This window comes from Leucoraja erinacea, chromosome 9, assembly GCF_028641065.1.
Source record: "Leucoraja erinacea ecotype New England chromosome 9, Leri_hhj_1, whole genome shotgun sequence".
Taxonomy (NCBI): Eukaryota; Metazoa; Chordata; class Chondrichthyes; order Rajiformes; family Rajidae; genus Leucoraja; species Leucoraja erinaceus.
In genome coordinates this window covers 51,774,826-51,919,004 of record NC_073385.1, presented here as the reverse complement: position 1 = coordinate 51,919,004, position 144,179 = coordinate 51,774,826, and the positions used below count along the sequence as shown (strand labels likewise).

Below are 144,179 nucleotides of genomic sequence, written 5' to 3'. Positions count from 1 at the left end.
ACCTCTTGGCATTGTAGTAGGCCTATGACACAACAATTGGCAAATTGAGTAGTTTGGTTGACACTACGTTTCTGCTCTATGCTCATGTAGGTGTGTTATATCCATGACAGGTTTTGCCATTGTCTTCTGTGAAAAAAGGACGCACCGTAATGCACATCGAGTCATATTGGTTGGACCTACTAGATATCTCTGGTAGGTCCATTGGCAATATCTGGACAGAGCCTGGTCACTTTCAGCCAAACTAGCTGACGTTGGTCTGATGACCGAGGCCACTTCTGGTTTCACTCATCAGGCCAGTTCACTTTAAGCTACACTACTCAGTTCACACTTTCAGGCACACACCAAACCACGCAGCACTGCAGCGACTAATGACTTTTTCCCTTCAAGAAGAATCATTCTAATTACAAAAGTTAAATATTTGCCGTCTTCTTCCATACAATGTACCCACCCAGAGGACGATGTCTGGATAATCTTTCAATCAATTCATTACTGAACAATGTTTATTTCAGAAGCTACTTAAGGATAAAATTCTTCAAATAATGCTCCTGAAAACACTCGAGTCACCTTCAAGAGGATTTAGGCCAGGCAAAAATTGATCGCAAAATCCGACTACCATCTATCTCCCTTATTTCCCCTGGAGCAAATTAAGCTGATCCCTTCAACAAAACAACTATGCAAAGGGTGGGTTGCAAGGCATGGGAGTCAGCTGGATTCACACCTTCTGCATGGCGGAAGCTAGCAGCTCCACGTAAACTCTTTCTGAAACCAGCACAATTTCTTAAAATACTCCAGCGTTCCCCTAGCCCTGTGACTCCAGCAGCGTTCACGACAGCGACACTGATCTGAGAGACACTGCAGTATGTGCTTGGCAAGCATCAGCTGGACAGCAACACTGCCAAGTAGAGGCATTCATATCACTGCCCTCGGAGCCTGTCTAACTGCTGATTCTACAAACACCATCTACCAAGTAAATCAATATCATTTACCTTTCCATGGAAGGATCCACAATGTTAGTTGCAAAGATGACGCTTGTAACTTTAATATTTAATTCCTTATTTTTCTCCCCAAGACAAACAGAACAGTGTTGCATTCAATATCTATGATTTTGTGATCAAAATGTCACATCAAGATCATGAAACAGATGACTTGCTGAAGATGCAGAAACTAGGAAGTGCAGCTGCTGGTTTACAATAAAGAGCACAAAGTATCTCAGCGGGTCGGGCAGCATCTCTTTCTAGAGAAATAAGTGAACTGACGTTTTGGGTCACAACCCAAAACGTCACCTGTCCAGGTTCTCTAGAGAAGCTGCCTAACCTGCTGAGTTACTCCAGCATTTAGTGTCCCGAGTTGTTGAAGATGCTGGATCTGTACAATTTCATCTGGATACACAGTCACAAAATGTACTGAACATTCGAGTTTTGCCAGGAGAAAGTGCCAATGTTCTGAGTTCTATGCAACCTCATCAACATGAAGCAGAAAGTGAGATCTCCCATGAACCCAATCAGAGGAATCATTGGGAATCAACTTGGGACTGAGCATCCTAAAGAGGAAAAAAAACATGGGGCTGGATTAACACAGCGAAAACATGCGTGGGTGACCATTAGGTCAGGACCCTTCTTCATGAATCATCGCCCATCTATATTCACCAGAGGTGCTACCTGACCTTGGCAGTTACTCCAGAACTTTGCCTTTTTTGTAAAACAGCATCTGCAGGTCCTTGTGTCTACGTCACAAAGAGGAGTTGGATCTCTGGCAAATCAATTTCACACTTTTGTTTCTACTTTTTAAATTGCCTTTCTTTTTACTGTTTCCATCCGCCTATTGAAGCCATTTATATGCGAATGGTTGTAACCAAGTGACATTTTGGACAAATTAACCTGATGTTACCGTATTGTATAGTATACCGTATAGTAATTGCAGCAGTAACAACTAGAACAGAATTGGGTCAACCTTCAGTGAAGTCTTGATTACTGCAGGTAAAGACGTCTTAAACTAACTCTGTAACCTGTACAGTCAAATATCTGGGCACAATGTCATAAATATCCTCCAAAAGGGAGGAATTAATGGAAACTTGCCCCACTGACCTGTGAGGGAGGCAACCATATTTGCAGATAATGCCCACTTTGAGAAAGTGGACTTTATCGTGGATTTTAGAAGGTGTTTTAATCAGGCATATGTTATTACAGTTACTAATAACTTACACGTCAAATAGCAATCATAAGAATCATTTAGTTTGATTCCAACTATCTATCGATACACAAGCAAAGACTTCTTACAGATAACTGATCCAAATAGCAAGGAATGTTCAACTGTTTTACTGCACAGTGAATACTACCTCATTAACTTTATAAGCAACTTTCAAATTATTCATAAGGCACTGAAAAAAAGAGCCTTAAAGAAGCTCATTAAAAACACGCAAGGTACAGCGAAAACCTGATTCATCACAGAAAATTGGCCCCATGCCTTAAAAGGACAGTCTGACAGTTGTGGATCTTAGTGTTTGAGATAAGATCTGATTACTGCAAGAAATGTAATGAGGGGAGGCTGCACGCTGGTATGTAGTCCGATTGGAATCTAACCCTCTTCCCACAATGAACCCTGCCAGATTAACAAAGTACTCATACTTCAGTAATCTATGAATTTTATCAGTATGTTGTTCATGACAAACATTATAGACTAAAATTCATCAAGTAATGGCGAGTCTTAATACTCCATTGTGATTGATGTTTATGAATGGTTTGTCTATTTAGTAAGTAATCCACAATGGGTCACCAAAGCAATAATGAATAGAGGAAATAGCAACCATCTTGGAATGGTACCCACTCCAAGTTTGTGGCTAATTCCTCTACTCATTGTAGCTTTGGTAACATATTGTAAACTTTCTACAAATGGGCAAAACATATATAAGCATGAATTAAATCTGGTATTAACAAACACGGGCATTACTTGATGACTTTACCGGCCTAAATGTAAGTTGCAGGATATTTTTCAACCTTTGTGAGAGTATTAAATCACAAAATAAACATTTTGTTAGTATTTTCCCCAAAATTAAATTGCCTTGAATCTGCTCAACTTCCTTTAATGTGACCAAGTGCTGCTGTAATGTCAAACAAAACAAGTCTTGAATAGTTAGTTTTCCGACTGTACAGAAACCCAAAACACTTAAAAGGGATGCAATGAGCGCGCTACTTACAGAGTCTCGTCGTTTTTAAACTCCAGTTCCCCGTAGGTGTCCTCAAAGTCCTCGCCGGCCCCTTTCGCCGTTGCTTCTATCGTCCGAAAGGGGACAATGACAGTCCCGCGGGCCCCTGATGTTCTCAGCACTTTCACCTCCATCACTCCGACACTCTCACTCACATGGACGACGTCGGTCTCAAACGTAAAGATACCCGCGTGGTCATCATCTAAAATAGTCACGGTGGCGACGAGCGGGGAGACGGTTAAAGCCTTCGGGTAGGGCGGCGCACTGTTGGGCTCCTGGGCTTCCTCCTGCCGCGTCACCCGCACCTTGCCCAGCCGCACAAAGAAATGCTCATCTTCCTCAAAGATGTCATCGTCTATGATGCCCACGGTGATGTCCCTTTGCGTCTCACCCGCCTTGAAGACCAGCGTCCCTTCGCTGAACTCGTAATCTGCCCCGGCGTTGGCCGAGCCGTCCTCCGTCTTGTAGTCCACGGCCACGGTGTGCGAGATGTCTCCTCCTCTGCGCACCACGGTGAGGGTCACGGCGCCGCAGTTCTCCAAGCACTGGTAGGCACAAGGGTCGAAGTAGATGCGGGAGCACAGGTCCTCGGGGCTGTCCGGCCTCACCTCCAGCAAGCTCGCACTTCGTTTGGCCTGCTCGGACACATGTTTCTTCAAGATGTTGCCCGCTCCTGTCATCATCCTGGTGGCCTGAATGCGGTAGAAGGCCCTGCTTTTCTGCTGGTGGGAGAGGGCGTAGTAGTTAGCCATCTCCACCAGCTGATCCATGTCCTTCTCGGGATGCTTTTGCTTCAGGTCTTTAAGGATGCGGATCATCTCCTTGCGGGACTCGTCCACTTCCTTCCCTTCCACAGTCACCAGCGTCCCGTCCGCAAAGTGCGAGTTCACCAACTTGCCGTCCATCTCGATGCCTTTGGGGTGCTCGCCCTCCGTCTCGACGATGAGCCCACGGTTCTTGTTGGTGCGATACTTCTTGTGCACGTACTTGTAGAAGAGGAGTCGGCGGTCGGCAATCCAGGCGAGCAGCACGCAGATTGGGAAAAACGCGAGGGTGATCAGCCCTTCCCACACCTGCACGATGCCGGGTGAAAAGACTGCAAGGATCATGTACAGCCAGATATAGGCGAAGATGCTCCAAGCGGCAGTGACAAAAAACACACGCAAGTGTTTTATCTTCCTGGACTCGCCATCGGGAATGGAGTACACGCATATGGCGATAATAACAAACATGTTAAAAGCAGCACTGCCCACAATGGTGCTTGGGCCCAATACACCCGCTCTAAACCCATGGCCACAAACCTCAATCAAGGAGAGCATGATTTCTGGAGCAGATGACCCTAATGCCATAAGGGTCAGGTTGGACACAGTATCATTCCAGACTCGAACCATCATGGTGTTTGTCTCTCCGTTGGGCTTATGGATGGTGATTTCTTTCTCTTGTGAGGTGATCACTTCTATCGAAGCCATAAAACGGTCTGCCACAATGGAAACTCCCAAGAACATGTAAATCATTGCCACAAAGTAAACAATAACCCTGGCAATTTTATCGCCAAGAGATGGATCTTCTGGGTACCATATTGGCAAGATAACTCCTTGCTTACATTCATAGTTCCCCGTGCAGGAGTTATTTCGCTTTGGAGAACTTGTAGGTCCAGGGGTCTCAGCGTCTACAGAAGCCGGATGCATTAGTAGCATTACTGTGGCTAGGCCCAGGAGGCAAGATGACATGAACATCTGCAACCCAAACCACGCCATGCAAACGGGTTCAATCTCAACGTCCTCTGTGAATCAAATCAGTCTTCAGAACTGAAGGGCCTTCACGGCAGGATCTGAAACACATTTCAAAAAGAAAACACCCATTTTAACGAAACAGTGGTTAGAAACATAGAAACATAGAAAATAGGTGCAGGAGTAGGCCATTCGGCCCTTCGAGCCTGCACCGCCATTCAATATGATCATGGCTGATCATCCAACTCAGTATCCTGTATTCAGATTCAGATTCAGATTCAATTTTAATTGTCATTGTCAGTGTACAGTACAGAGACAACGAAATGCATTACCTGCTTTCTCTCCATACCCCCTGATCCCTGCCACAAGGGCCACAATTAACTCCCTCTTAAATATAGCCAATGAACTGGCCTCAACTACATTCTGTGGCAGAGAATTCCAGAGATTCGCCACACTCTGTGTAAAAAATGTTTTTCCGATCTCAGTCCTAAAAGATTTCCCCATTATCCTTAAACTGTGACCCCTTGTTCTGGACTTCCCCAACATCGGGAACAATCTTCCTGTATCTAGCCTGTCCAACCCCTTAAGAATTTTGTAAGTTTCTATAAGATCCCCCCTCAATCTTCTAAATTCTAACGAGTACAAGCCGAGTCTATCCAATCTTTCTTCATATGAAAGTCCTGACATCCCAGGAATCAGTCTGGTGAACCTTCTCTGTACTCCCTCTACGACAAGAATGTCCTTCCTCAGATTAGACCAAAACTGTACGCAATACTCCAGGTGTGGTCTCACCAAGATCCTGTACAACTGCAGTAGAACCTCCCTGCTCCTATACTCAACAGGAACAGAGACGCTCTCCACAAGCGGTTTTCCATTTAGACTTCACTTTAGACTTTAGGGATATAGCATGGAAACAGGACCTTCGGCCCACCGAGTCCGTGCCATCCGAGACCACCCCCCTTACACTAACACTATCCTACACACTGGGGACAATTCAGGCCTTTGAAAACACCCTCCATGATAACGTTAGCAGGAGCTGGGGGAAATGGAATGATTTAAGAATTTGGAGCTAGAAGGCACTGACGTTTCAAACTTGTTCCATTATTCGGTGTGAAGGCTGATCTGTTACTTCAGCATATGAGCAGGTTTGCCACCATGATGGCTTTTCATGAAGGAAGTAAAAGTGCAACCGGCAATGAGATGAATTGAGACATTCATTCTTAATCAAGGCAATGAAGTTAAACATTTTTATCAACGTGTATGCTAAATGTCTGAACAGATCAGTAGCCAGTAGCTGACTGTGAACGAGCATTTGACCCAGTGAGTCTGTAATGAAGTAAAGTCTGACTTCCTCAGCACCTCCAAGGGGTGCATATGAACAACAGCAGAAGCCTATGCGTTGCTTCACACTCATACATTCATTAGTTATTGGAGGAGAACTAGGCCACTTGGCCTATCAAGTCTACTCTGCCATTCAATGGTGGCTGATCTATCTTTCCGTCTCAACCCCATTCTTCTGCTTTCTCCCCATAACCCCTGACACCCGTACTAATCAAGAATATGTCAATCTCCGTCTTAAATTGGCTTGGCCCCCACAGCCGTCTGTATCAATTAATTCCACAGTTTCACCACTGGTCCTAGACTCTCACCAAACACTCATCAGGTTTGAACTGGCAAAAACTTTGTAGCATATGCTTGCCAAATCTTTCTGTTCAAGAAGGCAGAATAGTCAAAATATCCTTTCTTTAACAAAATTCAATGCAACATACAACTAGATACCAAGTGCTTGCAGGCTACACTTATCCAATTTGTTGTCAACCTGATAGTGTTACTTTGATAGGCTAATAAATCATTGCCTACTTCATTTATATTACAATGTTACCGCCACTGTCAATTCAGCACTGGACTCATTGCCATAACACTATTAGACATAGGAGCATAATTAGGCCATTCAGGCATCCAGTTCACTCTGACATTCAATCATGGCCAATCTATCTTTTTCCCTCTCACCCCCATTCTCCCCATATCCTTTGTTGTACCTTTGCCAGCCATGATTTTATTTGCCTTCTGCTGGCCAACAAGTCAGTCTGAAGAAAGGTTTCAAACATAAACATCACCTATTCTTTGTCACCAGTGATGCTGCCTGACCCGCTGAATTACTCCAGCATTTTGTGTCTATATCAGTGATATGGATCCTTGCACCGCTTTCAGTGGAAACCTACCCGTTCATCGATGAGGGAGCTCCAGCCTACACGTTCTGTCTGGTTCCACTCAAGACAGACACAAAATGCTGGAGTAACTCAGCGGGTAAGGCCGCATCTCAGGAGAAAAGGAATGTGAGGTTTCGGGTCGAGACCTTTCTTCAGACTGGGAGTCAGGGGAGAGGGACACTATAGATATGAAACAGTACAGAACGAATCACAGCCGGCACCATTAACCAAGGAAAGATTGAACCCACAATGGTCTATTGTTGGCTGAAGAGGTTTATAATGAAGTGATACCAACAGTGAAACTAGTACGATGACTACAGTGGGGGAGGGACGGAGAGAGAGAGGGAATGCAAGGGTTATTTGAAATTAGACAAATTAATATTCATACCAATAGGTTGTAAGGTGCCCCCGCGAAATATACAAAGTGCTGTTCCTCCAATTTCTCCCCTGACTCTAAGGAAGGGCTTCAACTCTAAATGCCATCCATTCCATTTCTCCAGAGATGCTATCTTTGGTGTAACCCAGCATCTGCAGTTCCTTCCTGCACATTTTGTCTGCTTAAGCAAGGACAACAGGTGCATGGCGATATCACCATTGCAAGTTGTTACCTAGCTCTCGCCACCCAGCTCAACCACACACTGAACAACACTTCCCCTGCATATCATTAGTTTTAAATGTTGCAAGAGTACCTGCCTAAACTACCTCCTCCGGTAGCTCATTCCATATACCCAACATCCTTTGTGTAAAAAAAGTTACCTGTTAGGTTCCTATTCAAACTCCACCCTCCCCCTCCCGTTCTCAATTCCCCTACTTTGGCCAAGAGACTGTGTTCTCACACAATCTATTCCTCCCATGATTTGTACACCTCTATAAGATCGCCCCTCATCCTCCTGTGCTCCTTGGAATACAATCCTAGCCTACATAACTTCTCCCTATAGCTCTGTCTTGACTCAGTCTTGAGTCCTGCCAACATCCTCGTAAATCTTCTCTGCACCTTTTCCAGCTTGACAACATCTTTCCTATAACATGGTGCCCAAAACTGAACACAATACTCTAAAGATAAGACTCCTTATTCATGAGTGAGAACTATGGTGTCCTGTTATCTGTCGCTGTTGCATCAAATGTTACAACTATGATCACAAGCAGTCCCAGGCTCCAACCGCCCAACAACTGTATGGGGAGGGGTGGGTGTAGAAACAAGGAACTGTAGATTTTGGTTTACACAAACAGACACACAGTCCTGGGGTAACTGCAGGTCAGGCAGCATCTCCGGAGAACATGGATAATAGGTGTAGAAAGGAACTGCAGGTGCTGGTTTATACCGAAGATGGACATAAAGTGCTGGAGTAACTCAGCGTCTCTAGAGTAAAAGAATGGTTGGAACCTTTCTTCAGACTTATATGGAGGAACCCGTGCGCACAGCAACAAAGGCCATTGAAGACAGAGGGTGGTTTAAATGGGATAAAGGCATGGAGGCTGGGCTAAACCACGTCAACGTGCAGCCGGGGTGCAGACTGAGCACTCAGATGCCTCCTTGAGGGGCAAGAAAATGCAACATTCAAACGACCACAGAACCAACCAATCCCTGGCTACTGATACTCTCCTCCGCTTAGCGGAGCTGGTATTTACCCTTAATAACTTTTCGTTAGACTCTTCCCATTTCCTCCAAATACAAGGTGTAGCTATGGGCATGCGCATGGGCCCGAGCTATGCCTGCCTCTTTGTAGGTTACATCAAACAATCCTTGTTTGAGGCATACCGTGGCCCTATCCCCGACCTCTACCTCCGCTACATCAACGATTGCACTGGTGCTACCTCCTGCACCCAAACACAGCTCACTGACTTCATCCATTTCACCACTAACTTCCATCTGTGGGATCCCACTCAAATACACCTGGACCATTTCCGACATTTCCCTACCATTTCTTGACCTCACTATCTCCATCGCTGGTGATAGACTACCGACCGACATCCACTGTAAACCCACTGAATCACATGGCTATCTGGACTACACTTCATCCCATCCTGCTTCCTGTAAGGACTCCACCCCCTACTCCCAATTCCTCCTTCTACGTCGCATCTGCACCCAGGATGAGGTGTTCCACACCAGGGCATCGGAGATGTCCTCATTCTTCAGGGAATGGGGGTTCCCCTCTTCTACTATAGATGAGGCTCTCACCAGGGTCTCTTTTATACCCCGTGAGTTCCGCTCTCCCTCCCCCCCCCCCCCCCCCCCCACTCGTAGCAATGGCCGAGTCCCCCTTGTCCTCACCTTCCACCCTACCAGCCGTCACATACAACAAATAATCCTCCAATATTTTCGCCACCTCCAATGTGATCCCACCACTGGCCACATCTTCCCATCTCCTCCCCTGTCTGCTTTCCGCAGAGTCCGCTCCCCCCGTAACTCCCTGGTCAATTCGTCCCTTCCCACCCACTTTCCCTTGCAACTGCAGGAAATGCTACACTTGTCGCTTTACCTCCCCCCTCGACTCCATTCAAGGACCCAAGCAGTCTTTCCAGGTGCGGCAGAGGTTCACCTGCACACCTCCTCCATGTGTGAGGACCACCATAAATTGGAGGAGCAGCACCTCATATTTCTCTTGGGCAGTTTGCACCCCATTGGTATGAACATTGACTTCTTTAATTTCAGGTAGTCCCTACTTTCTCCTCCCTTTCTCAGCCCACTGTCTCCACCTCTTCCTTTCCTCTCCCCCTCCCCTCCTCACATCAGTCTAAAAAAGGGTCTCGACCCTAAACGTTGCCTATTTCCTTCGCTCCATAGATGCTATCTCACCCGCTGAGTTTCTCCAGCATTTTTGTCTACCTTCGATTTTCCAGCATCTGCAGTTCCTTCTTAAACATTCAAACGACTCAATCACTGCTACCAATTCTTTGCAGGTTTGTGGACTGAATAGCTGAAAACTGAAAGCCCCGACAGATCCCACCTTTCAATAACCACTGAGAAAATAACACCGGGAAGAGCAGCGGTGCCGCAGGTGATGGGTTGCTCCGTGATGTGGAGAATGGTGCACTCTACACACAGTGCAGTGAAGCCGCCCCGGACTCCAGCTCCACGAACAGCAGGCACACACGGCCCGTGGGCAACTTCTGATTCCGACACGGTGTGCCACTTGGCCGGGCGGAGGGGAAGGGGCTTCCCGGAGGATCCCTGTTTACTTTAGGTCCCAGTCAGACAGGGAGGGAGGGTGGCAGCTGGGCTTCGGAGCTGCAGTCCCTTGGCGTGTGGGCTGGAGGAGAGCGTGAAGTTCCCTCCCCACCCCCTTGGCTGGCCCTGTTCAAACCTCTGACTGCCTTCCCGGAGGCAAGCGCTTGCCCTATTTAGGGAAGACCGCGGCGCAGTCGCTAAATTTGACCGAGGTAAACACGGGCTCAGCAGAAATGAATGAACGCGACAGCTGCCGGGTTGTCAAGGTGCACCCGGAATGCTATATGTGCATATATACCCGCATACACATACACACGCAGCAACTGTCTGGTCAATACTGCAGTAACACATACACTGTACATGTTATGCAGAATGCAACTGATTTACAAAGTACAACACTGTGTGTGTACGTGCGTGTGTGTGTGTGTGTTGCTCCAAGCGAGAGAGAGAGAGGCTTCCCCCAATTTGCACGATTTGCAATAAGAGGGGTGGGTGAAGGGGGGGGAGATGGAATCAGGTTCCTATTTTTGACGCTGCCACCAATCGCAAATGCGAAAGATTTTGCAAACAGCCAAAAGAAAAACACATTGATTGAGGGGGAAATAACACGAGTGTGTGCGTGTGTTTGTGTGCATGCGTGCAATGGGGAGACAGATGAGAAGCGTGCTATATTTTCACCAGAAAACTGGTTGTTTACTCCACATTATAAAAAATCACAGGATTAGAATGAAGTCTGCGCTTTTAAAGCGACCCTGGCGTCAAATACAAGGATTGGAGAAGGAGGGGGAGCGCTTGTGTTATATAATCAATGCTGTGCCTTTAAATATTACCCCCCAAAAAACTCATTATAATGTATAAAATGATATGTTACCTGTTCTTTGCTTCTCTCTGCCGGCATATACAAGGAACTTAACACGTAGACGTTGAATGGTGAAGGCTGCACATTGTGAACGGCGGGTCCGGTGGGTTAGGCAGCGAGATGGATAGGGATCCTGTGCATGGCTCGCCAAGTTGCTATGAAGCGGCCGCTGGCAATGCGCGGCGGCTCGACTACTCACTCCATGCAGGAGGCAGCCGCCTGCTGGTCGGCGGCGGTGGGGCTGGTGGTTGGGGGAGCCCGGGAATCTGGCTGCGGTGCAAGGTGAGTGTGAGTGGGGGTGCAGCAGACGTGAGGCTGCAGACTGTCCCCCACGACACACACACACACACACACACACACAGGGAGGGAGAGGGGTGTGTCAGTGGAAGCGGAGCCTCTCTCAGCCTGTGTCAGGCTGCATTCCCGCCTTGACGTCAAGCTGGGCTCCACTCTGGCGAGGCGCACACAGGCTCAGGGACAGCGGGGTACAGGCGCTGACAACCCCCAGTCCCCCACCCCCGCCAGCCCACTCAGCGGGACAGATGCAAGGGAGAATCCCTGCTCTTCCCTGCTCCCCACTCCAAATCTCCCCCCGCCGCTCCCCACCCTCTCTCCCCCGCCCTCTCTCACCAGGCGTCCCCACCCCCGCTCTCTCCCTCTTGCACCCCAACTACTCCCTCTCCGCTCCCATTTCCCCTCTCACCCTCTCACCCACCTTGCATTCCCTCTCTCTCCGTCCCACCCACACCCTAATCGTCTTGCTAGTTTCACTGTTTGTATCCCTCCGTGATCTCCTCTCCCACAGTCAACAATGGACCATTATGGGGCCCTATATTTCCTTGGTCTTTGATTACTTCTGTACTTTTTTTTACCTCTAGTTTCCCTCTCCCCTGACTCTCAGGCTGAAGAAGGATCGCAAAACGAAACGTCACCGATTCCTTTTATTCAGGGATGCGGCCTGACCCGCTGTGTTATTCCAGCATTTTGTATCTGTCTTCAGTGTAATCCAGCATCTGCAGTTCCTTCCCACCATTTGGTTTGTCAGCCACCTGTTCTACTTCAACTGAATCCAATCCAATCCAATTTTTCGAGCCACTATGCAGCACAATTAGTAAACAAATTCAATCAGGTACCTAGCAGGTTGTTTTGTTTAGAGAGAGAGAGAGAGAAAGAGAGTGTGTGTTTTATTGTCATATGTCCCGGACGGGACAATGAAATTCTTACTTGCTGCAGCACAACAGAATATGTGAATATGTAAACATTGTACATAACGGGAAAAAATAGAAAAAAGATCAATAAACATAGTGCAAATAACAAATAAGAGACACAAGGAACTGCAGATGCTGGTTTACAAAGGAAGTCACAAAGTGTTGGAGTAATTCAGCTGGTCAGGCAACATCTCTGGAGAACATGGAAAGGTGATGCTTCAGGTCAGGACCCTTCTTCAGGCTGCAGACTTTATTTAGACAGTGCAGCATTCACACTGCCACGGTGCTAGAAAATAAATAAGTACAGTGCGTACATGTTAGGCGCTTCCCCCTCCTGGTGAATGCTATGTACTTACCTTTCTCTGTTTCTCTCCCGAGTACAGGCCTTGTGACTGAAGAAGAGTTTCGGCCCGAAACATTGCCTATTTCCTTCGCACCATAGATGCTGCTGCACCCGCTGAGTTTCTCCAGCTTTTTTGTGTAACCTTCGATTCTCCAGCATCTGCAGTTCCTTCTTAAACCTCGTGGCTGTGAGTCTGGAATCAAGGGGTTAAAGGCTCCTGTACCCGATTGGCCAAGCTGCGTCAGGTGACGGGTGACTCATCTGAAGCTTAAATACCAGAGTTTCCCAGGAACTCTTCGTCTTCCCGTCGACCCTCTGATGAGCAGACGGCTGGTGTGAGCTGAGGGAGACCTGGCCACATGGCATAGAACTTTGTGTTCTTTCACCATTCCTTGGTAACAAATATTGAATTGGGACGGATAAGGACTGACCTTAGTGTTTTTCTGTATTTTGTTTCAGGGTTATATCTCTTTAGGCAGGTTTTAGAGTCTCCGGTTCATCACGTGGCTGCCTGGAGCATTGTTAAATTGTTTGTCAGTTCATCCATTTTCCTGACTGGGTTGTTTAAATCAGGTTTGGGTTTTGTGTTCCATTGAATAATTAAAACTATTTTTGAACTTGAACCTGGTTTTTGACTTGTGTTACGCGGCTCTGAAGTACTTGCATTCGGGAGTCGTAACAGTACACAACAGTGAGGGGAGCACCACGGCCTCTATCGTTCCTCACCTTTTGTAAATCCTGGATTTGGACATTACTGACTTCAGTGGTTGTAGCTGAGGACATTAATTGCTCGTGTTGGTATATCTGTCTGAGGTTGAAACATAAAGAATACGAGTTGGTATTAGAGGGGTTAAATGTAAAGGAGATGCGCTGGGCAAGTCTTTTACATAGAGAGTGATGGGTGCCTGGAACGCGGTGTCAGGGGTGGGGGTGGAGGCAGGTAGATAGTGGTATTTGGGCAGGCACATGGATATGCCGGGAATGAAGGGAATGGATCACGTGCAGGCAGAGGAGACTAGTTTAACTTGGCATCATGTTCTGCACAGCCATTGTGGGCTGAAGGGCCTGTGCTGCACTGTTCTATGGTTGAGTGGATCCTCCCCTGCCGTTCAACATGATAATGACTGGTCATCTTTCTCATTACATTATTCCAGATCTCGCTCCTAATCTTTGATTAGTACAGGTGTCAGAGGTTATGGGGAGAATGGGGTTAGGAGGGAGAGATAGATCAACCACGATTGAATGGCGGAATAGACTTGATAGGCCGAATGGCCTAATTCTACTCCTATCACTTATGATCTTATGATCCCTTGATTCCAAGGTTGAGAAGGTTATCCTATCCTTATTTAAACATATAAGCTCCTAAGGGGCTATCATGAGATTGAAATGTTTTCACCAGTGGGAAAGTCACAAACAAGGGAACATATCTATGAAAGAAAGGGGCCAGTTATTTAATACTGAGATGCCTACGAAATGTTTTTTTTTTTTTTTAGAGATACAACATGGAAACAGGCCCAACGGCCCGCCAAGTCCCAGCCAGCGCCAACCAGCGATCACCCCGTACACAAGCACTATCCTACACACAAGGGACAATTTACAATTTTGTTTACCAAAGCCAATTAACCAACAAACCTGTACATCTTTGGAGTGTGCGAAGAAACCATAGCACCCGGACAAAGCCCACATGGTCACAGGGAGAACATAAAAACTCCGTACAGACAGCACCAGTAGTCAGAATGAAACCCGATTCTCTGGCACTGTAAGGCAGCAACTCTACCGCTGTGCCACTGCGCCGCCCCATCTTGCATCCATGTAGAATTTGAATTCACAAATTATTCAGCATGGTCTTGATAAGAATTATCTGATTTGTTTGTCTGGTTTAGGATGTAAAGAACATAATTTTTGGGTGCAAAATTGTTAGATTCTGTATTGGTGGTTTGGTATGCAAGTTGCCAAGGGAGGCGAATAATTAGGGTTAATTACAATTTTACCAAAGCCAATTAACCTACAAACCTGTACGTCTTTGGAATGTGGGAAGAAATTGGAACACCCGGAGAAAATCCAAACGGTCACGCGGAGAACGTACAAACTCCATACAGACAGCACCTGCAGTCAGGATCGAAGTGGTGTCTCTGTGGCCATAAGGCAGCAACTCTGCCACTGTGCCATTGTGCTTCCCCAAATCTTATTTTCTATAAATAATTTTCAGATCATTACTGCTCCATCATTCAATAAGATCATGGCTGATCCTTCATCTCGCTGCCACTTTCACATACTAGCCCCATATTCCTTGAATTGATTATTGTCCAACAACTTGTACATCCTTTTTGAATATCTTCTGTGAGTAGGGCAGCACAGTGGCAGAGCTGCTGCCTCACAGCGCCAGAGATCCAGGCTTGATCCAGACCTCGGGGGCGGTGTATGGTGCCAAAATATGGAGACCATGCTGCCCCAGAGTATTTGCCATACTTGTTTGTTTTCATCGGTCAGGGCATCGGCACTGTTGCATCACGTCATAGTTCCATAAGATGTCAGTGAGGCTGGCCATGGAGTATTGTGTACTGTCAGTGGTTGTCAGTGCCAATACACCCCACTGTGGGCAGTCAATGCTGGTCCAACAGGTGGCAGCTATGGGTGGGGACATTACGAGCTCTCCCCAGAGACCAGCTCCAACTTGGATCGCCGAGCCAGTGGAGTGTAACTTGACGCTCCAAGGCTGAAGAGTCAGCCACCAATGAAGCAGCAGAGGGCAGGAGAACTCTGGGATCCATCCAGCAACTTGAGCTTCTTGCATTTCAGGTCTCTGAATGTGCTAAAATGCTCAGCACTAATAAGCAGGGTCTCATGGCAATGCTAATCCTGCAAGAAGCAATGCACTGACCAGCGGCAGCACTGGGGTATGAAGCAGCTCCTAAGCTGCCTACGTCTGAACTTCCACCTAGTATAAATAAATCATGGCTTTCTGATGAAGCCAGCACTTACTGTTCATCCATCATCATCCTTGAGATGAGACAGAGAAACACCCTAATCCATAGAATAAAAATAAAATGAAAATATCCAATAAGTCTGTCTGATATTTAATTCCATTATGCCATCCCTATTTTAATGAGAGGCCAAATGTATGTTCCCACCAAGTTACTTGATTTGGAGAGAAATTTGCAGATGAACCAAAAGCACAAAATATTGAGAATAAACTCAGTAAGTCAGGCAGTTGATCCAGAAACAGTGAACACTTCAGGAACACTTGAGTTAACTCAAGATAACATTTGAGAATGAATAGATGGGGTAAACGCACATAATCTCTTTCAGAGAGTAGGGGAATCGAGAATCAGAGGACATAGATTTAAAGTGGGGGGGGGGGGTTCCATATGAACCTGAGGGGTAACCGTTTATACACAAAGGGTGGTGGGTGTATGAAACGAGCTGCCAGAGGAGGTAGTTGAGGCAGATACAATTGCAATGTTTAAGTAACGTTTAAACTGGTACATGGATAGGATAGGTTTGGAGGGATATAGGCCAAGAGAGGATAGTTGGGAGCAGTGTAGATGGGGTATGATGTACAAGTACATGATAAAGGGAATACCATGAATAATGTTTAGTGCAAGTTAAAGTCCAGTAAAGTCTGGTCAAAGATAGCCTGAGGGTCTCCAATGAAGTAGATACTAGCTCAGGAATGCTCTATAAATGTTGGTGGGATGGTTAGACTAGAAGTTTTTGTAGTCCTGCTTTGCTTTATATTATATCGTTTAAAAGGACGTACCTTCAGAAACGAGATGGAGCCTGGACAGAGTGGATGTGGAGAGGATGTTTCCAGTTTGCTTTAGTGGGAGAGTCTAGGATCAGATACCATAGCCTCAAAATAAAATGATGTGCCTTTAGAAAGGAGATGAGGAGGAATTTCTTTATTCAGATGGTGGTGAATCTGTGGAATTATTTGCGACAGAAGGCTGTGAAGGCCAATTCAATGGATATGTTTAAGCGATTGACGATAGGCCAAATGGCCTAATTCTGCTCCTACAACTTATGAACCTATGAAGTTATGAACTTTACATAATGGCCTGTGTGGTTAAAAACTGTTCTGAACTGGCTAACTACCCCAAAATCAATTCACCCTTTGCATGACCATCGGAATCCAAATAAAGCATTCAAGTAGTTGGTGCTCGTACTTGTACATTTTCACAGAAACATTTGACACAATGGTCTAAACATTTGACAAAAAAAATCCCAACAGAGAAGTATTGGAGCAGAAAAATACAAGGAACTGCACATGCTGGTTTAAAAAAAAAGATGCAATGTGCAGGAGTAACTGGGTGGGTCAAGCAGTATCTCTGGAGAACATGGACCGGCAATGTTTCAGGTGATGATCCTGTGGCGGTCCCTGGGGGGTAATTCCAACAGTTCAAGAACACACACCGACACTCTTATATCTACCCCTCGGGAGTCGACCGGTAAACCCCGTGGCAGACCTACGCCCCTGTCCCTCAATCGTCGAGGGGGATGATCCAAGGAGTGGCCTACCCCCCAGGGACCGCCACAGGCCCCCCCCCAACTGAAACAGTCTCCCACCGACCCCCCATGTCCAGGACGAACGTCGACGAGCCCTGTTCCAAGACCCGGAAGGGGCCTTCGTACGGCCGCTGTAGAGGTGTCCGATGTGCATCCCTGCGCAGAAAAACAAACTGGCAGTCCTCCAGAGCAGAGGGAACGTGCGGACGGAAGGACTGCCAGTTTGTTTTTCTGCGCAGGGATGCACATCGGACACCTCTACAGCGGTCCTGGGGGGTAGGCCACTCCTTGGATCATCCCCCTCGACGATTGAGGGACAGGGGCGTAGGTCTGCCACGGGGTTTACCGGTCGACTCCTGAGGGGTAGATATAAGAGTGTCGGTGTGTGTTCTTGAACTGTTGGAATTAAAAAGCTTATTTTGAATCCGCCTGGCGTCCGGTCTTTTCCTGACCTTGACCAGGCCACTACAATCCTCCTTTTGTTTAGTTATCTGTGGGACCAATAATCAGATGGATATTGCAATTTGATTTTTATTCAATCCTACAGATCGATATAATAAAAATTAAATTTGACTTATTCTATAATCATAAACCAGTAATCGGAGAACCAATAGCATGCGAGGCTTACACTGGTAACAAGCTTCCATCTCCCTTTGAATGCAATTGGATTCTTATTTAAACAAATGAGAGGGACGCTCTGGATCATCAATAATTCCCTGCCTATCTGACAATCTTAACAACATGAGATAGCAGATAGATCATGACTCAGATTTTTCAACTGTAATGGTGTAAATTGCAAAGTTTTCCATCATTTAACCTCGAAACTGCCACCAGCAACTTGTACAGCATGCATAAGCAGTTAGATATGGTGGTGCCAGTAAATTCTTACTCCTTCAAAGAGTGCACCGACTGCAAGCTTCTCCAATGATTGAATGGGATTCTAAGCTGTACTTTGCAGCCTAACCTTATGCATAGACTGTAATTCTAATTTTTTCTTTAAACCTAATATCTATATATTTTTTAATGTTTATACTTTAGATTCTACTGTGATCACGTTCAACTGTTTATTTTGTGTGATTTAAATAATTTCAAAAGTTACCAATAAAATGGGACAAGCTCAGGATGGCAACTTGGTGTGAATGGATGAGTTAAGCTGAAGGAGCTGTTTATGTGCTATATACGTCTACACTTCCATTGGTGTCATCTGTGAGAATTCTCCATTTCAATTAGTGCCTTCACCAAAGTACAAGGATAGGTACATGGATAGGAAAGATTTCGAGGGACATAGGCCAAACATGGGCAAATGAGACTAGCTTAGACAGGCATCTTGGTCGGCATAGACAAATTGGGCCAATGACCTGTTTCCGTGTGACTATGACTGACCCGACATCATCAGTGTTATCAGCTGCCATGGATCCCCCCAAAACTGATGATCAACAATGGCTCACATTGTAAAAAGAGAAATCCACTGCAGACACTGCTTTGCTGACATTTTGTCATTAAATTCAGGGTAATAGTGACTCATCTGTTCTAATCCTTGCACTATTTTGTTTCACTGATGCTTCTAGTTCTGTATATATCCCTCACCTCACACCTCACTAAGTCATTAATTTATTGAGAGACAAAGCATGGAAACAGATCCCTCGGACCAGCGAGTTCACATCGACCATTAATCATCCATCTCTATAACTTTCAAACTCTCACCTTGTATGTGTATCTGTGTGTGTTTGTGTGTGTCTGTGTGTGTTTGTGTGTGTGTGTATATATTTTCACAAAAGCACTATGTGGTAACAATACGAGTTTTACATATTCTGACACATTTTTCCCCTCTAAGCAGTGATCAGCTTCACATAAGATTTTATGCTTTATTTCACTACTTATTGCTGATTAAAGTTTTTTTTTTTTTTTTTAAAACAACCAGTTTCCACTGATGATGTCGCAATGAGGTGGGCGGGCACGATGGCTCGGGTGACTCGGCGCCCATTTCACACACAGAATATTCCACGAGCTTCGAGTGACATCAGGGGGAGGGCCGCATTTCCAGAGCATCTCTCAAACACTTCACCATCTCCCCAACGGTCGACCTGCTTCATTCTCACTGCTTGATGCTTCATTCCGACTTTGCCATCTTTAAAGATATGATGTCACAATGAGATGGGCGGGCACCATGGCTCAGGTCAGCGCCTGTTTCACACACGCCCGCCCACGGCCTCGCTCGGGTCATTGGTTCCAAGCCCACCCGCGGCCTCGTTCAGGGTCCACGCCCGCCCACGGCCTCGCCCGGGTCATCGGTTCCATGCCCACCCGGTGCCTGTTGGGGAGGCTGTTGCCGTGCGCGGGCTGAGCCCGGGGACTGGGACTGGACCGGAGCCCATGCGGCGGCCGAGCTGACGGCTGCAGTCTACAGCCAGGGCCAGGCTGAGTACGACAACCAGGCCCTGGCGCTGCTCTAGGACCTGGGTAGGTGCTGCGGCAGGGAATGGGGGTGAGGGGAGGAGGATGAGGGAAATGAGGAGGGAGATGGGGTGGAGCCTCTACCCCCTCCATCTCTGCCGCTCTCCCTCTCTACCCCCTCCCCCTCCCTCTACCATCCCTCTCTACTCCCCTCCTCCCCCTCTCCATACCCTCCCTCTCTACCCCCTCCCCCTACCTCTCTACCCCCTCCCTCTCTAGCCCCCTCCCCCTCTACCCCCACCCTCTCCATCTCTACCCCCCTCCGTCGCTCTAGTGAGTATTTGGGCCTTTGGGTGAGTGGTGGACTATAGCGTTCGGGGACCATCTTCCCCTGTAATGCCCCCCCCCCCCCCCCCCGGACTAATTTACACTAATGCTATGTTAAACCTAGTTTTTTTATTCCCCCTCCACATTTGTATCAATTCCCTCCAGATCCTATTAATCAGTAGTTTAGTGGTGCAGCAGTAGAGGTGCTGCCTTACAGTGGCAAAGACCTGGGTTCGATTCTGACAGGACCTTCTATTTCGCTTGGGCAGATTCCAACCCAGCGGCATGAATATTGATTTCTCTAATTTCAAGAGATCCCCGCACCCCCAGTCCGCTTGTTAATTTCACCGTTTGTATCCCTTTAGTACCACCTCATCCCTAGCCAACAAGGGACCATTGTGGGCTCCACCTTTCCTGAGTCATCAATGCTCCGTTCTGCATCTTCTCATACCTCGTTTCCTTCTTCCTGACTCTCAGTCTGATGAAAGGTTTCGGCGCAAAACGTCACCTATTCCTTTTCTCCAGAGATGCTGCCTGACCCACTGAGTTACTCAAGCATTGTACGTTTATCCAAGCAAAACTCATTGATGTTGACAGTAAGAGTTGCAGGAATAAGAAATGACAGAATCAAGATTGTCACTGTTCCTGACTTTGAAAATAATAGTCTTAAATAACTTAGTACCATTGAGGAACAAAATGGAGTACTGCAAGGCTGTTGGGAGATAGCTTAATTCAATCATTACTTAAGAATGATACACCCTGATGTTAAATCTTGCTGACAAGATGAGAGTAGGATTGGGCTAAGCTGCCCCATACAGACAAAATAAAAATATCAGCTGCACACAGCTCATCTACTATGAGGACTTGGGTCCTGTCATTGGATGCAGACAGCATCAGTTCTGCAGATGCTAGTTTAAGCCATAGAAACAAAAATCTGGAGCAAATCAGCAGGTCAGGGAGTATCTCTGGAGAAAAGGAATAGGTGACGTTTCGAGTCAAGACCCTTCTTCAGACTGACCTATCGACCCAATCTGTCACCTTTTCTTTTTCTCCAAAGATGCTGTCTGACCCGCTGAGGTACTCCAGCTTTTTGTATCTATCAAAGGGTACAGATACAGAATAGAGGAAAGGTATAATGATTAGTGCAGTAAAGTCTGAGTGAGGTAGTTAGAAGCTTAAGTTAAATGAGGCCATCAAATCCACAGACAACATGTCTGACAATGCAACATTTCCTCCCAACTATACGAAAACAGCAGTATAGACGTTGCACATAGATCTGCGTTTAAGAAGGAACTGCAGATGCTGGAAAATCGAAGGTAGACAAAAGTGCTGGAGAAACTCAGCGGATGCGGCAGCATCTATGGAGGGAAGGTCTGCATTGGGTTTTGATATGGATCTTATATTTAGGGGCCCCAAAGCAGAAGCGTCTACGTCGTGGGGCTGGAAACTGGAAGTATCCTGAGCTAATTCTGCTGCCACCATCATCTATTGCAACAAGTGATGGCTCCCACTGATTGTCGCCAGAAGCTTGCGTCCTTTTCAGGACAGCACGATGACAGCGATGTCAACATTTGAAACAAGGAAGATGGACACAAAAGATATTTGGGTATATCGTAGACAGTCCAAACAACATGACATAAATTGTGAGGAGCCAATAATCTGGCAGTGAGGAGGGTGAGGAACATACTGTAGAGCAATGTATATTAACAAAGAAACAGTACAGGAAGAAAAAGCTAACAAATCCTTTTGGAAGTCATGATCAGCACCCTTGGGTTATAAAGAACAGAAATACAAAGATAATAGATGCATTTGTTTTCATCTTCTACAATTCATGGATTGGAAGTTAGTAAATTAGTAGATGTGCAGCACAGTGGCACTGCAATAGAGTTGCTGCCTTACAGGACCAGAGACTCAGGTTTGATCCTGACTACGGGTGCTGTCTGTACAGAGTTGTTACGTTCTCCCCATGACAGCGTGGGTTTTCTCCAGATGCTCCAGTTTCCTCCCACACTACAACAACGTACAGGTTTGTAGGTTCATTGGCTTCAGTAAAAATTGTAAATTGTCCCTTGTGTGTAGGATAGTACGAGGGAACAGGGATCGTTGGTTGGTGCGGACTCGGTGGACCGAAGGGCTTTTTTCATGCCGTATCTCTAAATTAAACCAAACTAAACTAAATTAAATGTCATTGTTCTGTTCAGGTCAGTAAGATTTTAAAAAAAGTGGGTAATTATAAACCATTTAACCTAACATATAGAGCAGGGAAAGAGCTGAAATTTACTAAGAATAAAAACAAAAGGATGATGGAAAACCACAACATGGTAGAAGCCCATTTCCCAGACCAGTGTGCTCCAGAGACATGCACTTCAGAGAACGCATTTGTGCTAATGCCAGGCCAGTGCAGGTCCCTCCTTTCCCTCTCCTCTCCTCTCCCATCAGTCAAGAGGCACAGAAACGTGAAAACGCACAGCTCCACATTCAGGGACAGTTTCTTTCCAGCTGTTATCGGGCAACTGATCCATCCTATCACTAACCACAGAATTGTCCTGAGCTACCATCTACCTCATTGACAACCCCATTGTTATTGAGATAAATTAAATGTCTGATAGAATGGCAACTGCCATTAAAACATGAGCTAGATAATAAAGGTTTCACGGCATGATTAAGTGAAATCATGAAAATTTAAATGTTTGACAAATCTTCAAATTAATGTACTGGGTTGATGGAACGTTGGGGCGGGAGGGTGGTGGCTAAATCAGTGAATTAGGAAATCAACAAAATGCCTTTAGGATAGCATTACACAATATTAAGTCTGGTGATCCTGCGAACAATATGTTAGTATGATTGGTTAATTGGCGTAAAGGCAGAGGGGAGGAATAATTGTATCACTTTCAGTAATTCACGATGACTTCTGCTTGGTTGGCAGCTAGTTACAATCCATGATCAATGACAGGAGAAACCAAGCGTAATATATTCAGAAGATAGATACAAAAGGCTGGTGAAACTCAGCGGGATAGGCAGCATTTGGAGAGAAGGAATGGGTGACGTTTTGTGTCGAGACCCTTCTTCAGACTGGTTAGGGATAAGGGAAACGAGAGATATAGACGGTGATGTGGAGAGATAAAGAACAATGAATGAAAAATATGCAAAAATGTAACGATGATAAAGGAAACACGCCATTCTAAGCTCTTTTTATTTTATTAATCAAAAAATATATTCAATTATTAAAAAATAATATTTACACTACAATAAAACAAGCCAGAACCCACCACCATAATACAATTCAAACATGTAATTCTAAGCTCTTTGCAGGGTGAACATGAGAAGCTAGTGCAAATTGGGTGGGGGAGGGATAGAGAGAGAAGGAATGCCCGGGGTACCTGAAGTGAGAGAAATCAATATCCACAGCACTGGGCTGTAAGCTGCCCAAGCAAAATATGAGATGCTGTTTCTCCAATTTGTGTTTACCTCACTCTGACAATGGAGGAGATTGAGGGCAGAATATATTTGTTTGCTGACAATACAAAGGTAGGTAGGAATGTAATGGCAAGGAGGATAAAAGGAAAATAGATTAGATCAACAGTCAGGCAAGATAGGGGGGGGGGAGATCTGAAAGACTCGGGAGAAGTGGTAACTTATCCCCTCCAGTAGACAAGAATAGAACAACTATTTACCATCGCGGAGCGGTGTTGGAGCTCCGGAGTGTTGGGCGTGCTGACTTTAACACCGTGGAGCTGCGGTTTGCGGAGCTTCTAGCTGCGGGCGAGACGCTGACTTTAACATCGCGGAGGCCTGGGATCTTTGGCTGGGGGTCGCCAGTGTTGGAGCTACGCCCAGCTCGGCCTGTGGACTTCGGAAGCCGTGGTTTCCGGTGAGAAGCAGCTGATTCGGAAACTCCAAGCTGCTGAGTGTGTTCTCCCGTTCCGACATCGGAGCTCCGATCATCCCGGCAAGAGGGCTGGTACACAGGGCCGTCCGTAGCGGCGACTGCAGAGGGCTCAAAGACCCCGACCATGGGTGAACAAAGAGGAAGTTGACTGAACTTTATTGCCTTCTCTCACAATGGGAAACGTTGATTCCGCTGTGAGGGGGATGTTCATATTAAATTCTATCGTCTATTGTGTTCTTTTTATTCGTATGGCTGTGTGGTAACTGAAATCTCACTGTACCAATTGGTGCATGTGACAATATGGAACTTGAACTTTAAGCTCTAAATTCCATGGCTTTGCTAAATACTTATTAGTGCAAATGACCCAAAAATCAATCAGATTTTCACAACTCTCACCGACTTCTACAGGTGGCACAGTGGCGCAATGGTAGAGATGAGTTTGCACGTTCTCCTTCTGACCGCGTGGGTTTTCTCCGTATGCTCTGGTTTACTTCCACATTCCAAAGACGTGCAGGTTTGTAGGTTAATTGGCTTCTGTAAATTGGCCCTAGTGTGAGGGATAGAACGAGTGTACAGGTGAGTGATGGTCGGCATGGACTTGGTGGGCCAAAGGGCCTGGTTCCACATTGTGTCTTTTAAAACTAAAACTAAAAACTAAGATCCACCATGGAAAGTATTTTATCGGGAGACATCACAGCATGGTTTGGGAACAGCTCCATCAAAGACCGCAACAAATTGCGGAGAGTTGTGGACATACTGTAAATCAGACCATCACACAAACCAACCTCCCTTTCTACTGACTCAAATTACACCACGCTGCTTCAGTAAAGCCACCAGAATAATCAAGGACAAGTCTCACCCCCACTTCTCCACCTCTCCCATCAAGCAAGAGGTATAGATGAGTGAAAATGCACACCTCTCGATTCAGGGAAAATGACTTCCCAGCTGTTAGCAGGCAACTGAACTATCTTATTACCAAGTAGAGAGCGGTTCTGACCCACCATATACCTCATTGGAGACCCTCGGACTATCTTTAACCAGGCTTTATCTTGCACTAACCATTAGTCCCTTTACCCTGTATCTGTACACTGTGGTGGCTTAATTGTAATCATGTATAGTCTATTATCTGACTGGATTACACGCAACAAAAAAGCTTTTTACTGTACCTCGGTACATGGATAATAATAAACTAAACTAATAAATGAAATTATAATTTCTGATCGTAAATATAAATATGGAAATATTCCCAAATGCATCTAGGTTAAAATCTCAAGTGAGCCATCAAACTCTTCTCTTCAGCAGGGGACCTCTAATAACCATGAAATGTTGGCAATTCAATGTTTGAAGATAAAATTAAGAATTAGGTATTTTCTAAACCTTTGTTGGATGAGTAACAAGGGAAGTGATTTTGTCTGTTGTATATTAAATAATCCAAAGTTTTATTAAAAATGTAATTTTGCTTACCGGACATATAATGACACATCCAAATTTTACTGAAGAATAGCTTTTCAATGGCTTCTTGTTCCATCTAAATTTTACATGTACATTTCTGCCACCTTTGTGAACAGATGTAAAAAAGCAATAAAAGTCCCCAATTCTCATTAATATTTTGCCTCATTATTTGTTGATGAACCATTATGTGTCTCATTGCCCAACCACAACTGAAACAGTAGGTTGGAGAAATAGAGAGACAAAAAGAAACAATGGTGAACAATCTCAGGAAAAAAACAAAGTAAAATTCTGCTCCAACTCCCTAAGGCAATCGAGGTGGATGTGAAAGAGATTACTAGATATATTTGACCCGAGCCATCACATTCCCACATTTGGTACAATTTCCCGAGAAACACAAGACTTGCTGCTTATTCTGCACTTTCCTAGAGCAAACACTGTAAATGGAGATCAGAAATGGTGCTGTTAAATTGCATAATTTCCATTTTCACTCATTGGGAGAAGAAGGTGGCCAGGGTAACACCAAGCTATCTTTCCCAGCTGAACATCCATTATTAAATTTCCATCATTTCCTTCATCATCATGCCAAGAGCCCAGGCCTTTTACTAAAGTTACCCCATTGGTCTGCTGGTTCTACTGCTAATGGCCTCCCTGCTCATAGAATATTTGAGTAAACTCTGAAAGCCACCAACCCACACCCAGTCTCAAATTTGGTTCCTTCTGTTTTCTATCCCCTCATCCCATACCCATGGTCATTGTCCATGATGGCCATATAACCCCCTCATACCACATTCATGATCATTGCCCATGATAGCTATCTCCCCCCTCATCCCCCATCCATGGTCGTTGTCAATGATACCTATCTCCCCCCTCCTCCCACATTTATGGTCATTGCCCATGATGGCCATATCCCCCCTCATGTCACATCTATGATCATTGCCCATGATAGTTATCTCCCCCCTCATTCCCAGTCCATGGCCATGTTCAAAAAAGCCATCTTCCCCCTCATCCTCCATCCATGGATATTGTCCATGATAACTATCTCCCCTCCTCATCCCACGTCCATGGTCATTGTCCATGATGGCCATTTCCTGCTCACGTGACCCTATTCCCATTAAACTATTGATCACCCACATTTCCCTCCTGGCTCACATTAGATTATTTGGTTAATACTTCTATACTTGCGTACCGACACATATCTGACTGCCCGACCCTTCATCTTCAATTCCCTTTCATTTCCAGAGTGTGTGTGAACATGTTGCCAGATTTCAGAAATACATTGTTCGATGCCCTTCTCACCCTATAGTGCTGAACTGTTCGGTTTCATTGTAAGTATTCATTTCATTGTGACCAAGCACACTAGCTATCCCTGCTTAACCTGACTAAATCCGTAGACACACAATCCCGTTCCAATGCTTCTCCCATGTTGTCCGGCTGAGTGGGAGCACACAATCCTGGCTCCACTTACATCAACATGACCATTGAACAGGAGTGACCCGATAAAATACCATTAGTGGCATTTAAGAGAATCTTGGATAGGCACATGGATATGCAGGGAATGGAGGCATGCAGTATCAATTATGCAGTATGAACCAGAAGTGGCGGCGCTGCCCAAGCAGCTGCGGCTCACCTGTAGTTTGTCTGTCTTTTCTTTTTTTTTGTTTTCTTTTGTCCTGTTGTTTGGTTTATTTCGTTTATTTTGGTTGTGTATGTGTGGGGGAGGGGGAGGGGGTAGAAGAAACTGTTTTTAGTCTCCTCCTTCGGGGGGGCTGCGACCTTTTCTTGTTGTATCCCCGTCTGCGTTGAGGCCTAATCGCGGAGCTGGCAGCCTCCAACTGGGATCGATCTCGAGGCTCCGAGATAAATCAGAGCCAGGACTTATCAACATGGGGCTGGCCAACTTCGGGGCTGTAGTGGCGTTGCGGCGGCGGCGACCCGACTTCGGAGCCTCGGCCGTGGGCCCTGTGGACGACATCATCGGGAGCTCGCAGGTCCCAGGTTGGTGACCGGTTTTCCGGAGCTCCCGCAACGACAGCTTCGTCAGCTGGACTGGAGAGTGGAGGGTTATTTTTCCCAACAGTTCCTCAAGGTCAATATGTATTTGGCAATGCTCCCATGAGGTGCCCTGGGTTACTTTTGTGGATACACAAAACTACAGATGTTGGTTTACAAAAGAAGACACAAAATGCTGAAGTAACTCAGTAGAGTCATACAGCGTGGAAAAGGGCCCTTTGGCCCAACTTTCCCTCACCAACCAACATATCCCGACCACACTAGCTTGCATTTCGCTCATACCCCTCTAAACCTATCCTATCCATGTTCCTGTCTAAATGTTTCTTAAACATTGCGATAGTTCCTTCCTCAACTACCTCTTCCAGCAGCTCATTCCATACACCCACCACCCTTTGTGTAAAAAAGTTATGCCTCAGGTTCCTACTAAATCTTTCCCTCCTCACCTTAAACTTATGTGCTCTGGTCTCAATTCCCTAACTCTGCGCAAGAGCCTCTGTGCGTTTACCCAATCTATTCCTCTCATGATTTTGTTTAAGATCACCCCTCATTCTACTGCTCTCCAAGGAACTTAAGTATAAATGTAAATACAGTATAAAGTATAAATGCTTAGTAATCAATTTTATATATAATTTGCATGTATAGTCAATGGCAACAGTTAAAAACTGGCCCAATGAATGTGCTGTGCACTGCAGTGGAGTACATACAGTGCAGTACACAGGGAGTACATACAGATTCCCTACAGATATGGCCAGAGATCAGGAATGAACCTGTTTATTGGAGCTCTGCGGCAGCAGATCTACTATATGCACCACTGTTACACACACCCTACAATGTTTGTTTGCAATAGTCCCTGGCTGGACAGCAGACAACTGATTTCCTTGTGTTGATCTTGGAGGCGAGAGGATAAAATGGATTTATAATGTTTTCTTGTGGCCTTACAGCAAATGAAGAAATGCTATGCCTTTTCTTAGTTTTATTCAATGCTGGGACTTCTTCACAAAGAGAACCCACAAGATTTTGGTCACATTCATTTTCTTCATGCCAGAGCTACTGACAAAATAAAATCCTTCCTTGTGAGTATGCTGAGTTTCCTAATGAAAAGCTTAAGAATACTCTAACTAAGAATACTCAGGAGTAACTCAGCGGGTCAGGCAGCGGTTCTGGATAACACGGAAGGTGGCGTTTTGGGTCGGGTCTCTTCTTGTGATTGTGAATCATTTCCGAATCAATCTGAAGGCACCTATCCACGCTCTCCAGAGATGCTGCCAGACCTGCTGAGTTACTCCAGCACTTTGTGTCTTCTTTTGTAAACCAGCATCTGCACTTCCATGTTTCTAACTGTGGTTGTTAGTTAAACCACTCAAGACTCTCAACCTTAAATGTCTAAAGCTATGCTGCTGATCCAAACAGTGGATTTTAAGGTTACTTCATAAATTTTAAATCTTCACACTTTGCTTCATAGTCAGGTTCCTGACTCAATTAGATCCTGGTGCTTTGATTAATGATTTCACAAGCACAGTGGCATTTATCTTAAAGGGAACCTTTCCCAACCAAAAAAAAACAAATAAAAAGTATGGATGCTAGTAAGACCAAGATGTTTGGACAATGAGCACCAACTGGCCAAGATTGGGATGCTCCAAACCAAAAGCGATGAACCCAGGATTTCACTGCTTGCTCATGGAAAAAATCTGGAGGAAGTATTTCTGCAGTGCTATAGAAACATAGAAAATAGGTGCAGGAGTAGGCCATTCGGCCCTTCGAGCCTGCACCGGCATTCGATATGATCATGGCTGATCATCCAACTCAGTATCCCATCCCTGCCTTCTCTCCATACCCCCTGATCCCTTTAGCCACAAGGGCCACATCTAACTCCCTCTTAAATATAGCCAATGAACTGGCCTCAACTACCTTCTGTGGCAGAGAATTCCACTCAATATCATGCCCTACTGGTTAAATGTTGACCACCGGGTAGCGCCAGCAATGTTTGTCTGTCCCTTTCTTCTTTGTTGTTTTTTTAGTATGTGTTAAATGTATGTTTTGCAATGTGAGGTGTTGTTTTGCAATTTGGAAAGTCAAAGCAGGGCAACTCCTTTACAATGGACATTTGGGCCATGGGGTTGCAGAGCAGAGGGATCCAAGCGTACAAGTACATAGCTTCCTGAACCCTTTAATCAGTAGGGGCTGTATGAAAGCACAGCAGAAAGGGTGGTTAAAGCAGCTTCTGGCTTGCTGGCCTTCATCAGTCAGTTTATTGGTATTGAAGTTGGAACGTCACAGCTATACAATATTGTCGAGGCCGAATTTGAAGTATTGTGTTCAGCTTTGGTCACCCAGCTATAGAATCAATGCAATTAAGTTGGAAAGAGCGCAGAGAAGATTTACAAGGATGTTGCAGGACTCGAGGGCCTAAGTTGCAGGGAGAGGTTGGGCAAGCTAGGGCTTTATTTATTGGCATGCCTAAGGATGACCTTATAAAGGTGCATAAAATCATGAGTGGAATTGTTAGTGTGAATGCACGTGGTCTTTTTTTCCAAGGTAGTGAAATCAGTGAATGAAGGTGAGAGGGGAAAGATATAATACAAACCTGAGAGGCAACTTTTCACAGAGGGTGGTGGGTGTATGGAACAAGCTGCCAGATATCGTCATTCAGTCAGGTACACTAACAACATTTAAAAGACATTTTGACAGGTACGTGGATAGGAAACGGTTAGAGGCACATTGGCCAAACACAGGCAAATAGGACTAGCTTAAATTGGGGGTATTTTGGTTGGTATACCATGATGTATGACTCTATGACTATGATTCTAAGTAAACTAAAAATATACCTTACATACTGGTAATAACAAATACCAAAAAGTGAGCTGGTTCCCTGCTAAAACATTTTGAAAACAGTGTGTGGTCATCTTTGCAAAGTCAATGCTTTTATTCTGAAGGTGATGTGCAAATATAAAAGGAATGTCTTTTAGTTTCCATTTGAGAGAAGGCAACAAGTGAATCAAAAGCAAAATATTGCAGATACAGGAAATATTAAATTGGAACCAAAATGCTAGCTATACACAGCAGAACCAGCAACATCTGTGGAAAAGAAATATAGTAGAATGAGAGTAAACAGAGTTAATCTCTCCAGTTAATGGCCCAATTACCAGAACTGGAAATACTAAAGGGCCTGTCCCACGTCGATATTTTCGGTGACTGCCGACATCATTGACTGACATAACAGGTCACTGAAAAATTTGCGGCGTGATGATGCGTGACGCATCGCGATGACGTATTGACATGCGGGGTTTATTCAAGTGTCGCAACATGTTTTTTGTCACTGCTGGATTTTGAAAATGTTCATAATCTTTTGGCGACACTGATATGACGCCGGCAGTCGCAGAAAAAGTCGCCAAGTCGGACAGGCCCATGAGGCTACAGAAATCTGATTTAACACGTAAAGAGAATGGATTACAAAACTCATGACGTAGAAAAAGGATCCCGGTATTCTGGTGCATAATTCCTAAAAGGCAAGTAAGTGCTGTAGGTGGTTTAGGTTAAGGGTTATTGTTGTCACGTGCACCGAGTCACAGAGAAAAGCTTTGTGTTGCGTACTATCTACAGTGCCCTCCATAATGCGGAAGTGCCGATGAGTTTGAGATCGGCCACCTCACCTGGCGTACAGTGTCCTCCATAATGTTTGGGACAAAGAACCATAATTTATTTATTTTCCTCTGTACTCCGCAATTTAAGATTTGAAATAGAAAAAAATCACATGTGGTTAAATGCCATTTTTATACATTTTGGTTTCACCATGTAGAAATTACAGCAGTGTTTATAATTAGTCCCCCCCTTTCAGGGCACCATAATGTTTGGGACACAGCAATGTCATGTAAATGAAAGTAGTCATGTTTAGTATTCTGTTGCATGCAATGACTGCTTGAAGTCTGCGAATCATGGACATCACCAGTTGCTGGGTGGCTTCTCTGGTGATGCTCTGCCAGGCCTGTATTACAGCCATCTTTAGCTTATGCTTGTTTTGGGGCTAGTAAACATTATGGTGCCGTGGAATGGGGGGGAGGGGACTATGTATAAACACTGCTGTAATTTCTACATGGTGAAACCAAAATATGTAAAAATACCCTTTAATAAAATCTGACAATGTGCACTTTAACTTCCACATGTGACGTTTTCTGTTACAAATCTCAAATTGTGGAGTACAGAGGCAAATAAATAAACAATGGGACGGTTTATTTATTTGGCTCTGTACTTCACAATTTGATTAAAGACCATTTTTATACATTTTGGTTTCACCATGTAGAAATGATCTTATCTTATCATTGATGATACAATTGCTGATGGTAGTAGCACAATAATTCTGAAGTGTATAGACACATCCTATCTGCTCAAGTTCAAACAAATGCCTCAAATCTCATTGGCCGGCGGTTCATTCTACAGCAAGATATACATGCTGTTCATTCTACAGCAAGACAATCCCAAACACACTGCTAAAGCAACAAAGGGGTTTATCAAAGCTAAAAAATGGTCAATTCTTGAGTGGCCAAGTCAATCACCCGATCTGAACTCAATTAAGCATGCCCATTTTATATGCTGAAGAGAAAACTGAAGGGAACTAACCCCCAAACCACAACGTTTTCTGCATAAGCTAAAGATGGCTGCAATTGACAGGCCTGGCAGAGCATCACACAGAAGTGTATAGACACATCCTATCTGCTCAAGAAGCCTCAAATTACAAGATATACCCCAGCTAAAGCAACAAAGGGGTTTATCAAAGCTAAAAAATGATGATGAACTCAACCATTTATATCGCAGACTTCAAAACAGTCATTGCATGCAGAAGAGATATGCCAACAAAATACTATGCAACATGACATACTACTTGGCTTTACATGGCTTTGCGGTATCCGAAACATTATGGTGCCCTGACATGGAGGTGACTATGCATAAACACTGCTGTAATTTCTACATGGTGAAACCAAAGTGTATAAAATTGGCCTTTATTAAAATCTGACAATGTGCACTTTAACCACATGTGATTTTTCTTCTACTACAAATCTCAAATCTCAAACAGTACAGAGGCAAATAAATAAATGATGGGTCTTTGTTCCAAACATTATGGAGAGCACTGTATACAACGGCATGAAAGGTTACATGGGGCAGGTGGGAATGCAGAGATAAGTCTCGATTTAGATCAGTCACAATTTAATTAAATAACAGAGCTAACTTAATTCATTTATCAAGGGGTGGGAGGCAGCAAAAGGAAAAGAAGAGCTTAAATGTCAAAGCAATGATTAAAGTGGAAAATAGGTATTGTTAGGCAATAAATAATAGTGCCATGAGATATAAATGTGAAATAATGATTCAAATTACAGAGAAAGCAAAAGCCACTGCTGTAAATCTGCAATAAAGTTGCTAGCAATATCGATTAACTGCAATTATTGAATTCAGAAGGCAATAATGGGTTTGATTGGAAAATTAATAGTTTAACATAAAATAGTAAGATTAAACGAGAACTTACCAGTTTGAAGTTTGATCTGTATTTTATGAGGAGTTACGATGAGGGATTACGTGAAGAAGCCCGCCATGACACATGCGTGTCATTTTTCAAAGCAGCGGTGTGAAATCACAGATAACTGTAATGACTAAACATAGTAAGATTAGAGAAGAGATACCAGTTAAGTATATGATCAAGGGTGGGAGCGGAGGGCAGGTAATCCCTCATCGTAACTCCTCATAAAATACAGATCAAACTTCAAACTGGTAAGTTCTCGTTTAATCTTACTATTTTACTTCGGAGTCACGTGAGTGACTACGTGAAGATTTTAAAGCTCTGTGATTTCATGCCGTGGAAACGAGTCCATGCATCACGTCTGCCTTGATGACTGTAGGAGGAATTGTGTTAACATAATTTGGACATGAATTCGACATAATAAATCATAAAATTTATTAACACAAAATTATAACCCCTTTTTATGGGTTTAAATTAATTTACAGAACTTAAAATTGTTTCTGCAAACTTTCCAGGTTTCATTACTAGTTTGTTCTAAAATAATTGGAATGTTTTTTTTTTCCCCCAGACCATCCTGCTGCCTTGAGGATTTGGTCCATTGGTACATCCAACTGTATCGCTGCTGATGTAGCTGCAGCCCTGGTGGAATGAGATTTAAAATATTAGTATCCACCCCAGCCTGTGTTAGCACCTGTTTCAGCCATCTTGAGATGGTCTGAGACCGCCACTCTTTTGTGTGGTTGCTTGTGGCTGACCAAAAAATGCCTTCTCATTGCCTCGTAGGATTTTCGTTTTCTCCATGTATAATGACAGGTGTCTTACTATACACAGACGATCATCTGTTGGGTATGACCTAAATTGTATATTGAGGCCTGCTGATCCCTGTCTGTTCTGCTTTACTAACTCATAGATATGAAACGTAATATTTTCTGTTGAGGAAATCATGTTGTCCAGTCTTAGTTTATGCAGTGACTGCACCCTCTGTGCCGTGACCAATGCCATTAGCATGACTGTTTTTAATGTCAGTCTGTGTAGGGACAGAGCTGTTGCTGGAGACCAATTCCTGAGCATCTTCAGGACAATACTTACATCCCATATTTGGGAGTACCTGTTTCTTGGGGGATTAGTATTAAAAATTCCCCTCATAAGTTTTGTTACCAGTGGGTGAGTCCCAACAGTGTAACGCTCTGTCCCCTGCCATAGGTAAGTCGATAGGGCACTTCTGGCGCAGTTGATGGCACTGTAACTGAGCCCCTCATCATAGTGGAGGCCTGCCAGATATTCCAGAACAGACGGGATGTTCATGTCTCTGTAGGTGATGTTGTTTTTATGGCAGTACATATCCCACTTTCTGATATAGACCAGATACTGTTTTTTGGTTGACTGTCTTTGGGCCGCCGAGATCATGTTCACTGTTCGGTCCGTCAGTCCCAGTTGTAGTAGAGGTGTTTTTAAAACTCTACAAATTAATAAGTTCAAATGTTTATGGCATGGGTGGCTATCCCTTGTTACGGGATGTAGCAATAAATCTGGTCTATGTGGGATGGTGATACATGGTTCTAATACCATGTTTAATACCACTGGGAACCATGGTTGAGTAGGCCAATCGGGTACTACCAAAATACCAGACGCAGAGTCTTGTTGTATTTTCCTTAATACCCGACTGATGAGGCAGAAAGGAGGGAATGCGTAAATAAACAATTTCCCCCAATGCAGCGAAAATGCATCTGTCAGCTGCCCCAGGGTCTGGTTCCCATGAAACATAATTTGATAACTGGTGGTTAAGTCTGGATGCGAATAGATCGATATCTGGTGTTCCATATTTTGCTGTAATATCAGCAAATACTTTTTTATTCAACATCCATTCGGTGTTTTCATTAAATTTGCGTGACCTGGTGTCTGCCACTAAATTTAGTCTTCCTGGTAGGTAAGTGGCTGATATCCAAATATCTCTCTGGATACACCATTGCCAAATTGTATTAGCCAGATTGTCACATGATGTCGATTTGTTTCCACCCATGTGGTTAATGTATGCTACCACAGTGGTATTGTCTATCTGTAGTCTAACATGCTGGTGATATGACCCAGTACAATATGACTTTAGGCCATGGAATGCACCCAACATTTCCAGGTAGTTTATGCCCAGTGTGAGTAATAATGATGCCTCCTGAGCAGTCCATCTACCTTCACAGCTGGTGGTGGTATTGGTGGCTCCCCACCCAATTGCACTGGCATCAGTTTGTAGTACCATGGAAGGGTTACTGACAATGATTGGATTGGAACAAAGCCAGATGTTATCTATCCACCATTTTAGTTCCATTTTAGCTTTGATTGGTAGTTTCATAGGCCTGTCAAAGTGACCTGCATTAATTTAGAGTGCTTGTATTTTTGCTCTCTGTAAGTTTTGGTAATGTAGAGGTCCAAATTGTGTGGCTGGAAAGGCAGCCACCATTTTGCCAATTACTTTTGCTACCAATCTGATGGATGGTTTGCTGATGTCAATGAGGTTATTGCAAGCCTCTATTAAATCTCTAGCCTTTCCCTTGGGCAGAGTCACCGACATGTGAACTGAGTCAATGGTGAACCCCAAATAGTCCATAGTAGTGGAAGGCGTTAGTTTAGATTTAACTGGATGGATAATGAATCCCAGTTTTTCAAATAACTGTTTTGTGGCTGTTACAGTTTGTTTGGCCAATTCCAAAGTTTTGCCCACAAAGAGTATGTCATCTAAATATGCCATGACCATCTGTGGTCACCTCGTATAGGCACTGAATAGTAAGCATCTTTTAAATCGATGCTGGCCATGAAGTAACCTTTGGAAATTAATTGTTTAGCAGTAACAAAGGTTTCCATTTTCAAGTGAATATATTGTACAAATATATTCAATTTTGTCAGATCTATGATGATGCGACAACCACCATCTTTTTTGGCTTTGGTAAATATATTGGACACGAATTCTAATGGTTCGTGTTGAGTTTTCTCAATTACACCTTTTACGTAAAGCCGCTCCAGTTCAGCTTGCGTTTTTGATTTTTCTTTATCAGAAAGCACGAACATTCGGTTCGGTATATGTTGAACTGGAGGGCTGTACTTGTGTATAAACTCTATTGTATATCCCTGGATACTGCTTAAGATGTAAGTATCGGTTGTTAACATGCTCCATGCATTCAGAAAAGAGTGTAATCTCCCCCCAACCTCCATGCTCCCTGTATTTTGTAGGGAACCAGACCCACCTACCTCCATGGTTACCCAGGTTTTACTACTTTTTGTAGGTTCTTCGCTGGTTGTTGCACAAATTTTCGGTTTGCTTGGAGAAAGAAGGCTTTCACCAGCGGGTGGGTGCAGCAGCATCTGTATGGGTTTTTGTTGGAGTCGAAGTCCAAGGTTCTCTCATTCCTGCACCCCTTGCACACTTGTCTTTCCTTTTGCGGACCCCTCTTCCAGGTCAGCCCAGAACTGACCCGCAGTGCTCTCCCTCAGATGAGGTACCTAGCCCTCCAAGAGGTTACCTAGGGTTTATCATAGGGCAGGTTGTCACTTCTTGCTTGTAGGTCTCGGTCGCTGGCCGTTGTTCAAAGCGCTCCTCTGGTGTCTGTTTGTTTTTCGTGTCTAGCCTGGCGTTGGCCGGTGCCGACATCTGATCCAAGAAGGCCGCTGGCCTGGGCCATGGGTCCTCCCTCACCAGCTTTGTCGCAGACCTTGTCTTCTCCACCTGTAATCAGCATGGGAAAACACAAAAAGACCGCAGAGTACTCTTACCTGCAGGTCCTGGTTTAAATTGTCGCTACGGGGGAACGTCGTTCCACCCCGCCTCCTGCCGTTATTGACTTGTCAAAAGTGGACGACCCCATTCTGAATAGTCTCCCGCCCGGCTGTGGTGTTCTGGCCGGCGCGGGATCAAAAGTTGGCACAGCTGATCCCTAACGGGGCTTGTGCCTTCAGCTGCTGCTGGCTCCCGCAACTTCGCGGTCCTCCCCAGCCAGCTTCACTCGCAGCACTTGTGGACACTATTTTGTTCAGCTTCCCCCCCCCTGTGTAAAACAGCGCGGGGACAAAACCTTACCGCAGAGTAAATCACTTACCTGCAGGTCGCGGTTTCAAACTTACCGGTGCGGGGGAACGCTCCACCCCGCCTGTCGTTTCGCAAGCGTGAAAGCGATATGTGACACACGTGCGTCGTGGCGGGCTTCTTCACGTAGTTACTCACGTGACTCCGAAGTAAAACATACATATAACTGCAATCTCTGACATTATCAAGTGAAGGAACATTAGTGTTGGGTAATGTATTTTTTTAATTCCCAGAGCCAATGTTAAATATATTTAGTTATGTAAACAGCTCAATTTTGCTGTGCACTTACACTGATAATGTAGCCCTATAATTTAAGCAGAATTAATTTTAGTTTTGGCATGAATTACTTTAATTATATTAGCAATGCCTCTTGCACATGCAGTTAGTTGTTTTTGCATGTAACACTAGGGCAATACAGGGACACACGTAGATTTCAGAGGCAATTACAGTGTGGTATTATATAATGGCTACACCCAGTTGGTAAAGAAAATTATTATTTCTTCACAAGATAGAGCTCAATAGTATTCAATAATGTATACTTTTAATTTGTAACAAGATCCATGAAGATGCTATGTATGGACGGATGAATTTATTCCTTTTACTCAATATACCGGCGCTTGCCTTCAATCTCCAATTCATTGTTTATAGTTTAGTTTAGTTTGGAGATGCAGTATGGAAACAGATCCTTTGGCCATCTGAGTCCACACCGACCCATCACCTTTAGAGATATAGTGCGGAAACAGGCCCTTTGGCCCACTGAGTCCGCACCGACAAGCGATCACCCTGCACACTAAGGACAATTTACAATTTTACCAAAGCCAATTAACCTACAAATCTGCACGTCTTTGGAGTGTGGGAGGAAACCGGAGCACCTGGATAAAACCCACGCGGTCACAGCGAGAATGTACAAATTCCGTACAGACAGCACCCGTAGTCAGGATCAAACTAGGGGCCTTGGCGCTGGAAGGCAATACTCAACTGCTGTGCCACTATGCCACCTGTTCACACTAGTTCCACTCCCTACACATTAGGGGCAATTGACAGAGGCCAAACAAACCCACATATCCTTGGAGTGTGGGAGAAAACTAGAACACCCAGAGGATACCCCATATGATCACAGGGAGAATGTGCAACGTTCACAGACAACACCTGAGGTCAGGATTGAAAGAGGGTCTGGCGCAGTGAGGCAGCAGCTCTACCAGCTGTATCGGCCTTCTTTAGTCTGCCTTCTCTATCAAAGGGGAAACCCTAATACTTGTAGGAGTACAATAGCAGCCCAGGCACTTGCCATGTCGGTGCTACAAAGAGTATGTTGAGATAAAAGTACCCTGCGCTGCCATCTCATTCCCTCCCATGCATTATGGAGACAAGTTCACAAGTTATAGTAATATAATTAGGCCATTTGGCCCATCAAGTCTATTCCCCCCACCAAATAGATGTTTTGTTTTCATGACAGTTTTGTTGTTGTGAATTCTTTGGAAGTCTGATGAAGACAGGACATTGCATCGAGCTCCGGTATCTATCTTTGCAGCGACTTTGGTATTGTTGATACTGAGCGTTGTCATGGGATCATTTTTTTAGATCCCATGACAACGCCTCCACATCCTTACCCAGACCAGCCTGCCGGTCTTCCCTCACGCTCTGTGAATGTCACTCCAGGGATTCCTCAACCGGTGCCAGCACCATCCCTGCCTTCTCCGGTGCCCCCATCTCCACTGGTGTCTTCTCCTCCATGTTCACCCGATAAGGGACTTACTTCCTCAGAGAAGGATGAGGTGCACAAGGGGTAATGCCATACCAGTGCAGGTCGTGTCTGCAAACCAAACCCACTGATTGGAAAGTTCACCGGCTATACTTGAACTGAGCATGAATCGTTTTGTTTTATGTGCTCACATATACACAAGCATGTACACGTAAAATAATAAATGCCCACACCCTATACTGGTGTTTTACAATATTCTCCACTAACCACTCTATATATGCTTTGCTTCTTTAAGAGGAAGGAAGTAGATTAACCCTTATTAATCCTTGCCATTTATAATCTCCACTACACAAATGTGCATGCCACCCTTTACAAGGTATTACGGTACTACACAGCTTTACACTAGCAAGGTCAGCCGGCTCTCACAAGCCACGCCGAGCTGGATGTGAATGGCTGGCAGTTTAAATGTTCCTGATAGTTTATGGAATAAAGACTGATCTTTCACTATGTGTGTTGTTGTGGGTCGTTCACAAACGGTCTAAACCATCTTTCAAGATGGCGGTGATGGATTGAGGAACAGAATGAAGCCGGTAAGCAGGCAGGGGGCTCAGCTCTGGGCCGGCTGCAGAAGTCCCCCCCGGGCACGGAGGATGAGCAGTGGCAGTGTGCAGCGAGGGGTGGCGCGTTCACCAAGCGATATCGAGGAGGCGTCGGAGTGGCCAAGTCGGCGGATGGGCCACAGGTCCAAATGAGGTTGAGATCGGTTGCCTCACCCGGCCTAGGCGACACATTTTTGGGGGGACTTCCGGGTTAAAGGGGTAGCCGGTCCATGTATAGTAGGATTGTCACTGAACTGTATGCAGGAAAGAATGTTACCGTACTTAGATATACGTGGCAATAAAGTACCATTGAGAAATTGCCTCATGCAAGTGCACATTTCTATTGTGAATAACTGGGGAAATCAGATTTATTGGATCTATTATTTGAAGCAGATATCAGAAGCTTCCATTTCAATCAGAATAAAGTCAAGAGTGTTTAATAGTCCTACATACTGGCAAGGAACATTGATATTTCTAGCTGCTGTAACTTTAGAAGGTCAACACAAAGCACAATAAATAAATATACAGCAATCAATAATACAATGAATTAATAATGACTAAAATTAGGCAATCAGACCATAATAGTGCAAAACTGAAGCATTCAGTGCAACCAAAACAAAGTCCATCGTGAATCGTTGATGGGATAGTGTTGTGGTTAGAGCTGTACAGTGCTCAATAGCCAGATGATTGATGGGAAGGAGCTGTTCTTGAACTTGAAGGTCATGTTCTCAGGCTCTTGTACCTCATTCCCAATGCTGGTAGCAAGGTAAGAGTGTGGCCAGGGAAGTCTTGGTATTTGATGATATCAGCTGGCCATTTCAGGTAGCTCTTCCTGTAGATCCCTCTCATGGTGGGGAGGTCACTTTGATGGTGGGGATCACCGGGCAACATCTGCGACGTTCTGCAGCTTTTCATTCCTAGACATTTGTTACCAAACCAGGCAATATGTTCTCGACCGTAGATCCTGCAGAAGTTCAATAGAGCACTTGACGACATACCGAATCTCTTCAATCTTCCAACAACAACTGCCCTTTCTCGAAAGCAATTAATTTTAGTGTCACGTCATTTCCAGGAACACTCAATCATGCCAGTCCAATAAGGATGCCACATCATGAAAATCAATAATTGTACAACTAATTGCCACAACAATCATTTCACATTCCACATCCAAGCCGAGCGTACCAGAGAAGTAGATAAAATATATACTGTAATGATACACTCAGCAAAGAGAGTTGTACAAAGGTAGATGATTGCTGCCTCATTATAAAATGTTGTTACCATATTTAGACCCATGACGCAAACAATAAAAGAATAGTTCTCATGCGCAGGTGATGTTGTGTTAAAATATACCTGACATCACCCTCTATTTAACAGATTGAACCAGAAATAAATGCTCCTGACTCAAAATGCAGCTTGACTGGAACCAAGAAATAAGAAATGCCTATAACAAAGGAAATGTAATAATCATTGGACATTTTAATCTTTATGTACTTCGGACATATAGTTTGGCGGGCAGGTTTGCAGAATGTATTGAGGCTATTTGCCTCCAACAATGCATCATGGAACCAATCAAAAGCAGACGACTTTATTTTGATATTGTACACACGAATAACGAGCACTCTCCTATAGGATTCTCCAGCAAAGCAGAATAAAGCAAAGATTCCACACGGTTCAAGAATGCTATCTCTTTGGCGACCTTTGAACGATCTTTAATCGAACTTCAATGTGATGTCTGTCAATAAATGTTGCACCATTTATCCTTTATCTGTGCAGTGTGGACGGCTTGATTATATTCATGTATAGTCTTGTCTTTGACTGGATAGCATGCAAACAAAAGATTTTCACTGCACCTTAATACGCCTGACAATAATAAAGTCAAAAACCAAAGGTTTAAATAAAGCCAATCACATGAGTAGTGAATGAGTTTAGTGAACTTAGGTTAGGAAATTAAGTTAAAATGCATGGATGAGATAGGCAATAGGAAAGGACAGACACTCGCAGAAGAAAGGCATAGCATTCTGGTGAAGCCCAATGAACACGTTACCAGAATGGTGCCAGAACTAGAGGGTTTTTGCTACAGGTAGAGGTTGGACAGACTTGGACTGCTTTCTCTGGAACGATGGGGATTGGGGGGAAACCTGAAAGAAGTATATACAATTATAAGAGGCACAGATAGGGTTGACAGTCGGAAGCTTTTTCTCAGGATGGAAAAATCAAATACTTGGGAGGCATAGCTTTAAGGTGAGATGGGCAAAGTTTAAAGGAGATATATGGAGCAAGTTTTTGTTTTACGCATAGAGGATGGTGAGTGCCTGGAACGTGCTATATAGGGTGGTGGTTGAAACAGATACGTTTAGTGCAATTTATACTACCTGGATAGGCTATAGATATGCAGGGTTATGTGCAGATAGATATGGCACAGACATGATTGGCACAGACATTGTTGGCCAAAGGGCCTGTCCTTGTGCTGTGCTGTTCTATGTTCTAAAGGGGCTGTCCCACTTGGCGAGTATTGAAGAGTTTAAAAAAATGACATGTTGAAGATCTCCTTCGACTATGTTGAAGACTAGCTTCGACTAGCTATGACTAACTTCGGGAAAATTGGACACCGAACACTGGAGAGTGAAGACGATCTCCTTCGATCTCCTTCAACCTCCCTTCGACTATGATGAAGACTATCTACGACTACCTTTGAATACCCTCGATTACCTACGACTAACATGCTGACCTATTATGACCAACTACGACCTACTACGACTAAACGTACGAGTGAAAAAAGTATTGATTTTTTTCATGGCGACCTTTTCTTACTCTCGGGCATTTTTTAACATACAGGTGCACAACCTTTTATCCGAAGATCCAAATAACGAAAACCTCCGAATAGCGATATTTTTTCAGTCCTTGAAGAAAGGTCCTTGAAAACGTTCACCGAGGGCGGCCCGCAGAGGTGACAGCGGAACCTCCGGTCGGTCCTCGAAGAAAGGGGAACTAAATCCCCATTCATAAAAGAGAAGGTGAGGGTATATTGCACGGGAGGGTTAATAATTGACAATCTGCTGCTGCCTGCCCGCTGAGTTAAAAAAGTTCCCACGGTAGACTCACGATACACAGTGTATCGTGAGTCTTGCGTGGGAACTTTTTAACTCAGCGGGCAGGCAGCAGCAAATTGTCGCTCCCTTCAGTTTCACCCCATCTACACCCCTCTGCTTCCCGGCCATGTGTGTGACCCTTTCCCTCCCCTCTCCAGCTCCCCGCCCATTGCACCGGCGCGGGGGCTTTGCACTGTCTCCACGTTGGAGCCAGTGCCAGTCACCGGAGACGTCAGGACCAACGGGACACCGACCCCACAGGCCCACTGCAAGCACGGAGAACCCAGAGACCCACAGCCAGCAGCAGCCCAGCCCCGTTCCAATTCCAGAGGAACACGCTCTCCGCTGTCCCCGTAGGGACAGAAGCTGATGGCTCGGGCTGTGACGTCTCCGGCCACCCCCCTGTACAGGAGCTGAGACTGGGAACTGTGGAGTTGTTTGCAGTTGCAGAGGGAGGGGGCAAGGGCGGTACAGTTCCCAGTCTCAGCTCCATTCCAGGGGGGTGACCGGAGACGTCAGGACCAACGGAACACCGAGTGCAAGCACGGAGATCCCATAGACTCACAGCCAGCAGCAACTCTAGCCCAGCCCCGCTCCAACTCCAGAGGAACCCGGGTTGCGGATGAGGGGGCGCAGCTCGGGCTGTGGGCGAACTGCCACTTGTCGCTGTAGCGGCGCATCGGGGAGCGGGTTCCTGTTGGTCCTGACGTCTCCGGCCGTCCCCCTGGACAGGAGCTGAGAGACGTCAGGACCACCAGAAGCCGCTCCCCGATGGGCCGCTACAGCGACAAGTGGCAGTTCGCCCACAGCCCGAGCTGCGCCCCCTCATCGGGACACTGACCCCCAGGCCCACTGCAAGCACGGAGATCCCAGAGACTCACAGCCAGCAGCAACTCTAGCCCAGCCCCGCTCCAACTCCAGAGGAACCCAGGTTGCGGATGAGGGGGCGCAGCTCGGGCTGTGGGCGAACTGCCACTTGTCGCCGTAGCGGCCCATCGGGGAGCGGATTCCTCTGGAGTTGGAGGGACAGGGAGACACAGCGGCTTTTGAGAATGGTGGGCAATCACTTCCAAAGTTCTGCCCACACAGTCAGTACACCTCTCCTACACTTGTCTCCCGCACTAAGATCATCTCGCAGAGAATGATCCCAGCCTAACCCTCCCTATTCTCTCCTATTCTGCAAGAAAAATCTACATTGAAGACTCAAACTCGCGATCGAGTAACTTCCGGGATCGAGGCGCAAACTCGCGACCTTGCGGATACGAGCCGAGCACTCTACCACTGAGCCAGCCGTTAAAATCTACATTAAAAATCTTCCATTCCAAAAGCCAAAAAATTCTGAATTACGAAAAGTGTCTGGTCCCAAGGCTTTCGGATAAAAGGTTGTGCACCTGTATTGAAAAAAGCGCCGCAACCTAGCTGAGGCCTCGAGTACGCGGAGACCACTCTCGAGCATGAAGGAGAGTGACAAAGACCTCCTACACCCTCGTGTTGACCATGCTGCGAGTATAAGTCGAGAGCATACTCGCCAGAACTGTCCCGATTATGTCGCCTAAGTGGGACAGGCCCTTAAAGCAAATAAGATAGGCATCACAGGTTGCTGGAATGAGAACTAATATCCACAAGAAATTTGATCCATGGACAGCAAACTAAAGACATGGAAGATAGATTTTGGTCAGAATATGTTACTGAATGTTGACAGATTAAGCTTGAAATCTATGAGAATTTTAGAAAATAAAGGAAGACATTGATAAAGGAGAAACTATAGTAAGAAAGTAAACTAGCAAATATAAAATAATACAAAAAAGGCTGATGAAAGTTAATTCTCATTGTAAACTAATGAAAGTCCACTTTGAAGCCAATATAAATGAAATTACATTGGCGACCGCAAAATGGAGAGTTATTAAACATATATATTTTGTAACAAAGACAAAGTGCAGTAGTAACTTAGCGGGTTGCATCTCTGGTGAATATGGATAGGTGATGTTTCCGATCAGGACACTTCTTCAGACGTCCCAACCCAAAACGTCACTTATCCACGTTCTCCAGAAATGCTGCCTGACTCGCTGAGTTACTCTTGCACTTTGCTTTTTTTTTAAATTAAACCAGCATCTACAATTCCTTGTTTCTAAATATATTTTGTATTTATCTTTGCAATGGGAATTAAGGATGCAATGAAGGGGATGAACATAATGCAATATGCATTAATAGTAAAGGAAATATACTTAGGAAGTTAATGGAATGGTTAACAAAGGTGATGGAGATTTTTGCTTAATGATTTAAAAAGCTGCAATAAGAGAAAAAAAATACAGATGCTGGAAAACTAAAACAAAAGTAGAAAAGATAAACATAGTCAATGTTTCAACTTTTTCCACAGATGCGGCCTGACCTGCAGAGTACTTTCTGTTTTTGTCGCAGACAGTAGACGTGTCGGCAGACACGAGGAAGTGGGTTCCTTGTGAATGAAATATGAGGACCAATGCGGCATGAAATATAGGAAAATGTTTTTTCAAAATTAGTGAGAAACTATTAAATATGGGTTTTTGGAGGGATGTATACGGTGGGAAATTTGGATGTCGAATGGTATGTTGCATATAATTCAGCAAGCACAGCAGTCATACAGGACTTCAAAATGACTGTTTCCTTTTATAAAGATTCAGAAAGATTGTATTTTTGACAAACAGGTAGAGGTATAGGGGCTACAATAAAATACACAAGGTGCTGGAGTCAGGCAGCATCCTTGGAGAACATGGATTGGTGATGTTTCAGGTTGGGACCCTTCTGACTGAGAAATGTGAAAAGAAAGTAAGGATCATCTTTCTTATTTTATGTTCCCAGGTTCAGAGTGAAGTATGTAATTTGCTATTTATTAATGCACGGTAACTCTTGTTTTCATCAATTAATTGCATGTTCACCTTGCTTTTTGAAGATAGATGCACGAGACAGCAGGTGATAAATCAAGCTCCTGGCAGTCTAACCAAACTCCCGTACTGGACTGTATCAATATCACTCAGGATAATTAGGTAGGTTTAGATAAACTTTACTAAAGGCACTAAATGTTTACATTGACGGTGAATCCAAACCCGCATCAGGTCTAGAAATCTTATCTTCTGCAAAATATTTAGTTACAGGCTTACCTGGCAGTTGTTGGTCTTGTCACAAATGGCATAGACATGGTGATCGGCTCATCACGAGTATTCACCATTCCGGGCGGCACAGCGGCAGTGTTGCTGCCTTACAGCACCAGAGTCCCGGGTTTTCTCTGGTTGCTCCCGTTTCCTCCCTCATCCCAAAGACGTGCGGGTGTGTAGGTTAATTGGCTTCTGTAAATTGTCCCTAGAGTGTGGGATAGACCTAGTGTACGGGTGGTCGTTGATTGGCTTGAGTCGGTGGGACGATGGGCCTGTTTCCACACTGAGTCTCTAAAACTAAATCTCATGCACAGCAAGATGATAAAACTTGCCTCCACAAAAACATGAGTTAATCGCATTGGGCTGCTTCTTAAAAAATAATCACATTTTATTGCTTTTCATTGAAAGAAATTCCCATACATTTGACAAGAGAGAAATGTAACACTTTAGGCACCTAAAATTGTTTGGGCCAGTAAAATGCAAGGCAATACATTTTCTGAAGGTTAACTTTCCTCATAACAATGTCAGATTATTTACAAGCTACTAGCTTGCCCAGGGCCATTTTGGATATTATAGTTCTTCAATTTCCTGATGAAGAAATGGTTGTGGGGATGCCTAACAGAAAAAGTTGCAACTAGCTTTCACTGGAGGGATCAACTATTTGAAAAAAAAGCTGCAGTAAGTGTTCTGTCTATTCAATGAAATTCCTCAAGGGGTAGACAGAGAACCTCTGGGGATGTGCAATTATAGAAGCATTTACACTAAAGCAGGAAATGGACTTAGCCTGCTACCTGGAGCTCGACAATTGACAGTCAACATGAACAGGCTCACAAGATGCAGCATCTTTCACAGGCCTCGTGCAAGTACCAATTCAGAGCTACCAGAAGTGGTTGCTAAGGAACGGAAACTGCTGCTTGAGAGCAGTGTTCTAACACTAAAAAAATAAGGGTAGCATTTGGCTGTAATTTCTTGCCGCAGAAGTTCAAAATCCACTTCACGTTGTTGAAACCTTCAAAGATAATTTCAAAGGAAATGTCCTTTCTCATACATTGTAAGAGATTGGCAATACAATCAGTGGATCCTTTCACTTTCTCTCTGAGCTGCCATTTTACAGTTCTCATGTTAGTAAATCAATGTAAAAACACAAACGTGTAATGCAATAATATTATATTGTATAAAGTTCAATTCTCAGATGTAAATTAATAAAAATCAGTGATTGATGACATTATTTAATGCTGCTTCCATTCTCAATCTTCCTTTGCTGATCTTGGACAGCTTTCGAATCTTCCCAGGGGCGAGGTCCTCTGACGTTTATCCAGTCAGAGTTAGGCTCTTGAAGTTTCTGTATTTTGTTTAGAAAACAAAGTTGGACATCATCACTATCTCACATCCAAAAGTAGAAGCAATACATATCTATCCAAAATGAAAAAGAAGTCCTATGTACTTTGAAACATATATAAAATATAAACAGCAATAATTCAGCGGTTTGAAGAGCTTATATTAGTACGTGCAAATTTTTTGTTTAGTTTAGTTTAATGAAGCAGCATGGAAACAAGCCCTTCAGCCCAACGAGACCACTTTGACCACTGTGTTTCAAAGATGAGGTGGTATGCTTTGGATCTTGGGCAGTTCTTTCTCTCCTCCATACTTTGCCCTTGCCATCACTCTGATATAAGTAAATCTTTGTCTCACCTGTCCACAAGACCTTTTTCTAGAACTGTGGTTGCTCGTTGTATAAACACACCTGTAATTTCTACATGGTGAAACCAAAATGTATAAAAATATCCTTTAATAAAATCTGACAATGTGCAATTTAACTACATGTGATGTATTCTTTTACAAATCTCAAAGTGTGGAGTACAGAGGCAAATGAATAAATGATAGGTCTTTGGCCCAAACATTTTGAAGGGCATTGTATGTGCCACATTTTCAGCGGAACCTCTAGGGGAGGGGGTGTACTTCAAATGCGCTCTCTTAATGTCGCCCAGATTAAAGAAGGCGGCAGACCACTAGTTGCCAGAAAATCGGTGGTGGATCTGTCCTTCCAAACAGAAATACATGTGCACCTCTTTGAACAGCATTACAGAGTTTCTCCTCAATTCTCTTATTTTATACATTCCCTCCAAAAATATCTAATAACCAAAATATTATCCAAGATGGAGTGGCTGCTTTCCACTCCATTAACGCAGGTAAGTAGCACCAGCACGATGGCTTCTGTCCTGCCTTAGTAGGAGTAGACCTCTGTAGCTGATAATTTCCCACAACTACACAGCTGCAGCCAGGAGCGGTCTCAGTCCGGGAATCCCAGCGGCTCCCCCACTCTAATGGAACACTGCGTGGAGTTTTGTGAAAGTGCCACTGAGCAAGAGATGTGCTTGGAAATGCAGCCCTCAGCAAACAGCAAGAGCCTAGCCCTGCTTCAGAAACCACGTATAAAATGTCTCATGCACAGCAGAGGCATGCCATCTGTGCAACATGGGTCTAATTAATCAGGTTGCATGTTAATTCGAGATAGAAACCAAAATCTATAGCGCGGCAAATTGCAAAGTAAAATCCAAATTAATCAACCATTCAAAGATGTCTAATCGCAAACACCTTAGATAAGTGAAAATCATTGTGTGCAGTCACAGGTTTGAATGAGGGAGAAACAGGGCATAATTCTAGCATGGCATCATGAGCTATAAAATAGAACAGATCAGTTCTATCTCCTTTCTTTCCCCTAACTAAGAAATATCACAAGATCAAAATGCGCTGAACCAACACCAAGGTAAGTTGGCTCCCACTGTCCCAAAGCTTCACAGCACAGAACAAAAAGCACTGCATTAAATTTATAATTAGCAAGAGCTGAGGGAGTCATTCATCTGTAAACTTAAGACTGTTTTATACTAACTAGACTAAGTGGGACCCGCTGGGTCCCAGTCACACGGAAGTTCTGGTCCCCCAACGCAAGCCGTTCCCCAACGCAATGTTCCACCACTCTCCCGTTCTCACCCATTCCCCCAACGCAATATTCCACCATTCACCCACAGACGCGGCTCGTTTCTCCTCACCCCCCAGCACTCCCTCCCTCTCCCCCTCCTCTTCATGTGTGGGAGGGGGGGGGAGGTGGACGGGAGGAGGGGGGATGTGTGTGGGTGGTATGGGGGGAGGGGGATGTGAGGTCGGGTGGGTGTGGGGGGGAGGGGAGGGCGATGCGAGCAGGAAGGGTATGGGAGGAGGGATGTCGGAGGGGGTGCGGGGGGGGGAGGTGTGAGGTGGGCGGGGGGTGTGTGTAGGGGGGGGAGTGTGGGGTGGAGGGGTGTGGGGGGCGTGTGTGTGGCAGGAATGGATGTATGGGAGAGGGGGGTGTGTGGGGGGGGGGGGTGTGGGGGGGAGGGGGTGTGTGTGGGACGGGTGTGTGTGGGAGGGGGTGTGGGGGGTGGAATGGATGTATGGGAGAGGGGGGTGTGTGTAGGGGAGGGGGATGTGTGGGGGGGAGGGGGTGGCTGTGGGAGGGGTGTGTGTGTGGGTGGGGTGTGTGGGGTGGAATGGATGTATGGGAGAGGGGGTGTGTGGGGGGAGAGGGATGTGAGGGGGGAGGGGGTGTCTGTGGGAGGGGTGTGTGTGGGGGGGGGTGTGTGGGTGGGGGGGAGCTCCGGCCTCACTCAGCGCCTCCCAGCCCCGGTTCCGGTCTCACTCAGCAGTTCCCGGCCCCGACTCTGGGCTCACTCAGCGGTTCCCAGCCCCGGCCTAACTCAACGGCTTCCGGCCTCACTCAGTGGCTCCCAGCCTTACTCAGCAGCCTCCGGCCACACTCAGCAGCTCCCGGCTCGTCGTGGTGGTCACCGCCGCTCCGCAGAGGCAGCTCCACCCGCTCTCCACACTCTGTTCACACTGCTCCTTCAGCTTTATTCTCCTCGCCACCGGTGATTGACAGTGGGTGCTGGAAGGGGTGCCGCCGTCCCGGCGAATGACAGGAGAAAAGACCAATCTGCTGACAGAAGAGAGAGACCAATCTGCACATGCGCAGTTTTTACGATTTTTAAACCTTAATTTTTCCACCAATCGGAAGATCACTTGTTGCACTTGCTGCACAGGAGAATGGCGAGTAAGGTGGCGGAAAATCGTAGCGCTATCGGGTACCGTTTTTGCGCAAATGTAAAAACAATGCAAACCGGAGAGCACAAGATGCGAGTTTTAGTTATGTATAGAAGATAGAAGATTAGTTTTATTTCAAATCTCGTATTTTCACATCCCATGGGGAAAGAGGGCTTTTGCCTGTCAATTTGGGCTGCAGCTCAACTTGAGGGTCATATATGTCAGGGCAATGCTTCAGCTGCTGTTTCTGCACCCTGTTGCATTACAGGTGTTAATAATGGGAAGGTTTCATCCTCTGCACCTGATGGATCGAAATGTCCACGAGGAAAAATCCTGAAAGGTTTCTGGATGGAAGACACCTAATTATCAGTATCAAGAATTTAGGACTGCTTGGCAAAAACGGAAATGTTCTCCCTTTAACTTAAATAGCAAGTTCCTTAAATAGCACTGGATCTTTTCAGCCAAACATATCTTGTATACCACAAATAGTCACACAAATTTTTACCGTGGTCAGCACTGGAACAATGTGTGCAAATGGGGCCACGGGTGAAATTAAGTATATTCTTGGAACCACTTCAGAAATAAAAAGATAATATATTTTTAAATATGTTTCCATGTTAAATGTTGCACGTTAAATGAGATTGTGGCTTAGAGACATACCTTGGTATTGATACATGCTATATTGGCAGGTTTATATGCATATTTTAGACATTATATATATTTGGTCTTGCATATTATGAAAAGAATTTGGACTAAAATCTATACTTTTACATTTGAAGATCTTTGCCCTCCCCTTCCTCCTGAAGAATTGTAGCTGCACCCTTATGTAACTGCAGCACTTATGATGGCCACTGGCTTAACTTGGGCCCCATATCGGAGGAAGAATGTGCTGGCATTAGAGAGGTCCAGAGGAGGTTTACGAGAATGATTCCAGGGATGATTGGGTTAACGTACAGTATGATGAGTGTTTGATGGCACTGGGCTGTACTCGCTGGAGATTAGAAGGATGCGAGCGGACCTCATCGAAACTTACCGAATAGTGAAAGAAGTGGATAGAGTGGATGCGGAGAAGATGTTTTCACTAGTAGAAGTGTCTAACCCCAGAAGCCTCGAGAGGGCGTAACACAAGAATAAAAGGACAAACCTAGAGAAAGTAGATGAGGAGGAATTTCTTTAGTTTGAGGGTAGTGAATCTGTGGAATTCATTGCCACACTCCACAGCTGTGGCGACCAAGTCTCTGGGTATTTCTAAGGCGGAGATGAACAGATTCTTGATTAGTAGGGTGTCAAGAGTTATGGGGAGAAGGCAGGAGAAACGGGTTGAGAGGAAAAGATAGATCAGCCATGATTGAATGGCGGAGTAATCTTGATGGACTGAATGGCCTACCTCTGCTCCTATGATTTATGAATATTGAATTCGCCAAGCCATAACAACTTGCCCACTCCTTTAAATGGAGAGCTTTAAATTCTAAATCTAGAAGGAAGCCTTGCACAGCTAGAAGGGAAACCCTCTCTGATAGCTACGACAATTTTGATGCACCAAATTTTCAACGCTCCTATCCCAATCTCAGAAAACCCCAGAGACTTGTTTGTAACCCTCAAGTCAGAAATTGCCTTGCAAGTCAACTTTATCATAATGTTATAACTATTTTGTTCGGTTCTTTTATTGCATTTAATATAATGGGTCCAGTGGAAAATTAGCTTTTAGAATTGTAAAAAAGATTATTTCACAGCTGCATGACAGAGAAGCTTTGTTGCCTGTAAAAAATGAAATGTGGAAAATGTCACGACGTTGGCTTCTCTGCACAGTACACGTCACTTGGCTGGGAGATAATTAGGCAGAATAAGAATTCCCAATGCAAGGGACAAATCCTTCTTGTGGTACACTGCTGACATAAAGGGCACCATAATCAATCTTATGGCTTGCAGTAGTCCAACATTAATCATGGTGCTAACTCCAGTCAATCTCAGCTATATCAGTCTTCCTGCACTGATTTCCCCTTCTTTCCTTCTCAATGTCATTCTAAGTAATATTTAAATAGTAAACAATACTAAACAATATTGTGATGGATGGCCTTTCAGCAGCTAAAGGAAGGTCACAGAGCTGAAGGAAGAAACCACTCAGTAAAACAATGAAACATAAAACCTGGCTGAAGTAAAAAGCGACATGGAGACTGGCAATTGCGCAAAGCCAAAAAAAAAGGAAAACCTGGAAATCAATGAGTATGAATGATGAATGAATACTTTATTGTCACATGTGACAAGTCACAGTGAAATTCTTTGCTTGCATACCCAAGGTATGCAAGCGTCTGTTGCAGCGGCTCACCGGGAGGCTTGACCTTTCAGTGAGCAGACTGGAACCCAGCCATCAGAATTATAGAGTTGTACAACACTAGACACAGGCCCTTTGGCCCATTGCTCCCATGCTAACCATCACGCGTACAATAAAATCATATCCCACTCTGGCTTGCCTTTCGAGTACCTGTCCAGACGATTGCTAAATATTATTCTGCCTCCACCACCTCCTCTGGCCTCTCATTCTAAATGCAAACTGCCCTTTGTGTGAAAAATGTATGGCTCAGATTGCCTGTAAACCTCTCACCTTAAACCTATGTCCTCTAGTTTTAGAAACTTCAACCATGAGAAACAAACACAGGTTATATACGTCTCATAATTTTATATACCACTGGCATGTCAACTCTGCTACATTCACACCAGGGAAAACAGACGTAGCCTACCCAATGTCTAACTGAAGCTAGGAGTATTCCATGGATTTGTAGTCTGCGCAGTTACTTTTTAATTTTCTGAATTTAACTTTCCAGCTATTGTATGTTTGCAGAAACCGGAGGATATTATCATCACCGCACTGCTTGCTCTTATCACCTCACTTCATCGAGCTCCGTTCACTCACTGCTCTCTAAGACTTTGGCTAGACCGTGTTGGAGTATTGCATGCAGTCCCAGTCACCACCAATAACGGGAGGGATGTGGAATCTTTGGAGAGGGTGCAGAGGTGGTTTACCAGAATGCTGCCTGGATTAGATGGTTTTAGCTACAAGGAGATGTTGAATAAACTTGGATTGGTTTCTCTGGGAGGTTGAGGGGAGACTTGACAATATATAAAATTATGAGAGGCATGACGATAGGATAGACAGACTTACTTAGACTCAGTTCCTCCCACACTGTTGAGTACATTGGGCAGCAAACTCTCGCCATTCTGTTCGGTCATTTGCGACGTCTTCCACCCTCGTAACGTTAGCATCCCAGGCTTCCAAATCCTTCTGGAACGTTTGCCTCCATGTGAGTTTTGGTCGGTCTCATTTCCTTCTTCAGTCAGGTTGCCATGTCATTGCTATCTTAGGTGCACGTTCTGGTGACATTCTGAGTACATGTCCTGCAAATTTCATCCTGCGTACCACTATGTCCTGGCTGAGAGGCTTTGTTGCAGTTTCCCGGTACATCTCCTCGTTTGTGATGTGGTCTCTGTACCTGGTCTTCAGGAACTTCCACAAGCAGCGTTGTTGGAATGCATCCAATTTCTTTTTCATCTTCACATTGATTTTCCATGTCTCACTGGCATAGAGGGCTTTAGGGAGGACTACGGACTGGAAGAGCTTGACTTTTAACATCTTGGATATCCCGCCACGAGACCATATAGGCTGCATTTTTCTGAAGACTGATGCAGCTTTACCAATTTTCAGAGTTGTGAGTGTGGAATTCTCGGCCTCAGAGGGCAGTGGAGGCCGATTCTCTGGATACTTTCAAGAGAGAGCTTGATGGGGCTCTTAAAGATAGCGGAATCAGGGAATATGGGGAGAAGGCAGGAACGGGGTACTGATTGTGGATGATCAGCCATGATCATATTGAATGGCAGAGCTGGCTCGAAGGGCCGAATGGCCTACTCCTGCGCCTATTGTCTATATCGGAAGTTGATGTTGACGTCTACATCACCATGCGCTGAGAACATGCTGCCAAGATAGGTAAATCTTGTAGCGTTTTCCACAGGTTCCCCATTGATTATCAGTTTATCTATTGGCTGCTGGTCTCCAGTCTGCATGGTCTTCTGGTTGGTGATCTTTAATCCAACCTTTGGTGCATTCTCCTCCAGAGCGGTTGTCATCTCTTGAAGGGTGTGTCTCGACTCTGCTAGTAGTGCAATATCATCGGCAAAATCTAGGTCTGTGAGGCGTCTTCCTGTTCTCCACGGTATTCCAAAGTCAGGTTAATTCATTGCTTCCTCATGACATAGTCGATCGTAGCAATAAACAGCAAGGGGGATAGAAGGCAACCTTATCTTACCCCTGTGACAATGTCAAAGAATTCTGTGTTTCCTGAATCAACCTTGACGCAGCAACTGGATCCCTTGTAAAGGTTCTTAAAGAATTTGCCACAGGGAGTCTCTCTGTACACCATCAAATGCATTTTTGAAATCAACAAAGTTTATTAGTATTGGCTTCTGAAGGTCCAGGCATTGCTCTACCACGTTTTGTAATACAAAGATCTGTCCGCTGCAGGATCTTCCCATGCGGAATCCAGCTTGTTCATGACGGAGTTACATATCCAAGACGATGCAGCAGTACAGAACAAAGCACTTTTCCTATGACTGAGAGCAACGTGATCACTCTCCAGTTTCCACAGTCACTAAGATCTCCTTTCTTTGGCAATTTCACCATCATTCCTTTCCTCCAATCTTCTGGTACCCATTTTTCATCCAAGCATGCATTACATAGCTTCGTGAGTTTCCCTCTCAACGTCTCCCCTCCGCTCTTTAGTAGTTCTGCTGGTCGAGGCCTGCTGCTTTGTTATTTTTCAGATTTTTAATTGCATTTGCAACTTCCGTTTCTGTGATTGGTCCAACCTCCACCTCTAGTACTAGTTCCTCCTCAGGGAAGACAAAGAGTTCAGATGGTTCAGGTTGATTCAATATTGCATGATTCAACCCATTGCATGTTTTGCTCTTCTTCTGTCAGAAGTACTCTCCTGCTCTGGCCTTTATGGGGGCACCAGAGCTACTACATGAATCTCCCAGATCTCTGGCTCTGCAGTAGAGTGTACGGGTGTCATTTCTGACCCTGGCTTCTTGTGCTTCTGTGCATTTGCTTTCTATCCAAGCTTTTTAAAAAATCTTTTCTGCATCTCCTCTTCACTAGTTTGTTTACTTGTCTATAATTTTCTGCCATTTCTTTCCTTACTTCAGTTGTCTTTGCTCTCTCTCTGTCTCGCTGTCTCTCTCTCTCTCTTCTGCTTTATGTCTCTTCTTCAGTCATCATCTCCCACGTGTCTGATCTCATCCAACTTTATTTTCTGGTCCCACGTCTTCAGCCAATGGTGGTATCTGCAGCTTCCCGAACTGCCCCCTGGAAAGTTTGCCACTACTGTTCAATGTCATCTCCTTCCTGTAACACTTGGAACCTATTTATCACTGCAGCGTAGGTTTACAAGGTTAATTCCCGGGATGGCGAGACTATCATATGCTGAGAGAATGGAGCGGCTGGGCTTATATACTCTGTAGTTTAGAAGGATGAGAGCGGATCTTAGTGAAACATATAAGATTATTAACGGTTTGGACACGCTAGATGCAGGAAACATGTTCCCAATGTTGGGGGAGTCCAGAACCAGGGGCCACTGTTTAAGAATAAGGGGTAAGCCATTTAGAACGGAGATGAGGAAACACGTTTTCACACAGAGAGTTGTGAGTGTGGAATTCACTGCCTCAGAGGGCGGTGGAGGCCCGTTCTCTGGATACTTTCAAGAGAGAGCTAGATAGGGCTCTTATAGCAGTCAGGGGATATGGGGAGAGGCAGGAACGGGGTACTGATGTCATTCACAGTTTTCCAACCTATCATTGCTTTCTCTTCCTCTTTGTCTAACACCAGTCCTACTCCCCATATATGGTGTTGTTCATGCCCAGAGTACATCAGTGTTTTTCCTTCGCTTGTTAGCTTTCCATTCCCTAGCTATTGAACTTCACTCACCCGTATGATGCTCAGCTCAAACTTCTCAGTAGCTGGGATAATTTCCCACTCTGCTACAAGCTCCTGACATTCCAAGTAGCTATTCTCATAACAGCTTTGGCAGAGAAGATGTTACTCTTTTTCGGGGCACAAGCATCCCGGAGGCTTTGGCCCGAGCCCGTCATACTTGCAGGGGGCGAGCTCCATCTCTCATGCCAGTTTCCAGTATAGTTTATGCTTGCGGTTTCCGTAGCAGGTTAGGGTTTTACGGGGTAGGGGTGTTAGCCCTATGCCCCAACCCTCCTCCTTTGTCCTGGCTTGGGACCGGCACTGGCTTGGGGTGTCCATAACCAGAGGCAGAGTCAGACAGAACCTTTTTCCCCCACCATGGAAATGTGCAACACTAAAGGGCATAGATATACGGTGAGAGGGGGTAAGTTTAATGGAGATGTGCGTGGCAAGTTTTTGTTTTACACAGAGAATGGTGGGGGTCTAGAATGCATTGCCAGAGATGGTGTGGGGGCAGATACAACAGTGGTGTTTAAGAGACTTTTAGATAGGCACATGGAAGTGCAAAGAGTAGAGGGATTTGGATCATGTACAGGCAGATGATATCAGTTTAAAATGGCATCATGATCGGCGCAAACATCATGGGCCGAAGGGCCCGTTCCTGTGCTGTACTGTTCCACGTTGTAGATGTTTGAATTTCCATGGTTTTATTGTGGTTGCAATTTTCTAAACTTTGCCTCATTCCTGGTTCAGTGGACAGGAGAACTTTTTCCTGGAAATTCAATAAGATGGAATTTTATAGCTTTCTATCTGCATCGTATAGTGAAGAGCTTACAGCAGCTAGAATCACCCAAGCCACTGATCTGCAGGATCAGAGTAATGTAGAAGTGTGCACATATTCAGCTGAACATCCCCAAGACAGGAGTGATGAAGTCGATTTGTCTGGTTAATTAATTAACTGCACTCAGGTATATAGCAGAAATGCCCATCTAATATATTAGCTTAGTAAGTCTATCCAAGGATACACGTAATTCCAAACATTAATCATCAGAACAGTGTGGCAGCAGAATTTCAGTTACCTCCTGAGGAAAATAACTGAAGATATAAAAACCATTTTGTGGTAATCAATGCCAGAAGAAACTAGCATGATTTTATAACATTTATGTTGCACACATTTACCTTCATCAATTCTCCAAATTAAAAGGGAAAAATTACAAGCTGTCATGTGGTCAATTTCCACATGCACATGCCTCTTAGCTCTTCATTCAATTGCACAGAATTTCACAGAATTCACAGCCCAAATGCTCTGAACTGGTAGATAGTTTCTCCTCGAGTTTTTGTCCATGCTTCTTCACCGAACCAGGCAACATATCCTGCCATTCTTTGGACTCACACAGTTTTTTCTGGTTTTAATCATCGGGTGGCACAGTGGCACAGAGGTAGAGTTGCTGCCTTACAGCGCCAGAGACCCCGATTCAATCTTAACTACGGGGTGTGTTGTCCATATGGCATTTGTACGTTCTTCCTGTGACCACGTGGATTTTCTTCGGGTGCTCCAGTTTCCTTCCACACTCCAAATGGCGTGCAGGTTAATTGGTTTCTGTAAATTGTCCTGCGTGTGTAGGGCACAACTGGTCGCTGGTCGGCGTGGACTCGGTGGGCTGAAGGGCCTGTTTCCACTCTGTACCGTTAATACTAAAACTAAAGTTTAGTTTAGTTTAGAGATACTGCGTGAAAACAGGCCCTTCAGCCCATCGACTGAATCTGCATCGACTAACAATCACTAGTTCTATGTTAACCCACTTTCATATCCTACACACTAGGGTTAAATTACAGAAACCAATTAACCTACAAACCTGTATGTCATTGGAGTGTGGCAGGAAACCGGAGCACCCGGAGAAAACGCACATGGTCACAGGGAGAAGGTACAACCATACAGATAGCACCTGTAGCCAGGATCAAACCCGTGTCTCTGGCACTGTAAGGCAGCAACTCTACCTCTATGCCACTGTGCCGCCCAGCTCAGTAGGTGCTGCCTTATAGCGCCAGAGACCCGGGTTTGATCCTGACTTAAGGTACTATCTGCATGGAATTTGTACGTTCTCCCTGTGACCACGTGGGTTTTCTCCGGGTGCTCCGGTCTCCAGCCACACTCCAAAGACGTACAGGTTTGTAGGTTAATTGGTTTGGGAAGTTGTAAAATTGTCACTGGTGATAGGATACAGTTAATGCATGGGGTGATCGCTGGTCGCTGTGGACTCGGTGGGTGGAAGGGCCTGTTTCCGTGCTGTATCTCTAGGTCTGAAGTCAATGATTCGATCATCACATTCATCATTTTCTACTTGACTGCCCCTACAAACCTATAACACTTCTATGGTTCAAATTATGAACTTGCACATTCTGATAATGTGAAATTAAAAACGTCGGTAATTTTCTTTAGCAAATAATAAAACAAGCTTGCAAGGTAAACGTCCAGTGAAATCAGGTGGAAGTTGGTGTGACGAACTAACACTCAGACTGTTAGTAAGGAAGATAGGCAGTTTAAAACAAAGAAATGCACAATAACAAACCAAGATATTTACAATTTAATAGCATACGGGCAGAATATGGAGTTGCAGAGGAAAGGTTTTGGGGAGATATGATATACCATCAAACAGTGAGATTGAATGAATATTGTGCATTGCCATGCATTCAAGAATTTTGTACCATAATCCTGATTTCTGAGGTTAGTTGACCAGCTTCTTTCTCTCTATTATCAGGCTTCTTAACAGACCTTCCATAAACTGGGATACTGTTCGATTCACCTCTATCCCAGTGTGAACATTGGACTTTGTCGAAGGAACCGATATGATACAATGCTGCGAACTATATTCTGCACTCTGTAACAGTCCCTTTGCTCTATCTATTGTACTCGAGTTTGGACTGATTATGTGGTGTATCTGACCTATTTAGTTTGCATACAAAACAAAGCTTTTCACTCTTGCTCAGTACATGTGACAATAATAAACCTAAACCTAATAAAAAGTAAACCTGAAGGACTACACAATTTTAATACCCCACCTGATATTCTGATTCTAACGTAATTTTGTCTTTATTCTTCTTCTTCTTCAACTGTGCTTCAAGTGCTGGATCCATCTGGAAAACAAAAATAGGAAGAAAAAAAAAAGACAATTAGATGAACAATTTCAAACATAATCTGTTCAAAACCTAACTAGGCTGAAAAAATTATTTGGACCAAATTTAGTTCAAGCTAAACCTCCACGGCATACTGAAAATTATTCAACCACCAGGAATTTCAGTATTCTACAACTGAATAACATTTAAAAACAGATTGCTTCAGTTACTCGGCAGTTACTCATGTGTGTGTTTCAACAGCTGGCATCAGCATGTCATTTGATCACACAGACATCCAATCTGAGCCAAGCCTGAGCCAGTCATTGCTTAAAGTCTCCGTGTTATCACCTTCCAAAAGAGGTTAGTGGAAGGCAGGAACGAGCAGTGGCCCGTGTCAGCCCAAACGGCTCTTAAAGCAAGTATTTGCAGGCAATGGGAACAAAATCAGTTTTGGCCTTTGGACTGGAATAGACTCCGCAGTTCCATATACAGTGCCCTCCATAATGTTTGGGACAAAGACCCATTGTTTATTTATTTGCCTCTGTACTCCACAATTTAAGAATTGTAAAAGAAAAAAAATCACATGTGGTTAATGTGCACATTGTGAGATTTTAATAAAGGTCATTTTTATACATTTTGGTTTCATCATGTAGAAATTACAGCTGTGTTTATACATAGTCCCCCCCATTTCAGGGTACACAGCAATGCTTTGTAAATGAAAAAATATGATTGCAATTCATGGACATCACCAGTTGCTGGGTGTCTTCTCTGGTGATGCTCTGCCAGGTCTGTATTGCAGCCATCTTTAGCTTATGCTTGTTTTGGGGGCTAGTCCCCTTCAGTTCTCTCTTCAGCATATAAAAGGCATGCTCAATTGGGTTCAATCGGGTGATTGACTTGGCCACTCAAGAATTTACCATGTTTTAGCTTTGAAAAACTCCTTTGTTGCTTTAGCAGTATGTTTGGGATCATTGTCTTGATGTAGAATGAACCGCCAGCCAATGAGTTTTAAGGCATTTGTTTGAACTTGAGCAGATTTAAAAGGGGACGAGGGGAAACTATTTCCACACAGAAGGTGGTGCATCTATGGTATGAGCTGCCAGAAAAAGTGGCCGAGGCAGATATAATTACACATTTAAAAGGCACTTGAATGGGTATATTGAAAGGAGAGATTTGGAGGCTTATGAGCCAGGTGTAAGCAAATGGGACTAGCTCAGTTCAGCAACGTGGTTGGCATGAATGATTTGGGATTGTTTCCATGCTGTAAAGGTCTATGGCATCTGTAACATTTCACATGTCAAATTTAGGTAAGAACGCATACACACCAACTGTTCTAGAACACACAATTTGGAATGTCTTAAATACTGCCAGCAATAGCAATCATCTGAATGTGACAATCTTAATGGAAGTATTGAAATGTATTTTCCAAAGGATCAGCTGGGTTCTTGGAATTGAATTTTTAACATTTTATCTATTTGTCTTCAGCAGCATAGTCCTGACCAAAACCTGGGAATCCGATAGCTTCCTGATCAAACCTGGAGGCTGTTCTCTCTCCTCTGACCATTGAGCCTTTTGCTGAGCCTATTAGGATGGAGAGCACAAGGCAGCAGAGGCACTCAGGTCAAAGCCTCCCTGTACATGAATGTTATCAGTCTTCAACTACCACTTATCTGCATTAACCTCCATTAGCCGTTCCTCATCCCACTTGGCCATCTGATCAAGATCCAGTTATAATTTTTGATAACCATCTTTGCTATCTCCGATACGAACCACTTTAGGATCATCTGCAGACTTACTAATCATGCCATACATTTTCATCCAGATCGTTGCAATGGGCCCAGCACAGATCCCTGAGATACACCACTTGTCACAGGCCTATGGCAGCTAGACAAACCAATGCTTTGGCCCCTCTATAGTACCATCTGACGACCAGAAAAGGCTTGTAAATGTGAATTGGAGATGAAGCGTAGACGATAGTCAAAGCAAAGAACATACTGGGATTCTGCATCAGCACTCACTCTCGAAGGAAAGATTGCAGCATCCAGTGCACGGAGTTCTGGATTTTGCTCTAAATTACACAACTATTGCACATATCCAGTATAAGCATTACCACATTTTCTACCTTTACTTCAGATTTCCAGCATCTGCAGGGCTTTTAATATTTTAAGTTTATCTGGAGTTCCAAAACAGATTGGTTGCAGACGTACAATGAAAACTCTACAGAGAAAAGTGGAGAAATGCACTAAAAATGGCAGCCCACATCCTGATGTCTACTTTTGTAAGTTGCTGCATAATGTTGTGCATAGATCCTAGGTACAGAGGCCAAGAGTTGCTATTTGTCCCTGTCATTGCAAAGCACGAGTTTTGCCATGATACCACAAAGCATTTTTCAGCTGCACTGTGCCATATCACCAATTCCTTGCAGGTCATTTTTATCACAAATCAGTTCGGCAGTGACCGACGTGAAAGGTCATCAAAACACTATATGAAAAGGATAAGGTGGATTCTACGGTCAGTTCCCCCAGCTGGCAGTCAAAATCACTTAGCAGAATGCTACATCACCAGAACTGTCAAACAAGCTCCCAAGACTTTTCTGGGCTACTGGTGTAAAGGGCACACATTGCCGGAGTCTCACTGTCACCTCACATTACCCTCAAGATGGTTGCAGTCCTTTGAACAGCATGTTTGCTAGGAAGAAATAAAGAGGAACTGCAGATGCTGGTTTATACCAAAGATGGACAAAATATACTAGAGTAACTAAGCGGTCAGGAAGCATCTCTGGAGAAAATAGAAAGGGAGTCCCTGAATTATTCCAGCATTTTGTGTCTATGCTTGCTAGGAATGTCTGGGAAAAGATGCAGCATTCTTTGACAAGGTTTATCTCAGAAATCTGCAGAAAACAGGAATTTGCATTATACATGTGTAGGAAGGAACTGCAGATGCTGATTTAAAGCAAAGATAGACCTAAGAAGCTGGAGTAACTCAGCGGGTCAGTCAGCATCTCTGGAGAAAAGGAATAGGTGAAGTTTCGGGTCGAGATCCTTCTTTAGACAGTTCAATCTGAAGAAGGGTCTCAACCTGAAACGTTGCTTACTCCTTTTCTCCAGAGATGCCAAACGATCAACTAAAAATTCACTGGCTCTTCCAATGGAAGGTGCTGTCCAGAACCAAGTGCTGTAAACTGACATGTGGTCCATGTACAGACATGCTGAAGCAAGGTGAAGCCACTACAAAGATGCCATAGGGAAGGACCACAGGCCTGGAGACACAAGTTACGGCAGATGCTAGAATCGTGAGCTTCAGTCTGAAGAACGGTCCTGACCCCCCCCCCCCCCCCCCCCCCCCACCCGCTACCCACACCCTCCAAATGCCTGCCTGAACTTAAAATGAGGCCGGACGCTAAGGAAAAAGCTTACTGGACAAGTAGATGTGGCTAATATACAAAAGACTGGGCAAGATTTATTTTCCCAACAATGGCAAACCTAGATCTCCTGGCAATGATAGATATAGAGCCAAGGAGACCAGAGTTTTAATCATTACTGTTGCACGAAAATCAAAACAAAATTATTGATATTTAGAAAAACGTGATAAGTCGCATAGTGTCAAGTTATATTTTAGGCGAGCGGGTATTGTTTATTTTGTTTGAACATCAGCTTAGCACTGCAGATATCAGTCACATTTCAACATTATTTTGTGAATCTTCTTTGTGCGCTTTCCAGCTTGAAAAACATCTTTCCTATAACACGGTGTCCAGAACTGAACAAAATACTCTAAATGTGGCCACGCCAATGTCTTATATAACTGCAACATGACTTCCCAACTTCTATACTCTTGATTTCCTTGATCATCGTCTGCTTTGATCTGTTGTTTTCACACCTTACATTCTCTTTATACCCATCCATATCTCGTTTCCCGACTCTCAGTATGAAAAAGGGGCTTGACTAAATGTCACCCATTCCATCTCTCCTGAGATATTGCCTGTCCCGCTGAGTTACTCTAACATTTTGTGTCTATCTTCGGTGCCCCAAGGGAAAATAGATTGTCCAATGGGAGTGTCGGTTGATCAAAGGAAGAAAAGATTATCCAACGGGAGATTGGTTACATTTGAAAAAAATAGGCATATCAATTTTAGCAAAGAGAGGGTTGGGAGCAAGAATGAGAATGTCTTTCATTCACTGAGTACTGAAGGGGGTTCTAGCTGGCCAATGTGCTGCAGTCCAGCAATGGTTCACATGAAATATTACAGCTCTGCAGGAAAAGACGGCAGTGGATCCTCTGCCAAAGAATTTATCTGATGTGCCGTTTTCACTGACATGGTGACAAGTACTTAAATGTTATCAAAAGAAAATTCTGTTCTCTCATCGAAGTTGGATTTTGAATGATGGTAAGGGAAAGAACTCCTCTCTACACTTTTTAATCCATTCAGATCTAGATTCCATTGTCAAGGCCAGCAGCATCGAGATGCCACTGTTAAGGCCGGCATTTATTGTTCTTCCGTAACAGCCTTTCAAATAGGTGGCATGCTCGGCCAATTCAGAAAGCAGCAGCGGTTCTGCCACTTTGCTCTGTCGTCATATATTTGCCCAGCAAGTGCTAGATCAAATTTAAATCAGATTTCCCAAAAAATAAATCAATGAATAAGATGTTAGACACAAATGCTGGAGTAACTCAGCGGGACAGGCAGCATCTCAGCAGAGAAGGAATGGGTGATGTTTCGGATCGAGACGTCACCCAGTCTGTTTCAGACTGAGAGTCAGAGGAGAGGGAAACTAGAGATATGGAAGGGTAAGGTATGAAAACAACAGATAACAGCAGACGCTGATAAGGAAATGTAGAAAGATTCATTGTTAGCTGAGGGGAAGGTGGCATGCAATCATTAAAATTAATGTAAATTAATGTCCTGCGCAGGACAAGAGGATTTTTCCCATCGAAAATACGAGTTATTAATGTTTAAAAAATGTTGAGATTCTCTCTGCTGCCCCTGCTGGTGGGAGGGGGAAGGGACTATAAAACCCAGAAATGTTGCGCCTCAGTCAGTCTCTGCAAGATGGGGGAAGTGAGAGGGTCACGTCTCTCAGTCTGAGCTGTGAATAACAACACATGGCTACTAAACTGTGAGTGTGGTTTTACTGACCTTGAGTGCCCTTAATGTAGTTTGAAAATGAAAATGTGGTTGGTTTGAAGTAAAAGCACTGCAAATGGTTGGTGGGAGTTGGGTTGAAGTAAAAGCACTGCAAATGGTTGGTGGTCTAAACTTGACAACTGCACTGTATATTGATTTTAGATAAAATGCTACCACTTATAGCTTGGATTTTGGCCATCTTAGTCCCCCTCAGCTCATCAGGTGCAGAGGATTCTTCCCATCAATGAAAAATAAAAGTGTTATTAGTGTTTAAAAAATGTTGAGAATCTCTCTCCTGTTAATCACGCCATGAAGGCCACACCTTTTCCGGTGGGAGGGATTATAAAACCCGGAAGTGTGGGTGTGGTGTATGTATGGGGGAGGGAGAGGTCACGACTCTGGCTGTGCTGTGAATCAACTGAACACACTGAATGTCTACTGAACTGTGAGTGTGGTGTTTTGTGTGGTTTTATTTGATTCAATATGGTGGTTTCACCCTGCTTGAAATGGTATGAAACTGCATTTGAATGTGGTGGCCTTGCACCCTGCATGAAATGGTACGAAATTGCATTTGAATGTGGTGACCTTGCACCCTGCATGAAATGCTATGAAACTGCATTTGAATTTGGTGGCCTTGCACCCTGCATGAAGTGGTATGAAACTGCATTTGAATTTGGTGGCCTTGCACCCTGCTTGAAATGGTAGGAAAATGGATTTGAATTTGGTGGCCTTGCACCCTGCTTGAAATGGAATTTCAAGAAATAGCCGTTAGTCAACTGCCAGCCCACCAGCCGTGAGTGAGCTGCCAGCACATAAGGCTTGAGGGACTGAGCCGCCACCCCAAGAATCCATTTGGCTCACAATGTCCATACTAGCCCTCTGGAGACCAGTCCCTTCAGCCCACAACACCCATACCAGCGCTCCAGTAAGCCCCCCCCCACTGGCCACCAATATTTGAATTGCTGGAGAGGTGGAATATTGCATTGGGGGACCAGCCCTCCAGTGTGAACATGGGACCCAATGGGTTCCACTTGGTCTAGTACGAAATAAAATCAATTGACTCAAAAACATATACTGATCTATTTTCTTCACCACTGATTAAAGTAAAACAGTCCTCAGTTTACAAATTTCCTCATCACACCCTGTCTGCCCTCTGCAAGATGGAATACTTTTTTATTTATTTTTTTATTTATTAGAAGTACAGTAAGTTACAGTAGTACAAGCCACATAAATCTTATTACATTTATTGTACCCCTTCATTTTTTAAGCTTTAAGGAAAGATAGAAATAAAGAAAGTAAAGAAAGTGAGAGAGAGAGTTGTGTTAGTGCAAGATGGATACTTGACAACAAAGAATCGAGTGTGCAAATAGAATGGTTTTATTTTGTTTGCGACAGTTTGTGCAACTGTATATCTATTCATTAGAAGGAAATAGTATACATATACTCCAGGTCACTACAGGGATTATTTATGGGAATGGCCAGTGAAGTGAAACCTGAATAAAAAGGATCTTTGCAGAAACGATATTGATGTTGTGGTACTGTACTGAGTGGTTCTGCCAATGCCCCAGCAAAACCTTTACAAGATGCATACAGTTTCCAATTTAGTGGGCAGATGCAGTTTAATGTGGATAAATGTGAGGTTATCCGCTTTGGTAGCAAGAACAGGAAGGCAGATTATTATCTGAATGGTGTTAAGTTAGGAAAAGAGGAAGTACAATGAGATCTGGGTGTCCTTGTACATCAGTCACTGAAAGTAAGCATGCAGGTACAACAGGCATTGAAGAAAGCTAATGGCATATTCGCCTTCATAACAAGAGGAGTTGAGTATAGGAGCAAAGAGATCCTTATGCAGTTGTACAGGGCCCTGGTGAGACCATACCTGGAGAATTTTGTGCAGTTTTGGTCTTCAAATTTGAGGAAGAACATTCTTGCTATTGAGGGAGTGCAGCGTAGGTTTACAAGGTTAATTCCGGTGATGGCTGGACTGTCATATGTTGAAAGACTGGAGCGATTGGGCTTGTATACACTGGAATTTAGAAGGATGATAGGATGTCTTATTGAAGCATATGAGATTATTGAGGGATTGGACAAGCTAGAGGCAGGAAACATGTTCTCGATGTTGGGGTAGTGCAGAACCAGGGGCCACAGTTTAAGAATAAGGGGTAGGGCATTTAGATCGGAGATGAGGGAAAACCTTTTCACCCAAGGAGTTATGAATCTGTGGAATTCCCTGTCTCAGAATGCAATGGAAGCCGATTCTCTGGATGCTTTCAAGAGTTAAATAGAGCTCTTAAAGATAGCGGAGGCAAGGGAATAGGGTACTGATTATGGATGATCAGCCATGATCACAGTGAATGGCGGTGCTAGCTCGAAGGGCCGAATGGCCTACTCCTGCACCTGTTGTCTATAATGTAAGTAATTAATTGTATGAGGCTCCTGGATGAATTATTAAAACATGCCATATAAAAGAGTGGTCCTTCAAAATGGAGGCATTAGCAGACAGGAATATAACGATGCTGCTGAGCGAGCTGGGGAATTACCTACCATGCCCTCAGAGCTGCTCTGGGTAACTTGCGGGATGTTCCCCAGGACATGGAGGTGAACAGTGGCATGTGAGGCGAGTTCTTAACCTGTGCTGCAATCGGCACACTGCTGCAGTAGATACAACATCAGATACATATTTAAGTGGATAACCAGGAGGCTACTTGATGTGGGACAAGTGACTGTGTGTTCCTCTTTTACAAAAGGTTGAAAACCATTGGTCTAAACCATCTTACAAGATGGCGGAGGCGGATTGAGGAAAAGCATGATACCGGTGCAAAGGCAGGGGGCTCAGATCCCATGTCCTCGGAGGGGCTCTGGGTCAACTGCAGGAGGCGCCTCCGGGTACGGAGGCTGAGCAGTAGCAGTGTGAGGCAAGGGACAGTGTGTTTCCCATCTGATATCAAGGGGGCATTGTAGTGGCCAATTCGGCGGAGTACACCGCTGGAGGCCCTGCAGCAGCCTGGGCCTCGATTAGATCGGACGCTGCTCCAAGTACCCGGGCGCGCAGGACAGACGTGGCACGGAACAGTGGAGCAGCGGTAGAGGACCTTGACAAATTTCCTACTAAGGAAGACCCCTATAACTCCGACCCAGAGCCGCTGCCAGGACACCAGGTCTTTATGGCCAAGCTAAGACTCAAAATCATACTAAAACGCTCATCTTAGTATCTTCCGGTATGCATAGTTTTTCTATTTGTGCAAAAACGGTACGCAATAGCACTAAGATTTTTCTCCACCTTATTGACCATTGCCCTGTGCTGCAAGTGCAACAAGTTATGTTCCGATTGATGGTATATTTTAAAAGTTATTAAAGTTTAAAAGTCTTAAAAACCACGCATGCACAGATTGGTCTCCTCTCCTGTCAGTCACGGCATCGCCCCTACCTGCACCATCGCCACACTGAATGGCCACGTCCGCTGTCAGTTACCGGCGGCGCTCGCCTCGCCCGGCATTGCCCAGCGCCTCAGTCGGTCAGCAGTGGCCGGAGGGGATGGTCACAGTTAACAGAGGACGGCCACAGCCACAGCCGCCACAGGACGTGGCCCGCAGCGAGGAGAGGGAGAGGTGAGGGAGAGATTGGGGAGGGGAGGAGGAGAGGAGAAAGAAGAGGGAGGGTGAAGACGAGGGTTTGGGAGTGCTGGGGGAGGGGGAATAGAGGGCGAGGAGGAGGAGAGTGGGCGAGGTAGGGAATAGAGGGAGAGGAGGTCAGTGAGGCAAGTGAGGAGGGATAGAGGGGGAATAGGTGAGGAGTGGGGAGGTGGGGGATAGAGGGATATGAGGGGGGGGTAGGGAGGGGAGAAAAGGTATGGAGGGAGGGAGGGAGGGAGTGACTGAGGGTAGGGGAAGGAGGAGAGGGAGGGAGAGGTGAGGGAGGGATTGGGGAGGGGGGAAAGTGGGGTGAAGAGGGAGTTTGGAGAGAGGAGGTGGAATAGAGGGAGAGGAGGGGGAGTGGGGGAGGAAGGGAGTGGGGAATAGGAGAGGGGGGCAGTGAGGAGGGATAGTGCGGGGATAGGAGGAGGTGAGGAGTGGAGGAGAGGGTGGCATAGAGGTATAGGATGGGGTAGGGAGGGGGGGAGGAGTTATGGGGGAGGGTGGGAGGGAGTGACTGAAGGTAGGGGAAAGGATAGGGAGGGAGAGGTGAAGGAGGGATTGGGGGAGGGGAGGAGGAGAGAGGAAAGAAGGAGGGTGAAGAGGAAGGGGAGGGAGTGCTGGGGATGAGGGGAAATGAGCCATGCCTGCGCAGTTGGGGGCGATGGGTGAGTGGTGCAATATTGCACTGGGGGAACGGGTTGTGTTGGGGGAACGGGTGAGTGGTGGAATATTGCATTGGGGGAGCAGACCCAACGGGTCTGCACATATCTAATTATTGTACAAGATGGTGCCTAAAATGTGGCGACTCTCGCGCTGGGGCTCAATGTGGTCTCCTATCTTATACTCATACTTAGTATGATTGTGCCTTATTTATAGTAGGATTGTCATTGAACTGTAAGCAAAAGTAGAATTTCATAGTACTTTGGTACAGGTGACAATAAAGTACTATTGATTCTTCTTCACAGCTTGGTTCTTAGAATTTTAATTTTTCATTCTACTGTGTGACAGGCCTCTTATGACTGAAAGCTGTGGGACGCGAGAGAGTGGGGTGGATATCATTCTACTGCCTTGCTACGTACCAAACACTGACACTGATGAATGAAAGTGCTAGATTTAGAAATTAAATTCTTCAAAGATAGCAAAGGAAAAGCCAATTACTTTCGATGGTTGTGTAACAAAAAATCTTTAATTCAGTGACAGAGACCTTTTGATCACAGCTACAATGTGCCAACCAAACTGAAAGGAGCAAAGATAATCTCAAGTCAGTAACAGTTCTACAGCACAAAATTGCCAAAGTTTGGAACAAATCAGAATATTACAGCACTGGCACTGCCCCATCAGTCTGTTGAATCTTTCAAGTGTCAGATTGTTTTATCAAAACAATTTGCAGTGTTAAAAATTATCCTGATTAAGTCCCTTTGGCTAATCTTTAATCCAACTCTTCCTAATGGAAACAATTGTTCCTCCTTTATTCATTAGAGCCATTGACAATTTGAAAAATTCCATCAAAATGCCTGTTAATGTTCTCTATTTCTGAGTACCATCTCAGTTTCAGCAGTGTCTCCAGCTAACTGAATTCCCTCACACCTATTATTATTCTTGTGAGTAACCTCGCCACCTATACTAACACAGACACAAAGTCAATTGGCCACACCTGCCTTACCTCCATTTGAGACTCCGTGATTGGAGGCAAGAAGAAGGTGGTATTTAATATGGATTAAACACAAAAAATAGGTGCAGGCGTAGGCCATTCAGCACTTCAAGCCAGCAGCACCATTCAATATGATTATGGCTGATCATCCAGAGTCAGTACCCTGTTCCTGCTTTTTCCCCATATCCCTTGATTCCTTTAGCCCTAATCTAGCTATATCTAACTCACTCTTGAAAACATAGTGAATTGGTCTCACTGGCTTCTGTGGGAGAGAATTCCACAGATTCACAACTCTCTGGGTGAACACGTTTTTCCTCATCTCAGTCCTTTTAGGCTGGGATCACTGCAACCTGAATGAGTACTCCATTGCCGTAACTGACTTCATCAGCAAGTGCGTGAAAGACTATGCCGACTAAGACAATTCATGTGTCCCCCAACCGGAAACTCTATTAAAGGTATCATCTACAAAATAATTCCAAATTTGGATATATATCAGTATTATCTATTTATTTACTATTATCAGTACACACACCCATTATACATACTTCTAAATCTAGAAATGCAAAGCCTACAGTTGAAATGATGGGTTATAAGGTCATAAGTGATAGGAGTAGAGATCTGGAGTAGTTCCTGAAGATTGGCGGGTAGCAAACGTAACCCCACTTTTTAAGAAGGGAGGGAGAGAGAAAATGGGGAATTACAGACCAGTTAGTCTAACAGCGGTAGTGGGGAAACTGCTAGAGTCAGTTATTAAAGATGGGATAGCAGCACATTTGGAAAGTGGTGAAATCATTGGACAAAGTCAGCATGGATTTACGAAAGGTAAATCATGTCTGACGAATCTTATAGAATTTTTCGAGGATGTAACTAGTAGCGTGGATAGGGGAGAACCAGTGGATGTGGTGTATCTGGACTTCCAGAAGGCTTTCGACAAGGTCCCACATAAGAAATTAGTATACAAACTTAAAGCACAAGGCATTGGGGGTTCAGTATTGATGTGGATAGAGAACTGGCTGGCAAACAGGAAGCAAAGAGTAGTGGGGTACCCCAAGGCTCAGTACTGGGACCCCAGCTATTTACAATATATATTAATGATCTGGATGAGGGAATTGAAGGCAATATCTCCAAGTTTGCGGATGACACTAAGCTGGGGGGCAGTGTTAGCTGTGAGGAGGATGCTAGGAGACTGCAGGGTGACTTAGATAGGCTGGGGTGAGTGGGCAAATGTTTGGCAGATGCAGTATAAGGTGGATAAATGTGAGGTTATCCATTTTGGTGGCAAAAACAGGAAAGCAGACTATTATCTAAATGGTGGCCGATTGGGAAAGGGGGAGATGCAGCGAGACCTGGGTGTCATGGTACACCAGTCATTGAAGGTAGGCATGCAGGTGCAGCAGGCAGTAAAGAAAGCGAATGGTATGTTAGCTTTCATTGCAAAAGGATTTGAGTATAGGAGCAAAGAGGTTCTACTGCAGTTGTACAGGGTCTTGGTGAGACCACACCTGGAGTATTGCGTACAGTTTTGGTCTCCAAATCTGAGGAAGGACATTATTGCCATAGAGGGAGTGCAGAGACGGTTCACCAGACTGATTCCTGGGATGTCAGGACTGTCTTATGAAGAAAGACTGGATAGACTTGGTTTATACTCTCTAGAATTTAGAAGATGAGAGGGGATCTTATAGAAACTTACAAAATCTTAAGGGGTTGGACAGGCTAGATGCAGGAAGATTGTTCCCGATGTTAGGGAAGTCCAGGACAAGGGGTCACAGCTTAAGGATAAAGGGGAAATCCTTTAAAACCGAGATGAGAAGAACTTTTTTCACGCAGAGAGTGGTGAATCTCTGGAACTCTCTGCCACAGAGGGTAGTTGAGGCCAGTTCATTGGTTATATTTAAGAGGGAGTTAGATGTGGCCCTTGTGGCTAAGGGGATCAGGGGTATGGAGAGAAGGCAGGTACGGGATACTGAGTTGGATGATCAGCCATGATCATATTGAATGGCGGTGCAGGCTCGAAGGGCCGAATGGCCTACTCCTGCACCTAATTTCTATGTTTCTATGTTTCTATGAGTAGAATTAGGCCATTAGGCCCACCAAGTCTACTCCGTCATTCAATGATCTATCTTTCCCCCCAACCCCATTCTCCTCCCTTCTCCTCATAACATCTGAAACCTGTACGAATCAAGAACATATCTATCTGCCTTAAAAATATCCACTGACTTGGCATCCACAGCCTTCTGTGGCAAACTTCTTCGGGTCCCAAGAATTAAAAAAAATATCTGGAAGAACTGTTCAAAAACCATTGTGTGTATAGTGTTGACATTCAACACGATAAGAAACCAATTAACTTAGAAACCTGTACGTCTTTGGAATGTGAGTGGAAACTAGCGCACCCAAAGAAAACCCACGTAGTCACACGGAGAATGTACAAACTCCATACACACAGGAAAATTTCGTGCAAAATAAAAGATATTAGTGCAAAAGTGCACAAATGGACAAATAAATACGAGTGCAAGAGTTGGTTCAGCGTTCCATTGGAGTTAGGAATAAGGTTGTGCAGGTAAACTCAGCAGGACAGGCAGCATCTCTGGAGAGAAAGAATGGGTGGCGCTTTCTTCTCTCGAGATGCTGCCTTACCTTGGAGGACTTACACAGTTCCCGCTGCATCAAAAAATCCCAGAGTATTATAAAGGACATTTCCCACCCCGGACACTCCCTGTTTGAACTGTTGCTGTCAGGCAGACGGTACAGATCTACAAGGACAAGGACGAACAGACTAAAAAACAGTTTTTACCCAAGGAACGCAGGGGCGATACATACATACTAAGGGACCTCTGGCTTCACAATTCACAACTCTTTTATCCTTATCTCACAACTTTTGTCTTTTTATCTCTAATTTGTATCCAACCATCTGCCTATCAACCCCTCCCCGTTACCCCTCACCTGTATCCACCTATCACTTGTGAGGCTTTGTCCTCCCTCTCCTCTCTTCCAGCTTTCTTCCCCACCCTCTGCAATCAGTCTGAAGAATACCGATCCAAAGCATCACCTATCCATGTTCTCCAGAGATGCTGCCTGACCTGCTGAGTTACTCCAGCACTCTGTGTCTATATATATGCAAGTTGTTTAGATTAGATTGAATATGACTTTTCTACAATTTAAACATCCTGATTCAGAATATAGTGAATAGTACGCAGTTGAGAATTTACGATGGAAATGGCATTACAAATAATTGTCATATTCCTGAAGATTTCTCAGAACAATATTCAAAAATAGCTCTGTATGAGCTCATTATATTTAGTCCATTGCTGTGCATGGCTTTGTGTCTGAGTGACACAATGTCAGAACTCATCATACAACTTGAAAACATCAGAACAGAAAGCGGCCAATTTTTCCATTCTGTTAAATAATGGCTGCTCTGTACTTCAGTTGTACAATTGAACCCCAGGTCGGAGGGAGATAGAAGATAAAATATGTTGGCAAGTTACTGAAATGCATAAAATAACAAGGTAGCAATCGTAGTGGATCTCATCTAGTTAAGTCAAGAGTATGTTATTGACATATGTACCTGGAATGGAATAATGAAATTCGTACTTGCTGCAAACTCAATAACATAACATAACAAATACATATACAATCATAAATACATTAAAGTATCAATAATATGAGATGACCAGACCATCATAGTGCATGCTATTATGTGTGTAGTGCAAACTATACAAAGTTTATAATAGTTTATTGCTGAGGAATGTTTGTAGGTGGGGTTGTGCAGTGTGGTTTAAGAGACCAATGGCTGATGACCAAGCTGTTCTTGTTCACGAAGATACCTGTTTAGTTTTAAGGGTAGACACAGAAAGCTGGAGTAACAGCAAGACAGGCAGCATCTGACAAATGACAAATAAATTGAATTGAAATTGAATTGAATCTCTGGAGAGAAGGAATGGACGACGTTTCGGGTCGAGACCCCTCTTCAGTCTGAACCAGCATCTGCAGTTCTTTCCGACACAGTTTAGTTTACACATACAGCATGGAAACAGGCCCTTTGGCCCACTGAGTCACAACCATAAATCTGATAAATATCTACACTTGCTGACAAGATAACCCATAACTTTATGAAACCACAAGTAAGTTTTTAAAATTAGGCTCACATTCTCCACTTCAGAATGCTGGTCCAGGTACATTTAGATCAAAACTTTGTACCAATAAAGCTGTGGAATGATGCAATGTCATTTTAATGGAGGCTATTGTAAAATTATTGAACAATTATTGATGGATTATGTCAAATGTCCCCAAATTACATAAAATTAAAGTGCATAGCTATCCTAACCTTTCTTCAAAGGGCGTTAGAGGTTATGGGGAGAAGGCAGGAGAATGGGGTTAGAAGGGAGAGATAGTTCAGCCATGATTGAATGGCAAAATAAATTTGATGGACCGAATGGCCTAATTCTACTCCTATCACTTACATGATTTTATGATCATAATTAGATGACGTTGGAAATATCATGAGATATCTTACCTCTAGCAATAAAGAAACCTTCCTCAGAGTTGGAAGTATGAGCTCAAGGTCCAACTGCAACATAAAATATCTACTATAACAACATTTTAAAAACATTTGGACAGGTACATGGAAAGGAAAGGTGCAAATGCGGGCAAGTGGGACTAGTGCAGATGGGACATCTTGGTCTGCGCAGGTTGGGCCGAAGGACCTGTTTCATGCTACTACATGACTCTATAAATCTAAAATGAATCTTCAGTGTAAATGAAGGAGCAGTGCATTAAAATATCTTTTGAAGTGAAGGATAAAATCTTTGTTCACCTGCCTAAGTGTTTATCGAAAAGCCTTGGTGTAATGAACAGACAAAAGTCTTTCCCACCCCTACATCCATACTCCTCTCACAAGTTTATATTTCTTCCTCAGCTATTGGAAAATGTTCTGACCTTTCCTCTCATCGATTCTCAAATTCCTTGTGCGCCAAAGAGCGATGTGCTTCCCGACACAATAATTCATGGAAATTATGAGCCAATGAGAATTTTTAAACATATGATATATCTATCTATTATATATTAAAACTGTGTGCCTGCCACCTGCCGTCTGGCTGCCTTACTGCCTTTTGATTCGTTCCATCGTGTGATGTCACAATGCCCAATACTCGCAGATGTCCAATCGGAATGTATCCATTTACATGGACGGCTGCCGGCCGCCTTTCTTCCTTTGATTCCCTGCAACTCCGAAACCAGACGCAGAATTGCCGACATCTTTTCCATTTCGGTAGAGATTTCACTTTTCTTTCTAAGTATCCGCTCCTCATTACATTTCGTCATGTTTAAGTACACATTTTTAATAAAATCCTTCTCCCACCCCCCCCAATATTTCAAAAATAAACTGGCTTCACCCATAGAAGCAGCCCCAGCCCCAGCACATGGTGAACGTTCCACGTTCCATTGTGTGATGTCACAATGCCCAATGCTCAAAGACATTGTTGCCATAGAGGGAGTACAGAGAAGGTTCACCAGACTTATTCCTGGGATGTCAGGACTTTCATATGAAGAAAAACTGGATAGACTCGGCTTGTACACGCTAGAATTTAGAAGATTGAGGGCGGATCTTATAGAAACATACAAAATTCTTAAGGGGTTGGACAGGCTAAATGCAGGAAGATTGTTCCAGATGTTGGGGAAGTCCAGAACAAGGGGGAAATCCTTTAGGACAGAGATGAGAAAAACATTTTTCACACAGAGAGTGGTGAATCTCTGGAATTCTCTGCCACAGAAGGTAGTTGAAGCCAGTTCATTGGCTATATTTAAGAGGGAGTTAGATGTGACCCTTGTGGCTAAAGGGATCAGGGGGTATGGAGAGAAGGTAGGTACAGGATACTGAGTTGGATGAACAGCCACGATCATATTGAATGGTGGTGCAGGCTCGAAGGGCCGAATGGCCTACTCCTGCACTTAATTTCTATGGTTCTATGTTTCCCTCTCCTCACCCTTCTCCCACCCATCCCTCTCTCCCCCACCCCCCTTCCCTCTCTACGCCACCCCTTCCCTCTCTCCACCCGCCCCCTTCCACCTACCCCTCTGTCCCTCTTCCATCACTCCCCCTACCCTTCTCCTCCTCCCTCACCACTCTTCCACGTCTCCCCTTCCCCCACCTCTCTCCCTCCCCCACCCCTCTCTCTTCTTCCCTTCCCTTCTCTCCCCCACCCCTCTGTCCCATTTCCACCACTCCCCCGTCCCATTTCCACCACTCCCGCTACCCCTCACTCTCTCCCCACTCTTCCACTTCTCTCCCCTTCTCTCCTCCCCCTCTCTCTCCTCACCCCTCTCCCTCTCCAATCCCTCTCTCCCTCACCCCCTTCCTTCTCTACCCCACCCCCTTCCCTCTCTCCCCCCGCCCCCCCATCCCTCTTCCATCACTCCCCCTACCCCTCCTCCTCCTCCCCACTCTTCCACTTCTTTCCCCCCTTCCCCCTCCACTCTCCCTCCCCACTCTTTCCCCCTCTCTCCCCCCCCCCTCTCTCCGCCTCCTTCCCTCTTCCCCCCCCCCCTCATCTCTCTCCCCATCCCCCTCTCTCACCCCCTACCCCGTTCTCCTCTCTCTCCCAAATCTGTCCCGTTTCCTCCTCCTCCTCTCCCCCCTCCCTCCCCTCTCCCTCCCCTCTTCTCACACCCCCCTCCCTCCACCTGTGTGTTTGGGGGGTGGTTAAGGTTAGTGTGATGCCTCAGCCCCCCCCCCCCCTCCGGCAAACGCCGTTGGGGAAACGGACCCAACTGGTCTGCACTTGGTCTAGTATATTACTAAAACTCTCTGTTTGTTTGTATGTATGCGTATGAGTGCGTGACGATTCAAAGCTCTGCCAAAGCGGTACATGATAGCGCTACAGTTTTTGGCCCACCTTACTCACAAATTGGCCTGGGATGTAAAAGGGGCGTTTCATTCGGATTGATGTTATATTTTACGTTAATGACATTTTAAACTTTACAAAAGACACTTTTAAACACTTTTCCACGCCCTGCCCGTCAGCCACGTCACAATGATGTCACAATGGGATCCCGAATTTCATTTACATAAAAATCACGATTTTCGAGAAAAAACAATCTGTTTTAATCAAATTCTTCCATTTAGGTTTTTCAAAGAAAAATACGCGATTTTCATTGAGAATTCTACTTTAAAAAATCTCGATTTTCATTGGGGGAGGGGGCGTAGATAGAGGGAGCTTTCATTTTTTTTTAAAACATCACGATTTTCATTGTGGGTGGGAGGGAGAGGGGGGAAGGTGAAGGTGGAGTGGGGAAGCAGAGGGATTGAGGAAATGGAGCGGGTTAGGGAGGGAAGGGGGGATATGGAGAGAGGGAGGGAGTGACTGAGGGTATCCATGCGTGCGGATCTTAATATAACTGAAAGTCTCCCCGCACGTGCGCAGTGGGCCTAGTATCCGCGCGTGCAGGATTTGAAATTACCGCGCTGCTGAGGCTGGGGCAAGGTCTGGGGGTGGCGGCGCTGCTCTGCAGGGAGGAAGAGAAGCGGGACCCGGGGCTAGGACTTCCTCCTCCGGGTCCAGACCGCTCAGCCCGTCCCCCCCGACAGCCCCCGCCTCAACTACAACTTCATCGCTTGTGGTGGAGCAAACAGGGCCGGCAGTGGTTTACATCTAGAGCCTGTGGAGGTGTGGAGGGAGAATGGGGAGGATGAGGGAGAGGAGGGGGTAGGGAGAGGAGGGGGATTATGGAGGAGGGATGGAGTGACAGAGGGTACGGGAAAGGAGAGGGAGGGAGAGGTGAGGGATGGTGTGGGGGAGGGGAGGAGGAGGAAGGATGAGGATGAGGGGTAGGAAGAGGGATGGTGAGGTAATGGAGAAGGGGAGGGAGGGGGTTAGGGGAGGAAGCAGAGGACGGTGGGGTGAGGGAGGATAATGGAGATGGGGAATAGGGGACAAGAGGGAGAGTGAGATGCGTCACATTGATCTTATATTTTACAAGTTTTTGCCATTTTAAACTTAAAATGTCAGCCGCGCCTAGACAGTTGTGGGCTATGGGTCAGTGGTGGAATATTACGTTGCGGGAACGAGACCTAACGGGACCACACTTGGTCTAGTGTCATTATACATTCAACTCTGTAGGACTATACAGTACCCCACTGGCATCACATTGCTCCTGTTTTTGGTCATTTGTGTGCATATCTGATTTGATGCAACTTTTAAATTATTTTAATATTGTTTTCCTTTTATTTATATTTGTAATACCACTCTCACCAGTTGTGGTACTGTGGGCACACATGTTAGCACTGCACATCTACCATTGATCACACGGCTGCAGGATCAGAAGGAAGCAGACTACAGAGGCACAGATTTCATATTCAGCAAAGCCACTTCAAAAAGGGGGTAGGAATGAGAGTGACACTCCTGCAAGAGTTTGGCGCTATACAAGCAGAATCAGTGGGTGTCCCAGTCTCGAGGGACACATTTATGCTGATGTACAGAAATACAAACAAAGTGGATGGGTAAAGGAACTACACTGATGGGTGGACATAGCAAAGCCTGGAATGGAGAGAGTCACGCTTCTTGACCTTACTGTACAAGGTATGCATTTGCTTTGAGGGTTCACATAGCACAAAATAAACTCTGTAACTGCATGTGGCCATCTTGAGCAGTGCCAGCTAACAAGTTCTCTAATTCCATCCAATGTTGGCTAATTCCACAACCATCAGGCTTCATGATCCCAGATTAAGGAAGGGACAGGGCAAGCCATGCAAACAAACCTAAAGCACTTGCTCTAAATGATTGCACATAAATGGGCTAAAAGGTGTATTGTCATAAGTCATTGGAAAAGGATTAGCTGGACAATCTCCGATATTTTGAATGCATCACTAGCACCTTATAATTTGCCAAACCAAGAGATTCAAAATGGTAGCCAGCAGCAAAGGATACCCAAGAATCCCTTTAGATGGTGTTCAGCAAAAAAGAGGACAAAATAGTAATTTTAGCCACTCTGACAGAAATCTATTGGAAATAAAGTAGCTATTGAGATGTCATTCGTAAAAATATTGCCTATTCCACCTGCGTATGACAGAAGATGCTTCATATTGAGGACTTTATGGCATGCAAAAATTTAAAATCTACTGTATTTATATTCAGCATGTCAAATTGAAAGAATAAAATGATTGGCATCCAATTACATCAAGAATTCTACAACCATTATTAAACTTTAAAAAGCTGGGATAGTGAAATGTCAACAGAATCCCTGAAGTGATTTATTGCCTTCACGACACCAACAGGCATTTACATTTTTTTTGGGAGGTAAGTAGTGTGTGATGATTGTAGGGAAAGACCAAACTGATAATTTGAGATACTTGAGAAGACAAATTATGCAACGTTTTATTTTATCATGGCAACTTTGTTTTACATTCGAATCACTTGGATATCAGATGTCACTGTCATTTTTATTATTGCCTCTCTCCAACAGCTCCCTATTAAGCTCATTTCAGATCCCATTATAGACCAGCCTACATTTTCTTCTCTCACACCAAGTACTCCTCACTCTCTGATGATGTGGGTGCAGGAGGTGGCCCCAAAGCAGTCGTCAATGTAACGGAGTTAGAGGTCGGGGATGGGGCCCTGGTACGTATTGAACAAGGATTGTTCAACGTACCCGACAAAGAGGCAGGCGTAGCTGGGGCCCGTGCGTGTGCCCATAGCTACGCCTTGTGTTTGGAGGAAATGGGAGGAGTCAAACGTAAAGTTGTTGAGGGTGTGGACCAGCTCCGCTAGGCGGAGGAGAGTGTCAGTGGCTGGGTATAGGTTGCTCCTCTGGTCGAGGAAGAACCAGAGGGCTTTGAGGCCATCCTGGTGGTGGATGGAGGTGTAGAGTGACTGGACATCCATGGTGAAGATGAGGGGGTGAGGGCCTGGAGAGTGGAATGCGTGGAGGTGGCGGAGAGTGTCTGAGGTGTCTAGAACATGGGTGGGAAGGGATTTGACCAAGGGGGATAGTATGGAGTCAAGGTATGTGGAGATGAGTCCGGTGGGGCACGAACAGGCAGATACAATGGGTCTGCCGGGAGAGCCGGGTTTGTGGATTTTGGGGAGAAGGTAAAAACGGGCCGTGCGGGGCTGGGGAACGATGAGGTTGGAAGCTTGGTCGGGTAGGGCGTGGGAATTGATGAAGTTGGTGATGGTGCTAGATATGGTGGCCTGGTGCTCGTCAGTGGGGTCATGGTCTAAGTAGGAGAGCTGAAGATGTCCTTCAGGGAGGGCAGTGGGCAGCCAGTGATTTTTTGTGCGGTGTTGATGATGCTTTGACGGGGCTCTCCTGTCCGCTGCAGAGCAGCTGGCATACCATGTGGTTATACAGTACGCCAGCACACTCTCGATGGAGCAGCGGTAGAAGGACACCAACAGCTTCTCCTCCAGGTTGTTTTTCCTGAGGATCCTCAGAAAGTAGAGTCGCTGCTGGGCCTTCTTGACTGCTGTGGTGGTGTTTGTAGTCCAGGAGAGATCCTCTGTAATTTGAGTGCCCAGGAATCTGAAATCTGAGACCCTTTCTACACAGTCCCCATTGATGTATAGGGGTTTAGGGGCTACACTGTTCTTATCAGCCATGATCATATTGAATGGCGGTGCAGGCTCGAAGGGCGAATGGCCTACTCCTGCACCTAATTTCTATGTTTCTATGTTTCTATACAGAAGTCTATGATAATTTCCTTTGTTTTTGTGGTGTTTAGGATGAGGTGGTTGTCTGAACACCACGCTGCCAGTCTTTGGACTTCCTCCCTGTAGGCTGTCTCATCTCCTCCTGAGATACGTCCAACCACAGTCATGTCGTCCGCAAACTTGACGATGGTGTTGGTGGAGTGGGCGGGGGCACAATCGTCGGTGTAGAGGAGGGCCTGAGTTATACAAAGAAACTGGATAAAGCAGAGTCATTTTTCCTTACAGAGTAGGATATTAAATGATGACCTTGAAATGGAATATTAAATCTTGAGGGCTACGGATAAGATGAATTGTCAGAACGTTCACAGGGTAGCGGAGTCTCCAACTGGAGAGCATAGGTTTAAGGTAAGAAGGGAAAGATTTAAAAGGGATTTAAAAGGCAACTTTTTCTACAGAGGGTGATGAACCTTCAGACGAAGAGGTGGAGGTGGGTACAAAGGTTTAGAGGGATATGGGCAAGATTGAGGCAAATGGATTAGCTCAGGTGGACAACTTGATTGGCATGGACAAGTTGGACCAAAAGACCTGTTTCCTTGCTATAGAAATCTATGACATCCTGCCAAACCTTCCGAGTGTTTCCAGAATTCTCTAGGGGTTTACTTAATCCTGAACAAGTTTCTTTTTAAATGTGGAGAGGAGAGGGTCAAGATGTCAAAATATTCTGGCCATACAACTGCATATAATGTATAATAAAATCATGCATATTTTCAAGCTCTTAGAATATGAAACGTAGAATCATATGGTCCATTTGACATCGTTGACTTTGAGTTGCATCACTAATGCCCCCAGTAGATTGCCACACATGGTTTCACTTTAAGTTTAAATTTATATTTGGCTCTCCAGCCTATTTTTTACCACTACTAAATGGTTAACACTTTGTTATTACTTGCATCCAATGCAGTCTGCTACTTTTACAACCTTTTCCATGGCAGAGGCAATAGTCATAAATTGCCATGTAATAAGTTTTGTAAAAGGAAACTCTCAGTTTAACAATGAATAAAGTCAAATGAGCTTTATCAATATAAAATCAAGAAACAAACTATAAAAGTAACATTTACCATAAGATGTTGGAGCAGAAATAGCCTTTCAGCCCAGAGTCTGCTCTGCTATTTTATCATGGTTGGTCTATCTTTCCCTCTCAATCCCGTTCCCCTACCTTCTGTTCACAACCGTTGACACCATTCCTAACCAAGAACCTATCAATCTCTGTATTAAAAATGTCCTTTGTCTTGGCCTCCACAGCCGTCAGTGGCAATGAATTCCACAGATTCACCACCTACTGGCTGAAGAAATTCCTCCTCATCTCAACTCTAAAGGTACGTCCTTTTCTGAGGCTGCCTTGTATTCTGTAGTTTTACCTTTTATCTCTCAGAAAATCAAACAGCTATTGCTTTTATATATTTCCCGTATTAAATTTAAATACTCTTCCAAAGACTGTGAAATATATCCAAATTCATGGTCAATAGTGGCATCTATTTATCCAGAACAATCAAGAGAAAACAATGATTGTAGACAACTGTCTGGATTCTTTGCAGCAAATCTACACAATAAATGTTATTTGCAACATATTTACCCATTTTACTTTCCGTGTCACTTGAATTTACATTGGGACCTCCTTGTCAGAGCCATTATCCCCAATCAATCCAACAGCAACAAACAATCTGTTGATGAACTCAACGGTTCGAGCAGCAAGAGGATGAAGGAATGGTCCACGTTTTCGGGCTAAACCCAGCATCAGGACTGAGAGTGTGTTGCGGAGTAAAGTAAGTAAGTAAATAAGTAAGTTTATTGGCCAAGTATTCACATACAAGGAATTTGCCTTAGTGCTCCACCCACAAGTAACAACATGACATACAGTGACAGTTACGAATGACTCAGAAAACACTAAACATTAATAATAATAAGACATTAATGATAAAACACCATTGATCAAGCATGTGAACCAACAAAATACCAGATCAAAGGTAGGCTACAGATTTTTGGCTGATGAGTAGAGCAACTACTCGTGGATAAAAACTGTTTTTATGTCTGGTTGTGGCAGCTTTGACAATCTGGAGTCGCCTTCCAGAGGGAAGTGATTCAAAGAGTTTGTGGCCAGGGTGAAAGGGGTCCGAGATGATCTTGCCCGCTCGCTTCCTAGCCCTTGCAGTGTACAGTTCATCAATGGAGGGAAGGTCGCAGCCAATAATCTTCTCTGCAAATCGGACGATTCGCTGCAGCCTCCAGGTATCGTGCTTGGTGGCTGAGCCAAACCAGACCATGATGGAGAAGGTGAGAACAGACTCTACGATGTGTGATAGATTGTGCTTCCTCAGCTGCCGCAGGAAATACATCCTCTGTTGTGCCTTTTTGACTGTGGAGTCGATGAAAGCCTGCCACTTAAGGTCCTTGGAGATGATGTTCCCAGGAACTTAAAAGACTCCACAGATGTGACTGTGGTGTTGTTGATGGTGAGTGGGGTGAGGGGAGGGGAAGCTCTCCTAAAGTCTACAATCAATTCCACTGTCTTAAGAGCATTGAGCTCTAGGTTGTTGCTACGGCACCAGGACACCAGCTGTGACACTTCCTGTCTGTAGACAGATTTCTCCCCATCCTGGATCAGTCCAATCAGGGTTGTGTCATCCGCAAACTTGAGAAGCTTGAAAGAGGTGTCTGTGGAGGTGCAGTCGTTGGTGTAGAGAGCGTAGAGAGGAGAGAGTACGCAGCCTTGCGGTGCTCCTATGCTGAGCGTTTGCGGGTCTGAGATGTGCTTTCCCAGCCTCACATGCTGCTTCCTGTCTGTCAGGAAGTTGGTGATCCACTGACAGAGGGGTTCAGGCACAGTCAACTCGGAAAGTTTGGAGTGTAGTAGCTCTGGCACAATGGTGTTGAATGCAGAGCTAAAATCAATAAACAGGATCCTCACATACGTCCCCTGGTGGTCTAGGTGCTGCAGGATGAAGTGCAGGCCCAGGTTGACTGCATCATCCACAGATCTATTGGCCCGATATGCAAACTGCAGAGGGTCCAGCAGGGAGTTTGTGATATTTTTCAGCTTGGCCAGCACAAGCCTTTCGAGTGTCTTCATGACTACAGAGGTCAGTGCGACAGGCCTGTAGTCATTAAGACAAGTAATCCTTGCCTTTTTGGGTACAGGGAAGACCATGGTATAAAGAGAGAGGGCATTAGTGAGACATGGTCTAGAGGTGACCACGGAAAGGGTAATGGATAGGACGAGTGCAGATGCTGATTTACACCGAAGATAGACACATTCCTTCTCTCCAGAGATAGTTCCTGTCCCGTTGTGTTACTCCAGAATTTTATGTCTATCTTTGGGGTAATGGATGAAGGGTAGATGGAGCTGGGACACAGAAACAGGTGGATGAAAAGTAGAAGCCGACAAAAAAATAGAAAAAGAGGCACATGGAGCCAGGTGAAGGAAGGGAAGGCGGTGACTGCTTGGCGGGTGATAAGCTGGACAAGAAATGTGAGTTGCGCCAGAATCTTAGTAAGTAAGGTAATATGGGAGGGAGAGGTGAACGGCAGATGGAACAAGAACCAGATGGGGAGGTTGGGTGGAAGCTTGAGGGTGAACTACGTGTGTAGTGGGTGGAGGAAACTATGTGGAGAAAGGAGAATGGACATAGAGGATATGAGCAAGAGCAAGAACGAGCATAAGATATAGTGGGGCAAGCGTAACAGAGGGTTATTTAAAATAGCTAATTTAAAGTTCATGCTTTTGAAAATAAAACCATGCAAGGTGAGGTCATGTGCCTTCTATTTGCATTTGGGCATCGACCTGGCTATGGAGAAGTCTGACAATGGACAGGTCAGTGTCAACATAGGAAATAGAATTGAATTCTCATCCATCATAGAGTTCAGGTTGGCAACTGTGGCGAGTACACAGGTGCTCTGCAAAATGGATGGATAGGCTGTGTTTGGTTTCACTGCTGTAGAGGCAAACCACTCCTGGAGCACCAAATGCAGTAGACAAATTTGAAGACAGTGCATGTGAATTTTTGCCTCACCTGGAATGGCTATTTGGGTCCTTGGAGAGATGAGGTGTAAAACAAATGTTGTGCCTTATGTGGTTGCAGGGAAAAGAGCTGGGGACAGGAAGGGGTGTGTGGACAGGAAGCCACTGAGAGGGGTTCCCCCAACGCCGGAGCACCATCGCCCGGCGAGAGGGCCTGAAGTATTGGGCTGCCGTAACAGCGACTGCGGAGGCCTCAATAGGCCCGACCATGGGTGAACAAGGGGAAAAGGACTAGACTTTGTGCCTTCCCTCGCAGTGGGAACCATTGTGGGGGGATGTTTTTATGTTTATTGTTAAATTATTTAATGTTGTGTCCTATTTTTATTGGTGTGCTGCAAATGGCATCAAGTTTCACTACACCAATTGGTGTAAGTGATAATAAATGTCCTTTGTCCTTTGTTTTTGTCCTTTGTTCTGCATATTCTCATTATTCCCTTTATCATGCACCTGTACAATGTGGATGGCTCTATTGTAATCATGTATAGTCTTTCCGCTGACTGGTTAGCAAGCAACAAAAGCTTTTCACTGCACCTTGGTACATGTGACGATAAACTGAATAATAAAACTAAACTTGGACACCTTCCACTTAACTACTGTTGATCCTTGACATTTTCATTCAGTGTATCCCTTCCATATTATTTTCTGCAACTATGCTACTTTACATTTAACAATAATGCACATTCATAAGGCATTGATTCTGAAATGAAATCCAATAAAGTGTGTTGGGCAATTTAATAATAAATGGCACTGAGCCAAAGAAAGAGATTCAAATAGCCAGCTTTTCAGACGAGCCAACACTGAGAGATACATTCAGTGAAGAAAGTCCAGCAGCAAGGGCCATGTCAGCCAAAGGCAAGGTCACTTATTATGGGCAAGGACATTTGGAGGATGCACAGGAATCCAGAATGAGAGGGGCACAAGAATGGAATTTCTTAGGTAGACAAGGGTAATCAAGGAATTATTTGAATACTAACGTGGACTGATAAAGTTAAGATCAATGAGAACTGCAGTTCTGCACTACTAGATTCGACACGTTGGGCCACGTCGGCAAATTTGGATGAGTTCACATTTAATAGCAGATACATTCCACATTGATGTTTCAAGTTAAATATTAATGCTTTCATTCAAATATTTTGCTTTACACAACTTCTTGCCACGCCAGTTCCCTATCCTTTTCCAATAAAACAGAATTCTCATAGAGCTAAAGTAGAAACCTCATAAGATTTATTGAAATCTGAACACATTGGCGCATTTCCTGTTAATACAGGAATGCTTAAGACTATCTGAGCTTCTACTTATAGGAACAAATATTAATTGGCCAAATTTAAAAAGAACCTGCATGAATAAGTTCTTCTTTGAAACTACCATTTCACCTGTGCATATGGAGGAGGCATTAGTCAGTCTCTTTATTATTCCTTACATCCTTTCATGCATCCTTACATCACTTTAGCCATTGATTATTTGGTTTAGGTTAGTTTAGTTTAGAGATACACCATGGAAACAGGCCTTTCGGCCCACCAAGTCCATGCTGACCATCGATCACCCATTCACACTAATTCGATGTTATCTTACTATCTCATTCATTCCCTGCACACTCGGGGCAATTTACAGAGGCCAATTAACCTATAAATTCACATGCCTTTGTTATGTGGGAGAAAACTGGAGCACCTGGACGAAACACACACAGCACAGGGAGAACTTGCAAATTCCATGCAGACAGCACCCAAGAGCAGAACCATACCCTGGGTCTCTGGCGCGGTGAGGGAGCAGTTCTACCAGCCGTGTAACGGCCGAGAGAAAAGTGTGAAGCAGTGAAAGTATTTTCAAGGTGAATTAAAAATGGACAAGATGTGATATGAATTATCTTTCCAATGCCATAATCCCCTCCATAACCCAGTGTTGTTTGTCTCATTACGTAGGATGTTTTTTTGTGTTCCAATTGCAAATGCAAAAATGTAGCCCACTAGAGGTCAAACTAAAAATTTGGATACATGGCAATGGTCCATACATCCCAGTAGCAGAACATACCACGTTCTGACAAGAAAAAGTCAAAGATTTGCATTTACAAAAGGCCATTTGGTTTAGATTCTCAGAACCAATTATTTACTCTTCAAGGGGTTGGCTGATGGCTTAGGAATTTCCCTCCACATTATTTTTCCTGCCTTCCTCCTTGACCAACAACCTGCTAGTTTATACAGGGCTCATTCCCATGTCCATATTCTCAGCATTTCTGTGAATTCCAAAACCTAAGAAAAGTTCAAAAGCCTCACACAGTCCAAATCTCCCAGATTTCCTTTCTTTTGACAATTTTTTGAGCTTTTATTTGCACAACTCACACCCCAAGGAACTTCGGCGCGATTTTGCACTTTGTTTAGCTTTGCCATTAAGCAAAAACCTCATCTAAGTACCAGAGTTTTGCCACTAATAGAGATTATGGCAAAGAGAATTTTGTTTCTTGTCACCGTACTTTGTTCTCACAACCTCTTCCATTTTGCGTTAAATAATGACGTACCAAATGGCAAGTTAATTCTAGTTACTTGGCCCCTCCAAACGAACAGATAGAAGGGGGAAGGCAGTGATATGAAAGAGTTTAGGTACATATTCATTTTGGTTTAGACTTAAAAAGAGATACAACGACGAAGTAGGGGGAGTGTACAACGCCCACTGAGTCCGCACTGACCAGCGATCCCCGTATACGAGCACGATCCTACACACTAAGAACAATTTACAATTTTAACAAAGCCAATTAACCTACAAACCTGCACATCTTTGATCTGTGGAAGGAAACCAGAGCATCACGCGGTAACAGGGAGAATGTACAAACTCCGTAGGGCAGCAACTGTAGTCAAGATCGAACCCGGATCTCTGGCGCTATAAAGCAGCAACTCTAGCATTGCGCCACTGTGCCACCCAGTTAAGTAGGGATATGAGTAAGGAACATTAAACATAAAATAAAATTGGTATGTGATCATTTTAAGTCACAGTACACCCGAACTTTGTAGGCAACTTTGGAATGAGGTGCCCAAGTCTCAGTGGAAGATTTTGACAAATACATCACAATAACAGTGCAAATTCTGATAAAATAGGCATATACTATGGCTCTTACCAATTTCTATCGATCCATTTTGGGATGCTTCACAACTTGGTTTGGCAATTGCTCTGCCCAAGACCGCAAGAAACTACAGAGCATTGTAGATGCAGAACAATCCATCTCACAAAGTAGCCTCTTCTCTCCCTTCTCCCATCAGGCAGAAGATACAGTTTGAAAGCACATAACACCAGATTCAAGAACAGCTTATTCCCTCTCAAAAACAAAAGAAGATGCCCCGACCTCCCAATCTAATCCATTGTGACTCTCTAAACTATCTTTTAATCTGCACTTTCTTTATAGTTGTAACACCATATTCTGCAATGGTTTTTGCACTAATTGTATTTCTGTCTTGTTTGAATTGTACTCACGTATGGTATGATTTGCTTGAATAGCATGCAAAACATAGATTTTCACTGTATCTGACTATACGTGACAATAATACACCTATACCCATATGCAGAGTAAAGTTTTAGCCACATCTCAGAACAACATGGGGACAAGTGCGGGACCATTGTGTTTTGCTGGGCTGACTGTTGTGTTCTGCTGGATTGGCCTCTGCCTTGCAGAAAATCTTCCTGATTTGATTCCATCCTTCAGCCTGACTCTAAACTCTTCCTCCCACACCTGTGTGCACCACCAGAGCCAATTCTGCAGAACATCTGAGCATCTTTTCAGTTGTCCTTGGTATCCATTTTTTTTTTTAAAGTTACTTTTCAAATCATTTATGCCATGCCTGTATTCTGTCTGACAGGGCAAAATAGCTGAATTTCAGTTTCACAACTCTGGAAGAAAATTAATACGTTTCACCACTTCTACTCAATAGGTCATTTGGAATAAATTTCTATAATCCCACCTCCCGCCTACTCTGTTCAAAAATTCCTGCTGGCAAAGCATCTTTGTTCCAGCTGTTCCACTAAATCAGTTTCAAATGTTGCCAAAAAGCTGTCCATCTGCAGCTGACTCAAAATACTTTAAAGATATCTGAAAAAATCTGTTCTTCATGTTTGGCTCCTCAGCAGCAGCAGTAGACTCCTGTTCAGGGCATCACAAAGAACAGCAGTTAAAAAAAAGTGTTGTTGCATGCTAATACTATCATGTTTCTGTTCTTTCGGATCTCTGTGCAATAGAAAGTTCAGAATATACAATTACACAAATAGGGACTGTCTAATTGACTATGCAGACAGACACTCACTGCACATCAAGGTATGAAAATCAGCACTCGAGTTTTGAGACTATACAGAAAATTTATGTAGATATTGAAAGCATCTTTGTGCTTGAGGAATACAAAAATCAGAGCCAAATGAACATGCAAAATAAATATGTAGGAAGGAACTGCAGATGCTGGTTATACCAAAGAAAGATACATCATCATGTAAAAATTGGATTACAGGCCATTTTAAAACTTTGCAATGTAATGCTATATTGATTTTCATGAAGATAGACATAAAGTGCTGGAGTAACTCAGCGGGTCAGCCAGCATTTCTGGAGAAAAGGAAAAGGTGACGTTTTGGGAGATGCTGCCTGACCTGCTGTGTTATTCCAGTACTTTGTGTCTGTTTTCTGGAAAATAAATATAATATAACATTGCAAAGTTTTAAAATGCCCTGTAATCAAATTTTTACATGATGATTATATGTATTATATTATTAAAAAATTAAAAATAATGATAGCATGGGAACAGGGACTCAACTGCACTAAATTCCTTGGCACAGGTTTTCTTGTTATGCTGAATGGTCACTAATGCAGCGAAGGCAGCGATTCTAACATTCTTCCTTTCATCAAACTCATTTGATGGTTTGGATTATTTTTGCTTATATACAAAATGTATATTCAAAGGCATGGCTCAAATGCCAGTAAACAATGCAACTCTGGAACAAACAGCACAGCTGCTGAAATTCGCTGAGATTTTGAAAACACTTGGAAGTAGAAAGATTTATGTCTTTAGCATAATTTTGTAGTGCAGTCAGCGAAGATTATTATTAAAAAGCAAGTGTCATCATTTTATTGTGAGGATTATTCCACAACACAAAACTGATTACATTGGAACTACAGGCCATCCTTGTGTAACAAATGGATCCCCTTCTTAATGACGTCCACAAGTTAGTCTGTAACTCGGAAAATGCACACAAATCATTCAATATGGTGACCATGCTTCCATATTATTCTAATAAATTATATTAAAAACACAAAAGATTAATAAGAAACAACAATTACTCAAAGGGCAGAAAGTTCAATCATTCATGGGAACAAATGTATAAAGTTCATCAGACCTTTGAATGTAATAATATTATACATGCTCACTTATAGCTGTCCATTGTACCACATTAACAACCTGAGAATCAATAAAATTAAAAGAATACCTATAGGATGATGGGTGTAGGAGATAAATATTTCACAGGTGCATTATGGAATTCCTCCTGCAGATATTCATGAAGAACTTACCAAGGAGAAAAAAAGACCCAATTGCAAACTTATTTAAAATGAAGAATCCTCGACCATCCAGATGATCAGTAAGAGAAGCCAGGCGCCCATGTACAGGGAGCAAGGTCACATGCTTCATGTTATAAGAAGACGAGCAACGTCAAACGTAGACTTGGTACCTGTTTCGCTGAACACTTACACTCAGTCTGCCGAGGCCTAGAGTGAGGTCACATGCAGATAGGAGGAACAGCACCTCATATTTTGCTTGGGTAACTAACAACCCAATGGTAAGAAAAGGTCAAAAGTTCCAAGGTTATTTTATTGGTCACATACATCTAGGTGTAGTTAAATGCTTATTGCCAATGCAGCACATAAAGAAAGAATACTGACATAACAATAATAAGAAATTTAAACATAAAAACATCCCCCCACAATGGTTCCCATTATGAGGGAAGGCACAGTGTCCAGTCCCCATCCCATGTCCACCCATAGTCGGGCCTATTGAGGCCTCCACAGTTGCCTTTAAGGAGGCCCGATGTTCCAGGCCGTTCTCGCCGGATGATTGTACTCCGGCGTCGGGAGAATCCTCTCGGCGGCATGGGAACCCTGGGACGGCCGCTTCCCTCACCGGAGACCGCGGCTTCCGAAGCCAACAAGGCCGCACCGGTTGGAGCTCCACCACTGGCGATCTCATCGAGAGATCCCAGGCTCCCAATGTTTAAGTTCAGCGCCGCCGCCCGCAGCTGGCCGCTCCAAAAACCCGCAGCTCCGCAATGTTTATCTCGGCGGTCTTCAGCTCACCGGAGCTCCAGCGCGGCGACCCGGGCAAGGCATCGCCCGCTCCGCTCCACGATAGCACTCCAGCGCTGTGCCGCCACCGAAGCCGAGGTTCTGGGCGGTCCCCGACAGGAAACACCGCTCCAGGCCCGCTGGTAGGCCGCGAGGACGGGTCGAAACTGCAGCCCGGAGAAAAGCTGCCTTTCCGACTAGGTAGGGACCCTGAAAAGATAGTTTCCCCCTTCCCCCCCCCAACCCCCCCATAAAAAAGTCTAGACCTCCAGAACAAAAAAACTGAATTCTCTAATTTTAAGTAACCATCTCATACTCCCTTCCTCCAACCTGGTCGTTTTGCCATTCCACAGTTCTCCACGTTGTTTCTCTTGAGATCTCACCTTCCCTAGGCAACAATGGACCTATCAGGTACCATTCTGCCTAAGGCTCAAAAGGAGCGGTCCTGGTCTTTTCTCGCCTCCAGCTCTTCAACCCCCCCCCCCCCAACTTTCAGTCTGAAGAGTCCCGATGCAAAACGTCACCAATCTTTCTCCCCCAGAGATGCTACCTGACCCATTGAGTTACTCCATCACTCTGTGTCTATCTTCATGTTATAGGCCAAGAATTATAACCATCACAAGCAGTTCAGCATCTTAACACAAATCACTCCTCCTGATGCAACGTATCAATATAGCATTCAAGGAACTGAATCACTCAATATCAATCTGTATCCATTGAAACTTATTTCAAAACAATGAATGAACATGGTTCACTGCAAAACAAAACATGTGCGATGCACATAGCCCATTAACTCCCACTGGCATCAAGATTTGCAAATTGCTTGAAACCTGTTGAACTTGAATAATAAATCATTCCTTAATTTGCAGGAAAACATTTTGTTTTGTGAAACTGTAAATCGAGAACGATGGCTGAAATGCATTATGCAAATGTTACTGTGTATTCTTATTCATGGAGAATGGTGTTATAGTGAAAAATAGATCTGTAAATCAAAGACGAGCACTTCAAAAAAATCAATAGCATTATAGCAAAAATTAGTAAACCGAAAATTCAGCAAACATGGAATGCTTGACACCTCCTCGGGAGACAATGTCAGCACTAACGTTTCAAAGATAGTCTCAGCCCTTATTTAGTCTCATTTCCCTCAAGAAGTAGTTTCTCTTTTAACATATTTGAAAACATTTCCATGCCATTGCTTTAAAAACCACATGGTAATGATATCATTCTGACATAAACATTTACTATTTTGAAAGCTTCCTCTCTGCAGAAGATCAAGTAGCTGCAAGAACATTATAGGAAAAATACCCCTGTCCCACTTAGGAAACCTGAACGGAAACCTCTGAAGACTTTGCACCCCACCCAAGGTTTCCGTGCGGTTCCCGGAGGTTGCAGGTGGTTGCCAGAGGTTGCAGGTAGTGGAAGCAGGTAGGGAGACTGACAAAAACCTCTGGGAACCGCACGGAAACCTTGGGTGGGGCGCAAAGTCGCCAGAGGTTTCCGTTCAGGTTTCCTAAGTGGGACACGGGCATAATAGGCAGCATCTCTTGAGATTAAAGAGGTGGCTCTAATCCCACTCATCTTCATAAATTCAAAAGTCATCATAGCAGAATTAGGCCATCGAGTCTACTCCACCATTTAATTGTGGGCTGATCTATCTAGTTCGCAACCCGTTCTCTTACCTTCTCCCCGTAACCTATGACACCCTTAATAAAGCCAATGAAATATAAATTATTGAAAATTTTTCATTATGAATTCAAAGTGACCAAACTATCAAGAAACTAAACAGAAGGATGTTCCAATAAACAGAGGAGTCATTGACTTTTGAAAGGAAAATCCAGTTTCCTGTCACGATCCAGTGAGTTCATAGACATTAACAGAGAAGTGTGTCAAACACAGCTTTGGCTCCTTCTACAGTTAAGGAGCCCAACTACATTCTGGTTTACATGTTGCAAACACGAGTCAGAAAGTTGGATTCGAACGATAACAAACCCAGCCGCATTTGTCATTACTACTATGAAACTAGCTATAACTTCTGGATTCCGCACATGCAGCAGTAAATATGGAAATACAGAAGTTGCTATCAGTGCTATCTTTCTCCCCCATAAGATGCATTTTGCTGTCTTTGAAGATGAAATAACCAAGATTTGATGGTGACATTTTTAAGCACTCTATCATTGGTATAGAATTCACATTGTTTTACTGGGTGTTACAATCTTTATCTGATATGTTGTGCCTTAATGTGAATGCCTTTAGCCTCGGACAGCTAAGTCTACATTTGAAGGCCGATTCTTTCAATCCCAGATTTAGAAAATTAGAAACTAAGGACAGTTTTGTTTTAAACTAAAAAATATTTCAAATTCCACCTTAATTCATATTAGTGGCACATTATTTTTCTCTCCAATAATGTGTTGAAAATGTTGTAAAATTAGCGATGTGTCAGAATCCCTCAACCCACTCATTATTGCTGAAGGTCGTATATACCATGTGGAGGAGCAACAGATATCAAATCACAAAGGACAATGGGAATCCATGCCACGCTGAAGCTTTGAGGGCAGGTTTTTTCGAGGGCAGGTTCTTTCAAGGGCAATGCCGAGTGCTGTCCTTAACTACTGATTATAAAATTCCAACCATGATAGCATGGCTCAGATTAGAAGCCAATTACCTACATGCCAACCCAATAAAGTCAGTGCGGACTTGGGAAGAATATCATTTACATATGAACTTTACACACAGGCTAGATACTGCTAAAACCATATTTCCATTTTCAACACTTCAATGTCAGTATAATAGTGAGGGTTATTTCAGGGCCTCTGTTGGAGCAAATGAGGGTGCTCACCAGTTTTAATAAATTACCTGTTACTTTGAACACCACCTCCACGTGGCCTTTCCATTTGCAAAACCTATGTAGTTTGTTTTAGTGCAAATCCCAGGCATCAATGCAAAGCAATGAAAATAATGCTAAACTGCAGCAGAGTTAAGATAGTAACGTGTAGCTGTGGAATTGGTTTCCAATGCAATAGTGTGCAATATTGCAAGGCAGATTTCAGATTACCATGTTACTAGGCAGATTGAGAGTGCAGATTTGTCTATTGCTTACCTTTCTCTTCACCTTTTGGACATCATACCGAACTTGGGCAAATTCACGGAGACCAAAAGATCCTCCAACAATAAGTAGCTGTGTAAAAAAAAACACATTGCTATTACTGAAGCAAATCTGCAATATGGTATATTCAGTTCCAATGAGTACTATTCAGAGTACTTACTATACCACATAAAATGAAAGAAGACCAGTTATATATAGAGAAACAGGAGTAAGCAGGATTGCTCTCTTTAAGTTTTATTAACCCTTATTTCAATATATCTCAAAATTGTGCTTTTTCACACTTTGCCCTCTTTCTTGGGGTCTGTGAATTTGGTACTTGCAATTGAGTCTGTTTCTTAGTAAAGATACATTAAAAAAAATCCACTAAATTAGGACCATATCATCTTCAACTCTATGAAAATCGGTAATGCTGAGCAGTATTCTGAGGAGGACTGCTTTGCAAAATGGGTGACATCTATTAGCCTTTGCCTGTTGCCTTCCCTGTGCTTTGCAAAATGGGTGACATCTATTAGCCTTTGCCTGTTGCCTTCCCTGTGTCAAAGAACACTGTGGTGTCTTGAATGGTGTTTGCATAATGAAGCAATATGAAAAAGATATTGCTGTCTGGGCTTTTGACTTGTACGTGGTCATATCCTTGCTCTTTGCCACAGTTGCAGGATGGGATGATTCACAAGCCTGTTTCTTCTTGGTTTGAGTTAAGGGATTGAATCTCAGACTGCAGTGTCTTTCCCATTCTGAGAAGCAAGAAGTGTGGCCTCTCCTTCCTTAATGAAGATCACCTTCCTTCCATGTAGCCTCATTGCCATGTCATGCTCACTCCACACATCAAGAAGTAGTTCAATGAGCTGCTTCTTGTTCTCATCGTTGGTCAAGAACTGCTTCCAATCTCTTGCTTTTTGATCTTTCCTCCTTTGATTATTCTCTTCTCCGCACACCCACGTCGTGTTCACTTGACTTCACTGAATCTGGTTTGTACATATCGGTACTGAAGACTACATCATTAGATGACAATGCATTGAAGATTTTGATGCCAATCTCTTTGAAGTTTGCAGGAATCTCTTTATGATAGCAGAATGCAGCATTGCCATCTTCCACTATCAATGTCTTGTTACTGGCAGAAGGTTGTGAGTTGTCTACATCTTTCAATAGGTAGTGTAGGCCCTTGGATTTATCAGTCTTTGCAAAGAAGTTGTCTGATGTACCAGTGGAGTAGTGTACAGGGGTCAGAGAGTACTTCATAATCTCCCGTAGATTGAGTTGACTGCCAGAACTTTGTGCATTGACCATCAGTTGAAAAGCAATATCCCCTTGTTGCTTGTACCTTTTGTTCAGATGTTTTCAGCTTCACTCTTTTCTTTGTTTCTGCCATGGTTTTGAGCTTCAGATTCTTGATGGGCTCGGAGAATGCTGTCTTTTTCTCAAGTCGCTCTCTGATGAACTTCTCTCTCTGTTCTTTCCCTGGGGTAAGTACCTTTCTGACATATTTCTCAACTTCAGCCAGAACATGTGCAGCAGAAGAGAGTACAAACAACCCAGTCTTGTCATCTACGTCAAAGGATTCAGGAAGCTCTTTACAGCATCAATGGCTTTCTTTACACATGCCTCACTTTTCCTTATCTCAGTTGGTTGTTGACCTCTGTTTGCTTCCGCGATTGGTACCAGAAGTCATGTCTGTGAGACTGAGAGTTGCAGAGAGAAAGTGTGCCCTTTCTTTTGAAGTTCGAACCCATGATTGTCTCCTTAATCGTTTTTTCAACAGCACATTGGTTTCCTGGTATGTACGACCTAGCGACACTAATGGCACCTCTTTGGTGATGGTGATGGTGATTCTTCGATGTTTGCCAAGAACACAGCAAGGTAGGTCAGTCAGCGGAAGTAATTGTCACCACCAAAGGTGAAGAAGAGATCCGGCATAAGAAAACACAGTGCAAGTACAATGGAAAGTTGTTCTCTTTCACAGACCTAGTCAATGAGAGAGCAATCCATACGGAATTCATGTACGACATCCAAAATTGCGCATTTTTCCTGAGAGATCCCTTTCAAACATCAGCTTTGAAGCTCTCATACGACCATCAATGTGTTGAGATCTGCATTGGCCATGACTTCAGCAAGTGCCTGCTTTGTTGGCAATCGGATTAGCTCTTGAAAGATGCCCTTTGATTCCTCTGGTATACCTGACAGCACTGCATCTTTTTCAGCCATAAACAGGAATTCATCAAGAAGGAGTCTCTCCAAGAACTCCACCATCGTCTTGTGGCAGTGCAGACTTCTGTCGTAGTTCTTTCCTGTCATAACACCTTTCATAGAACCAGTAGACATGACCCCCGATTCCATGTGGACATCCTGAAGTCCGGATCCTTCCATTTTCTTTCCAAGCATTTTGAATATGCACAAATGACATGAAATGTGCCAATGAACACAATGTGTTTCTTGTACTTTGCAGGATGACTCCACACGAGAGGATCTGCCTTCATGCAGACACCCAAGTCGAATGTTGTAATGACATATTCTTGGCCAACCTCATGACTTGCTTCTTCCGAAGCTCATAAACACTTTTGAACTGTACTAAATTCTGTGATAGGATGATTGATCACAGGATAGTAGTCAATTGTGGTCACGGTAAGCCCCTCTGGCCCACGGACTAAGACATATTAAAAAAAATACGGATTTATCAGAAGTCTGTTTTTTATAGTTATACAATCCTCTAGTTGTGTTAAAATATTACCAATGTTTTTTGTTCTTGTGCAAATTTTTTTCATGTATCATGCTACTGACACACAAGATTAGGAACTCAGGTAATTGCACTAAGACTCATATTTAAAAATTAAATTTACTGCCTCCCCTTTATCCACCCCGTTAGTTACATCCTGAAAAAAATACATTTTTTACTGCCTCCCCTTTAACACCCAAACAACACAATAAAGTAACGCTGATTCTTCTTAATTGTAGTCCAATGATTGTATTGTAAACTCTTAGTGCGAGGTCACAAAAATGTTTAAACATCTTTTTCAAGGAAGAAAATAAAGGAAAAAATGAGAATGGAATGAGCAGTGTGAAATAATTAATATAAAATAAAATATAAAGGGTCTGATTTGTAAGACAAGTGATATGATAATAGATCTGTTGGTCATGAAACATAACCATTATAAATAAGCACACTTTCTCTGCTATGTCAAACAAAAAGTCACTACCTTTTTTATTTAGAAAGGAGAAGGAGAAATGGAGTCCAACTAGCTTATACAAGAGTTTAATAAGAGTTATGAGATAGCATTTAAAATGATGTAATGCATTCAAGCATTTCATACAGACTTCTAATTTGGCTCTAGATACAAACACATTACTCGAAGCAAGTTCAGAACCATAAATATGTGATTTAACATCCCCTCAGATAGCAAGTACATCTAAAAAACAGCAATTTTTAATTTACCAAAGGAATCTTTTGCAGGAAGCAAAATTTTGTAAATTGAAAAGATTATGTGAAATGCATTCTAGCATGCTGGTGCAACGTATTCCATTGCATGGAGAGTGGTGCATTATTTATTGCAGCAAAAAATATTGTTGCAAATATAATATGTATACCTGAAGAGTCAGTGGCAGACATTTGCAAGTCAAATGTTTGTGTTGAAAACTTACTGTATACTAAGCCCTGAAGCTTTCAAAGTAATAACTCTATTTTGAGTATTAAGCACAAAGCACATATCCATTCTAATTCTAATTCCACAACAGGTTATATTTTTAATTACGGAAACTGGTAACACAAGTCCATGTATTAGTGAAGAGAAACGGGAAAAAAATGAAGTTCTATTTTAGTCAGAGCGGTTGAGCTGTGTAAAACAATAACCAGCTGTGCGGAACATTTCATGTCCAAAACACTTTATGTCAAGAACAATAAGCAAAGAGAGAACTCACAGTGGCAGTACCCAGTGGCGAAGAGACTCAGGATTCCATAGCGTTGGGTTGTTCCAATATAATATAATTGGACAGAAATGTGAAAGGCAGAGGGGAAGCTGAGCTGACGTTAAATGTTTTCCATTCACTATTAGATAAAGGGGCTTTTTGGTCACTAAAGTTGGATCATGTAATGCGAGCTGACACTGATTTGACATATTTGAAAAAACGTGATAAACAGATCTTGAAAAGCTTAAAAATCTGCAAAGCATTAACGTGAAGCCCCTATTTCATGGCAATATATTCTTACGTCACAATCTCAACTCAGCCTAAAATACTCGCTTGTTTACGCTTATTAAAATACTATTTCACACTCACCGGGCATAAAAATATTGGACACAAAAAGTTCAAGGAAGCCACACATTATCCATTCCAGCCATTCTAAACAACCATCCCCACCCCCAGCCATTCTAACATCTACTCCTTGAGACACCACTAGTCATCCTGGTGTTCAGCATTTATAAATGGCAGGCATGAAATGAGTTTTTAACCATAGGGAAAATTAAGAGAATATATTGATATTGAACATTTAATTACAGACCTGGGTTAATATCAAAGTCCCTGAGAACCCCAGGTAATACGTCTGCATACTCGTCAAGTTTCGTTGTCATATGCAGCGATGCTATGAATTGCCATTATGTCAACTAATCTAGTAACTGTACAAAGGCAGAAGTATTAACATAATTTTAAAAGATATTAAAAAATTGATAACGTTCTCTACACCGACTGTAGTCTCAGATGTCCCAAAGTGCTTAAAGACATTGAAGTACTTTTAAACTGTACATAATGATGTAATGTAGAGAACACGACACTCAATTTGTGCTGTACATGGGGACTAGTACACTGTACTAATACTAATGGGAACTAGTAGCTAGTACTAGTGCTATCTGTACACTGTGGATAGCTCAAATGTAATCTTGTATTGTCTTTCCACCGACTGATTAGCATGCAATAAAAGCTTTACACTAACTCAGGACTCGTGACAATAAATTAAACTAAACTGCAATGTCATAACTCTCCAATGTGGCTGAGCTTGTTTGAAAAATACATTTTCTTCTTCTTCTGAGGCAGTTCCTCAGGATCAAGGGACACATGCTCCCACTCTGGGTTTTATGGGTTCTCGGGAAGCCAGACATAGGAACCGCACATGTAGGAATAGCGGTGGGCAGGTGGTGGGGGGGGGAGAGACAAGGGGGGAGGGGGGGGGAGGGGGGGAGAGAGGGTGTGCTGAGAGGGGAGGGAGAGGGAGGGGAGCAGGGAGGGGGGGGGAGGGTGGGGAGGGGAGGGGGGTAGGGGGGTGTGGAGGGGAGGGGAGTTTTTAGGGGAGGGCAGTGGGGGAGGGGGGGAGAGGAGGGGAGGGGTAGAAGCGAGAGGGAGGGGGAGGGGGGAGAGGAGGGCGGGGAGAAGAAGAAGCTAGAAGAAAGAGAAAAGGTAAGAGAAGAAGAAAGAAGAAAGAAAGAAGAAAAAGAAGAAGAGAAGAACCAGAAGAAGAGAGAGGGGGAGGGGAGGAGGGGGGGTAGAGGGAGGGGGGGAGAGGAGAAGGGAGGGGGGAGAGGGGGGTGAGGGGGAGAGGAGAGGGGGGAGAGGAGAGGGGGGGGAGAGAGGGGGGGAGGAGAGGGAGGGGGGGATAGGTGAGGGGAGAGGAGAGGGGGGGGAAGAGAGAGAGGGGGGGGAGGGAGGGGGGGAGGAGAGAGGAGGGGGGGGGGGGGAGAGGGGGGGGGGAGTGGGGGGAGGGGGGGGTGGGAGAGGAGAGGAGAGAGAGGGGGGGGGAGAGGAGAGAGGGGGAGAGGAGGGAGGAGAGGGGGGGGGAGGAGTGGGGAGGAGAGGGGGGGGGAGGAGGAGAGGGGGGGAGAGGAGGGGAGGGGAGGTGGGGTAGAGGAGGGGGGGGAGGAGAGAGGGGGGGGGAGGGAGGGAGAGGGAGAGGGGGGGGGGGAGAGAGGAGGAGGGCGAGGGGGGGAGGGAGAGAGAGAGGGGGGGTGGGAGAGGGGAGGGAGGGGGGGGGGAGGGGGGGGGGGGAGGAGAGAGGGGGGAGGGGGAGGGGGGGGGAGGGAGAGGGGGGAGAGAGAGAGGGGGGGAGAGGGAGAGGGGGGGGGAGGGGGGGGGGGGGGGGGGAGAGGGGGAGGGAGAGAGGGGGGGGGGAGAGAGAGAAAGAGAGAGGGACACGGAGAGAGAGAGAGAGAGAGAGAGAGTATGCCTTTTTACTCAACCCAAACCCCCCAAACAACCATTTGCAGGCAGCGCTTTTTTCCTCAAACTAACCATAACCATATTTTCATTTTCAAACCACATTAAGTGTACTTACTCACAGCTATGTAGACATTTGTTCAGTCATTCAGAGCTCAGACCTCCATGTTGTAGAGACTGGTTGGGGAACACCACTTCCTGGTTTTATAGTCCCTCCCCCTCCCACCAGCAGGAGCAGCAGAGAGAATGGGGAATTTTGTAAAAGCATTAATATCTCTGTCATTTTTCATCGACGGGAAAAATCCTCGGCAAGGTAGCCCAAAAATGACGTCCGTAGGTGGCGGCATTCTCTCGGAAATCGCAGCACAGAAGGCCAAAACCGGTCAACAGACTTTTAGTAATATAGATATACATATAGTAAAGACATACTAATCTACATCCTTCCTCTTAAAGAATTAACTCCTAATAACATAGATATGATAATTGTATGCAAAATGTAGGTACTAATGATTACATAAAGTACATATAGTATGTGTAAGTAAGCTGGAGGGAAGTTCAAACGTAACCCGGGTACTTTACGGTGGCCTTGCAAATGTGACCTGCACGCGTACGGTACAGTTCTGTATTTTTTCCCGTCACCGGAGATGCGATCAATGGTAGAATAGGTGCAGGAGATTGAAACTGTATCCCCGGCAATGAAACAGGAGTCCTTGGCAGGGGTGGAGACGGCATGGCCATAGTCGAAACGACCCATCATTTAAACGGTCAAATGCTTACATCTCCTGTCTTGACCTGTCTTACTTTCCATAGCCACTATCTATTGTACTCACGAATGGTTTGATTGGACTCGTATGGTGTCATTTGCTTGGCAAGCACGTAACCAAGTTTTTCACTGTGTCTGTCCAGATAATCTAGACCATTTGCAAACAGAAAAAAAATAGGCCTATGGAGGATGCTATGTCTCTAAATACTACTTTCAGCCCTGAATCCACGGTCTGTCCTTTCCTTCTTTGTGCCTGTTTGGTATGTGTTAAATGGTTGGTTTTTAGTGTTCTTTAACATGGGGGGGGGGGGACTTTTTCTAATCTCTTATCTCGACGGAGATGCAATTCTTTTCCGTATCGTATCTCTGTCCGCACTGCAGCCTAACATCGAGGAGTTGGCGGCCTTTGGTGGAGATCGACCGGGTGCCTGCGGGACTTTAACAACACGGATCTCGCGATCCCTGTCGGTGGTCGTCTTTGGGTTTCCAACCGTGGGAGCCTGTGGGACTTTAACATCGCGGAGCACGCGGTCTCTAGTTAGAGACCGTCATCGGGGAATTTGGACCGCCCCGAAGTGAGTTTCTGCTTCAACCGCCGGCTGTGGGAGCTTTGATCCCCCAGACTGCGGATGGTTCGACTGCCCCGACTGCGGGAGAATAAAGAGGAAGGAGATTAGACTTTATTGCTTTCCATCACAGTGAGGAACGTGCGGAATCCTCTGTGGTGGATGTTTATGTTAACTTTTATGTAGTTGTGTGCCTTGTTGCTTTTTTTTTAGTATGGCTGTATGGTAATGGCGAATTGAATTTCACTGTACCTTAATTGGTACATGTGACAATAAACTGACCTTGAAACCTTGGATCACCTTGACAATAAGAATACTTATGTCAGGATGCTATTCATTGGCCACAACTGTAGTCGACACAGTGGCAGAGTGGCTGCGCTGTAGCGCCAGAGACCAGTGTTTGATCCTGACTATGGGCGCTGTCTGAACAGTGTTGTACGTGTTCCAAGTCAGTGGGTCAGGCAGCATCTTTGAAGAACATGAATAGGTGACATTTTGGGTCAGGACACTTCATCAGATATTAAGCCATTATAATAATGGTTCTTTCTTGTTGAGTTCATGTAGTTTACTTGAAGATAGAGTAGGGGAATGATAGAGCTGCGGCCTCACAGTTCCAGCAACCTGAGTTTAATCCTGACTCTGGATGACCTTTGTGTGGAGTTTGCATGTTGTCCCTGTGACTGCATGGATATCCTTCACCTGCTCCTGTTTCCACCCACATCCCAAGGATGTGCAAGTCGTTATGTTACTTGGCCACTGTAAATCTTCCCAAGTGCATAGATGAGGGTTGATGGGAAGATGGAGAGATTTAGAAATGTGATTTGTGCAACTTATTGCATTATCCATTGGCATGGACTTACTGGGTAGAGGACCCTGATGGTCCAGGACCTCTTGTCCAAAGGCCAAAGCAAGCAAAGGCATTTTATTGCAGTTGTCCTTTTTTCCTGTCTTATGAAGCAGGATCCATTTGATCTATTTTCGCCCTCCTGCTTTGGTTTGACTTTTCCAAAAGACTACAACTTGCATCAATAATTGTTCCATTTATTTCTATGGATGGTCCACCGCAATGAAGGTGGTTTATTCTGCTGACAGAATACAAATGTGAAATAGTTGCTCTATTACAGAAAATGAGTGCTATGCTAATCCAACTGTTTTCTTAAATAGTAGTCTTTGTTTCATCACCAAAAGATTTGGATTTTATTTGTGTTCTTGTTTACTCTGGGATTTTAGACCTCGTACAAATTCATGCAGTGTTGAGGAATTTCCTTCTAGTATTCTGACCTGTATTTGTATTTCAACTCCCCTCCAAAAGGTCTGGAGACCTGGAGTCCCTACACAGCAGGTAAAATACCATTAACAATATTTCTACAGAATCCTCAATTTACTGGAAGGATCGAGTAAATGGTTTAATAAATAGTATATAGTAAATGATATTGTAAATGGGCGCTGTAAGCCAATGAACCCCTTATTGAATACCTTGTTACTTTGTCGGCTACTCTGGAGTCCCTGTGCCCTTCAAAATAGAATAATCCAAGCTCTGTTGGAGGAAATGACCAGACAGAGAGAAAAAAAAATCAATGTATGTACTCAAAGTTTCCTTGCCTCCTGGTCACGTCTGGCCCATGACAACTCAAAATAGTGAAGGAGCAATTGAGATGATAATGAGAATCCTGAGGCCCTGGTTTGAGAACCCATTGAAGGCAGAAGGAGCACGTCACCTCACAGGCTACCCATCCACTTATTCCATCAGCAGCCTACTCCATCAGCTACTGTAGATTAGTATGTCTTTACTATATATATCTCTCCACACGGATTATGCATGTTACACATTCCTTATTTAGTCCAGTCCAGATCTTCATCCCTACCCTGGGCTGGCCCTATAAGCCAGTGTGTCACTCTCTCTTTCTCTTTTAGATTTGATGCAGACCACGGGGATGAAAGCACGTTGTGTTCCCTCCGTTTGTACGACAATAAAGACGATGAGTTCTAACCACTAGGTGTGAGTCCGATCATTTCAACATGGTGTCAGAGGTGGTTCATGTGTTCACCAGTGACGGTGAACCACGTGTGTCATGTGTTCACAAGTGACGGCCTCAAACCTGATCCATCAATGACTATTGCAATCAACGAGTTACCAGCACCCACAGACGTGCTCAGCCTGCAGAGATTCCTTTGCATGGTAAACTACTTGGGGAAATTCATTCCATATTTCAGTGAATTATCGACCCACTGCACCAGCTAACCCACAAAGACACTGTTTAGTCCTGGCATGAACAGCAGCAGAGAGCGTTCGACACTCTTAAACAACAAATGTCGTGCCCCCACCCTCACCTACTTTGATGTTAAACTACCTCACACTGACTTGTGATGCCTCGCAGTATGGGTTAGGAGCAGTTTGCCTCCAAGATAACGGTGACAGCAACAGGCCTGTTGCTTATACTTCTCGCACCATGACCGACATGGAACAACGCCACACTCAGATTGAAAAGGAGCTACTAGCGGTCGTTTTCGCTTGCAAGAAATTTAATGACTTTATCTTCGGAAAAACGGTCACTATTGGGACTGACCAACAACCCCTAATCAGCATTCAGAACAAACAGAACTCTTCTCCAGGATGCCTTCAACGTATGTTGCTACAGCTACAGAAATATGACATTGTTCTAACCTACAAACATGGCAAGGACATGCACCTGGCTGACACCCTGTCACGTGCTCCACGGAAGACCTGCGAGAAATCATCCACAGCGGAAGATCGTTTCCATGTCATGACGGTCTGCTATGTTCCTTCGTCCAGTTTGGAGGACCTGGTTGCCCAAACTGCCGCTGACGATACCTTACGATCACTCTCCTCCATCATTAAGGCCAGACAAGCAATACAGATTACCACTCCCAATCCGGCCCTTCTTTGCCGTTCATGATGAACTAGTACTACAAGAGGACATTATCGTAAAGGGCCACAAAGCTGTAGTTCCTGCCTCCGTACACAACAAATACTTTGATGCTGTCCATGTAGGTCACCCAGGCGCAGAGGCAATTGTCCTGCGAGCAAGAAGCATGTTTTTCTGTCCTGGCATGGCTGATTATATTCGTGAGAAAGTAAAGTCCTGTGCAGTGTGCAACAGTTTGGCACCACACCAACAAAAGCAGCCACTTCTCTCACACCCGGTTCCCGACCTCCCATGGTCCACGTTGGCAACTGACATGTTTAAGTGGCATGGCAAACAACACCTAGTTCTAGTCGACTCATATTCCGGATGGTTTGAAATCGATCTGCTGAGTTGCCCCACGTCTGCTGGGGTAGTCCAGAAGCTGGCATGCCATTTTCTGTTCACGGGTCTCCGTATCAGCTACTGTCGGCGCAGACATAGTTACAAAAAGTATCCAATGCCAGGTCCTCCTTTGTTCTCCCCCTCTACCCCCATCCCGGGCCACCCCCCCTATCCCTCATGATGGCGCCCCCTGCGTCAGGTCCTCTATGTTCCCGGTGGCGCGACCTCCAGCTCCAAGTGGCCTGTTCACATTCTTCAGCACCCTCAACAATGACCGACAACCTTGATGACCACCGCATCGACCGCCGTCGAGTCCGCTCCTGACGCCTTCACTCCGTCGATGCAAGCGCCATCGTCCGTCGTCACAGGCTCCCTCGTCCCAGGTTCAGCCGTCACTGGTTCATCATCCCTGGCTCCATCGTCCCGGTTCGTTTTCCTCAAAGATGCTGTCTGACCCACTGAGTTATTCCACCACTTTGTGTTTTTCTTTGGAAAGCAGCATCTGCAGTTGCTTGTATCTCCTCACACATTTACCACTGATTTTGAATACTAGCATTTCAAGGGTCCTAAAGGAAAAATGAAAAGCTAGGGACGAGTGTCCAAATTGGTGTTTCATTTGAAGCGACTTCCAAGTTGTGTGAGGGTCAGCATACACTGTGAATAGAACAACATGCATCATGCGGGATCACTTTAACATATTATTGCACCAGATATTGTTGCTTATTGTTGACTGCCTTCAATAAAGAGTGTTCTGTTGTCAACCCTCTCTTTATCTGAGGGGCAATGCTTGCAGAAATACCAAAAGTAACCCAGATACTACACTCAGGCAATAGAGAAAAAAGGTTGATACAAATGGTGAAGCAATTCCCATTAATGCATGAAGACATTAAACAGAATGAGCTTGCCACTATCAATTTTGCTGCCAATATGTTATAGTGGTTCAGGGTCAACTTGCTGTAGAATTAGATTTATCACATACTTTAAGGCCAACTTGATAACTCTCCATTACATCTACCACAAAGCAAGGCCAATCCCAGAGGTAAGAGATAATTTATGTTCCTTACAACATATATTTTGTTTTTAATAAAAAGTAATGAACATGAACTACTAGATCTCTTCCTTTTGCTTTAGTGCGGCCCATCACCTTGATTTTTCCAGAATTGCACCACCCTCTACTGTGTATGCTGTGCTCATCCATATGAGCGCATGCAAATAGCTCAACTTTGACACCAAGATCAACACAGTACAAAATGAAAAAATTAAAACTCATTGAGCTGTTATATATAGATCAATCAATAGCTGTGAATAACTTCATGGTGGAATCTAAATTGGGAAATCAATGATCATCAAACTGCCAACATTAACAACTGACTACTTTTAAATATGAATCAGTATTGGAATATTTCCCAGCATCCTAAGTCACTCAGAAGGCTCAAGCACAAATCTTTCTCTGGACTTTTGCTGAAGATCCACTCAATCTTGTTCTTAAATCTCCCCGCACTTGGGTTTTCTGTTGTTTAGCTTTTCGCCCTGGTTCTTAAAAAAGAAACCAAGTTTCCATTAGTGGAGTCACAAAATGAAACAATAGTCCTTGTGTTGGGATATAATCAAGTAGCTCTGACCCTCTATAAACCCACAGAGCAACTGAAGGATAACTACATCCAAGGATAGACCAAAAAAATGTTAACGGGTAATTATCTGTAGAATAAGAGGCCATTTCCTAAGCTATACAGATCACAATGCACCACCTGTCTCAGGAAGAGCTTCTCCCCCCCCCCCCCCCACCAGGCTTCTGAACGATCCTGCCATAAGCCAGGGTGCTATTGGATTCACCTCTACCCCAATACAGAAAATTGGACTTTGTCTTTGGAATTGATGTGCCAATTCCTATAGAACTATATTCCACACTCCGTATCTTCCCTTTACACAACGTATTGTACATTGATTTTGACTTGATCGTATTTCTGATCTATTTCGAATAGCATGCAAAACAAAGCTTTTCACAGTACATCAGTACACGTGACGATAATAAACATAAACCTAAACGTAAAGTTTTACTCCTGGTACAAAGAGAACTCGTAAATCTCAGTCAAAGGAACAAGGATTCAAATTTAGGTATGGAAAGATAGGAAAGCACATGTTAGCCTTATTCCATTTCCTGGTTCTTGGCGGATATCTCTTGCAGATAATTGCATGTTTACAACACTTGAATGAGGAGAGAAATAAATTGCCTAAAGATTTCCTATGACAAAAAATCCCACTGTCAAGCACTGTTTAAACCTGCTGATAAAAATACATGAATATTTGTAACCTTGATCTCAGCACAAGTCCATGCTCACAGGAGAAAAGTTTTAACGTATCACCACCCCAAATTTGCCAGGAAAATAACCCCATGCATCTTTAACACAACTATTTGTTGACTTTTGAAACAGACAGTTGCAGAATGATTTTCTTTCATTAGCTTTGTAAAAAACAGAAGCTCACCATTAATCGTCCCAACTATTTCAGGGTTGCTCCGTTTGTGCCATGCAAAGTATTATTCAAACCACCTCAAAGAGAGAAGCAACTAAAAGTTAATCATGCAATCAGTCATGCTGTCCTCTTTAAGAAACTAAATTTAGCCCCATTTCATTCACAGTCATTGCACTTCGCCTTACTCTAGCCTTAAATCTCAGCAAGGTAGACTATTTATTTTGTCATTCACCAAGCTCCATGCATGCTATTTACCTTTGCAGCCTGGCATCACTTCAAAAATTTCAAACTAAAGGACAAGAAAAAGATCCAACTAAAAGGGGAAAGAGTCTGCGATGATGCATTTCAGCCAGTCTCCGAAGCCCGTTATTATTTCATGAGCGCAAGCATTTATTTTATTTGTAACCGTTTTTGTTCTGCCTACACACATACTAAAACGATTGTGCTTCTGTCCTTCATAACCCTGAAAAACAATATTCTTTCAAAAATGACTCATACCATTACTCCAGGTTTAATAAGCAATAATTCTGCAGTTAATGTCCCAATTTAGCGTGTTCTTATTTTAAAATTCAGAATGCGCTTCTTAATAATCTGAGTAAAGCTTTATGAAACATGCACAAAGTTCATATTTGTTTCACTTGCCCAAAACATTTTCTATCATAAACCACCTACTTAAATGTAAAATATCTGCAGATCAAAATACTGCATTGAGATCTCACTCCTGTTACCATCATAAAACTTAAGTTTAGTTTAGTTCAGTTTAGAGATACAGAGAGGTAACAGACCCCTTGGCCCACCATGTCTGCGCCGACCAGTGATCCCCGTACATTGGCACTATCCTACACACTAGGGACAATTTTCAATTTTACCAAAGCCAATTGACCTACAAATCTGCACATCGTTGAAGTGTGGGAGGAAACTGCAGCACCCAAAGAAAACCCACAGGGGAGAATATTCGAACACTGTACAGACAGCACCCGTAGTCAGGATCGAACCCGGGTCTCTGACGTTGTAAAGCAGCAACTGTACTGCTGCGACACCATGCCGCCGTGTACGCCAAGCTAAATATATTTTAACACTTGCAGTGATATTCATCCAGCAGAATCATTGAGCATTCAGTGGTCTCAAATATAAAATCCCTCTAGACTTTAGCTTACTCAATTAAATCTAAAGGTTCCTCAATTCCATCAGTTTGTAGTGAAAACTGTCCAGTACTCAAACCTTCAAAGATTGCCTGCAGATTTTCCACATATCAAAATCATAAGCACATACTTCAAACTTGGCTCCATGATTTTGCTACATGCCATTAACATCACCCTTCCCATCACATGCACATGAATGGATTTACCAAATGAATTGATCAAACACAGCTTATAATGGTCCAATAGACAATAGGTGCAGGAGTAGACCATTCGGCCCTTCGAGCCAGCACCACCATTCAACGTGATCATGGCTGATCATCCCCAATCAGTACCCCGTTCCTACCTTCTCCCCATAATCCCCTGACTTCGCTATCTTTAAGAGCCCTATCTAGATCTCTCTTGAAAGTATCCAGAGAATCGGCCTCCACCGCTCTCTGAGGCAGGGAATTCCACAGACTCACAACTCTCTGTGAGAAAAAGTGTTTCTTCGTCTCCGTTCTAAATGGCTTACCACTTATTCTTAAACTGTGGCCCCAGGTTCTGGATTCCCCCAACATCGGGAACATGTTTCCTGCCTCTAGCGTACCCAAACCCTTAACAATCTTATATGTTTCAATAAGATCTCCTCTCATCCTTCTAAATTCCAGAGTGTACAAGCCCAGCCGCTACATTCTCTCAGCATATGACAGTCCAGCCATCCCGGGAATTAACCTTGTAAACCTATGCTGCACTCCCTCAATAGCAAGAATGTCCTTCCTCAAATTAGGGGACCAAAACTGCACACAATACTCCAGCTGTGGTTCACTAGGGCACTGTACAACTGCAGAAGGACCTCTTTGCTCCTGTACTCGACCCCTCTTGTTATAAAGGCCAACATGCCATTCGCTTTCTTCACCGCCTGCTGTATCTGCAAGCTTACTTTCATAGACTGATGAACAAGGACGCCCTGATCCCGTTGTACTTCCCCTTTTCCCAACTTGACGCCATTTAGATAGTAATCTGCCTTCCTGTTTTTGATACCAAAGTGGATAACCTCGCATTTATCCACATTAAACATCATCTGCCATGCTTCTGCCCACTCCCCCAACCTGTCTGTAAAGAGTTCAAACTCACACAGGTTGAAACACAAGCATCTTTATTGTTCAGGTCATTATTTACACAGCAGGTCATCACACATTCACACTGCTACTCTAACTAGTAGACAGTGGGTAGGTTCTTACACTATGAATGTTATAATTAGGCGGGGTTATAATTACTAAGCATTCTAATTGGCTCACATGCTATAGCCAATCTACATCTCTTCTTCTATAAATGAAAAGTAGATAAAGCGTTATCACTACGATGAGTAAATACAAAATGCCACATCTAATAATAATGGGGTTAAACATAATCGCCATATCTAACAGGTGGCTAACTAACCCGCCCGATCCTCGTACGGTAAGAAGCTGCCTCATCAACCTTTTCTTCCGAAAAGTTAAGGGCACGTTTGGGTGAGCTCAAGGGGCTCTGGGGAGACACCGTAGGGGAAGACCGTCGCGGGGGTATCGGTGAACCGGTTACAAAGGGGGAAGGGGGAACAGACCAACGCGGGGAGTATTGGGTAGCAACAGCTGCAGGTACAGGAACGCCTAGAACAGCGATGACTTTAAAGTTCAGTGGAGGTGCGTCAGGACCCTGGAGTGCCGGACTTCGTTCCTTCACTGGAAGGAGGTGTTGACGGGTGCGTCTGTAGATGGTACCACCGACATCGACAAGGTAGGAACGTGGTTCCTTTGCAGGGCCGTGGATAAACCCCAGCTTGGTATGTCCTTTGTCTGTCTCTAGACGAACCACTTGGCCTTGGCCTTGGATTAGTGGCCTAAGTGGCTTGCTGGTTTTGTCGTAGGCACGTTTCTGCACATCTCGATTGGACTGCAAGTGCTTTTGCACTACAGCAGGGCTGAAAACTTTGAGCTTTAAGTGATCCTGTGTCACTGGCATTGGAGGTCTCGTTCGGCGGGACATCAGGCGCTGGGCTGTAGAGCCTAAAACATTGTTTCTGGCAATATTTCTCAAGTTCAACAGGTCCAGGTAGACGTCAGATTTGGCCAGGTAGGAGCTTTCCATGAGTTGTTTAGCGCCTCGAACAGCGCGTTCGGCAAGTCCATTGGACTGTGGGTATTCTGGGCTGCTGGTGACATGTTGAAAGTTCCAGCGTTTGGCAAAGTCTTTGAACTTTTGGCTGGTGAATTGAGTCCCGTTGTCGAGTCTGAAGGCGAGCTGGAATGCCATGTACGGAGAAGTGCTGTCGGAGTTTCTGGACGACTACTTCTGAGGAGATGGCTGGCAGAAAGTCAATTTCAAGCTAACTCGAGTATGAGCACTAACACAAGATAGTGCTTCCCGTGCCAGTCGAAGGTATCGACAGCCACGGACAAACATGGTAGAGAAGGGGCAAGTTGTGACAGCAGCGGTTGTTTTTGCTGGTGTGGCGGCTGTCTGTTACAGATTCTGTTTTTTCCCGAATGTACATGTTCATTCCGAGCCGCCAATAGATAATTTCTTAAGCGTGCTGTAGGGTGGTTTCAACACCTGGGTGGCCACCGTAGATCTCCTCGTAATACTCATTTCGCAGAGAGGGATTGATGACCGTCTTGTGACCCTGTACTATCACTCCATCCTGTAGTACCAGTTCGTCACATACCAAAAAGTAGGGTCGCAGTTCAGAGGGAGTGTTGGATTGCTTATTTGGCCAGCCGCCTTTAATGAGTGGAGTTAGCAGCTGGGAGGTTTTGTCTGCGGCAGTGTGTTCGGTGAGGCGGCGCAGACGGTCAGTTGGAACGAAAGACACTTTCACAACGGAGAATTCTTCTTGTTCGAATGGGTGTTGTTCGCTGGTGGTGTGTGGTGCTCAAGATAGAGTGTCTGCGATAAGCATATCTTTCCCTTTTTTGTAGACAATGCAAAAATCGAAACGTTGCAGCTGCATCATCATGCGTTGTAGTCTTGCTGGGGCAGCATGGATCGGCTTGCTCATCATGGTGACCAACGGCTGGTGATCAGTTTCTACCGTGAAAGTTTTGCCAAAAATAAAGTCTTTGAATTTGGAGCAGGCAAAAACCACGGCGAGCAGTTCTTTCTCTAGCTGGGCATAGCGCTGTTCCGTATCTGTTAGTGTTCTTGAAGCGTAGATCGGTACCGGCATGACATCGCCGTTGAAGGAGGTCTGCAGGCATGCAGTGCCTAGTCCATACTGGACTGCATAGCAGGTAATTGTGACTGGCAGGTTGATATTGAAGTAAGACAGCATGGATGCACTGGCGAGCTGGAGTTTTAATTTTTCGAAAGCATCGCAGTTTGGGTACCTAAGACCACGTCCTTATGGGTTAGTTGGACTGATATAGCAGGTAATTTTGAGATTTTAAAAAAATCAAGTCTGCAATTTATCCCATCAGATAAAGCATAACAATAAGTTTAATTTGACACCAAATTCACTTTCATATCTCAAGTATTAAAAAAGTTATGGCCATTTTCATACTCGGAAATTAGCATCTTGTTCCCTATTGATTTTCAATGGACATTACAAAAAGCTGTGATCTTGGATAGTCAAAAGCCCATTTCTTAAGGAAAGATTTACATTTTTAAATAGCCTAAGTGTCCAAAGATTATTCACAAATAATTCAGCCAAATGGAAGGAATTTAGTGTTCAATTGCTGTAAATAAATGCCCATGGGTGGGTTCACGCGCTGGTTTAGAACGAGCTGGATTAGTTAAAGTACTGCGGGATATAAAAAGAAAATGAACTACGCTGATGATATTTTATATATATGCCCCATTTAATGTAAAAATAAGGTACCCTTTAAGTTTGCTTTTATAAAACCTGGGGCTGCGAGAGGTTGCGGAGTGTAATTTTAAAAAACTATTATATCTATTATACGAGGCCTATAAAACTAATAATACCTTTTGCGACCGGGTTTGCAGCGATTTTTCGTTAATGATTTACTAGGCTGAACATCTGCGATTGGAACAGCCTAGGGGCTTCAGGTAGGTTTGTAACATACCTAGATAATTCGCTGAGATTGGGGACAAATTTTCCCAGGTAGTTGACCATGCCTGGAAATCGTTGTAGGCTGGTGATGTCAGCTCGTTGATTGCTGCAGTCTTCAGGGGATCTGGTTTTAGCCCATTGCTAGTGAACAAGTGACCTACGTAGGTGACTTCGGGAATCCTGAACTTGCACTCGTGGGTTCAGTTTTAAATTGATGTCTCTGGCACGGTCCAGTACTTTACATAGGTTGGCATCGTGCTCGGTGGCATCGTGGCCATAAACTGGGATGTTGTCAACAATGATGGCACAGGGAAATTCTGCAAACAGTTGTTTCATTGCACGCTGGAAAACTTCGCTGGCAGAGTTGATGCCAAAAGGCATTCTTAGGAATCGGTAACGTCCGAACGGGGTGGCGAAGGTTTTTAATGCCGATATGGCACAGTCTAACGGGATTTGCCAGAAAGAGTAATTGGCATCCAAGCCTGAGAACACCGTTGCGTTACCGATTTGTGCCGCTACATCTTCAGTGGTGCTCATCGGGTTGTGTTGGCGTTTGATTGCTGGGTTTGCTGACCGGCAAGAACTCCGATGGAGATCATACGTTTAAGTTCATCGTGTATTTGCTCATGCAAACCATGCGGGATGTGGTGAGCGGCACGTACGATTGGGGTTACCGTATGGTCAACAATGATCTTGTATATTGTAAGTAGTTTGCCGAGTTTGTTGTCGAACAAGTCTTTGTAGTTGGATAGCATCTGTCTAGTTGGTTCCTCTGTCAAACAGAGTTTGTGGAAAGCACATCCGAAATAGACCAAGCCCAGGTCATGGCACGCATCGATGCCTAGCAGGGTTTCAGAACTTGGCAGAACAATGTAAAATAGCAAGTCCCTGGTCTGTTCATTGATGGTACATTTGAAATCAGCTTTACCCAGCGGGTGAAGAATTTCTCCTCCGTAAGCATGTAAAGTGGAGAAGTATTTATTCATGAGCTCAGTGGTTCTTATCTTGTTGAACACTTTGAGTGACATGACATTCACACTGGCGCCTGTATTGACTTTGGCGTTCAGGGGTTTGTTATTGATTATCATGGTCACAGCAGGATCAGCCATTTTGCCTGGGGTGCGCAGGTTTAGGGGAAAGTACGGTAGACTCAGTGTCTGTGTTATCTGAGTCGTTCCCATAGGAATCAGAATCAGACGGGTCTTGTTGAATCAGGTGCAGCTTCATCCTTGAAGCTGTATTCCCACTGGATCGACAACAATTAAAAAGTGGATCCCACTTCTGACACCATGTATATCACCCTGCATTCTCATAGCATCCTCCTCACAGTTCACACTGCCACTCAATTTTGTGTCATCTGCAAATTTGCCAATGATACTTTGAATCCCTTCATCCAAATCATTGATGTATATTGTAAATAGTTGCGGTCCCAGCACCGAGCCTTGCAGTACCCCACTAGTCACTGCCTGCCATTCTGAAAGGGACCCGTTAATCCCTACTCTTTGTTTCCTGTCTGGCAACCAATTTGCTATCCATGTCAGCACTCTACCCCCAATACCATCTGCCCTAACTTTGTCCACTAAGCTCCTATATTGGACCTTATCAAATACGTCCTGAAAGTCAAGGTACACTACATCCACTGGCTCTCCCTTGTCCATTTTCCTAGTTACATCCTCAAAAAAATTCCAGAAGATTAGTAAAGCATGATTTCCCCTTCGTAAATCCATGCTGACTCGGACCGATCCTGTTACTGCTATCCAAATGTCGGCAATTTCATCTTTTATAATTGACTCCAGTATCTTCCCCACCACCGATGTCGGGCTAACTGGTCTATAATTCCGTTTTCACACTCCCGCCTTTCTTAAAAGTGGGATAACATTAGCTACCCTCCAATCCACAGGAGCTGATCCTGAGTCTTTCGAACATTGGCAAATTATCACCAATGCATCTACGATTTCTAGAGCCACTTCCTTAAGTACCCTGGTATGCAGACCATCAGTAATGAAGATTGCTGTATTGTTTCAGATATTGCCAAACCTGCTACCCAATTACTCTCACTGTTTGATGGATAAAGAAAATTTCAGATGGCAATGAAGCCATAACCATCCCCTAATCAAAGAACGATGCCCATTTCTCTTTTGAAAACCCTACACCAGCCAAGATACAACCACCATGGACAGTAAAGAGTATTTTCAGGACTCTTGTAAACTATCCAGTGACACTGATAATTATTTATTAAATGCAGGACTTTGATAAAGAAGTATCACTCTTCACCAGAAAAGATCAAATCAAAACGATTTAGTTGAGATCCTTCCACCAAAAAGCATTCATTTAACATACTGCATTCCCAAAGGAAATGAAACAAGGTACTAATAACATCCAAACAGAACGCTATATGTACGATAGTATATTTACTTCAAGTACCTTCATACATCACGGAAACAGGACCATTGGTCCAACTTGTCCATGACCACCAAGATGCCCCATCTAAACTAGTCCCACCTGCCCATGTTTGGCCCATATCCCTCTAAACTTATCCTATCCATGTACCTGTCCATGTGTCTTTTAAATGTTATAGTACTTACCTCAACTACCTCCTCTGACAGCTCGTTCTGTATATCCACCAAAAAGTGCCCCTTCAATTTCTATTCAAACTTTCCCCTCAAACCTGTCTCTAGTTCTTGACTCCCCTGCTCTGGGTAAAAGATCTTTGCATTCACCCTATCTATTCCCCTCAGCTCTTGTACACCTCTATAAGAACACCCCTCATCCTCCTGTGCTTCATGGAATAAAATCCTAGCCTGCCCAACCTCTCCCTATAGCTCAGACCCTCAAATCCTGGCAACATCCTCGTAAATCTTCTCTACACACTTTCCAGCTTAACAACATCCTTCCTATAGTAGGGTGACCCAAACAGAACACAATACTCCAAATGCGGCCTCACCAACGTCTTGTTAACATCCCAACTACTATCTTCAGTAGATGAGGCACAAAATGCTGGAGTAACTCAGTGGGCCAGGCAGCATCTCTGGAGAGAAGGCATGGATGATGTTTCGAGTCGAGACCCTTCTTTAATACCCTGACAGATGAAGGCCAATGTACTGATAGCCTTCTTGGCCACCCTATCTACCTGTAACGCCTAGCTTCCTCTGCTCTATTCCCCAGGGCTCTGACATTCACTGTGAAGATCCTGCCCTAGTTTGACCTTATGACATGGAAAAAACTTTGCAACACAGGATACAACCAGCATTTTAAAATCAATGTCTTGACAAATTTTTATTGAAACATCTTATTTGAATGGTTCAGATGTTATTCAAAATACCCCACAGCTGTTAGTCAAGGGGGTTACTCTCACAGTAATCGTCTCAACTAATATGAAAGTTTACAATAATGGAAAACTACAAATGGTTGTGTGGCTGTGCTTGTGCAGGTCGTGTCATCAAGTGACAATGATAAGCAAATTGCTGTCCAGTCCTTCCACACTCCACAACATAGTCCATCTTTTATTCAGGATGATCTTGCTGTGAGCCATAGTATTGTTTAATGACATGTTTGGGGGGTTTGCATCTTTTAAAATGTTTTTCATTCTTCCTCTAGGTTATGTCTCCCCCTGTGGTTTTTCTGCTGTAATGAAGCACCAGATCAGCACCTGCTGTTTGATATCACTGTCGATTCCTTCTTTGGGCTTTTTTTTTTAATGCTTTTGAAAGACTCTTGTATGAGGGCTAAATATGCAGAGGACAGATTTCCTCTGTGGTTTACACCAAAGCAAAGGCAACTGCGCAGATTAATGCCTAGTTTCTGCACAAAAGCTCAAAGAAACTTGGAACGTGCCGGGCTTCCAGTACATTCACTTTTCTGATCCTGTTGGTTATTAGTAAAATGCAATCAGCCTTCATAAACTATCCTGAATTTATATATGAAATATATGAGTATTGAACCCCTGATTGTAACAGGATCCAGTTATATTTCCTGTGCTTTATGAAAGTTTTATCAGCTGCCTTTATAGCATCACACTGAGACTAAAGGTGTAATTTTTGTATCTTTGAATACATTCATCTTTTAGGCAACAGGATGCTTTACAATAAAGAAAAATTACATCCATAAATGCACATTCTTAAACCCACTGGTATAGACTCCCCAATAGTTTTGTGCCCTGATTCTAGTGCAAAAGTTCTAGGAATTTTAAATACAATTGAGTTACAGCCAAAGCTGCATGCATTATTAATTCTCTCAATCTTTTCTGTTGGTTCATGTACAATTTTATGAAACAGACCCTGTCCACAAACTTCCAATAAGTTACAGAAGTTTAAGAAACATCTTCAAATTGCCATCATTTTCTTGAGTGCACAGGTAGATTCAGATCAGTTTATTGTTATAACATATATCATATAACATATAACAATTACAGCACGGAAACAGGCCATCTCGACCCTTCTAGTCCGTGCCGAACACATAATCTCCCCTAGTCCCATATACCTGCGCTCAGACCATAACCCTCCATTCCCTTCCCATCCATATAACTATACAACTTATTTTTTAAATGATAAAAACGAACCTGCCTCCACCCCCTTCACTGGAAGCTCATTCCACACAGCTACCACTCTCTGAGTAACGAAGTTCCCCCTCATGTTACCCCTAAACTTCAGTCCCTTAATTCTCAAGTCATGCTCAAGTCATATATATGCTAAGGTACAATAATTCCTTGTTCACATAACATTCACAGTAAACAATATGTATGCAGTAATGATAGATACAACACTAAATCAAACAAGTGCAAAAGAGTAGAACGGTCAATATGAAGCAGTGCAAAAAATAAAAAGTTGAAGTACAATAGCAGATTAACGATGAGGTAGAGTTAAGAGCAAGAGTTTGTGGCAACACCTCCAGGAAGGGGTACGCAAGAGGTGATTGCTTCAGGAGTCTGATAACAGTGGGGAGGAAGCTATTCTTAAGTCTAGATTTCTATGCCTTCGGCCTCCTGTATCTCCTCCCAGGCAAAAGAAAGAAAAGGGAATAGGGAGAGTGGCAGGAATTCTTGACGATACCTGCATGCTTCGATACAATGCACCGTGAAAATGGTACATTGCTTCAGAAAGATGGACTGGATGGAAGGAAGTGACGAGTCTGCTATGGACCGCGTTCACCACTCTCTGCAGGTTCAGGTGGTCGAGAACAGAGCAGTTGCCATACCAAGATTGTGATACATGCAGCGAAAATATGCTGTATAAGCTATCTGTAGATATCCTTGTCGACATGCTGAAGCTTCTGACATCCAAGAAATTTAACATGCTGATACATTTTCTTGATCGCCACATCAGTGTAAAGGGATTAAGTGAAGTTGCTGGTGATATGGATGCCTCGGATCTTGAAGCTGTCAGCCATTTCTACAGCAGCTCGATTGATGCGGCCAGGGTTGTGTTCACCACCTCAGTCAACAACCAGTTCTTTCATCTTGCTGATATTAGGGGCTAGGGTGTCATCCGGACACGATGTCAGAAGGATCACAATATTTGTCCTGTACTCAATCTTATTGGTGTTGTTGAATCGGCTGAAACATTGGCATCATTGGGGAACAGAGTAAGTTATTGTTGTACTTGGCCATATGGTTATGGGTGTACAGGGACGAGAGCAAGGGACTGAACACACAACCCTGAAGGGCCCAGTATTGAGGGTCAGAGTGAGGGAAATGTTCTGACCAATTCAAAGTAATTGAGCAGAAAGGAACTGCAGATGCTGCTATATACCAAAGATAGACACAAAGTGCTGGAGTAACTCAGTGGTTCTGGCAATATCTCTGGAGAAAAAGGATGAGAGATATTTCAAGTCCGAAAAAAGGGTCTGAGCCCGCAAGGTTACCCATTCAGAGATGCTGCCTGACCCGCTGAGTTAGTTCAGCACTTTGTGTCCATCTTTAAACTAACTGATGTCTGCTGATCAGGAAATCCAGAAGGTTATTGCACATAGTGGCCTCAAGACCAAGGTCTATGAGTTTAGAGAAGAGATTTGGTATTATGACGGTCAGAGTTTAGTTTAGTTTAGATAGGAATGGAATGGATGGAATGGAATACTTTATGAATACACACATATGACAAGGCACAGTGACATTCTTTGCTTGTATACCCAAGGTATACAAATAGCGGCCACCTACAGCGCTGACATACAAATTATGCTGGCTCTTCCTTTGTTCTCTCCCAGACTGGGTCTCCATTGTCCATTATTCTTCCCAGTCACCACCCTCCCTCCCCATTGTCCATTGTTCTCCTCCCTTCCTCACGGCAGATCCTCCACACTATTATTGACCGCCAACCACGGGTCAACCCGCGAGGCTTCACCACCGTCGAGGCTCCATCGCAGTGAGGCTTCACCGCCGCCGAGACCCCAAAGTCACCAAGGCCCCACCGCCACGAAGTTTCATCGCCGAGGCCCCATCTCAGCCAAGGCCCCACCACCGCAAGGTTTCACGACTGCCGCGGCCACTTCACTGCCGCGAGGCTTCACCGCTGCCGAGGCACCACCGCCATCGAGGTTTCACCACCGCCGAGACCCACCACTTCTAACGATACTCCATTCGGCCCAGGCAGGCTTTGCCGCCTGGCTTTTCCGCAGCCTCCTGGGAGGCCTGTGTGGGCGAGTCAGGCCTACCTTGCGTGTTCCGGTCTGCTGCGCTGTTGCGAGGCGGATGAGTTGGGCCCGTGCGGCTCCACGGGGTACAATGTGGAGACAGGCTCTTTGGCCAACTAAGTCTGCGCCAACCAGTGATCCCCATACCCTTTTTCTATCCCACACATCCTATCCCAGCGACAATGTGACAAGTCAATGAAATTCTTGTTTTGCATACCCAATGTAAGCAAAGAATCGTCACATAAAGGGCGCCGACATATCCTCCTTAGTTCTCCACCTCTACCCCCACCCCCACCAGTCCACATTCTCCTAAACTCAGTCCTGAAGTAGACCCTCAGCCTCCGGAAACTCTGCTGTGTTAATCTTCTTGTTGATGCCTCAAGCTTCACTCTGACTACAAGCCAGCCAGAGCTGCACGGACAGAAGATCAGGCTGGTCGAAATGAGGTTGAGGCAGGGAGCGAAGAGGCGTACTTGCTGATGGCGTAGCAGTGAGCAAGTGTGTTAGCACCCTACATGGGGCAGGGGATGGGCTGATGGTACTTAGGGAGCACATTGATTGAAGTCATTGGTGATGTCTCAAAAAGAATTACGACCAAGTACGATTCGTCCAGTGCAAACATTGGCGTTGACTTGGAATGTTTTGTACGCAACGGCAAGAGGTTCATTTCCTCACCAGATAAAAGGGGTGGCATTTATAACCAGGTATTTCAGGACAGGGGAGCAGAATCAAGTCAAGGTCTTCACGTCAGTGCACCCCAAAACTGTGAGTAAAAAGCTGATGCCACATCTTCCACTTTGCCCCGAGAACCGACATGATAAATGGAGAAACTGTCAGCTTGCATAGCAGGGTCGGAAATTTGGGGAGAGCAATGTTTCAAAGAACACAACGATCCCTGATCTCCCTTTGAAACAGCCGTCTCACTCTAAGCTCTTCAAGTTTGTTCAGCCATGCATGCATTTAAAAACCACTGGGTGTTAGACAAGCAATAGTACACATATCTGACAATTTAGAGGCGGTGAGTAACCAGGAAATGTGTAGCTGTATCACTCAAGGGCATCATTCACGTGAAAAACAGGAGGCTGCTAAATATTTGAACTTGAACAGTTCCAGAAGTGTGAAAAATAGTTAATATTAGTGGTTCTCTCCTAAAAATGCAATAGTTAGGAATGCAATCAGGTAAGTGCAGAAGAACAGGAGAATTATAAATGGATTGAGCTTTTTAACCTTGGTTTGTTTAAATATACAAACTTCAACTGATCCCATCACGCTGGTAAATTTCAACTAGATGCAACACACTGTATTTGTTTTAAAGATCATCCAGCTCACCCGTGTACTGCACTTTCCTACTTCCTGGTTGTCTTCAATACTATCGATCAGCATCAAGTTTCCGCTAGTAGGAGAGTATTGGAACAGAGGCCACAGCCTCAGAATAAAATAATGTACTTTTAGAATGGAGATGAGGATGAATTTATTTCGCCAAAGGGTGGTGAATCTGTGGAATTCATTGCCACAGACAGTTGTGGAGGCCAAGTCATTGGGTATTTTTAAAGCGGAAATTGATAGATTCTTGGTTAAGATTTAGTTTTCCACTAGGATGTGAAATGTTCCTCCCTCATGAGACAAGGACAAACATGAGACAGGCCACTTTCTTTGTACCAACCCAATCAAACCTCTTAATCATCCTAAGCCATTATTAGATCACCATTCAAAGCTTTCAATGCATGGGAATAAAACGGGTTTATGCAAGCTGCTCTCCTGAATAATATAGTGCAAATTGGTGAATCTTGCAATGTACAGTTAAAGAAGTTTATTCATTTCTAGGCTTTGGTGCGATATTCCCCGTGGAGTCTAATCAAAGGAGCTACATCATATTTTGAATGTCAGTAGATAGATACAAAAAGCTGGTGTGGGGAGTGAAGGGAGAGAGGAGATGGAGAGATAGAGGGGAGGAAGGGAGAGAGAGATGAAGACATAGAGGGGAGGAAGGGAGAGAGAGATGGAGACATAGAGGGGAGGAAGGGAGAGAGAGATGGAGACATAGAGGGGAGGAAGGGAGTCAGTGTGTCAGACAGCATCTCTGGTGCAAAGGAATAGGCAATGTTGCGGGTCGAGACCCTTCTTCGGACTTAGCAGAGCTCGTCACTCTTAACAACTTCCCTGACTCCTCCCACATTCCCAGACCTTTGAATGGCAGTGTCCGGAGTAAAAGACAATATTTCATTTTTTCACTTTTATATTCGCACACCAATTCCCTTTGATAAGTATAGCTAGCCATTAACCTATCATTAAACTTTATTTTTGTCATCTCACATAAAAAAACAAATTCCAATGTATATCGTCTGTGGATTCAAAGCAGTGTTTCCTTCTTATTCCCTCTCCCTTTCCTTTATATTTATTCCTTCTTCCACAGCCCTCCACTCCCATCGTCACACTGTCCACCCCCATTCTCCCTCACTCCCCTCACCCTCCTCCACCGTTTCTCCTTCGCTCCCCACCATCTCTCCCTCACTTCTGGACCATCCCTCCCTCCTCTCTCGCTCAGCCTCTCCTTCTCTCCCTCCCTCCCTCCCCCATTCCACTCTCTCCCTCCCAGCCCCCTCTCTCTCCCTCCAACATGCACCCTCCCATACCTCCACCCACCAAACCCTCCATCCCGCCTCCCACTATCTTCCTCCACCCTCTCACCCCCACCATTTCTCCCTCATCCACTGTTTCTCCCTTCCCATCCTCATCCCCCCTCCCATCACTCTCTCCTCTCCTCCTCTCTCCTCCTCTCCCTTCTCCCCTCTATGTCTCTCTCCCTCTCCCTCTCCTTTCCTCCCCTCTATCTCTCCATCTCTCTCTCCCTTCCTCCCCTCTATCTCTCCATCTCTCTCTCCCTTCCTCCCCTCTACTATCTCTCCATCTCTCTCTCCCTTCCTCCCCTCTATCTCTCCATCTCTCTCTCCCTTCCTCCCCTCTATCTCTCCATCTCTCTCTCCCTTCCTCCCCTCTACTATGTCTCCATCTCTCTCTCCCTCTCTCTCCTCCCCTCTATCTCTCCATCTCTCCCTCTCCTTTCCTCCCCTCTATCTCTCCATCTCTCCCTCTCCTTTCCTCCCCTTCCTCCCCTCTATCTCTCCATCTCTCCCTTCTCTCCCTTCCTTCACTCCCCACAGCCTCCCCCTCTCCCCATGCAATCCGTGTGTCTCCTCCACCCCCCTCCACCCCGTGTTCCCCTGCATTGCCCGGGCGACAGCGCTCCCCGCTGCTCGCAGCCTCTCACCAGCATGGGCAGCCCGAACCTCAACGTCTTGCTCCTCCTCCACCACAGAGCTTTGGCCATCACGGCAGCAGGGACACGGCCGGGGAAACCTCTCACCGCTGCACAACTTCCGCCTGTCCGCCCCCAACACAGTCCGGCAGTCGCTGCTTGGTGTTGTCCTGCAACAACCTGGATCCAGGTCATCAGCTGCAAATAGACACAAAGTGCTGGAGTAACTCAGCGCGACAGGCAGCGTCTCTGGAGAGAAGGAATAGATGACGTTTCGGGGCCGAGACCCGAACTTCTCTCCAGAGCTGAGTTACAGTGTAAACCAGCATCTGCAGTTCCTTCCTACTCATGAACTGCAAACCCCTTTCAACCAATTCCAATGCTGAAATGAAGCATATCCTTCAATCAAGCAAACTACAGTTTAATCTGTTTAAAATAAGCATTGCAATCTCTGCTCCTTGCTTCCCCTGACATCTTGTGACAGGACAACTTGCACGGTCTGTGGATCCCCAGAAGATAGACACAAACAGCTGGAGTAACTCAGCGGGTCAGGCAGCATCTCAGGAGAGAAGGAATAGGTGAGGTTTCGGGTCGAGACACTTCTTCCCAGAGTCTGTCCTGACAAGTTCTACAATGTCAGCTTGGTCCGTGGAGGAGAAGACAGAAACAAGAGATACCTTAATACTCCAGGTATCAAGGCAGGCACAAGATGAAAGGCACAAAAAGCTGGAGTAACTCAGCGGGCCAGGCAGCATCTCTGGAGAGAAGGAAAGGGTGACTTTTCGGGTCGATATCCTTCAGACTGAGTCAGGTTAGACGGTATCGAGATATGGATGGGTACAAAGAACATGTAAGGTGTGAAAAGCACAGATCAAAGCAGAAGATGGTTAAGGAAATGTAGAATCGTTCATTGTTGGATGAGGGGAACGTGATAATGAGGCATACCAATAGCAAAATTAATCAGGAAGACAGTGAAACTAGTCGGAGAACTGGGGTGGGGGAGGGACGGTGAGAGAGGGAAAGCAAGGGTTACTAGAAATTAGCGAAATCAATATCATACGACTGGTTGTAAACTACCCAAGCAAAATATGAGGTGCTGTTCTTCCAATTTGCATGTGGCCTCTGACAGTGGAGAAGGCCGAGGCCAAAAAGTTCAGTATGGGAGGGGGAGTTAATGTGCTTAGCAATCGGAAGATCACCTAGGCGGACTGAGTGGGAGTAGTTAAGCAAAACGATCGCTCACTCTGGTCTTGGTCTCACCAATATAGAGGAGTCCACCAAGGTAGGCACAAGGCTGCCTCTTAGAAAATAAACAAGTCTGTTGCAAGAAAACCGATGGACAATCAACCACCACACACTGCGCAATGTCTTTCTGGAGTCCATAACTGCCAGTGGTGGAAGTTGAAAGAAAGCCGCAGGCATGAAGACAGACATTTCATAAGTGACAGGAGCAGAATTGTGTCATTCGGCCTATTGAGTTTATTCCGCCATTCGATCATGGCTAATCTAACTTTCCCTCTCAACTGCATTCTCCTGCCTTGTCCCCATAATCTTTGACACGCTTATTAATCAAGAACCTGTCAATCTTCGCTTTAAAATTACCCAATGATTTTGCCTCCACAGCCGTCTGTGGCAATAAATTCCCCAGATACACCACCATCTGACTAAAGAATTTCTTCCTTTCCAAAGGCACGTCCTTTAATTTCTGAGGCTGTGCCCTCTGGTCCTGGACTCTCCCACTATTCAACACCAAGAAAAAAGTGAATAATTGTTTTATTTTGAACATATATAGGTAATGCACAAAAACAGGACGGGTAGCTCTGGTCTTTCCAAAGATGAGGCACTTGGTGAGAAACGTGGGCAGATTGAAGAGAATAAGCGGCAGCATCGAGGGAAGTTTTGGGTGGAGCTGATGGACAAAACCACAAGGTTGTTGCCATTCTTGTGAAGAATTAAGAAAACCAATCTCTGCTTGAAGGGAAGCTGCAGAATTACAGATGCCAGGCGAAACATAGCAACATCATCCTGATTCAGTGTTCTGACAACTATAGAACATATTCTGCCACATACTGCAGGTGATGTTAGGGATAGCTATGCACCATGTCCTAGCTGTATTCATAGCAGAAAGCCAAGGTATGTAAGTCAATGGAAATGATAATAGAGCCATAGGAAAACAATCAATGAAATCAGAGAGAGACTTGTTGATCTCTGCAACATGAATGATCCAGTCATCACTGATAAAATATTTAAACATCATGAAGTTGATGCAGTGTTCTCCAAATGACTGTAAGATCAATAGCAGATGGCAATGCTCACTGATGGATGTAAAAATGAGAAGACATTGGCATTCACTACCGTTCTGTGACAACCTCCATTACACTAAATATGAGAGATGCAAGTCTATCAAACAAGGAGATCTATGCTTCTATGTTTCTATGATTATGACAAGCAAAAGGTTCTCCAAAGTATCAAAGGCCATAATTCTGCAGTTAAAGACTAAGTTTCAGGCACTGGCAGACCTAGACGTAGCTGAGAATAACATTGATGAGGGGATGGACAAGAAATGGGACAAAGCAGTAGCAATGCATGCACAAAGCTGTGAGGTCTGTATAGACCATTGAGTGGATTGTAATCAATACATAAACTCATCTGAATCACAAACTTGGGGGTTGAGCTGGGGACCCAGTGCATGATTTGCCAGCAACAGATAGGGATGGTAGAGCTCATTACTGCCTAATCAACAGAGGTATAATAGATGGTAAGCAAAAATAAACACATTTTTTCATCCAACGGAGTCCAATGTTCTACTTGAAATAAAAGTTGTTTAATCACACACCATCCATGATGCCGTGTTATATGAATTGTGCAGTCAAGTTTATTGAAATAGATGAATTGAAGTTATAACCAATTGGAATTTAGAGTTTATAATCACTAAAAATCTTTCAAATCTAAAGCAAATGGTTATTAAGACTGCAAGTTTTAAATAAATTCTATTTGTAGTAAAGAAAACATCAGAATTCAGCATTGTAATGTACTTATAAGGATGAACATGATTTGATTCTATTTCGGCAATGATCCTGCCCATTGTTTCATTAGATAGATGGAATCAACATTGTGATTTGGCGAATAGTCTCATGGCCATTGGGAAGAGGTGCTTCAGCAGTGCCCTAACAATAACTTCACCTCTTGCATCCAGGAGGACTTCAAAAAATTACCACAATTGTATTTTCCGGCATTCCTGAAGCCGACCATGATTACAGGCCATCTGAGGCTGGAGAGATTGTCCTACTGTTCCCAATGTTGGATGTTTTATTATATTACAGGATCTATTGAGTCCTGCGTTTTCAAACATGTGCCGCTGCAAGTAAGAATTTCATCGTTCCATTTTGGTACATATGACAATAAAACAATCTTGGCTTGACTTGACTTGATTATAAGTTCACGACCACATTACAAGCATTTACTTTCCACTTGTACGCATAAACTATAGTAGAAATCTTGGAAACTGTTCAATGCCAAAGAGCTTTCTCCCACCATAGAACCAGCAATTTCAGATGAAAGCTAATTTGGCAAAATTATCGGTGACATATTATTTTTAGCGTCCATTGGAATTTACAATCAACCACAGAATAATAACATTTATCTCTAACTTTGAAGAAAGCTCCCTACAACAATTATTAATCTCTGGAGAGAATTTCTCATCTTCTGTTGCTCATTGAAAGTCATTAAACCAACTGTAAAGAAGGAAAAATATAGATCTTTTGATTGACAGAGTATGAAGCAAAGATTGTGGTGTGCATATGTGATTGCGTTAGAAGCTGAAATAAAAATATAAATAAATAACTTTAAGTTTCTGTATGTTTTGAAATGTTTATGTGAGGGAATTACAAAGCACATACAGAAAATTATATTTTAAGGCCTACAAGATTTGCTAAGCAGTAATATTTTGGTTACATTTTGGGGATATTTAACAGTTGTACAGATTCAATAGCAGCTTGAACACACATGGATATTCGCATATTATTATTTATTGTATGATACTGATAGTGAGGTGTCTATAGCATTAGTTGGAGCAAGATCAGTTCTGCGGCATTTTGAGGTTAGTTTGACAATTGCTTAAATGCACGCCGTTCTAAATATTTTTCCTTGGTTTTTGTACGCAGCACAGCCAATGGAGTGTACCAAAATACTCCCAGCAACTTGTCATTTCTGCATCACATGGTACACTTAGGAGTCATTCTAAATGTGCTGTCAGCTTCTCCCTGAAGTGAAAATAAATATTGAGTTTCACCATCAAAGTAACAGCAATATCCACGTTTTTGCCATATTTTGAGCACCAAGTTTTAATAGCTGGCGCAGCTAGTAGAGGCGCTGCCTTACATAATTTCAGACCTGGATTTAATGCTGACCGCGGGTACTATCTGTGTGGCGTTTGCACGTTCTCTCCGTGACTACATGGTTTTCGTCCGGGTGCTCTGCTTTCCTCCACATTTAGAGATAGGTGGGTTGGTAGGTTAATTGGCCACTGCAAATTGCTCTTAGTGTGCTCTATCACATATAAGCTGCAGATGGCAGTATGGTAAAATGGAAATAATCACGTGCATTGCAATAACTTGCCTACTGCCTTGAAATGTCTCTTACTGACCTCAACGGGCATAGTCGGCTGTTACCTCAACAAATATTTTATGAGCCTAAATTCAGGGTTTAATATTTAATAGACTATGCAAAAGCTAATTAAATGGGCACCGTTAAAATAATCATTTACTGGTCAAATTTTATAGACAATCGACCTTTTGCAAATGATGAATGCCGTATTAAATTCAGTAACTGGAGTTTAGGGAAACAGTACTTTAGATTTTTAATACTTGGATGGGCCAAAAATGAATGTTGGTTTATGAAGTTTGGACATATGTATTGCGAACGGGAGCAGGCCATTCAACCTCTAAAAACTGCTTTGCTTGTCAACACGATCATCTGATTGTAAACTCAACACCATATTTGAACCTAACCTCAGAAACCTTTCACCATAATACTCATCAAGAATTCAATAAACAGGCTTAAAAATGTGCAATGACACATTTTTCATCTTTCCACTACTGACGGAGGAAGTGTTCCAGAGGCTCGTTAATTTCTGTGAAAAATGTTTTGCTGCGATTGTCTTCAATGGGTTATCCTTTATTTTTTTAACACTGATAGAGATCATTAGAATTTACAATTGGTGGTAACTTGAGCAACAGATGGACGTGATAACAAACTGTCAAATACATTACCAAGGATACTCTAGATAGCTTGCAAAGTGGCTTTACACCTGTGAATATCAATGTTTTTCAAGACGTCTACTTTATTTTCGAGATACAGCATTGAAACAGGCCGTTCGATCCACCAAGTCCATGCCGACCATCGATCATCCATTCACACAAGTTTTAGGAAAGCCCTCACAGTTATCACAGGGAGAATGTACAAACTCCACAGAGGGGAGGGGGGGTTGAATAAAAGCCAGAGATGAAGAGACAGATGGTGTGAGCTAAAGGTATTGAAGAGTTGTGAATTGTGAAGCTAGAGAAAGGAATGTAGGTGAAAGCAGAAAGGTAGGGGAGAAATGTGCAAGTCCAGGGAGAGCTGTAGCAAGAATCTTGACAATACTATTCTGTGAATTTCTTAACTGAAGTTATGGCACATAATATGATTTTCAAATACAATCTATTTCTACTATAACGCTGTTTAACTGTCACAAAACAACATGGGGGAACATTTCTAGATCACAAGTCAAATAAATGTGTATGCTTCCATCTTTTCTGCTCGGTACTTTAAAGAAGCATTTCAGATCTATAATCCTTGGTCATTAACCTTTCAAAAGTAACAAAGCATGAATGTGCATCTAAGATGCACCTCAACTCTCTGTTGAAACTGACAAATATTTGCAAAACCTCTGTTTAAGCTGAGACGGAAACAAAGGATAAAAATGCAACTCCATTTAACCACAGAAGTAGCCAGGGAGGAGAAACAAAGACATGGAAGTAGTGTTCATTTGTCAAAGTTATCATGTTAACAACTCAGACCAGACAGCAAACTGATCAACATTTGGCTGCTTGATGGGGAATTAAACAAGTTGGTAATGGAAGAAGGAATAAATCGATTGGAAGCTGCAAGGATGTAGTCTAGTGGGCTGGAGTAGTGGTCTTTCTGTGTGGCACTCCCCCTCTGTGGCATTCTTCTTTCAGTATGGCCCTCCTTCCTACTTCTGTCTTTGTACTTTTTTAATTCCTCAGCTCGGCAGCAACTTCCGTAATTCCATCCTGTTGGTATCAACCAACTTTGAGGCTTTGTTTAAGGCCTGTGAAATGAGGAGCAGTGGAGCAAACTATTGGAGCTAAGGCAACCAGCACCAAACCTCATCTCACTGTCCCCATTGTACCTTCTCCATCCGCTGGCTGGATCGCCAGACTATGAGACAATAAGACATAGGAGCAGAATTACGCCATTCGGTCCATCAAGCCTGCTCTGCCATTTGATCTTATTCCCTCTCAACTCCATTCTCCTATCTTCTCCCATAACCTTTGACATCCTTACTAATCAAGAACCTAAGCCAAGAGATGCGCAGAATTAGAAGAAGAGAGAAGAAAACGGAAAGAGAGGCAGTAACAACCAAAGCCCGATCTGCTGTCTGGAATTACCCGTCCTGAATGCTGTCAGAGTCATAACATCAGTATGAAAATTGAGGGTGAGAATCAAACTGGGAGGGGTTCCTGGCATTGACCTAGTCACTTGAAATAGTGATAAACCTGGCCAGATATCCCAGTTCTCTAATATCTGCAGATTGATGTCCATATTGGCAGAGTTTCCCCCACACCCTCACACTGTCGCAATCACTGAATCTTAACGTCCTAGAATATTCAGAGTATATCATGTCTATCAGTTGGATAGATCCACCAGACGTGGTGGCTCGAGACTACACCGCGAGCTGTGATTTCTGTGTAGGTTCTGGACCACATGAACTCTTACATCAGCGGCTCAAACATGGTGAAGGAACCTTGCTGCTGATTACCAGCTGCCTCCACCATTGGCGGACAATTCCGTACTCCTCTGTGTCAGAAGAATCACGAAGAGTTACTCACGCACAGAATGTACTGCTGGTGGGAGACTTCCATATCCATTGTCAAAAATGTATGGATATCCTCATGAGACGGCAGGCATAATTGTAAGACATAGTTGCAATATTGGTTAAGGAGTTGACGGTGACATAATTTAGTAGAAATCCAGTCTAGCTGATACCACCCCATCAAGCCATTCTCAATCATTAAATACTGTATGTGATGTGTTAAGCTGAAAAGGGTGCAAGGAAGATTTATAAGGATGTTGCCAAAGAGCCTGAGCTCCAGGGAGAGGTTGAGCAGGTTAGGACTTTATTCCTTGGAGCACAAGAGGATGAGGGGTGATTTTATCTAGGTGTATAAGATAATGAGAGGAATAGATGGGGTAGATGCATTGAATCTTTTACCCAAAGTAGGGGTTTCAAGAACCAGAGGAAATAGGTTTATGGTGAGGAGAGAAAGATTTAAAAGGAACCCGAGAGGCAACGTTTTTACACAAAGGTTGATAGGTATATGGAACGAGCTGCCAGAGAAGTAGTTGAGGCAGGTATTATCATGACATTTTATAAAAAATTCCGCTAGGTATATGGATAGGATAGTTTTAGAGGGATATGGGCCAAATGCAGGCAGGTGAGACATGTAGATGGGTCGTGTTGGTCGGCATGGACAATTTGGGCTGAAAGGCTTGTTCCCATGCTGCAATACTCTCTGACTCTATGAGATGGGAAGTGGTTAACAAAAGTGTTGTCAAGCATCATTTACTCAGTGATAATCTGCACACTGATATCTAATGTGTAGGAAGGAACTGCAGATGCTGGTTTACACCGAAGATTGACACAAAATGCTGGAGTAACTCAGCAGGACAGGCAGCATCTCTGGAGAGAAGGAATGGGTGACGTTTCATCTGTCTATTTACACTGATATCCAGTCTGGGTTTCTTTGAGACCTCCGGGCTTGTGGATACTTGCAGCACAGGTCCAGAATCCGCAAAAGTGCAATTTTCTAGGGATGTGATGAAAGGAACTTTCCTTCACATCGAGGCAGCATCTGTTGCATTTATGTTCTGCAGGAAATCTTCTGCCATGACCCTGTCACTTTTACAACTACAAGTGTTATGGTGTAAACAAAATGGTCTGTCATTTGATGACTTTTAACATGTTTATCATTTATTTACCCATGTTTTGGCAGCTTTTCGATCAACTATTACACATCCCACTTACAATTTGTCACCTTTTTTATATGGGACCAAGAATCTTGTAGCGTTGCCAGTGGCATGGTATTGGAATCTAGTTTTCAGCTTATCAACTTCATTACCTGCTTCCATCCATCAATTTGGATGCCACCCTGTCAGTACAAATTGAGGACATAAATGCAATGGGTGAACCATCCTTACGGACCGCTGCATAACCAGCTATATCACTGACTGAATTTCCAATCACAGCAGTTCCAGTCACTTCCAGTAAGTCTAAGCTGTGTCAGTCTAAAATGAATGACTGCATCTCAGGATCAGAGACTTTACTTTAGACATTAGAGATACATCGTGGAAACAGGCACTTTGACCCACTGAGTTCACGTCGACCAATAATCATCCCGTAAATTAGCACTGTAAATTAACACTAGAGAAAACTTGCAATTTTACCGAAGCCAATTAACCTACAAACCTGTACATCTTTGGAGTGTGGGAGGAAACCGGAGCGCCCAGAGAAGACCCACGTGGTCACAGGGAGAACGTACAAACCGCGTATGGACAGCACCTGTAGTCAGGATCAAACCTGGATCTCTGGCGCTGTAAGGCAGCACCTCTACTGCTGTGCCACCCTTGATGTTTCACTTTTTTCACACTGAGATTTTTTTTTCACGCAAAATCCGCGTATGGGTGATAGAAAACAGGTGCAGCACCTGTAGTCAGGATCAAATTCAATATGATCCTGGATCTCTATCCTGGCGCCTTCTATACCCCCTGCAGCACCTCTACTCCATGCTGAACTGGCCTCAACTACCCTTGAGAGAATGTTTCACTTTTTGAAAAATCGCACTGAAAAGATTTTTTTTGTGACCACCTTGCAGTGAGAAGTCCAGAAACCTTTTATCCGAAAGCCTGGGACCAGACACTTGTCGGTGGATAGAAAAAGATTTTTAGGTGCAGGAGTAGGCCGGCTTCAAAAGCCCTTCGAGCCTGCACCACCAATCATTGTAAATATGATCATGTTTGGAGGATCATCCAGTCCCCTACTCAGTATCCCGTGTACCTGCTCCGACCCCCGCAACTCTCTCCATACCCCCCCGCGGCCGGACGCCCGCCGTCCCAGCTCCGCGAATGATCCCTTTAGCCACATCCGGTAACTCCATCTTGGTAATATAGCCAATGAACTGGCCTCGGAGCAACTACCTTCTCTGGCAGAGAATTCACAGAGGCATTCACCACCCCGTCTCTGTGTGAAAAATGTTTTTTCACATAAAAGCTCGGTCCATAAAACAGATTTCCCCCCGGTTATCCCGCTTAAACCTGTGACCCCGTTTGGGTCAAGTCAGGTGAGACGACATCCTGGAAAAAAATGGCCGGTTTTCGGAGTTTTTCGGTTTCCGGAACACCGGATAAAAGGTTGTGCACCTGTAATACTCTTGACATTTATAAAGCCCATAGACAAGTAATTGAATTGCTAAGACACAGAGGCTATGGACCAAATACGAATAAATGAGATTAAAATAGATAAGTAGAATGATGGGCACGATGAGCAGAAGGACGGTTTCTGTGCTGTATGACTCCATGTCTCAATGACTGTGATGGCAGCTATATCCAAGGGCACTGTGGGAAGCTAAAGAAATTGCAGAAAACCTGTCTGAGATAAATGAGTCTTTTACCCAGAGTAGGGGTATCAAGAATGAGAGGACACAGGTTTAAGGTGAGAGAGAAAAAGTTAATAGGAACCCGAGGGGTAATTTTTTTTCACACAGAGGATGGTGGGTGTATGTAACAAGCTGCCAGAGGAGGTAGTTGAAGCAGGTACCATAACAACATTTAAAAGATACTTGGACCGGTACACGGATTTGAAAGGTTTAGAGAGATATGATCCAAATGCAGGCAGGTGGGACGAGCGTAGATAGGGCATTTTGATCGGCATGGGCAAGTTGGGCCGAAGGGCCTGTTCCCTTGGTGCATGACTCTATAGCAGCAACAGTCAGGACATTGATTCTCTTAGACTACGCTCCAGCATCATTTCCCTGCTGGCTTCTTTGAAATGCTGGAGGCTGATTGTAGTCAGGATCTCTGGCAGTGTCCAAAACTATACTTAATAAAAGACGGTGAACCTATTAAAGTAATTCAAGCTTAAAAAAAAATAATGAGGTCAGAATTAATTGAAAAATAAGTATAGAATTTTGGCAAAGAAATCAACCATTCTAGCCATAAACATTCTGGGATTAAGAATTATTTGTAGAAGAACATGGTTTCTATGTTTCTCATTGTATCACTCAACACTAAAGATTCAAAATTTGTTGAAATTAAAAAATATATATATTTTCTGGATGTTTTGCTGACTTTGTTGAAATGGAATTTAAATCCATGACCTTTAGATTCAGGCGAGAAAACTATCCCTGAGGCCTTTAGCTATCAACACAGCACTTCTGGGAATTACAAACACTAAACTTTGCCAGGGGCAACCTCAAGATCAATTCAAAGTTATTTCTAACATGTCTAATTACTCACGGAATATAATTATTTTCAAAAGACAGTGAAAGTGATGACATTTGTTATTTCAATTCAATTTGGCATTTATATTAGAATACCAGTATATGCTAAATTGAATAGAAATAACAAATGTAATCATTTTCGCTGTCTTTTTTAAATAATTATATTCTGTTCCATTTTGTCAAATGTTCCATTTTGTCATGGTCCTTGAAAAATGGCCTGGTAATTCATTCACACCACCACCAAAATGTGGCACATTTAATGAAAATTGTTAATTCATCATGGTGCAAAAATGCACACTTTTCTGATTCTCATCGCCTGTCAGGATATTCGACTGCTGACTTTTTGACAGGAGTTTTGTTTTCCCTCACACCTTTTTAACCCAGTGTAAACCTCCTGCAATTGACGACAATTGCAGTACATCGCATGGAATCCATCAACCTCACTGACCAGAAAAATGCCGGTTCTTATTTCCTCACGGAGCAGCTCCTGTGCATTTCCTGACACTGTTTCCCCTGAGATGGCGTTATTTTAAAGAGTAAATGATCAAACTGCATTGTTTGCCCTCAGCTCAACCAGAAAATAGACGGTGAGCATTTATTTATGTATCTCATGTATACTTCAATCAGGTCGCCCCTCAGCTCCAAAGAAAAGCCCCAGTCTTTCAAACCTTGCGCTATAACTCAAGTCCGCAAGTTCCGGTAACATATCGGTGAATCTGTTCTGTGCCCTATTCAACAATGATATCCTTCGTATTGTAATTGCAATTGATTTTATTAGCCAAGTATGAAAACAAAATAAGCATGTAAATCATACAAGGAATTTGATTTGCTGTACAGTCATACCAAAGAAGCAACAAAACACGGAACCACATATAAATTTAACGAAACCATCCATCATAGCAGCACCTCCACATTCCTCACTTGATGGAATGCAAAAAAGTATAGATGAGGGACCAGAGCTGCACACAGTATTCCAAGTGTGGTCTCACCAATGACTTGGACAGTTGTATCATGAATTTCAAACCTTTGTCCTCAAATACCCTTCCCAATGAAGGCAAGTATACCGAATGGCACAGGGACGTGCAGTCATACTCCCAATGAAAATAGTTGTGAAGAAGAGTTTAAAAAATAAAAAATATATATATATATAAAGATTTTTCCACTGATCTGTTATAAATGTCAATTCTATATGAATCTAATCATTTTTTAGTCAAAATTGCCAAATTTGCACAATTCTTCTGCAAATACAGGGAGAGATGAGAGGTGAGGCAGAGACGAGCTGAGCCTCCCCTCTGATTGCGCAACCCCTCAGAAACTGCATGGAGCGCGGGCAATAAGCGTGTGCCTGTTACTATCTCACTGTATGTCACCAATGTAATGTTTATAAACCCCTTCATTACATGTCCTCGCCATTCATAGTCCAGGTAGCTTATGTAACGTATAAACATATTAAATTTAGGCTCACTGGTCTCGTCATAAAACTGCAATGAAAAAGCACCAGGGGAGGTAGCGATCACATCTGCCACACTAAGGGGGCATGCCTTGGGCCCAGTGGAAGGAGAGCGAACATCAATTACTTAGGCTCAGCCCACGTAATTGATGCTACCTCACTCTCCATCCACATTAGCTAGCTTCAGCAGCGGCGGCGCAGCACTGGATTCCATCACTGGTGACACATCCGCGGGCGGTGCTGACTGGTAGGTTGATTTGTTGATTTGTAGCGGCCGATTCGGAGGCTCTGGGCCACTGAGAGCTCCCAATTGGGCCCCGCGCCTGAGGGGGCCTCGCGCTGGAGTAAGGTACTCTCGGCTCGGGTAGATCTACCCTGGGTGGAGGGGGAATAGAGGGGTGGAGAGAGAGTAGAGGGGTGGAGGGGGAAGCAAGGGGTAGATGGGGAGGGGGGGTGTGAAGGAGAATGGAGAAGGGGGAGAGGTGGAGGTGGGTCGTTCCCTTATGGTCCCGGGGCAACGCTCCCGCCCCTCCAGTCGCTGTGCTTCACACTCACAGCCCCGGCTCCACCCTCTCTCTCCCCGGGGAGACGTGGTGATCAATACAGGGAGGGCCAGACCACTGATAGTAACCAGTGCCTCCCCAGCCATTGACCTCACCGCACATCACTGGAATGGCATCTTCATCACCCTGTCCACCTGAACTACCACTTTCAGGGAACTATGCACCCGTACTCCTACCTGCACTCCACCTGCTCTGCAACTCTCTCCTGGGATCTACCATTTATTTTGTTAGTCCTGACCTGGTTTTACACAAGTAATAACATTCCCATGTAGCAGAGGGAACAAATACATGGAAAATGCTGGAGACACAGTTCTGAGATCATCTGTAGAAGGGGAAGCAGTGTTAACATTCCACGTCCAAGATCTTTTGTCAGAGCCTAAAAGAACGCTGCTTGCATTACGGTATGTCACTTCACGAGCTGGCGGCAGAGGCTCAATGCCAGCAGCCATGAGAACTTGCAATAAATCAATTGCCCACGATTCTTTTCAAACTGTGTTGGCTCCAGTCTAGAAGCAAGGTCAGTCTAACCTTGGCCATTGAGCTGTACTATTCTATTCAGACCCCTATTCGTAGACTACAACTCTGCCTTTAACACTATTATAACAGCCAAGCTTATCACCAAACTCACGGGACTTGGTGTTAGCACTCATCGCTGCAACTGAATCCTCAACTTCCTGACCAACAGACCCCAATCGGTGATGATAGGGGACAAATCATCCTCTACGATAATCCTCAATACTGGTGCTCCGCAGCCCCCTTCTTTACTCCTTGTATACCCTTGACTGTGCAGCCATGTACAAATCTAATTTAATTTTCAAATTCGCAGAAGGTATTGTATTGTATTGTATTGTATATCTTTATTGTCATTTCCTGAGTATTCGCATACCCAGAGGAAACAAAAAAACGTTGCTCAACCAGTGTCCATTCAGTGTGCATGAAAAATAAATAGAAATAAAAAATACATGTATCATGAACAAATTTAACACTCTACTAAACATTCAACAGGCGTTCCGACCAGCAGCGGCACAACAGTGGCTCTGCTGCAGTGTGTCCAGGTTGGGGGTTTGTGCGCGATACTTGGCAGGGGGCAAAGTCCATTTAACAGTCTTATAGCCTGTGGGAAGAAGCTGAGGAGCATCCTGCTGGTTTTGCAGCTAATGCTCCTGTACCTCTTCCCAGATGGCAGGATGGAGAAAATGTCATGCGATGGGTGGTAAGGGTCTTTGATGATGGAAATGGCTCTGCTGATACATCTCTTCCTGTATATGTCCAGCAGGAAGGGGAGTGGAGCACCAATAATCCTGCTGGCGGTCTTCACTATGCTGTCTAGTTGGTGCCGTTCGTACCACCATTGTGAGCGGATATCAAATAATGATGAGACAGAGAACAGGAAGGAGATCAAGAACCTCGTGTCCTGGTGTCGAGACAACAACCTTTCAATGTCAACAAGACAATGTAGATAGTGATCGACGTCAGGAAGCAAAGCGCTACACATACCCCAGTTTGCAAAGATGGTGCCGATGTAGAGATGGTTGAAAACTTCAAATTCCTAGGAGTCAATATCACCTACAACTTCTGGACCACCCATATAGAAGCAAGAAAGCACACCAATGCCTCTACTTCCTTAGAAGGCTTAGGAAGTTCAGCATGCCCCCTACAAACTCACCAACTTCTACAGATGCGCCATAGAAAGCATTTTATCAGGATGCATCACAGTCTGGTTTGGGAATAGCTCCATCCAAGTGCAAGAAATCTCCGCGAATTGTGGACGCAGCCGAGACCATCATACAAACCAACCTCCCTTCCATTGAATCCATTTATACCTCACGCTGCCTCGGCAAAGGCCAGCTGCATAATCAAGGACGAGTCACACCCAGCCATTCCCTCTTCCATCAGGCAAAATGTATAAAAGTGTGAAAACGCACGCCTTCAGATTCAGCGACAGTTTCTTCCCAGCTGTTATCAGGCAACTGTGTCGTCCAACCAAAATCAGAGAGCAGTTCTGAACTACTATCTACGTCATTGGTGACCCTCAGACGATCTTTGATCAGACGTTCCTAGCTTTACCTTGCACTAAATGTTATTCCCTTATCATTTATCCCATAATGGCTTCATTGTAATCATGTATTGTATTTCCACTGACTGGATGGTGCAACAACAACAGCTTTTCACTGTGACACGTGACAATAAAAAATAAACTATACATAACTAAAACTAGACAGGCGATACTTTTGTATGGGGTCATTCAATGACTGACGGATGTCTGTGATACTGGAGAACATATCGGAAGGGTAACATCCCCTCACCACAGCGGAGATCTTCTCATGGCCAAGATCTCAGCACCTGACTCCATGGTGCTGTCAGTGTCGTGGCAGTGCCATTGTCCCTCCAAATCTGACCCAGGTGTGTGGGACCATGTGTGGAACTTGGATGGGGTATCTTCATTGTACAATCAAGTGAACATCTATCTATCTATCTTCTATTTTCTATCTATCTTTTATCTATACATAACCAAAACCTGGATCTTGTTGTCTTCCGGTTTGGCGGTTTTTCTATTTGCACAAAAACAGTTCATGATAGCGCTACGATTTTTCACCAGTTCACTCACCGTTATCATGTGCTGCGATTGCACCAAGTTTCATTCCGATTGGTTGAATGTCGTAAAAGTTAACGAGGTTTAAAAATCTTAAAAACCGCGTGTGCGCAGATCGATCTCTTCTCCTGCCAGTCAGCGCCGCGCAGATTAGTCTCTTCCCCTGTCACTCCCTGGGACGGTTCACCACTTCCTGTGCCATCGCATCTTTACTGGAGCTGAGGATAGTCAGCAGAGGTTTCCAACTGGACTTTTTCCGAGGGACCCGAAGCCGCCCAGCCCAGCCCCGAGCAGCTCAGCCCAGCCCCGAGCAGCCCAGCCCCGAGCAGCCCAGCATCGGAGAACCTGCCCAGCATGGTCGGAGACCGTGCCCAGCCCAGCCCAGCCCAGCCCAGCCCAGCCCAGCCCAGCCCAGTCAGAGACCCAGCTCAGCCCAGAGTCGGAGACCCAGTAAAGCAAAGCCCGGAGTTGGAGATGTCGTCAATGTCGCCAAATGGAAAGCGGAGACTCTGATACCAGCAGAGAACGACCAACTCCCGCTGTGAGTCCCCATTGCACCGCCAATTCCAGCCACTACCCCTCTGGTCCCCCTTGGTGGCTCCTCCCCCCCATCCCCAGTGATGTTTTTGTGTATTCTTTTTCATTGTACCGCTGCTGGAAAATTCATTTCACTTGCACTTTATGTCTTTTCATCGAGCTCACTCCCCCCCATTGTGACACCCATCTCCCCCATGGCAGACCCCCATGCCCGACACACCCCCTGCCCACATACACCCTTCCCCCCACACACACACACACCCCCCCCCACACACACCCTCTACCACACACACCCCCCCCCACACCCTCACACACACACACCCCCCCACCCCACACTCCCCCCGCCCACACACCCCCCCCCCCCCCCCCCCCTACACACCCCCCCCCGCCCACACACCCCTCCCTGCCCCCACAACCACCCCTTCTCCCTGTGCGGTGTTTTTTTTCAAGTGTCGCAACATTTTTTTTGTTGCCGCTGGATTTTGAAAAGTTCAAAATGTTTTGGCGACATTGATATGACGCCGGCAGTCAATGAAAAAATTGCCGTGGGGCAAACCCTTAATGCTACTAATTGATCAATGTTGTGTAATATTGAATGGGAGAAAAATCAGCAATTCATGTTCAAAATGTCATATATTAAAGGAGCAAAATTAGACCATTCGACCCTTCAAGTCTACTCTGCCATTCAATCATGGCTGATCTATCTATTCCTCTGAATCCCATTCTCCTGCTTTCTCCCCATAACCTATAACACCTGTACTAATTAAGAATCTATCAATTTTTTCCATTAAAAATATCCATTGACGTGGCCTCCACAGCCTTCTGTGGCAAAGAATTCCACAGATTCACCACCCTCTGACTAAAGAAATTCCACCTCATCTCCTTCCTAAAGGAATGTCCTTTAATTCTGAGGCTATGGCCTCTGGTCCTAGACTCTCCCACGAGTGGAAACATCCTCTCCACATCCACTCAATCTAGTGAATTTTCCATCTCATGAATTGGGATGAAACCACTCCTCCACAAGTTTGCTTTTATCCCATTTGTTCTGGTGTCTCATTTAGCCCCAGTACTTAGAAATAATAGGTTCTTACAACTTTCTTATGGAGCTTAAGCAATAATTCTATCCAATCTGAGTTTCAGCTGCACATAACATTTGTTTGGGAAAAATTATCTGTTTTAGCTGCCAATTTTGAGCGCTGGATTAATTGTCAAATAGAAGTAAAGTGACAATTCATTATTGAGTAGTTAAGAACATCAAGACAGGGCCAGAAAACAAAATTCCCTGATGTTCTTCCACATCACTGCTAGGTTTGTCTGATGTTGGGATGATGACTGATGACTCCAGTCTGACTGGAGCCTTTCCTTTCAATCACACAACACAGTTAATCAACAACTCTGGAAAATAAATATTACCACTGTCACGTTGCATCATGGCGCGTTTTGATTTCAAATTGCAGTTCTTTTGGCAACACATTTGAGAAAGGAAGAAAGAAAATTGTGCAGACATTTTATTTTGAATCTTTGTTGCTGTTTTGCCAGATGCCTAATTTTTGCTTAAATTTGACCGAGTACTAAATGATCGGTAGTTGTCAATTTCAAATCGTCATCAACAGAAGAGAAATTTGTTCAACGAGGAATTCATCAGGAAATTGAATTTTTTTTGATGCAGACCATTTTACTAGAAACCATTCATACCATCTCAGAACACAGAGCAGTCCATGCAGTGCAATCTCGGCAAAGTTCAGGTATAGCCCGCCAAGTGGCAAGGGGGACTAGCACATTAATCGAAGGGCTGAATGGCCTACTCATGCACATATTTTCTATGGTTCTATGTTTCTATTATGACGCAAGGCAATAACCAGATAATTGAGTTGTAGAATCATAGAGAGATATTGAATGGAAACAACACCTTTGGACCACTGAGCCTTTGCCAACTACCAACCATGTATTAGACCATCTCCAACAATACAGAGTCTAACCATTGAGTCTTGACATTTAATGGCATTACCAACATTAAGTCTCCAGCATCAACAATGGGGAATCAGTAGCAATGAAGCATAACTAATGCAGTCAGAAATGTTGTGGTCAGAAACTCGTTATTTTACACTTATTTTCTGTCTCCTAACAGCCTTCCCACCATCTACAAGACACGTCAAGTATGAAGATGGAATATTCTTCACTTGACCTACCACCTACCTCATTGCAGGCCTTTGGACTATCTTTAATCAGACTTTACAGGATGGTATTCTTGCATTAAACATTATTCTCTTCATCAAGTATATGTACACTGTAAATGGCTCCCACATCCCAAAAGTTAATAGGCCATGATAAAAAAAACAACCCTAGTGTCAAGAGTGTTGTATTGTCATATGTCTCAAAAAGGAGCAATGAAATTCGTATGCCCCTGTCCCACTTAGGCAATTTTTTAGGCGACTATAGGCGACTAGGCTGTCGCCACATGGTTGCCGGGGAGTCGCCTGTATGGTCTCCTCAGTCGCCCAAAAAGTCTTACTTTTCTTCTGGTCGCCACTGGATTTTGAAATGTTCAAAACTTTTCAGCGACAGTCGGCACCCGTGGGTTTGACGTTAACGATCGTAGCCTGACGTAGGTGCTGTCGCCAGGATGACGTAGGTTGTCGCCAGGATGACGTAGGTTGTCGCTGGTGCTGATTTCGGTGAATTCTATTGGCGACTACCTACGTCAACCTACGTCAACCAGCGACAGGTACCGGTGACTGAATTGTCTTACCTTGTCGTAGCTTGTCGCGGATGGACGTAGATTGCTGTAGGTGTGATCGTAGGTGGACTTCCTAATGGGCCGCCGGTTGTCGGTAGCTTGCCGTAGCTTGATGTCAACTCGGAGGTAGGTTGTTGTCGTAGGGGGATCCAGTCGCTGGTTTTTCGGCAACCTGCTACGACTATGACAGTCGCTGACAGTCGCTGAAATAATCGCCTAAGTGGGATGGGCCCATTACTTGCAACAGTACTACTGATATGTAAACACAGTACCCTGTAAACACCATAATAGCAATTAAAAAGTTCAGCATATAAATGTATATATGTGTGTGCGTTTGTCTATAGCTATATATATATATATATTTAAAAAACTATAGTAGTGCAAAGACAAGTCAATACCCCCAAGTTTATGTAATTTGGAAGTTGTAGTCTTAGTGAGTGAAAGAATGTGGGGAGAACTGATGGCAATGTGGGGCAGATTAGTGCAGGAATAGTGCAAATGGATGCTTGATACTATGCATGGGTTGGGTGGACCAAAGGGCCTGACACTGTGCAGTTTGACTCTATACCTTCATGGCTTGATTCAGTATTTCTGCCAGGGTGTGCTGGCAAGTTGGCAAGCGGGCAGGACATTTGGCACTTTGAGTTAAAATCTCACTGGTGGCCCGGTGACCTCTTTGAGCAGTTATGCATTATTTATTCCCTCATCGGAATTTAGTAGATGATTCTTGATGATCAAAGCAGCGTACGTAAAATGTTGAGCAGCAATGTGCGTGAATGAACCAGCAGTCCACCACACCACCACCACTGAAGCAGTCGGGTAAAAACTATGCTTTAACTTTCAGCTGAATTTAGTTGTTCTGTGAGCAGGAAGGAACTGCAGATGCGGGTTTACACCGAAGAACGACACAAAACGCTGTTGTAACTCAGCGGGACAGGCAGTATCTCTGGAGAGAAGGAATGAGTGACGTTTTGGGTCGAGACCCGGTTCTCGATCCGAAATGTTGCCCATTCCTTCTCTCCAGAGATGCTGCCTGTCCCTTCACTCCAGGTCAGACAAGCACATTTTCTTTCTTTTTAGTTAATCTACCAACAGAGCAAAATGTGCACAGAGGAATGGGGCACTGATGGAGTCTCAACGTTATCTCGCCGTAACAAATGAACAGCAGAATGTGTCTGGAATCAGTTTGTAAAAAGTCAAATTAAGAAGCACTGGAACTATCTGATTTAACAGGGATGCTAAATGTGCAGGACATAAAGGTTGAAGGGATTGTCGAAGAAACCGGTTTTCATGATGCGCCACTTCAGACATTTCATCATTACAAGTTGGCAATGTTGCCCTTCAGACAGGAAGTCAGCTGCTTCCATTTAGAACCAAGCAGAGAATCTGTGCATTTGGTTATTCTCTGCTGCCTTGTAAGCAAGTGGAACTGGCAAAGCAGCTCCCTCTGTACTGACTGATCAATCCATTTCGCTTTCTTTCATGGCAAGAATGCAAATGTGCATTGAATAAAGACCCTCTCCTGTGAGAAAACGTCATGGGACATTAGCTCACTGTTTCTTCATCTTCCTTGGTGTCTGCCCTTGAATAGTGACGATGTGTTCAGTTTAGTTTCGTTTAGTTTAGAAGTACAGTGTGCAAGCAGGCCCTTCGGCCCACCAAGTCCGCGCCGACCAGCGATCCCCGTACACTAGATTCTAGATACTACATACTAGATTCTACACACTAGGAACAATTTACAATCTTTACCAAAGCCAATTAACAAACAAACCTGTACGTCATTGAAGTGTGGGAGGAGTACCCGAAGAAAAGCCATGTGGTCCCAGTACAAACCCAGGGGGAGAACGTACAAACTTCATATAAACAGCATCCATTGTCAGGTTTGAACCAGGGTCTCTGGTGCTGTATGGCAGCAACTCTACTGCTGCGCCACAGTGCCGCCATTATTCTGAATGTAATCAAGTAGTTACAGCCCCTAATATTGTAAACTAACATGTTTCAATACTTTCCTAAAAGCAAAATTATTCATAGCATGTTACTCTATTATCAATGTACATTACAATTCTTTGAGTACGCATAACATTAACTATCAATATCTTGTTTTTCAAGTTAGTAACAACATATATACTAATTGCATAAATTATTGACAAATACAAGTGGCAGATTCCAAGTTCTCTTTCGCTAATCAGCGCTTTCAAGACGCTCGAAGTTTCTTTGACCTCCTCTCAATTGTCATTGAATGCTGCTTTGTTTTTCAGCTATTGTTAGTTTTTGTTTTTCTGCTCCTTATTTCAGTCACAAGTACTGCAGGAACCAAGTGACCATAACATAAACTTCTACATTGCTTGCAAAGAGATTTGGAACTAATTATAGTTGTGCACTTTATCATTGCCAGGAATCATGGAATTCTCCATTTAAATGCATTGTTACCGTGTGGATTGCTGCAATTCGAGGAGGCTACTCATGGTTTTCATGGGCAATTAAGGATGGGATTAGTTGCAGCCCTTGCTACTGATATCCACATCCCATGACTGAAGAGCAAAACAAAGGCAAATGATTAATCAAAAACTGCTACTTTAGTTTAGTATATTGTCACGTGTACTGAGGTACAGTAAAAAGCTTTTTTGTTGCATACTAACCAGTTCAGTGGAAAGGCTTCACATGTTTACAATCGTCGTTCACAGTATACAGGGTAAAGGGAATAACATTTATTGCAAGATAAAGTCCAGTAAAGTCTTTACTCTGGCCATGGAGGAGGCCCAGGACAGAGAGGTCGGATTTGGAATGGGAGAGGCGGATGAAGTGCTGAGCCACCGGGAGATCAGGTTGGTTAGTGCGAACCGAGTGGAGGTGTTGGGTGAAGCGATTGCCAAGCCTACGCCAGGTCTTACCGATGTAGAGCAGCTGACACCTAGAGCAGTGGATGCAATAGATGAAGTTGGAGGAGGTGCAGGTGAACCTCTGCCTCACCTGGAAAGACTGCTTGGGTCCTTGGATGGAGTCAAGGGGGAAGGTAAAGCGACAAGTGTAGCATTTCCTGCAGTTGCAAGGGAAAGTACCAGGGGAGAAGGTGGTTTGGGTGGGAAGGGATGAATTATCCAGGGAGTTATGGAGGGAGTGGTCTCTGCAGAAAGCCGAAAGGGGAGGAGACAGGAAGATGTGGCCAGTGGTGGGATCCCATTGGAGGTGGCGAAAATGTCAGAGGATTATCTGTTGTATGTGACGGCTGGTGGGGTGGAAGGTGAGGACAAGGGGGACTCTATCCTTGTTACAAGTGGGGGGATGGGGAGTGAGGGTGGAGCTACGGGATATAGAGGAGACCCTGGTGAGAGCCTCATCTATAGTCGAAGAGGGGAACCCCCGTTCCCTAAAGAATGAGTTTGGTTTGTGGGATGGTTAGGGTTCCGTCCACATTTCGCTGCAATTTCTTGCTGCCTTGGATGGAGCTATTCCCCAACCATGCTGTGATGCATCCCAATAAATCAACTGGCTCCTTTAGGCCTTACATCATCAAATTGGAATAAAGGCAATCTCATTATCTCTAAAATGACAAATGAAATGATAAGGTATAACTGATTTACTTAAAATAAGTTCCCAACAGCATTACTCATTGACTAATGGTGAATAATCATTGTGTCATTCCTAAAATAATAAAACAGAGCGCTGAATGAATCAGCTATAAAATTGAGTGATGTTTAATGCTTATATGTAATTAATCAAATAAGTGAATAATTACTGCATGGGATTTAATTATAACATACATTTAACAAGTTGCATTTCAGTAACTATTGGTATGATTCAGTATTACTATAATATCTTTATAATTTAGTTTATAAATAACTTTATACAACTTTATTATTTTATAACTTCAGAAATCCATACATATTTATAACTTTATAAATTAGTTGCATAGATCAAGGTTATTGGATTGCTGTGTCACCAGCTGACTAAAGCCTCAAATCATGCTGGAAAATCTTTTCTAAAACATGTATAGTGTGATTAACTTCGCAGTACATGCTCTCAGTCTGAAGAAGGGTCCCGATCAAGAGATGCTGCCTGGCTGGCTGAGTCACTCCAGCATTTTGCGTTTATCTTTAGCAGTCCATAGGTGTTTTAAATGTTTCCCCACTGGTATTTCACCAGAAAGACACTGAGGAAATTCTTACCTTCAGTTCGAGTGTAAAATGGA

At 44.2% G+C, this 144,179-nt stretch overlaps 2 protein-coding genes across 5 annotated transcripts in view; both read right to left on the bottom strand.

Moving 5' to 3' along the window:
- slc8a3 (solute carrier family 8 member 3) overlaps positions 1-11,266 on the bottom strand; it is a 392,649-nt gene extending 381,383 nt beyond the window's left edge. For 2 of the 3 annotated variants that reach the window (XM_055640820.1, XM_055640817.1), the window contains exons 1-2: positions 11,183-11,266; positions 3,194-5,033 (exon numbers count right to left, since the gene is read on the bottom strand). In XM_055640820.1, coding sequence (XP_055496795.1) covers positions 3,194-4,959 — 1,766 coding nt within the window. In that variant the 5' untranslated portion in view covers positions 4,960-5,033; positions 11,183-11,266. Of the gene's footprint in view, positions 1-3,193; positions 7,729-11,182 lie in introns of those variants that run through there. The other variant, XM_055640818.1, reaches the window with a different exon arrangement.
- Positions 11,267-45,759: 34,493 nt separating this feature from the next.
- Positions 45,760-121,497, bottom strand: LOC129700380 (cytochrome c oxidase assembly protein COX16 homolog, mitochondrial). Of its 2 annotated transcripts, none has more exons than XM_055640815.1 (4): positions 121,342-121,497; positions 93,073-93,150; positions 58,495-58,569; positions 45,760-46,737 (listed from the first exon to the last, which is right to left on the bottom strand). In XM_055640815.1, exons 1-4 carry the CDS (start codon positions 121,399-121,401, stop codon positions 46,621-46,623), a joined length of 330 nt encoding a protein of 109 aa, XP_055496790.1. In that variant the 5' UTR covers positions 121,402-121,497; the 3' UTR covers positions 45,760-46,620. The 2 variants fall into 2 exon arrangements, with proteins under 2 accessions (XP_055496790.1, XP_055496791.1); XM_055640816.1 differs by lacking the exon at positions 121,342-121,497 and adding an exon at positions 106,293-106,314.
- Between the last annotated feature and the right edge of the window lie 22,682 nt (positions 121,498-144,179).

Excerpts from the sequence above, each read along its gene's own strand:
- LOC129700380 (XM_055640815.1), bottom strand. The coding sequence starts at position 121,401 with ATGGCCAAAGCTCTGTGGTGGAGGAGGAGCAAGACGTTGAGGTTCGGG. Across the intron at positions 58,570-93,072 it reads TCCAAAAGGTGAAGAGAAAG|ATGGATCCAGCACTTGAAGC; the intron begins GTAAGCAATAGA and ends TTTGTTTTCCAG. Across the intron at positions 46,738-58,494 it reads CGTTAGAATCAGAATATCAG|AAACTTCAAGAGCCTAACTC; the intron begins GTGGGGTATTAA and ends AACAAAATACAG.